Consider the following 144,179-nt stretch of genomic DNA (forward strand, 5'->3'; position numbering starts at 1 on the left):
GACCTCTCCCACTGCAACTTCAGACCATTGCTCCTTGATCTGTGATCTGCCACCACCGAGAACAGCCTAGCTCCATCCTCTTTTGAACCTCCCTTCATGTAGTTGAAGACTGCTATCAAATCCCGCCTCACTCTTCTCTTCTGCAGACTAAATAACCCCAGTTCCCTCAACATCTCCTCATAAGCCATGTGCCCCAGCCCCTAATCATTTTCACTGCCCTCCGCTGGATTCGCTACAATTTGTCTACATCCTTTCTGTAGTGGGGAGACCCAAAACTGGACACAGTACTCCAGATGTGGCTTCACCAGTGCTGAATAGAGGGGAATAATCACTTCCCTCGATCTGCTGGCAATGCTCCTACTAATGCAGCCCAATATGCTGTTAGCCTTCTTGGCAACAAGGGCACACTGTTGACTCATATCCAGCTTCTCATCCACTGTAATCTCCAGGTCCTTTTCTGTGGAACTGCCACTTAGCCAGTTGGTGCCCAGCCTGTAGCAGTCCCTGAGATTCTTCTGTCCTAAGTGCAGGACTCTGCACTTGTCCTTGTTGAACCTCATCAGATTTCTTTTGGCCCAATCCTCCAATTTGTCTAAGTCACTCTGGACCCTATCCCTACCCCCCAGCGTATCTACCTCTCCCCCCAGCTTAGTGTCATCCGCAAAATTGCTGAGGGTGCAATCCATCCCATCATCCAGATCATTAATGAAAATGTTGAATGAAACTGGTCCCAGGACTGACCCTTTGGGCACTCTGCTTGATACCGGCTGCCAACCAGACATCGAGCCATTGACCACTATCAGTTGAGCCTGACGATCTAACTTTGCACATTGCAATAATATTTCTCAGGTTCAGGTCCATTTAATAACAAGGCCAGATCCTCAGCTGGTGTGACTTGCATAGTTAAATTAATGTCAATAGATTACATTGATTTACATCAGCTGAGGCTACAGCCCTCTGATTTGAAAATGTTTAACATTTAGCAGCCTCCCTTCAGCAGAATTGAACTCTACAGTTATTGAGCCAAATTCACTCCTGATGTAAACTCATTGAAGTAAATGGAGTTACATGAGACATGAATTTGACTACAATTTAATACAAAGAAATGAAATGCTTTTCTAATATATTATATTATATATGAACTACTATACTGTGTTTATCACCATAGTATTTGAGCATCTTCCAGTAGCGCATTAAGCAACATGCCTATACATCCATCACATGATGTTTGTTCTCTCATTCTCTCCTCAAGGGGAGAAGGTGTGTGATGGAGTTGTCTTGTTTTGGTAGGGTTTTATTTACTTATTTTATTAAATATACTTATTGCTTTGAATTTATGTCAGAGAAGAAAAGATAAAAACAAATGTGCCTTGTAATTACAGCGGTCTGTGTGGTCTGTGATTGTCCTTCATTCCTCTAGGAGTTCGTTCCACAGTCTCGGACAGGCCTTGAGAAAGTTCTCTCTTGCACAGATAAGCTTTACCCTTACTGTAGAGAGTTTAATTGTGCCAAGACCTTGAACTTGATTTGAAATTCTATGGTAAGCCTTAGAGTGGAGTATAAATCTGATGTGCTCACAATAAACCAGCTTGCTGAAGAGATGTGCTGCAGCATTCTGTACTAGTTGAAGTTTCCTGTGTTGAAGACTTTATGCCCGGGTATACTGTATTGCTGTAGTCCAGCTAAGAGGTGACAAAGGCATGAATAAGTAAAATCATGTCACTGACCATCAGGATGGGACAGATTCTCCTAGCCAACTGGAGATGATAGGAATCTCCACGAGCAATGCTTTGTTTGTGGGAACTCAGTCTCAGTGAGGAATTCAAGAGTAGTCCTAAACTATGGCCCAAATTAACCAACAGTGAATGTGTACCTTCAGCCAAAGATGGCTACACTGTGGCTTCAAACTCTTCAAAATACTTTCCTCTATCCAACAGCATCGCCTCTGTCTTGCTCAGGTTCAGCTTCAAACAGCTCTTCTTCATCCACGAACTGATCTCATCCAAGCACTGGGCAGTTTTGGTAGTTATGGTGTGATCATATGCAGAGAAATATAGGTGGAGCTGTGTGTCATCTGCATACTGCTGGCACTTGAGTCCATGTTGTCTGTCCAGTTCACCTAGTGGCTGCATGTACATGTTGAATAGGACCATAGAAAGAATTAATTCTTATGGGACTCCACAAGTGAGGGTACTAGAGGTGGAGATGCAATTTCCTACCATTACTTATAGGGTGTATCCCTCCAGGAAGAACTCAAACCATATTAGCACATTACCCATGACTTCTGCCACCTTCCTCAAGTAAGACAAGAGTATCTCACGGTCAACAGTGTCAAATGCTGTCCACAATGGATGTCCACAATCTATCCATTGACAGCAATAGATCATCCATCAGTGCCAATGAAGTGAATTCAGTTCCATGTCCCTGCCGGAATCTAGTTTGTGCCAGGTCTAGAACATTACCTTCAGTAAGTTAGCTTGTAATTGGAGTCTGAGTAGCTTCTACATGAGCTTACTCAGGAATGGGAAGTTTGACAGTGGGTGATAGTTGGCTAGAATTGATGTAACCAGGATGGGTTTCTTCAGTATTGAAGGAGGAAGGAAAAATTTGTCTTCTGAATGATGCATTGGCTATTACAGTCAGGAATGGCACCAGTTCTTTCTAACTTCCTTTCACGAGTCGTAAAGGGGATCAGTCAGATTCACAATTCTTGGGTTGAGACTTCTTCAGGGTGTCCAGAACTTCTTGAGAGACTGTACTGATTTCTGGGCATGCAGGTGGGCTGTTGGTGGTGTTGACAGGTGAGAATATCCATACTGTTTGAAAAGGCTTCACAAATGTGTGTGATCTTTTCAGCAAAGTAGAATAATAGTTCTTCACAGCGCTTGTTGCTTGGTTCTGGTGTAGGCAGTAGGCACTCAGAATTGATGAATCAGTAACCACCCTGGATAGCTCCTTAGAGTGGGATTTTTCAGTTTCTGTGAAGGTTGATAGGAAGGTTTTTTTGGACTGTAATACAGCTTCAGCAGAGGCTTTAAAGAATTTGTTATGGTTCAGTCTGTCTGTATCAGCCTTTGTTTTTGAACATCAGAGCTCAAGTTTCTGCTCCCTCTCTTCATCTAGCACAGGGTGTCAGAAAATCAAGGAGATCTGGATGGGTTCCGGAGTGGGAAGGGTGATTTTTGGGACAGCTACTGATGACTGATGCTTGTATAAAATGATGATGTGTCACCAGATTGTCAACTCCTCCTCCCATGGGAAGGGTACTGCTTTCTTTAGGGGGCTTTGGAATTTGTTGGAGTCCACGAGTCTTTGTCTGAATCAGAGTCATGGGTCTTTCTTATTACTTTAAGGTCTCTGACCACTTCCTTAGTGAGCTGATGTCCTGTCCAAGATGGTGGATGGGTTGTGATGTCTTCTATCTTGACATCTAGGCTGAAAATCAGGTCCAGGGCATAGCTGGCTGTGTGGATTGCATCAGAGATGACCTGTGAAACTCCTAGGGAGGAACTTAAATGCCTAGTCATTTCTATTCTTTCCTGCCAAGGATTTCTGTCTTCACTTGACAATATTTTCTTGGGTGATATAAATGTTTAAGAGACCTGAAAATTATTCTTATTGATTTTCCTTCCTACTTAACAGATCAAATCAATAGGGTGTTAAGATGAGGCTCCATTAAAATGATTTCTGGTGACATCAGTTTTACCTGAAAGTTTCCACAATAATAACCCTTGTGTTACTCTAGGAGAGGCCACTTAAACAAAGGAAAATAGTAAAAGTGTATGCCCCTTTTGGGTTAATGTATAATTTATTGTTCTTTTTGGGATGCTTTATATATCTCACAAAATAGTTCCACAATGATGTAACTGCAATTTATTCAGTTAAAAGCACAGAGCACCAAGAGAAAAAAAAATAGCTACATTATTTTGCTGCAAATGTTTAAATAACCAAACTGTCTTCGTCTCTCAAACAAATTACTGTTTTAGTCCACTACAAGAAAGAGCATAATATGAATGGCTGTCAGAAAGATTACAGCGTGTTGTGTTGTTGCCAAAAGGAGTCATGTCCCTTTGTGAAATATTGTCATCTGGGAAGCTGTATTTATGACTGTAGAAGAACACTTAATAGCAAAAGTTACACAACCTTCGTTTATGAAAAATAGGCACCTTGAAATCAATGGGAGTTAGACATCTAAACTGCTTAGGCACTTTTGAAAATTCACTAGGCTCCTATCTGAATGTTTAGGCATCTAAATAGCTTTTAAAATCTGGCCCAAGAGCCCTATTTTGAGTGGTTCATAGACCTTGTGCTGTCCCCTTTGCACCAGGATGAATTTCACCTTTGATGTACATATGTAAAGTATATCTGGCCCCTTATGGTGGCCTTCTGCACAAGGATGAATTTCATTCCAAGAGAAACAAAGCACATGCCCCTAACTATTGTATTCTCTTGTTTTCTCCAAAAGGGGAAACTAAATTAGTTGATGTTTGTACGGTGCTATGAAGATGAAGGGAGAAATGTAGCCCAAGGCCAATGGAGTTCCATCTTCTTACACTAGGACTGAATTTGGCCCTTGTACTGCTATAGAAGTAAAAAAAAATATTATGTTAAATAACAGCACGGCATATTTTCATGTCATGCAATTCACACTAAAAGTTCGAACAAATGTTAAAACCACTGCAAGTGGAAAATTTGTGATATTACAGATAAAAAAAACAATCCAAAGATTTGCAAGTCCACATGCACAACAAGGAATTTTAAAAAATGAGTTTTTGTAAAAGCCCAATTAAAAATGATCTTCCACAAAAAGGCAAATGCAGATCCCTACCCCCCAACTCCTGGAGCACCATCCTCTAGAAGGTACATGCTGTTTTCTTCATAGACTTTATGGAGATCCAGCCCTTACACCTTTCATTGGACCATAGCCATTGTTCTGCCTGGCCATATAGGAGGGAGCTCAGGTATCAGTTCAACAAATCACTTGAGCACATTCTCAAGGTCATCCCTCTTCAACAGATTACTTAAGCACATGCTTAAGTACTGTGCTTCAGTCCCATTGAATTCAATGGGATTTAGGCATATGTTTAAAAGCGATGCACAATTTCAAAAGCTGCACCAAATAGGATGGACTGCTCAATTGGGACCTGATTTTAGGAGCTAAGATTTTCCCCATTCCACCAAGCTTTATATTCATAATGTCAAAGGGAAATGAAGGGTCAAAACCAGCCGTCCAAAGAGGAAATAGGTTTCTCTTTTTTCCTGTTCAAAATTTGTCTCATGGGGAAAAAGTTTCTTTTCATTCCTACTCAACCACCAAACTCACACTTGCTACAAGTGGGTACTACTTTGTTGAATTCAGTGGAGGTGAACAGCAAAGCACCAAAATGAGTTAGGAGCCTAAGTCCCATTGACAATCAATGAGACCTTGTGCCAAACTTTCAAAAGTGCCTAAGTCCTATAGACTTGCAATGGGAATTATGCACCTCACTTAGGCCCCTGAGCCACTTAGGCACGTATGAAAATGTTACCCTGTCTAAATCTAAGAAACTATAAAATAACCAATACACTTTGCAAATTTAACTCTCCTCCCCTGCAGGGGGCAGGAAAGGAAGGATCCTTCTCTCCCATGTGCAACACTGAATGATTGGCTGAGTGTACTATAGAGCATTTTAGTTTTCCCATTTTTTTCTGAAGTAGTTGATGTTGGCTGCTACCAGAATGGACCTCTTGTCTGATATGGTCTGGCAAATCCTTTCTTCCTGATTCATGAGATGTCTGGTCTCTTTCTGGAATCAAAAAGACTTCTTTCTGTATATATTTGGCTAGTCATGCAATGAGGATATCCAAACATCTGAGCTGAACCTTCACAACTTCTGATGGCCTTCCTTCACTGTCGGTGGCTCAGAGTTAGTGATAGGAGAAGTAGACAGAAAGAATCACTTTAAAACGATAAGCAAGTGGCTCAGCTACTGTAAATCAGCAGCCCTCCACTGATGTCGACAGGGCTATTCTGATTTACACCAGCTGAGGATCTGGCTCTTTTGAACTGAAATCAAAATGTGCACATCACATAGGAAAAGAACTGCAGTCCCTCTGCCCCAAAAGGGCAGCTTTCACCTTAGCAAATGCAACCCCAATGCACTGAAAAAAGCTGAATAGCCTCTTTCAAGCCCCTACTCAAAACTGTCTTCTGCAAGAAAGCTTACGACGACGGACGAAACTGTAACCATCCCCACGCTAAAAGAAGAAACAAAAACAAAACCCACCATCAACACAACAAGAAAAAAATATAGACCCAGCAGTCCCCAAATTGAATTCTAGCCTCCCTCAGCTGAGAAATAGTGTTATCTTACCATGGTCACCTTAGTCTCTCCTCTTCTACACCATTTTTCTACATTTGTGACCCTCTTCCATTGTGTCATAGTTTGTAAATTCCCTCTGGGTAGGGACCATGTCTTAACTTGTTTAGAGAGGCACCTACAACTTTTTGAGATGTTTGAAATAAATAAATGATAATGGTTTTGCGAAGACAGTGAACATTTGTTAGGGAACAAGGCCATTAGCCTAAGTTTATAGCTTTCTCTGCTGTCATTCAGACTGCAAATGGTGTTACCATCTGCTTTCCTCTGTGTTTTCATCCCAGCCTACAAAATGTGCCGTGGAGTAATTAAAAAAAAAAAAAAAAGTACCAGCTCAGTTTCATATTGCAGCTTGATGCTTGTGCCAGTCCTTGGCAGAACTCTGTTTTCATGCAGCAACAAGGTGTTAAGACAAATGGCTGTTCTGTGAAGGATAAATTTTCCCAAAGAAATGTTGAGATTCAGCCACATGAACCCCAGAGATATTAGTGGGAATCCATTTGGAATTTTTGAATGGCCTTCCTTTCTACGCTGCCTTTGTGGAAACTCCTTCCCTTTAGTGATTGAAAATATGTTTTCAATCTTTTCAAGGTGATCGTGGGAGCTTTGAATCTACCACTGGCAAGAAATCAGCTTTTTTAAGTCCTCAAATTTCTATTAGACGAAGTATGATTTTGTAGACCTATTTTTTTTCTCCAAAATGTTATAGTCTTTTATTACTTGCATAATGGTGCACTTACAAGAGACAGGAATGGATTGGGGTCAGGGGACTCTTTAAAAAACGGTGTCCTTTTTGTTCTTTAGACTGAAATGTCTTGGACATTGTTTAAAAAGCCCCTAGAAAGTGAAATTCTTGAATGAACTCCAAAGTAGCAATTATGGGCCAAATTCTCTGCTGGTATAAACTGGTGCAGCTCCATTTGTTGTGCTGCCTTGGCAGCATGTGCTTTGTAGGAGACTCAAGCCGTAATCAGACAATTTATCCTGAGATATCTCCTGTTTTAAAAGGCCCCTAGTCCCTTTTAAAAGCTAGAATCTATTTCAGGGAACAAATGTAAAATACAGGAGGAGGGAGGAGGAAAAGAGAAAATAACAAGGCAAAAACATAAAACATTTATTCTCCAGTGACCATATTCATTTCATATTGCCACATTCCATTCCCAACCTCTGTTTTAAGGGCTGTTCTCACGGGCATGAGATACTGATTTCTATTAAAAATATTGTTGCCCTTTTTTCCTTTTGGATTGGTAAAATAAGAGGTGCATTTATTATAATCTCTGACCACAGTCTGAATCTTAATATCCAGTGAGATAATTAATAAGATCTAATCCAAGTTAATTTATCTCTGGTTATGCAGGACTATCTGCTGGCTGTTTCTCCCTACAATTCCATTAGTGATTGCTTCTTTCCTTTTGCCTATGTTTTCCCTCCCTCTGTCAGAATGATTCAGATTATTTATTACCCTTTAAATTGTCTTTCTTGTCACAAATGTAGGTGCAGATAATCAAAATCTCACACAGCGTTTGTGCAATAATTGGTTATTATTGCCAGGGGAGAGTGTGCTTAAAAACTAAAATCCTAATTATTTGTGTTGTTTTTTGGTTTTTACAATTATTTTCCAAGGGCCATAGCATACTCTCCTGCACTGAAAGCACTATGAAGGGGCTGGTGGTCAGAGTTTCCACTGAATGTTCTCCTCATAGGGAAGAGCTAGAGGGCTCACAGAGATGGCGGGGATAGAGGTCATCAAGCCATGTGGATCCCAAGGTCTTTAGTGAAATTAAACACCAAAGCTACAGTGGGGATGCCCCTGAAACCTGCTCTCTAGATTCTACCTATCCCATTGCATCAAAACCATCTCCACCAGGCGTACAATGCACTCCTTTCCATAGTCTCAGGGAAAATGACAGTGTAGGGCAGGAATTAAGTGCTGCTTCATGAAGGAGCATTAGATCCTTCTGGTTTCAGAAGAGATCATGTCATGTACAGTGACTGTTTTCGGTCTCTGTCTCTGCCCACTCTCCACCAGAGCCTGGATCCCTTACCATCCAGAGTTATCTCTGGAGGTCTTCTATGGAGAGGGAGATTATGCTGCATTAATTCTGCTTCCGTCTTCTTCCAGAATAGCCACAAAATAAGTAGAATGCTGGTCTTGAGGTTATGGCAGTAGATGGGGACCTCAGGAGATTTAGTTCCAATTATAGGCTCTGTGACAGATCTCTTGTGTTTTAATCTCTGTCTCCATTACTCAATAGAAAATGGAGAATAATAGTTTGCTGCCACAGATAGGGATTCCTGCTTTGACAACTAGGCCTGACCACTCATGCCCCAGTCATTGCATCTACGAAACAAAAGAAAACAAATCCTATGATTCTTCAGATGCAATTTTTTTCATGAAAAATAAAATAAGACATGTTATTTATAGTTTCCTTGCTGTACACTCCCTTATCTTTTATATATACCATCCTCTCTTTCAAATATTCAGGAGGATAACTTGTCAACAATTCTGTTTAATAGTCTGAATGTTAACATTCTAATAGACCTCTGTAAACAATACAGTTCATAAATACCCATAACTCTCTTAGAAAAGTCTGAGAAGCATTAATGGAGAGACGAGGCGGGAAAACAGATTTATGTGTTATAAGTTTCCTTGAAACAATATACCAAGGAGTATTAGTAGCTTGGGTATATTGTATTTAGAATCTTAAAAGATAGTAAGGCAATTGATTGTCACTGTTTAAATTAAAATGTCAATGAAAATAATGCTTTAAAGCTATTTGAACCACCTCAACAATAATGGATAGAAAGGAATGATCCGAGAAACAAAATCAATGAAATTGAGTAAAAAAAAAAAAAAAATAGAAATCAGTAATGCCAATGTACATATAAATAACATCTCAGAAATCTATCTCAAATTATTAACTGCTGCACTCTATTCCTTTTTCCCAGGAATGCAACATTGGAGCAAGTGTGCATAAAAATTAATGAGCGATGTACTCACAGTAAATATAAATTAAATGGGCTCAAAGCTTCAAGGTGCTCCAAACCTGAGAGGTGATAAGCTCCTCCAACTCACATCAGGAGGTGTGATCCCACAATTATTCCAATATATTTGACTCAATTATGATTAGTTATGAAAGATCATTCTCAAATGCACATGCATGGATATTACACTCATTGGAGTCAATGGGAGTTTTACTGTTGACCTTAATAGGAACAGATGAGATCAACCTCAAGTTCAATCAAACATTAAAGCAACAATATACAAGGTATTCAATAATCAAACTTTGTTTAGTCATATCATATTCTGACTCCGCTCCCCTTTCTGACTATGTAATCAAGAGCAAGTAATTAAAGAATATATCATATCTTCTATAGACTCCAACTTATCATAACCCTTTGCATTAGGGTCATGTTGACCCCTTTATAGGAAAAGCTTAGCACAGTGGTCAGAAAACTCAAAGGCCCATATCCTCATTGGGAGTTAGGCACCTAAACACCTTTGAGGCTCTGGGACCAAAATTTCAACTCTGAATCTTTCCTTCAAATTCCTCCCCTTAAGCCCCCTACAAAACAGGCATTGGAAGAGCCAACCTACTGCCCCAATAAACCTGCTGATATCCAGAGATCCATATAGAAACTCAGTGGATCTCAGGAACTTGCAGAAGACAGGGACATTTGATGCTGTGGAATGTGGCCATCTTGGAGATATCTCATAGAGCTGGAAGAGACTGTGAAAGGTCATCAAGTCCAGCCCCCTGCCTTCACTAGCAGGACCAAGTACTGATTTTGCCCCAGATCCCTAAGTAGCCCTCTCCTGGGTTTAGCAGGCCAATGCTCAAACCACTGAGCTATCCCCCCGCACCTTCTTGTTCTGCCCTCCCATTCCAACACCTCTTCTCCAGACATACAGAGTTGTGGTAGAGGGACTGTGCTAGGATCAGGGTGAGAGTATGCTTTGTCATCTGTCATCAATACCTCCTCCCGCAGCCAATTTCTACCAAATGTTATTTCCCTTCACTTGCATTAATCAGACAAGAGCATAATGTCCTTAGAACTGGATACTGCAGGAATATTACCCACACAGAAAGATCAGCCATTTACCCAGAGCGACAGAATAACTGAACATTTACTGTGGAAAGTGACTGCAGGGGCTGGGAATGTTTGAAGTTTGCCTTGGGCAATGAAAACCCTAGAGTCAGCATTGACTATCTAAAAGGGCCCCAAAGCTACAAAGAACACACATGATGAACAGTCCACACAAAGAGAATGAAAAGCCTTTGTCTTAGTTCCAGTGAACAAAGCATTCTAAACTGTCAGGTGTCCAAAGGCACCTATGCGCTGCTGGACTCTGTATCAGCTGCAATGCCATCAGAGTTGATTTAATTATTTAATAGCTTCCTTTGCTCTAAAGAAAATTTAATCTTCACCCTACGTGGCAAAACAAAGTTCAATCCCAATCCAAAACCTTCTGCTTTGTTTACTGTACCATCTGTTTATTCCTTCCAGAACTTCACAGTTGCTGGTGACCCTCATTTTGTGACACAGCAGGACAGATTAATAGTTTGCTAGGTCATATGTGTGTGTGTGTGTGTGTGTGTGTGTGTGTGTGTGTGTGTGTGTGTGTGTGTGTGTGTGTGTAGACTGATATATAAAACACACATTTTTGCTCAAAATTAAGTGCACAATAGCATAAGAGTTATTTGTGCCTGTCTTTTTCTTTAATGGAATTGTTGGTTGTTTGAATTTACTGATAATAAAAACCCTACAATTGACCACCACTCTCCTTATCATGCCGTTTCAAGAAGAGGGTAACTGTAGGCTTCATATTAGGTCTCAGTGGGCTGCATTAGGCCCTACAGCCACATTTAGGAAACCTTTGCTCTCATAAATTGCATACACTAAAATCTATAGCCCTTGACAATGAATGTGAGGGCTCCCTGTGAGGGAATCACATACATTACTGAACTAATTAGAGAAAATAAGGATAGATTTAGTACAAAATAGAACAGGCATGGGTAATAGCTAGTTACAGGAATGGGCAAACTTCCAGGAGAATAAAGACTCAATAGGCTTTGTCAATGGACAGCTGAAAAATTTGGACTCCATATTTTATAAATTCCTCCCTCTTGATTCAGCCAGGCTGCTATCTGGTAATAAATGATAGGGCAGTATAGTTACTTATAGCAAATTGGGCTTTTTTAAAACAACTGGGCTTAGGATGACGAGGAGAATGTATTTCCTTCAGCCGCTGGGAGTTCACAGATGCTTCACATTTTATTTTAAATCAAGCAACAAGAAAAGTTTTTGTAAATATTTTAACCTGCTTTTAACATTACTCTGAAATCCATCGGTAGCTGTCATGAGTCGCATAGGCCACTATCCTTACAACTATATATCTCAAAGAGGGTGCTGGGTCTTTTGGACTCTATGATGTGGCAAAGTTCTATCTAAACACTGTTTGAAATACTGCAAAACTGTTTGTAAAATTTATTTGAACTGCAAACAGCTGTTTGGTTTGATTGTGTTTTCATCCCTTTTTATGAACTATTCATAAACCTTCACATGGATTTTGTTATTGTTTTGGTAAAAATGTTTGGGGAATACCTGTTTGTTCACACAAATCCCTATATTTGCAAGCAGGACAAGTAGCTTTTTGTTCTATGCTGTTTATCCTATGCTATTTATTAGCCATTGTTCTCTTACTTAAGTTTTAGTCACCCAATCAAGAAGACAAAACATACCATGGGACATAGGTGACTTATCACATTCTATGGATAACAGATTGTGAATAATCAAACTGAAGAATTTGAGAGAATTTTATCAGCTTCAAATTGTTCATTAAAACTATCCAGAGAATACTTACAAATAAGGAATGAATTTGCAATCAGTGAGATTGGTTCACAAATGGAATTTGTCAGAGAATTCATTAAGAATGAATAATTCAACCTGGTCTTCTTATAGGGCTAGAGACTTCACTGGATCCATATGTGGAATCCCATTGATGTAACTGGGATTTCCATGCAAGTCTCACAGGCAGTATATGTGCCATAAGGATAAATTCTGCTCTCAGTTACATCACTATAAAAGCTAGAGTAAACTAGACAACGTTCAAAGAAAATAAATCTGTTTTCTTCCTTATTTACAAAGGAAGGGGACAGATTTACTTTGGATGATGAATATACTCAAATATAGTTATTCTCATAACACTACTGTAAAGTATTTAAGGGATACCTAGATACAGTTAGAGTTATTGGTAGAGATCCTGTAACTATAGCTTGTAGATCCATAGTAATTACTTTTATAGAGTCACTCCTGATTTACACTGGGGCAAATGAGAGAAGAATCAGACCCAAAATATCTAACACTGAAAAGCTTTGTCTGACTCTGGGAGGGGAAATCTTCAGGTTGACTGAACATTTCCATTAAAATAATTCATGTGAGCTATTTCACTAATTATGTTGAAAGAAAACAAATAATGTACTGTGACTTTGTTAACTCTGTGTCTGCACAGAAACCACCCATAATTTAATATGTAATACTGAATAATAACTTATCAGAGAATTGCTTTCAGCTTAAGTGCCAGAACTGCTTAGCTTTTATTTGAGGTTATGGCATGTATACTTCTCCTAAGATAATGTTATATGAGGCATCCACAATCATAAATATCAATTTATTGAAGAGTTCAGTGAGCTGGAACTGATCACTTTAGCAAATGTTTTGACCGGGTAATCTATTATTGCAATTCATTCAAGATTTTTCTGGCCTTGACAAAAATCTTATATTTTAGCTTATTTGAGCATAATTTTCAGTGTTCAAATTATCTCATAGAAACTCCGTGACAAGCAAATTGAACAGTTCCAAGAAATGCATGGACTGTGTCTTCAAATTAAGACGTATATAAGAAGAGTGTGACGTCATTCAACTACTTACATACTTTATGATCCTGAAGCTTGACCTGAACATTGTGTTGCATAGTCAGGTGTTTAAGTATGAATGATCATCAGGTTAGCAGTACTGCATTTTCAAAGACCTTTTAGAGATATAATATCTGTGTTCATATGAGAAATGAGCCTAGGTGAAGACTTTGATTTGTCTTCTAAATCAATTAATAAGATGATAGGTGTTAACAGTTATCTTTCTTCTTGCACTACTCCAATAAGAATATGTTTACTCTGTCTCAAGGACTACAGTCATTGTGGGAAACACAATGGCAAGCTCCAGTTATCTAGCACATTACAACTAACAGAGGTCAGGTACAAATTCAAGTACCACCAGCTTCTCAATAGCAGCCACAAGACTCTGGGACACTTTCTTAGCAGAGTCCTAGAGAAGACCCACCATACTGAGGTGATGCTGCAAAACAAATATCTTCAAACTATTTCTTAAAGAACCAGAGCAGAAGAGAACCTCACAGAATGCTCCAATGATGAAAACAAAGAGTAAGATGAAGAACTGGCTGTCTCCTTGGGACAATGCTCACTGCTGTTCATAATACATATACAACGCTTAGATCCTAGTGATAGGCATGAAATAAATGCTCACAGACAGTGACATATTGCTGATTTTTTGAGGGTAGTAACAGAATATTATATATGAAATGATCCTATTGGGCATTGCTGTATATTCACACAGACAAAAGGCATTGGGCCAAATTCTCTGCTAGTGCAAATTGGAAAAGCTGGTGAGGTTAATGCAGCGGTATCAATTTACACCAGCAGAGAAGTTGTCCCATTGCTCTGATGGCATACTGCGAAGCACCACACTGTTTCTGACATTCTGAGCAGTGAAAATATTCATTTACTGCGGTGTTATTTCTGTGACAGTGTACCCCATAAGGCTTTATGGGGAGGGGGTGCTTGTAAATGTATGTATGACATAACTGGAATATGTTTTGTGCTGCCTGTGCCATGTAACATATCTCCGTAAGGGTTATGATCTACTATATCTATTCATCCTATTTGTACATATATATCATTTTCTACTCGAGGTTAAGAATATGGGCTGTATGCTTGCCTGATTTCTAAGTAAGCTTTGTGAGGCATTTGGTCAGCTTCTTTAGGAAGGAATGCACCAGGTTGAGTACCTGATCAGGAGACACTTAGGGAACAATGCATCTTGGAATGCTCCAATCCACATGAGAAGTCTTCCTGGAGACATGCAAGATGCCATGTGGACAATGGCGTTGGCCTGCAAAGACTGAGTCATGCAGGGGCATGTGACTTGCCCAGGTGACTCCAAAACTCCATCTTGGAGCTGGGCTTTGCATAGGAGGGAGGTCTCCACCCACAAGAGAGTCTACTTAAACCTGTGGGAGACCCCTCCATTTTGTCTTCAGCTGGCTAAAGAAGGAGCCTCTTCACCCTCCCCCCCCCCCGGATACTTGAAGGAGACTGAAACAAAGGACAGTAACTGCAGGGAGTGTGAGTGATTGCTGGACCCAGGCTAAAAGGAGATTAGCCTGTAAAAGGGAGCACTCTGGAACTGGTGAGGAAATTATCTGTATTCAGTTTGATTAGGCATAGATTTGCGCATTTTATTTTATTTTGCTTGGTGACTTACTTTGTTCTGTCTGTTACTACTTTGAACCACTTAAATCCTACTGTCTGTATTTAATAAAATCACTTTCTATTTAGTAATTCACTCAGAGTATGTATTAATACCTGGGGGAGCAAACAACTGTGCATATCTCTCTATCAGTGTTATAGAGGGCGAACAATTTATGAGTTTGCCCTGCATAAGCTTTATGCAGGGTAAAACGGATTTATCTGGGTTTAGACCCCATTGGGAGTTGGGCATCTGAGCGCTAAAGACAAGCACACTACTGTGAGCTGTTTTCAGGTAAACTTGCAGCTTTGGGACAAGTGATTCAGACCCTGGGTCTGTGTCTGGAGCCAGACGGGAGTGTCTGGCTCAGCAAGACAGGGTGCTGGAGTCCTGAGCTGGCAGGGAAAACAGAAGCAGGGGTAGTCTTTGCACATCTGGTGGCAGCTCCCAGAGGGGTTTCTGTGATCCAACCCGTCACAGTGGCGTAGTCGAGCAGGATCTGTGCACAGCTGATTGCTTTGAGATACTGGTAGTGATTTTAAGTGAGTTTTAAGTGTGGTGGCGGGAGAACAGACAAAGTGGTTACTGGTTTGTTATTTTCTGTTTGCTTATTTCGGGCAAGGGAAGTAGGGACAGAAAAGGAAGCTCTCTGTTAACTAAGAATCCCCTGAGCTGAGTGCATCTCAGTTTCAGTGAACTGCAGAGGGGTTGTGGCCCAGCACAAGAAAGCAGGAAAATGAGTACTAGTGATCTCAGTTCCAGTGAACTGCAGAGGGGTTGTAGCCCAGCACAAGAAAGCAGGACAATGAGTACCAGTGACGCTGCTATTAAACTAAAGCTGGCCAGGTTGGAAGCAAAAGAGAGAGAAAATGAACATAAGAGATGGCTGGAACTAAGACAATTAGAAATTAGTGCCATGGAGGCAGAACATGCAAGGGAAGAGGCTGCCCACAAGAGAGCTATGGAGGTCGAGGCAGCGAGGGAGCGAGCGGAGGCAGCGAGGGCGGAGGCAGAGGCAGTGAGGGCAGCAGCGAGAGTGGAGGCAGAGGCAGCTGCCCACGAGAGGGCTATGGAGGCCCAGAGGGAGGCCCGGAAACATGAACTGGCTGTTATGGAGTCGAAGAGACGAAACCCTCCCCCTGCTGGCTCCACTTCCCCAAAAATCCACAAATGGGAGCGGCTATGTCCACAGTATGACGAGTCCAGCGATATCGCCGAATATTTCATCACCTTTGAGAGACTGTGCACCCTCCATGCCATCCCTGAAGATCAGAAGATGACCACATTGATAGCAAAATTGACTGGTAGAGCTCTGGACATATTCAATAAGATGCCTATTGATGATGCTTCAAACTATGGTAAATTTAAGGAACTGGTTTTGAAACAGTTTCAGGTTACACCTGAAACCTACAGGGTTAAATTCAGGAGCCTTAAGAGGGGAGCTGGATTAAGTAATGTGGCTTATGCCAATGAAATTAGAGATTTGGTAGATAAATGGGTGCGGGGGAGAGGCTTTACCAGCTTTGAAGGGATGTGTGATCTAGTTACTCAGGAACATTTCCTGAATATGTGCAGTAATGAGGTAAAACAGTATTTGTGGGACAAAAAGGTAAATGCAGTGGGTGAATTAGCTGGGTATGCAGACTCTTATGAGCAAGCACAAGCTGCAATCAAACACAAACCACTGGCAGAAGGGTATAGGGTTGGGGGAAAGCAGAATAACCGTTTTACCCCTGGGTCTGGGAAAAAAGAGGCTGGGCGGTCACCCCCCCATTCCCCTGGTACGCGTCCCAAATTTCCTGTGCAAGCAGAGGAGCCCAAGAGGTGCTATCATTGTAAGTCCGCTGAGCACCTGAGGAATAAGTGTCCCTTACTGAGTGAAGCTGCGGCTTCTCAGAGCCAGGCTGTGGCCTCTTTCCACACAGGATTTGTAAAGCTTGCTTCCACACAACCAAGCAATGAGCATATGCATGCTGTTAAATTGAATGGTCAAATGCTGCTGGGATTAAGGGACACGGGTGCTGAGATTTCTGTGGTCAGGAGGGACCTAATCCAGGAGAAGGATCTGTTGCCAGGTAAAATGGCAGAATTAGAGCTGGTTGGGGGTTACAAAGTCCTTGCACCTTTAGTTAAAGTACACATGCAAACTCGGGATTTGCAGGCTGAGCTGACTGTTGCAACGGTGGCATACAATTTTGCACCGTTTCTACTGGGGAATGATTTCTTTAGTGTGGCAGAATCTTATCCCAGGGTTGGTTAGCAGTGAGAAGGAATCTTGTGCTAAAAGCCCCAGAGGGGGGGGCGAAGTCACACGGACTGCTGGGGGAATAGGAGAGTGTCTCTTAGATTCCTCTGCAGCAGTAAAGGATGCAGCTTCGGGGGCAGGGCTGGTTGTAGACAGTTCCTGTAGCCCCGGGGCTCAAGGGAAGTTCCAGAGGGAGGAGTTGGAGGAAGCCAGCTCCTGTCCTGTAATCATCTCCCCGGGGGAGGGGGATGTACCATCTTGTAGCAAGGAGGCCACCACAGCTGCTGACTGCCAGGAAGTTGCAGGTCAGCAGGGGGCTGGGCCTGCCCTGGGGTGCACAGAGGCATGTGTCCCAAAGGTGGAGCTTGGGGTCCTCGGGACCGCTGTGGTAAAAACAGGCCCCAAGGACTCTATAGCTGAGTGCCAGCCCAACCCGAGTGGAAGGGGAGGGATTTTGCTGGCCAGTGAGAGGTCTGTGGTAGCTGGTAGCTGTGAGTCCACAGCTGGGGCAGGATCACCTTCCCTTTCAGGGGACACAAGAGTGTCGGACTCAGAGGGGAGCCCAAAGAGGGGAGCCCAAATGGAAGGTCAGGGGGGGCCAGAGAGTCCACCCACCTTTCGTGGGGAGGGGCTTTCCTAGGAGGAGGGTGAAAAGTCTGCATTCGAAATGCCAGCCCCCTCTCCTGTGGATCAGGTTTTAAGGGAAACCTGGGGGTCAGGTCTCCAGGATGAGGGGGTCTATCCAGCTGACCCATTGGAAACAGAAAGTGGGGTGCCCAAAGGGGTCCAGAGCACCCCAGGGAAAGCTGTTGTTTGTGCTACACTTGCAAGAGAGAAAACTCTCTCTCCAAGACGGGGGGGCGAAATCTCTTCATGGGAGGAACTTCACAAGGGAGGGGGGCCCAGCCCAGAGAAACTCCAGAGGGAGGGGCCGAGGACAAGTATGGTTGTAGTACACCCAGTCCTGGCCAAAGACCCAAGCACATGCCTGAACTAGAAGTCTTCCCCAAAGAGGCAGAGGAATCTGCATCAGAGGGTCTATCAGAGGGCACAGAGAACTGGGAAAATGCAATAGATGCTAAACAAGTTAAATTGAGTGAACAAAGCCTGTCCACTGTAGATTTGCTGTTAACCTTGTGTCTTTTGCTAATTCACCTATGGGTTAAAACAAAAGAATTCACACTAGTGGTAAACCCTTTAAAGATGTGGAACATATCTGATTTGTGGAATAAGCTGTTATACATGCTGGGGATGGTGACAGGACGGCCCCACCAGCATGTTACTTTACAGCCCATACCTGTAAAAAGCAGCAAAAGCATAACAGGCCTATGCTGCTGTGTAGAAGGGAAAACTGAGGTACACCGCCTCATTGCATTGGTGGCTAAATGCCAAGATACCTCCACGTTAATGAGTATTGCTGCCTGCATTCTGTTGGCAATACTACATCCCTACCTGTTTGCAAGCATCTGGGGACCAGGAACCCCAAAACAGGCTAGAACCCCCAGGAGTGACATCATATGCTTTCAAGGTACTGAAAGGAAGTGCGACCAGAAACAAACAGAAATTTTACAGGTACTGCCTCCGCCATGGACAGTGTCCAAGTCTCTGGCAGTAAGTTCAGGGGGAGGGTGTGACAGTGTACCCCATAAGGCTTTATGGGGAGGGGGTGCTTATAAATGTATGTATGACATAACTGGAATATGTTTTGTGCTGCCTGTGCCATGTAACATATCTCCGTAAGGGTTATGATCTACTATATCTATTCATCCTATTTGTACATATATATCATTTTCTACTCGAGGTTAAGAATATGGGCTGTATGCTTGCCTGATTTCTAAGTAAGCTTTGTGAGGCATTTGGTCAGCTTCTTTAGGAAGGAATGCACCAGGTTGAGTACCTGATCAGGAGACACTTAGGGAACAATGCATCTTGGAATGCTCCAATCCACATGAGAAGTCTTCCTGGAGACATGCAAGATGCCATGTGGACAATGGTGTTGGCCTGCAAAGACTGAGTCATGCAGGGATATGTGACTTGCCCAGGTGACTCCAAAACTCCATCTTGGAGCTGGGCTTTGCATAGGAGGGAGGTCTCCACCCACAAGAGAGAGTCTACTTAAACCTGTGGGAGACCCCTCCATTTTGTCTTCAGCTGGCTAAAGAAGGAGCCTCTTCACCCCCCCCCCCCCGGATACTTGAAGGAGACTGAAACAAAGGACAGTAACTGCAGGGGGTGTGAGTGATTGCTGGACCCAGGCTAAAAGGAGATTAGCCTGTAAAAGGGAGCACTCTGGAACTGGTGAGGAAATTATCTGTATTCAGTTTGATTAGGCATAGATTTGCGCATTTTATTTTATTTTGCTTGGTGACTTACTTTGTTCTGTCTGTTACTACTTTGAACCACTTAAATCCTACTGTCTGTATTTAATAAAATCACTTTCTATTTAGTAATTCACTCAGAGTATGTATTAATACCTGGGGGAGCAAACAACTGTGCATATCTCTCTATCAGTGTTATAGAGGGCGAACAATTTATGAGTTTGCCCTGCATAAGCTTTATGCAGGGTAAAACGGATTTATCTGGGTTTAGACCCCATTGGGAGTTGGGCATCTGAGTGCTAAAGACAAGCACACTACTGTGAGCTGTTTTCAGGTAAACTTGCAGCTTTGGGACAAGTGATTCAGACCCTGGGTCTGTGTCTGGAGCCAGACGGGAGTGTCTGGCTCAGCAAGACAGGGTGCTGGAGTCCTGAGCTGGCAGGGAAAACAGAAGCAGGGGTAGTCTTTGCACATCTGGTGGCAGCTCCCAGGGGGGTTTCTGTGATCCAACCCGTCACAACTTCATAAACCAGTAAGACTCAAAAATGTTTTAACGGCCATATTATGCCATACTCGCTACTGTACGCATATTCTGAAACTCATAATTAAAGCACTCTCTTGGTGACAGTCTCCACAGTTCATTATCTAGAATCATTGCTGTCGGGCAAAAGATCTGTGAACATTTTCATAATTCCCTCAAAGCCAATAAATATCCAAGTCTTATTTCAGTGAAAGTGAGCTCTATTCCTCAGCATTGTCTGATCCAGAATCTTCAACATATTGAAAACCATCTTGTAATACATGTAATGGTTATCTGAGCAGATAGTAGCCCTCCAGGCTATGAATTATGCTTATTGAAGATGATATTGGTGTCATTTTTTACTCTGACCTAATGAAACATCAGAGAGACACTGGTAGATATACAGAAGAGCTTTATAGAAGATACTTATATAACCTTGGTGCTAACCTGGCCCCACTAATCCAGATTGTTCCTTTGATAGGTAATTCCATTGATATATATCAATGAGAAGATACTGGATGGGCCAAGGAATTCATTCATGGATTATGCAGCCTTTCATTGCTAGATTACCAGTTCTTATTTTGTGCATATGAGTTTGTGGACAAATCCACATTTGGAAATGTGAAGAAAGATACATGTATCTGGCAGATTAATATTTTATTTTTATTGTGGCTTTATGTGGCTCCTCGGCGCTTAGGACTGTTACAAAGAGTCCAGGTGGAGATTGAGCGGGCAGAGTGTAGGTGAGAAGTGCCCAATGAATGGAATTTAGCACCTGGATGTGTAGTTGAGCATTTCAATATAACCCATCCATGTATGACATCTGGATGTTAGAAGTAAGGGGGAGCCAAACAAAAGTACCTTGGATGTTTCTTCACACCGTTTTGTACAAGGTTCATTTTGATGACTCAGTGGATAAAGCATCTACAAAAAGCGACAAAGAGTCCTGTGGCACCTTATAGACCAACAGACGTATTGGAGCATAAGCTTTCATGGGTGAATACCCACTTCGTTGGATGCATCTGACGAAGTGGGTATTCACCCACAAAAGCTTACGCTCTAATACGTCTGTTAATCTATAAGGTGCCACAGGACTCTGTCACTTTTTACAGATCCAGACTAACATGGCTACCCCTCTGATACTTGAAAGCATCTACAGAGACTGTTCAGAAAATATGTTATATTCCATTTCAAAGCACAGATACCATATAATATTTGGGAAATCAAACTCATCTCCTTTCCTTGTTGATGTGCTATGCTTGAACTACTGACTACAACAACTGTTCTGCTGACTCTCCAGGGAGAATGTGTCAGAACTATTCATTTCAGTAAAAAACAGGGTTCTATTGTCCTTACTTCCCAATTTAAATAGCACCTATACAGCTGGTTCTTCCTCCACCTCCCTCACATTTTTAATGTGTTCAAATATTTTTAACTATCCTGGGACACTAACTCCATTATCTGAAAGGCCTTTTTTTAACAGTACGCTAAAAACAGCAGCGTGCAAGTTTTGCTTTTAAATAAATATTTGGGCTGCATGTAAAGAACTGAGTATTTATTGGTTTTATTACAAAAAAATTGCATTGCCAATCACTGCTACTAATAGGGAATGACATGGAATTACACTAAGATAAATGGTCATTCTTGCTAACTAGCAAATGTTCTGTTTTGTGAGGTATAGCATTCTAGAACAGGCAAAGTATAAAGGCAAAATAGGCGCATTGTCTGAAGAATTTAGCAAGCAGTCAATGAAGATGAAGATGACAAATAATTAAGTATGAGTGAATAATTAGAGATCATGATTGGGGACCATGATGCTGTTGTCATCTGCCTCTTTCACATTTGTCCCTGATAGGTGTCTTCTCCTTTTTAATCAAAAGGTTGCAGCAGCAGAAAGTAGATTCAACTTCAAATCTGTCAGGATGGTTATAGGCCCAAACCACAACCTAAAAATTATTGACTGGAAATGTGGTGTGGCCATAAACTAAAGCTGCCCTAATAGTGAAAACTCAGAGGGAGGTAGTGGCTGTCTCACCATCTGACTGGAGGATGGATATCAAATAGAGCATAGGGGCATAGCAGACTCAAGGAAGGGTGATTTACCATGTCCTGTGCCAATGCTAGTGAATCCAACTCTATATTTTCTAAGGAGTCAGACATTTGGTTGAATTCACAGAACCACCCACCCTGAAAGAGCAGACCAGAGGGTACATATCCTTTGATCGAGGGAAGTAAAGGGGAGATATACCATCCTGCCACCACGCAGCAGGATTCTCGAAGGTAACTTCCCTTCATAAAGCAACTGAACACAGCATGTGCTCAATACAGAGTCCTTCTACAGCCCCTTTACCACTACCATATAGCTGACTTACACCGTCAGCTAGAGATTCCCCTGATGTAAAGGAAAATCCCAGGCAATGTAAAGCCATCTAATTGGTTCCACTGTTTCCCTTGTAGTCTTTATTGTGATGGGACCATAATGTGTTGTTTTCCAGAAAGCTTCAACTAACAAGTGGCCCACTGGGGGACACTGCAGACAGGGCATAGTTTAGAGTAGCATCAGGGCTGCTCTAAAGTGTTCCCCAATGATGGGGAGCAATAATCAGTTTATTTGTGGCTCCCCCACCTCTGCTCACACAGAAGAGACTGGGCACGGCAGAGGACACCACCCCAATACCTCTGCAACTTTAGTCTCTGAATCAGAAGAGCTTTACCCTATGATTGTTGGCTTTTTTTGGCTGTTCACGTCAGCCACATGATACTAAAATATTTTCTCCCCTTTTTATGATCCTTTTCTTCTTTGCCGTAGTTCCATTTAGTTTAGAATTTTGTTTCATCTCAGCCTCCCACCATGCCTCAAGAAAGCCCATTGTTTTTGGCTGCCAACCAAGACTTTTCCTTTTGAATTCCTTTTGAACTATTCCTACGCAATACAACCTGAATGGAAAGTGAACGTAATGTCACGTAGTTCGAGTAAATGTTCTCTTCATGTTACACACCATCCCCCATTGTAGAAATGCTCCCCATTGGGACTGTGAGCACTGATAGATGACATGGATTGTATTTACACTCAGACAGAGCAATGCTGCCTGTGGAATTTATCATTTTATCTGTAGTTCTCCACTCTACTCTGACACACGTTTGATAAGCACAAAGTAGTTTCTCCAAGAGAACCACTTTTTGCTCATGGCAATATTGCTGCCTTCCAAAAATAAATAAATAAATAAATAAAACAAAACAAAACAGTAACAGAGGTGGAGAAGTTTTCAAACTAAGGGCTGAATCTTGTGCTTTTGAAGACTCACATATGGAAATCAAATCTGACCCTTTTAGGTCCTGAAAAAATGCAGATATTTCCACCAGCATGCTACAAATTGTGTGTGCGTGTGTGTGTGTGTGTACACAGAGTAAATGAAATATGAGATAATGTGTTCTGGCATAAAGGATTTCTTGGCATGAGTTTGTGATAGCAATATTTAGTGGTATTGACAACTGTTCTTTATGCAGGACAGCCCATGTAACTGCCAATTTATTTACTGTTGAAATTTTTAAAATTTGCAGTAAAAATATTTGCACAAAAATTTCTGCTGCTAAGATATTGCAAAAATTTAACATTTCTTCATGATTTTTTTTTAATTACTAGGTACTGTTTTGCACTGCAAAACAGAATGTTTGGTAGTTATCAAGAATAATTATTTATCTTAGTGTAATTTCATGCCATTTCCCATTTATCAGTCACAATGATTGGCAACTCTGCTTCTTTATTTTCCTTTACTTGTTCTCATGATCAGGTTATAGGTATTTTTATTTGAAAAGTCACCTGGCTTTAACCAAGCCAGCTTTTGTTAAACTTAACAAGTCTTTCATGAACTCCTAGGACAACTCATTTGTAAAGCAGAAAAGTTATCTTCTGCTCCACATGACTGTATAAAACTTTGCAATTGTCTACAAGAGCAAGTGATTATCACCCTATGTCTCAGATAATTTACTAGGATATGGCATAATGGAATCCAATTGTTTCATCCTGATTTTGTAACACTGTGTTTAGAATACTGCAGACTACTTCAGTACAGCAGATACACCACAGTTTGTTATTATAAAGCAATCATACTGCCACAAGATATAGTGATTTACCTTCTTCAAAACAAACAGTAGAAGATTTCATTGCACTTATAAATTAGAACTACAAGGACGAAAAGGAGGACTTGTGGAGAAAGTAGACTAAAGCTATCATTTAGAGCTTGGGGTTGGAATTTTTCAGTGTACTGAGTATTAGATTAAATCCACTTGCCTAGTTCTATCCCAATAGTGCTAATGACATTTTTAAATGGATAATGATGCCTTACTATTTTAACACTCCTAACATTTTAATTCATAACTTAAGTACAGAGTTTGTTCTACCAAGAGCTGGTGGAATGTGCTCTAATGCTAGATTGTATTAGATTGACTAGGAATGCATTTCAATTATAAACTCCTTGTAAGGAACAATAGGTGAAATCCTGACCCCCGCATTGAGCAAAACTCAGATTGACTTCAATAGGGCTAGGATATCACTCCTTGTCTTTTTCCACGTCTTGTTTGGGTCTAAGCCAATAATAGGTCTAAGCCTCAGCATCATCCTCTTGAAGAAAACATACTGATGCATTCCTATTTTACACAAAGAAAGGTATGGAAATAGCATTTGAATATCTGTCACATGAGCTTTTTTCTTTGATTGGTTTGTTGCCAGTTAAAGCTACTTTCTTAGTCTGAATGACCATACTGACTGCTCCATTCTGATAAATGCTTTTCTCCTTCTACTGGTTTTTGCCCATGGTCTTCCTTTTCCCATTTCCATAAATTCTTGTGGCTTCGGCATTCTTGGAATAGACTATGATGGATAAACTCTGCAAACTTCTGCAAAGCACTAATGCACCTTCCAACCTCTTTCAGAAAGGCTTATAATAAATTCACTTGTCTTGGACTCTTTTCATAAGCACCCGGGCCATATTCATTCTGATCTAAATTGGCCATGTTAATTCTATCATTACCACATCTTAGCTATTTATTAACCTAGCACACAATCAGATTTAAGAGGAAGAAAGAATATTTTTTCCTAGGGAAACCCATGTAATTAAATGTACACTCGTTTCCTAGTCTGCAACTAACCTGATGCATCTGATGTCTTATTCAAGAGATGATGCAAAATATTTCTGCAGCTGCAGCAGCATCTCGATTTCTTCTGTTGCACGTAAACATTACTTGCTGAATACACCCAGCCTGGTGATTCTTGTCACATGTGATCATGTTGCTAAATCTTTGCTGAAAAGCTAGCACACGCTACATCTTACTCTTTTTCCTTCAACAGGGACACACCCTTGCTTGTCTCTGGCTAACTGTCCCATTCTGATTGTCAGATTTTGTGCTTCTGGAAAGTTACAGCCCGTGGGAAGTGGGGGACTGGTAGCTTTCAGCTACCTTTTTGCCACCCAGATTATGGTCTGCTTTGAGGTCTGAAATAGCCACTAGATAGGAAGCTCTGTGGAGTACTCTAATTTACAGCAGTCTTTCCACAGCTGTGTATTGTTGCAGTCCAGAGTCTGGCAGCTCTTTGCTTCTTGCTCCATCTCCCTCTTGCCCCTGGCATGCCCCCTACACGACCACCTGCAAGGGTGTGGGCAGTCTAGGGCCACTTACATCAGCCCTACACTGTTCCTTTATGATCCCTCTACACCGCTAAAACAGCATATAGGATTCAGAGTGGGGGCCAGTTTCTCTCCCATTGCATTTAATGGAGTCACTCTATATTTACACTGGTGTAGCTGACATCAGAATCTGATCCAATATGCTTAGTATTTGAGTTGCTAGCAAATGACCACCTGAAAAGCTAATTAATCGGAGGGATAGGATCAGGCTCCAAGTGCACAGGTGTAAAAACTAATCCAAATGCGAATCAAGTTCGGCCAATTGAGCTTTGCACTTTGGGAGACCTTAACTTAAATGGTACCAATGCAGTGTTTTAACGTGATAGAAGTGTTAGTTCTGCCTTTTACTGTATAGAAAATATCCATATGTGACCATTGATTTCCTGACCTGTGTTTCTCTCTGCATTCTGCCTGGTTCTGGTAACTGATAAGAAGAACATATGTTTTCTTTCAGCACTGAGTTTCTCTCTCTTCCAACAGGGCTCAGACAGAGATGGCATGTCTTTATGTTTGCAGTTGTAATCTGATGGACATTAATTTAAACAGCATTAGAAAGAATATTATTCTTCAGAACATCCCATCCACAAGACTGATAAATGGAATATCATCATCAATGGAATATATTATCAGATGCTCTCTTTTTAATGTTCACTTTTATGAACAAGCAATTATGAAAATATCTAAATAATGTATGTAATTATTTATTAAAATTATTAGCACACATATTTATATTCTTATCAATGCTTCCTCAAAGTTAAAGCCATCATTGTAAAAAGGTAAAACGTGTTTATATACATTTATTATACACACACACACACACAGACAAATACATGTATTCAGATGCTCAGCTAGGTTAAATTGTCATTCAGCTGTCATTTAACTGAATTCAAAGGCTGTGCCCCCTTACACAAGTTGAGGATGTGGTATTAATTGTCTAAATTTTCAAACATGACTTGTGATTTTGGGTGCCCAGCCAGACACCTTAATGGGGCTTGTTTTTCAGAGGGAGGAGCACTTTCTTTCAGAGGGAGACCCCTATAATAGGTGAAATCCTGACCCTATTCCAGTCTGTGGGAATTTTGCTACCGACTTCGTTATGGCTGAGATTTCACCCACAGTATCTCAGATTGGTCACTGAATATTATTAGTCAGAAAAGCTAGATGGCTTGCTATAGTGAAGTGGACAAAAGTATCAAAATAAGTAAAGGGGGTGGGGGTCATAGTAGGAGAAGATTTTACATGTCCAACATGGTCACACAACCTACAAGGAAAGCGCTAAATGCTCATTAGGTTCCCCCCTGGACCCAGGCTGATTGCATATAGTTCTAAAAATTAAATGTGACATTTAAATTATGAAAGTGTATGAAGATAAAAAGCTAAATGTGAAGAGCTTAATTGGGAAATCAAAACTGAGATGGCATCTATATTCTCTCTCATTCAAAAATGTCACTTTTCTAATTTGCCACCATAAATTGTATTATTATATGTAAATAATCTTATTAATCCCTATGCCCCATCTCTTTATCCTGTATTACAGAGAAGAGCAGAATGGCAGGGGGAGAATAGAGTATAATAGCATGAGGTGAAGAATGATGGGATGACTTCCAAATAAGAGTCAAGAATGTTAGATGGATACATTATTATTGGAATTGAATAAGGATAACAAATTAATGTCTAATACAGTAACATGATAGCCAACAATAAGGAATAATAGTACATTACTATTATGGAAACCATCCCAGTCCATCCTTGTGTTAAGGATTTCCATTGTTGTAAGTAGGTGAGGGAAGGAGTCCATGTATTTGTGTCTGTGCACATGTGGGCATGGGGGGGGGGGGGATTGGTGGAATTCCTTCTGTGAGGAAAAGACTTACATTTTGTATAGCTACTGTCTTATTTTATTTTCAATGATTATTTTTGTAAGAAAAAAATATTCTGAATCCAATTAAATCTTTATTAACTCAGTGACCAGTCAGTTGCACCTTTGGAAAAGTAACAGGGATATAGAAAAAAAAATCCTAAATTTTTTTGTAAGGATCTGTGCTGGGATCCAAGGAATAAAGCAATCTATACAATTCCTAAAAAGCCATACTGGTTCCCTGTGGCATGATCAACCCTCTTCACTTCCCCTTACACACCATGCTTTATAGATGGAATGAAGTGTTTGTCTTTGGTTTGTTAAGACTGGCTTATATTTTATTAGATTGGTTACCAATTTAAAACAAAAAAATCCTCATTTTTGTTAGCAGTAAAGATTTAACGGCATATATGTTCAATAAGAAGTCATAAGACTCTCTCCATTGGAGTCAACTTGGTTTTGTATCTCAGGGGAGTTATGATGTACTAATTTTGCAGAATCCATGTTTGGTTTAGAAAGGCTTTCATTTAAGTTGATGCATAAGAACAACAATCACTCCTTGCACATAGACTCTGAATGTAAAAAAGCATTAAGGGATCTACCATGACATTTCATGTGTGGGGGGGGGGGAGGGGAGGGAAATACCATCTACCTAGGTACTTATATGGCCTTAATTCAGGATACGTGAGCATCTCATAATCATTCATGGATTTTATCCTCACAACCCCCCTGTGAAGTACTATCACCTTTCCCAGATGAAGAACAAAGTTTAGATTTGCCCAAGGAAGGAAAGTTCTGTACACTAGGGTAGCAGAGTGGATCTTTAATAGTTATTATTGTTATTTTAAAAAACTCATTACATTGTGCCTTCTAGATGTGCATTTGCCTCTGCTAAGTGACAATCCAATTCCATTGTATTTGTACTTGATCTTCCTTACCCTTTACCTTTTCACTTCTCACTTCACATCTAAGACTAGACTGTAAGATTGTAAGGACAAGGACCATGTCTTTCAGTGAACTACCTAGTATAACTTAGGATCAGGTAAACTGTTTAAAATAAAATAGCGATATCAAGTTTACTCCCTGCTATCCTAGCTCCAAGCATTGGATCCCTGGCCTCTGTAGGTCTGGCTGTAAGGGGAAAGGATGAGGTTGGGAGATGGAGATTTTTCTCTCTCTTGGTATGTGTGAAGTTTACCTTGTGTGGAGAGAGCGAAGTTAAAGTCTCCACAAAGATGAGCACAGAAGGGCAGAAAGAAAATTGGGACTCCAGCACCAAGTGCCTGACAGTGGAAACTCTTCACCTTATTTATCAATGTGGAAGGTTTCCTGATCTAAGTTATCTTCTAGAACTCAGTCACAGTCTTTTGGGGGAAGGATGGGCTTCCCTTCATCACTCTGACTCTACGGGTACGTCTATACTTATCTCTGGTTCGGCGGTAAGCAATCGATCTTCTGGAATTGATTTATCACGTCTTGTCTAGACGCGATAAATCGATCCCAGAAGTGCTCGCCGTCGATGCCCGTACTCCTGCTCCACAAGAGGAGTAAGTGGAGTCGACGGGGGAGCCTGCCTGCCATGTGTGGACCCGCGGTAAGTACCTTGTAGTTCAAACTAAGGTACTTCGACTTTAGCTACGTTATTCACATAGCTGAAGTTGCGTATCTTAGTTCGAACTGGGGGGTTAGTGTGGACCAGCCCCAAGACACAGAGCCCCTTGGCAAACAAACAGAGAAGAATCTGATCCCATGTGGATGATGGAGAATACACTTTACTGTGCTGCTCCTGCCCCTGCCACCACGAGGACACAATTTCTCTGTACAGTCTGGCAACTGTGTGGAATCTACAACTCAACCTCTAGGAAATGAACAGATGCAAGTGGAACCGTAAAGCATCCCTACCCACTTCTGACAGCCATTTCCCTCCTTGAAACCACTGCATGATAGAAGAGAATCACACAGCTGCAGATATGTACGAATCCCTGTGGTTGCTATGGTCTGAGTAGAGACCTCAATTCTTTGGCTGAGAAGAATTTAGATTCCAGATAAAACTGACTTGCAAGCACATTTAAATTCCCAATGCTTTGAGAGATAACACAGTGATACTGTGCAAGTCTTGAATCCTCTGTAGGTGTTTTCTGATTGTAGGGAGTTGGTGACCCAGCAGAATTTCATGTCAAAGAATGCAGATCCCAATCTCACTATATTATTTTCAAAACCAAGCAGCAGATATAGACTAACATTTTGATAAAGATCCTGTGCTATTCTTTAGCAAACTATAATCTGCCCCAATTTATGGCATTCAAACCCCAATTCTACCTTGTGACACAAAACATGCACTATTGCTGAAATCAGACTATCAGAGCAAAGAAAAGATTCTTCGTATAAATATTATACCAAATAGTCTAATAAGGAAGAGAACTAAATTGTCCAATGGGATTTAATAATTATAGAGCCTGGCAAAAGTGTCCCATTGACTTTAACAGCAGCTGACTCAAATCCATAAAGAAGAAAGATCATCTTGTGTTTAAGGCTGCAGGCTGGGACTTGGAGATCGGGGTTTGAGTCCTGGCTCCATTAGAGATACTGTGTGACCATACTGTGTGACCTTGTGCAAGTCACCTGATCTCTCTGGGTATGTCAACACTGCAATTAAACATTAGTGGGGCTGCAAAATTGTGGTGTAGATATTTGGGCCCAGGATCTGAGACCCCTTCCCCTCTTACAGGGTCCAAGAGCCTTGGGTTCCAGCCCAAGCCCCAACGTTTACACCACAATTTTACAGCCCTACAGGGAGCCTGGATTGGCTGAAACCAATCAGCCATGGATGTTTAATTGCGGTGTAGATATAACCTTTGTGCCTCAGTTCCCCTTCTATAAAATAGGAGTAATATTCCCTACTACTTTTTTGTCTTATTTATTTAGCTGGTGAGATCTTCATGGCTGAACTGGCTCTTGCTATATGTGTTTGTACAGCGCTTAACACAAATGGACCCCAATATCATTTGGGATCGTTAGGTGATATTGCAGCACAAATAATAATACATTATTTATTAAGACAAACACGGCTGAGCCAAATTTCAGACAAAATATCAAGATTTGGATGCTATTTTGGCAGTTTTGAATTCAGATCAGAATTTGGGGAAAAATATGTTTAGTGCTGCTAGCAGTATAATTTCTACTAGTGCATCCATTAAAGTAGGATTGTATCTAAGTAACTTAGAAAATGGGAACCATGCTTAAGTCGCTTATTTATTATTTGTATTATGGTAATGCCTAGGAGCCCGAGCCATGGACCATTGGCTAGGTGTTGTACAAATATTGAAGAAGAAGAGTGTTCTGATCCAAAGAGCTTACAGTCTAAGTTTAAGGAAAACAACAAGAAGTGGAGCCAGACAGACAGATGGGGGAGTACAAGGAAACATTGAGACTATATTGGTCAGCATGCTAGGCTGTGCTCTCAGAACACTATGAGGCACTTATGGAATGGGCACTTCTAGAACACATGTTGGATACTGTGGACTAGTAAAATTCTGGTAAAAGTAAACTAAGTAAACCATTGTTTTTAATTGTGAGAAAAATTTATCTGAGGTAAATTTCTTCCCCCATCTTACCTGTACAAATAAATCTCTCAAGGTCCTTGGAAATAGTATTGCACTTATTTAATTCCACCCTCCCCACCCCCAGATTAATTTCTACATGAGATATTGATTACAGCAAGTTCTATATCACTACCAAAAATTAAACTCCCTAAAAATGAGGAAAACTTGGGGACTTTGAGATCAGTTTTGAGCTCCTAACTCAGAAAATCCCTTCCATTGAAGCTAAAGGAAACATTAGCAAGGATTGCCTAAACTAGCGGCTTAAGGTTGAGCTGTTAATGGCTAGGAATGATTTGCAAGTTAGGTCTTCCAAACATCCTAGTCTCTCATAGATGGTTGTAATTTAATACCTAAGATTCTGATCCTGGAAGCTTACCCATGCGGACAGACCCCTGTGGCCACACACTGCCTCACTGACTTCACTGGGGCTCTGGAAGGGAGTCAGTCTCTGCCCTCAACAATCAGGCTGAGACTTAATAATTTGTTTTGGTGATCATTTTTAATGAATAATTACAGATAGCTCCAGGTGGAATATCTTTTGATATTTTAGTGTATTTTAATTTTGAATTAGCAGTTCCATAAGTGTCTTTAATGCAGTAGTTAAACAGAACAAGATATTTAGCATGATTCCACACTTACTTGCTTTATTAGTAGTTCATAGCTTTACTGATGGACAGCGAATGGAATCTGTTCCTTTAAAAAAAAACAGTTTGTTTTTATTGTTTTAAAATGTTGCCAGCCTACTGTGTTTCATTTTGCAAACAATAGTTAATATCCATCAACACAAGGTTTATGCACATATTGATTGCTGATATCATTGTTATGTGTGATTGGGATGCATATGTGGATTCTAAATCCCAGATTTTTAATGACAATTGTCCACAGAGTCCTGTTTACAAGCTTGATTTTGAGTGGAGGATCTCCTTTCACTCTAACAGACAGTTTATTTCAATATATAACGCAAGGGAAAACAATGATACTTTATCCTCTGCTTACCCAGTGTTAAACATTATTGTTACAGGGGAGAATTTTCAGATGTGCCTATTAGATGTACGCTCCTGAGCATCTAAGTCACTTTTGAAAAAAAATTAGGTTCTTAAGTCACTTCGGCACTTTTGAAAATTCTACCTATAATAATAATATTACAGCATGAAACAACCTCAGTCTATCTCTCAGCTATGACAGTGACCACTGGTAGCAGCTGCTACTGACCTGCCCCATATATACAGGCATGGAAGGATCTGATTTTTACCAGTAGATGTCAGTATACATTGAGTATCAGAGGAGTAGCCGTGTTAGTCTGGATCTGTAAAAAGCGACAAAGAGTCCTGTGGCACCTTATAGACTAACAGATGCATTGGAGCATAAGCTTTCGTGGGTGAATACCCACATGCATCCGACGAAGTGGGTATTCACCCACAAAAGCTTATGCTCCAATACGTCTGTTAGTCTATACAGTGCCAATGGACTCTTTGTCGCAGTATACATTGACTTCACCGTACAGACAGAATCCAATTAAAAATACGTCCATCAATAACAATCAAAATTTATGGATACACAAACTAAGAAAAATGCTGCTTTAGAACATAAGGAATTGATTTATTTGTATATTTTGACATATGATGTTGACAATTTGTGTTTTAGTGGTGGTAAAGCTTTAATTTTTTGAATCTCAATGTCTGTCTTTAAATATGCCCAGAATTTCCCATGACTTTTTTAAAAAAATGCTTAAAACCATTGATATTATCCATCAACATTATAGTAAAAAAATTGAGGTCCATCAAGCCTAGCTATATGCTTTTTTAACCCCGACCCAGGTCACATGACTGAGGCTAAGAAATAAAGAGTGGTATTTTACTCCTCTGTATCACATTCATTACACAAACCATAGGTCATCTCTTGTTCAAAATGGTAATCAGAAAACCCTAAAGTACCTCCTGGCCAGCCCATGGCCTAATTTGCAATAGAACCAACCAAAGTATGGCCTACTGGCTTACACCATAAGCCAATCAACAACCTATGCTCGTAAAGAGGGCTACAGTAGTTTTAAGACAACTCCTGGTAGTCTCTGGTGTTGGGTTAAACTGTCCTGGAGCAATTTCTCCATCAAAGTATGGTACAAGACCACCTCCTCCCACTTCAATTTACAGCAACTGTGGATCTGGCCCATTATTATCACTGTAATGCCAGAGATTATTCTAAGACTTTTAAAGTTTTTAAATTTTCCTTCCCAAGTAAAAAAAAAAAAAAAAAGATGCAAACGAGGGGAGAAAATGGATGACTATGTTCATTCCTGTGACAAAGATTCAGAATGAGATGAAAACTGTATGTTACTCTATTTGAGTGACAGATTTAGGCTGAATTCTCATAGTCCTTCTTGGATGTCAAACTCTATAGAGCATTTATTCATCTGGGGAATTTAATAGTGAAGAATGGAAACCCTGTGAGAATATATTTATATATTGCATGGCATGTATCCCTAAAACAAGAGTTGAAAGAGAAACCAGAATTGGATATGTGACAGAGTGGTCCATCACTTGATTTACCTCCTCATCACTCAAACCTACTTCTTTCTCAAAGCTTCCAGTGGCGATCCCCACCCAAATTATGGCTGCCTGCCTCTGGTGTTTATGTCTTTTCCACCACTGATTTGAGCTTGTGTGATGTACACTTTGGGACATAAACTTTGAATATCCAAATGTTTCCAAAGCATCATATGAATCGATAGGACTCTATACATAATCTTCCCCTCCTCTGCAAATTATGCTGGCCCTTTCAATTCCTAGACACTGTATTCATTGGTTGAGATGAGGGAATATGACTGATTGAAAATAAACCTTCTTTTATGGCTTTTCCACTGGTAACAAATTAAACAAAACAAAAACAAAACTTCCCAGAAATCTTCAACTGTTGACAGTGGGGCCAATTCCGGAGGAGCAGTTAGGGACCATTGCAGGTTGCACACTTTGCCTGGATCCATCCATTTATTTTTCTGTTTGCAATCAACTTCTATTTTTATTTGAAGATTGCATGGCTGCATAGCCCAGGTCACAATCAAAGAGGAATATGTCTTGTGCTCCTTTTGCCCTTATTCTTCTGTGCAACCTCCTTGAAGCATAGGTCCAAACAGGTAGGATTAAATCAGGCATTGCACACTTGCTACTTCCCTTTCACCCCCAGCAGCGGGCAGGAAGGCCTAGATCCTCAAAGGATTCCTGCAGGAATTTAGGTGCCTTGTTCCCAATGGGAAGTGACTGGAAAGTGGAGCCAAGACTGAACTGATATGGGGCTCAGAGCAGGGGGAGAGAGAATTTTCTACTGGTATGGGCCAATTGCAAAACTTTAGCCCCTGGGAAAAGGGGAGGCTCTCTGAGGAACAATTCTCTTCCAACTACGCACAACTAGTCTTACTTAAGACAGATAGTCAATGCACAGAGAGCTCTCATTCTGCTCCCCACCTCCTACTCAACCGTGTCTTTCCCTCTCCTCTTGAAACATGGAGCACCATAACTTTAATCCTCTTCTTCAATAGCTCAGTCTTGACTTTGTGCTGAGAACACTCTGAAATATCCGTGGCTGTATTTTCCACTGCATATTGAGTAAATGCTGGCTGGAATCCTATTGTACTAAAAGTTCTGTTTATTTCATTTTCTGTTATGTATTTTTGTTTTCTTTTTGCCTTGCTGTTTCTTTTACGGAGTACCACAATGTTTATTTTATTGAATCACTGGGCACTCTTTTTGTCATTTTCTCCCTATGGAAGATATAATCCCATAGGGATTCGATGCAGCTGGGAATTCATGTGTAATTTACACATTCACACATATTAGTAATTGAAAAAGCGTTATAAATTATAGGCTTCTCAGTCTTAGACTGTACTTTACAGTGTGCTGTCAGGAAGTTTAACCATACCATATAACATTACACAAAATAATAGCAACAAATGTAAGAGGTCTCAAACTGTATTGATACGACATACTTGCTTACCAACACAGTACCCTATAAATTCATAAGCCTGGTGTTCTGCTTTTTGTACTGGGTCCGGACGAAAGACTGTAATCGGACAGTTTCTTTATCTTCCCTAATAAATCAGTCCCTCTACTTTTTATCTTCCATTTTCCTGATGAGATTCCTGTACATATGACCCCCAAATTAGCACTAGTCATTTTTTTCAAAACCTGGTGCCTAGAGTTAGTCTCTTTAATTCAAATGTGGGCACCTAACTACAAGTGACCTTATTTTCAGATAGAATGAGCACCCAGAAATCCCATTGAAATCAATGGGAACAGTAGGGACTCAGCTAATGCAAGTCAATTTTATTTCAAAGCCCAGTGATCTACAGATCAATTTCATAAAGCAGTCCAGAGAGTATCAAAATTATTGTTACATATGAGGTACATAGCATATCTACACAAACCAGTTACACAAACTGGTGTCAAATTCACATTAACCTCTCGCAAGTTTTAGATACACCCTTCACTGTCTCGTGACATTTGCATTCTCTGTGCTCTTCATTCTCTCATGTTACAGTAGTCAAATGCAAACTATAGGCTAAATATTGATCCTGTTCACACGATGCAGGATGAAACACTATTGATTTTACTGGATTTGGCCTGACTTCACTGCTATTATTTGCAAAACTGAGTATTTAAAACAAAATTTAAAAAAAGATAAATTGCCATGAATTATGTCTCCATCAGCATGGTCGGCTGAGTGCTCTCAGGTGGCTTTGGTTTGAGAAACTCACTTATTTGCATGACAATAAACAGAATACACATGCATAAGAACGTATGGTCCCTTTCGGAACTCTTCTCAGACTACAAAATGCATTTATCTTTTGCTTCATATTCAAAACATCATTTGATTTATTTACTAATTCTTTATGTACTTCCAATATGCTTTTGCCCATTTTGCATTCTGTACAACAAAGCATGTGAGTACTAAGATATCTATTTCATTTTTATTGTTGATTTTAACGTGCAAAATCCTAATAAAATATTAATTGTTGAAAGAACTGCCATAGACCTGCAAGAATACTATGCATGGAATTCTGTTTATTCAATGCTCTCAGATGCCATCATCTATCTTCATAAAGCTTATTTTTATCTTGATATAGTTTATGCACCTAAATAATGAGGTGGAGCAATTGGAAAAAGGCAAGCAGATACACAACTATTTTGTTACGAATTAAACTATAGCGGGATGAAATCCTGACCCTGTCAAGTCAATGGCAAAACTCCCATTGACTTAAGTGGGCCCAGGATTTCACCAACCACAAGTATGCACCTCAGTAACCACATCACAACACATAGAAAAGTACAGATGACTAATGTGTTTTTGAAACCACTGCCTGATTCATATCCCAAAGTAGATTGTGTGGAGATTGCTAGGAATCCAAGACTCTCCGGTCCTTGAGTGGCTAAGGCTGCTCTTTTTTGAAAGTTTTCCTCCGCTGAAAAGTGAAATAGTTCCAGACAACATGGAGGAACTTCTGAGTTTTGAAACAGAACTTAACAGGAAACTTGCAAGGTTCTCATTAAAAGTGGGTGAATAGTGCAATCCTGAAGGATTCTTTTGAGTTTTTAAATAAATTTGCTTCTGCCAAGCGTCCATGGTTTATTCAATATTTGAGCTACAGAGTTTGTTTGGCCCAGATGCTTGCAGAAAAATATTTCAGAGTTGCATGGAAAAATACCCATATCAGTAGTATTTATGTGATCATTCATTCAGAGAATAGAAAATATACCATGTGATATGGATGAAGAATTACAGCTATGCAGTGCAGCTTGAATTCTGAAGTGTCATAGTAATCCCTGACATAAGTAATTCAAAAATATTATAAATCAATACATTCAAGTGACAAATACATGTGAGTAAATTCCTCCAAAGTACACTAAAAGCAGAAAAATGAGGCTAAATTCTTCAAATAAATTATGGTTGTGCACAAGTTGCTGAACTCTATTCTCACCTGATGGGAGTTCTTCATTTTGCTGGTAGATATGAATTATTTTACAGAAATGACAAATGTTATGTAAAAAGAACTGCCAAGACATCTTTATTCCTCTGGAATGATGCAGGTTACAAAGCTCAGGACAAAGCATGTGAGAGACAGAGATAAAGCATGATCAGTCAAACAGATCTGGCAAAGGTATGAGCTCTCAAGGAAATCAAACTACTTCAGAGTCTGACCCCCTTTATGGCATGTTGCAAAACCCTGCTCTTTTATAAAGCCCTCCCTCATTATAAAGTGACCGAATTTATATAGCTAAGCAAAACCTCCAATATATAAGGAAGGGAGAAGACTCCATGAAACCCCATTGGCAACTGCTCTGCAAAGCTAATTTAGCTGGAAAGTGTTTAAATACTATGGCGATGGATACTAGAGAGGACCCTGATTTTTTTTTCTGTACTATTAACATTTATATAAAGACTTAAATCCTTTTGAACTTGATCAGTGTAAGGTTGGGAGAGGAGAGGAGGAGAGGAGAGGGTAGAGAAGGACAGTGTTGCAATATATACTGTACACTTGTTAGCACCATGCACAAGTACACTGGATAAGGAAGTTACGGTTTTAACAATAACAATATATAACCTGGATACTTCCAATGTTCTTAGCTAGTTTGTGTACTGCATGATTAAAAAAAACCCTCACTTTATTATGGGCAAAAAACTTGCCTTGGGTTGTGCAGAAGTAAAGTACTGGGGTAGAGATGTAATGGAATGGAAAGAGAAGATAGAGAGTAGAGGGGTCCTATTTCTAATCCCTGCACCTCCACTATATGGAGCGTCTACCCCAAGTGCTCCAGAAAGAACTAGAAAGGAGAACTGGCTTCTGAGCCAGCTGCTACACCATATGCCAGAGGGAACTCATCTGCTAGCTAGAGAGTGCCTCTCATCTTGGGCAACTTCTATAGTGCAGTTAGCAACATGTGTTTTCCAGGAATGCCCAATGCACCTTTTTAAAGACGTGTTGATGATGGGAACGTGCATCCCCGTAATTCTGTTTCTATGAAGACATTTTGCACATACAAATAAGTTTTTCAGTTCACTGGAAATTTAAAAAAAGTTTTGTGCTGTACTAAATATCAATTTTTTGGCAAATTAAGACATTAAAAGAAGTCGTTTTGTGCCAAACAATATGTTTCATTTTCATTTCAAGCTTTATGTTTTGTTTCCTTTTAAAATAAAAGTAAAGGAAATTTCAAAATGAAAATTCATTTTGAATCAAAACGACTTTTTGAAAGTATCAAAAAAAGTTTTGATTTTTTCATTTTTATTCCCACCCCCTCAGCTAAAATTGTTTCCCAAAATCCACATGAAATCACAAAATGTTTCTGTGTCACTGATTAGGTTGAAATATTTCACCCAGCTCTAACTTTTCAGGATTCTCACACTCAAGGCTTAGCTCCTTAATGTGAGACCAGTAAAATTATCATAGCTCTTGAAGTTTTCTGTCCTTGAGAAGACAAAGTCAATGGGGATACTCATGTGAGCGCGTGTTCACCCACATTAATAAGGGTTCCATATTAATCAGAGCTCCACAAACCCCTGCACTGTGATCAGAATCCATGACCTTTGATTCTAAAACCACAAGCTTCTTTCTATTGAGCTAAAGAAGCTGTTTAATTAGCGCAGCAGCTAACAGAATTGGTATAAATGAGTAGACGTGAGCTATTCCAGCAGGTAGACAGCAGTGAGGGATACATACAAATGAGCTACTCTGACTGCTTCCCATCATTCCACACCTGCGGCCTTTTCAAAACATCTTCATTTTGTGCTACATAAACTGTGATACAGAGCATCTGCCTCTAAGGAAGAAAGAAAACAAAAACTATCCATGATATAAACCATTTCCATTTCATCTGGCACAGGAGGATGAAGTCTGATTAAAAGGAGATTAAATAGGCTTAGCTCGACATATGAAACAACTATGTGGGATCCCAAATCTTGTTATCAGCAACATACAATATTGTCCTATCTAACTAGAATTGCATTTTCTATCTCCGGTATATGATAAATATTATTCTACAAAGGGTGACTCTGAAGGTTACAGAATCCTTAGTCACATGAATTCCCTAGTTTATAACAATTGTCCTCTCTAGGAGGAGCATTCTATGTAAGCTCTTTTATTTTGATTATACTGCATATACAGTTCACCCTAGTTGAAGAAATACATGAGAAACTTTTTTTTAATTAATAGCAACTAAAGTTTCCAGGTTGTATTCACAGTTATTTCCATTTCTATTCTATTATCTGCTGAAAAAATACGTCAGTAATTTTTGCACAATAAAACAGTTCAAATGGGAGCTGTGAGTTCAATACTAAAATGTTTGGCCAATGCTCTTTCACGGGAAGCCAATATCTCAGCTGGGGTTATAGGCTGAATGTTCATATTAATGCTATCACCTCAGCACATCTCTATGGTTTATTTGTAATGATACTATATTGGTTAAAGAATACAGTAAGCATTTTATTGAGATTTTGACTTGCTTGGGGAACCAGATTGAATAATTATATTATTATATATTATATTGGCATCTGTTATTACCAATCAATGTTAAGGATAACCTAGTTACCAAGAAAGCAAAGGAATGCAATGATGTTCATATACATTAATTGATGCTTACAGTAATCTTTTTGTTATTCTTCAGGCTGACCTGTCACACCTAATTTATAGTTTAATTCTGAATGAGAAAGAGAAATCAAATTAGCTGCTTATTGTGAATGTTGCAGAGTGTTAACACAGATTATGCTCAAAACCTGAACATATAGTTCATAGAACTGCTCCTGATTTTGATGGCTTAAAAAGAGTCCACTAGAGAAAAGTTTACTGAGCAAAGTCCTCATTGTTTACTGTAAGTACACAAAGGAAGTGGTTGAATTATTTTTTGCCAATAAATTAGCTGTCAAATTTAGCTTTTTTTCCTCTTTGCAAATAATTTGTGATCTAATCCAGATTTCTGTAAATGGATTTGTTATTTGCAATATTCAACAAATAGTTTGTGCCAGCATCTGTCAGCCTGTGGAGTGGTCAACAACCGTTTACTTTAACTATTTTCTATTCATGATGGTAGTGTGTGTTTGCTCTCCTAAAGCACTAAAACTAATGACAATGAAAAATGTATAATAGTGAATAATTTTGTTCATGTACAAATATCACAGTGCACAAATTGTTCACATGTGAACACAAATAACTGTAGGAAAACAGAAATTCCCTAAGCATTTCATAGGTCAGGGGTCGGCAACGTTTGGCACGCGGCTCGCCAGGGTAAGCACCCTGGTGGGCTGGGCCAGTTTATTTACCCGCTGACGCGGCAGGTTCGGCCGATCGTGGCCCCCACTGGCCACGGTTTGCCGTCCCGGGCCAATGGGGGCAGCGGAAAGCCGCGGCTAGCACATCCCTCGCCCACACCGCTTCCCACCGCCCCCATTGGCCCAGAACGGCGAATCGCAGCCAGTGGAGGCCGTGATAGGCCGAACCTGCCGCGTCAGCAGGTAAATAAACTGGCCCAGCCCACCAGGGTGCTTACCCTGGCGAGCCACATGCCAAACGTTGCCAACCCCTGTCATAGGTTCATGGATTGTAAGGCCAGAAGAGGCCACTGTGATTATCTAGACTGATCTCCTGTATGATCTCCTACAGAACTTCCCTGAATTTCTGTTAGAAAGACATCCAATCCTGAATTAACAATTCCCAGTGATGGAGAATCTCCCAAAATTCTTTGTAATTTGCTCCACTGGTTTATTACCCTCACAGTTAAACATTTGCACCTTATTTCCAGTCTGAATTTCTCTAGTTTCAACTTCAAGCCATTAGATCTTGTTCTATCTTTGTCTGTTTGATAATGGGATCCTCAATTTATTATTTGTGCAAACAAAATATCTTTGCTTAAATACTTGTGAACAGAGAATAACAAGGTGAAAAAAAAAAAGCCATTCAGGAGTCCCAGAAATGTTCATAAACTCTCTCTCCCCTTTCTTCCCCCCCCCAGAATAAAACCTGCTATAGTTTGCAAGTGAGACTTTTATTTTTTTGAATAGCTACAATTTAAGTTCTGCCAATAATCTAGTGGCAATCATCCAGCAGTCAGATTTTTAAGTACAGGTAATATGAGATAAGATTTTTAAGATTTGCTACAACAACATAAATATACACAGGAAACAAATACTTTTATAAGGAAAATGGGTTACACACTACTAGGAAGTAAAAAAGATGAGTTCGTCTTTCTGCAGCAAAGTGCACTTAACAGGCTGTCTGGACAAGTGCTGTGCCTCTTAACAAGCACTGATGAACCTTCATGGTTTTCCCATATTTGTGAAAATCACTTTGTTTAGGTGTTCACTTTTTAGGGATCCTTGTTCAAACAACATTATTTTCCCCTAAGGACTTGAAGGATACCTCTCTGTGACATCAGTTATATGGTATGTGTTCTGATCTGTACAAGAATCATAGTGTCAAATTGCAGTTGGGGTTGCATAGCCATACGTGGGAGTAGGGGAACATAAGGTGTCTCCTTATTCCCTTACAAAGCTATCCATAGCCTGTGTAGGGCAAAAGTGCAGACTCAATGGAGTCTATGTCCTACCCCTCTAGGCACGTGGGTGGGAGTGAGTGAATGGTTGGGGCTTTGCCTCTTTCTCAAATGCTCTCCATCAGAGCTGTGCTGTCATATTGGGCAGAGTCTGGAGTGCCAAACAGAACAATCATCTAACTTGAGCATTTCCAATCCAGAACCAAAGGGTGAAATCCTGGCCCCACTGAAGTGAGTGAGAATTTGCCATTGACTTCAATGGGGCCAGGATTTCACCCAAAGGCTTCAGGGCAATTCTAGATTTGCATTTAGCTGCTGCATCCCCTACCAAAATGGTATAGGTCTTTTATTCCTTAGTCTGTAGGGCAAGGACCAGAATTTCTTCCTAGCACTCATGTTTCTCATGAAAAACATGAACTAATTCTACCTTTCTAGGTACTTATAAGTCCCACATTACCATAGTATCTGAGGTTTCCAGGCTGCAAACTCAGCAATAGTTCACTCCAGAAATTAAAGGAATCTATTGTTTCAATCAGTGAAGGTTCAAAGAGTTCAAATATACTCAATCTAAAGCTAAGCTTTCTCAGGAACATTAGATTACATCTTCAAAAGCACCTAAGTCTCATGTTCAAAATGGAAGCTACACTTAGGAGACTAAGACTTTCATAACTCTGTTAAGTCAATGGCAGTTAGGCGCCCAACTGCCATTTGTGCCTTTGAAAACTTCCCCCTACATTTTTTAAAAGCAGGATAAAAAAAGGGGGTCAACGAAAAAGAAGTCTCTTTCAAACCAAGAGTAATGCAACAAATACATAACGAGTCTTTTTATCTATTGAAAAGGAGAGTGAGCAAGCCTGAAGTCAAGCCATCCCAGGCTGTGATCTTGTCAGATCACACAAGCTAAAGCTGGACTGTACTTGAATGGGAGATCTTCAAGGAAATCCCAGTGTGGGGCAAAAAGCGGTGTTGATGCCTGATGCTTCCTTCTGAATCAAATACTGAACTAATGGCCCTGCATGGCGGAAGGATGCACTCTGCTGTTGGAGGTGCTATCTTCTGAAACAGACATAAATTGAGGTCCAGACCACTTGTGGTCTTCAAAAATTCCATGGCACTTTTCACAGGAATAAGTACATTGCCTGTATAAAACTTGGCCAAATCCTACTCCCCGTTAATGTTCCTCTTGTATTTCCAAGTGAATATAGTATTTTTTAATACTTTTTGCACCCCTAATTGGGTGTCATGTTGTGGTTTTTGTTATGTAGCTGCCACGTCTACTTATAAATATTCCCACCTACTTATAGACCTTGTTCAATAAGAAACTAGGGCTACTTCACCAGTAATGTGCAAGCAGTGAAGTAGCACAGAATAGATATAGAAACATAAGGACCTTCACAGTCTGGTACATAAGAATCCTCCTTAATCTTCAATAAATCTATCAACGTAGAGAAAATTAGAAGAGTAGAGGAATACAGTGCAGTACAATGTCACTAAGAAGCACTTGAACTCTCCTGTAGTTTTAGCATCTATTCAATGGGTAAGTGAGGAGAAAATACAAATCCTGTTTCTGTATCAACCACTAAGACATATCTCCCATTGAGGTATTTCTGCTTCCACCTTCCCTTAGGGTTTCCACCAGGATAAATGTGTGAATTTAGCACATTAGTTTATCTAGCCTCACCACAGCCCTGAGAGGTGGCTAGGTATTATCACCGATGAGGAAACTGAGGGACCAAAAGGCTCCGTTGTCCATGAGCAGCATATAGGAATATGTTTAAATTCAGGAAAAGATGGACACACCCTTTATGCTGAGTGCTCAGCTAGTTTCTGAGTGCACTAGCAGCTGAGGAGGGCAGAGAAGGGGCAGTATTTTTACAACTTCTGGCCTTCCCTCCCCCCAAAACATTTAGGAGCATCCATAATTTTCCACTTCAGCTCCCTACTATGTGTTCTAATAGCCACCACTGAAAAATCACCCTGTGTGTGATTGGACCAAGACGGCACAGAAAGTGTGCAACCGTGACAGGAAGAGAACCCAGGTCTCCTGGCTCCTATGCCTGTGCTTAAACCAAACTGCCCTTCCACCCCGTAATGTAAGCTCTCTTGTTAAGAACTTGTGACAGCCTCTGCCATAGGATACAATGCTGCCCCATAACTAGTCCAGTCAAGGCTATGTTATCTAACTGGCCAAACGTGATCTGAGAGAGATAGTGTGGAGCCCTTACACAACCACATGTGAATAAGTTCCCACTGAAGCCAATCTAGAACTGTAGGTTGAGTAAGGCCTCCACAATCAGACTCTATGGAACAAGAGCAAGGTATAACCCAGCATGAGTTGGAAAACCGTTTCCAGAGAGGAGTGATCAGTGGTTCACATTCAAGTTGGAAGGACATATCAAGTGGAATCCCGCAGGGATCAGTTATGGGTCCAGTTCTGTTCAATATATTCATCAATGATTTAGATAATGGCATCGAGAGTAGACGTACAAAGTTTGCGGACAATACCAAGCTGGGAGGGGTTGCAAGTGCTTTGAAGGACAGGATTAAAATTCAAAAGGATCTGGGCAAACTGGAGAAATGGTTTGAAGTAAATAGAATGAAATTCAATAAGGACAAATGCAAATAACTCAATTTAGGAAGGAACAATCAGTTGCACACATACAACATGGGAAATGACTGCCTAGGAAAGAAAGGGATCTAAGGGTCATAGTGGACCACAAGCTAAACATGAATCAACAGTATAATCTGTTGCAAAAAAATCAAATATCATTCTGTGATGTATTAGCAGTAGTGTTATAAGCAAGACATGAGAAGTAATTCTTCCACTCTACTCTGCGCTGTTTAGGTCTCAAGTCCAGTTCTGGGCGCCACATTTCAGAAAAGATATGGACAAATTGGAGAAAATCCAGAGAAGAAAATAATTAAAGATCTAGAAAACATGACCCATGAAAACAGGGAAGATTGAAAAAAAATGGCTCTGTTTAGTCTGAAGAAGAGAAGACTGAGTGGGGACATGATAACAGTTTTCAAGTGCATAAAAGATGGTTACAAGGAGGAGGGAGAAAAAAATGTTCTCTTTAACCTCTGGGGATCGGACAAGGAACAATGGGCTTAAATTGCAGCAAGGGCATTTTAGGCTGGACATTAGAAAAAACTTCCTAACTGGCTGGGTAGTTAAGCACTGAAATAAATTGCCTAGGGAGGTTGTGGAATCTCTCTCATTGGTGATTTTTAAAGAGCAGGTTAGACAGACACCTGTCAGGGATGGTCTAGATAATACTTAGTCCTGCCTTGAGTGCTGGGGACTGGACAAGACCTCTCGAGGTCCCTTCCAGTCCTATGATTCTGTGAGTAAGGATGGCAGAATTGAGTCATAGAATCATAGAATGTCAGGGTTGGAAGGGACTTCAGAAGGTCATCTAGTCCAACCCCCTGCTCTAAGCAGGACCAATCCCCAACTAAATCATCCTAGCCAAGGCTTTGTCAAGCCTGACCTTAAAAAAATCTAAAGAAGGAGATTCCACCACCTCCTAGGTAACCCAGTCCAGTGCTTCACCATCCTCCTAATGAAAAAGTTTTTCCTAATATCCAACCTAAACTTCCCCCACTGCAACTTGAGACCATTACTCCTTTTTCTGTCATCTGGTACCACTGAGAACAGTCTAGATCCATCCTCTTTGGAACCCCCTTTCAGGTAGTTGAAAGCAGCTATCAAATCCCCCCTCATTTTTCTCTTCTGCAGACTAAATAATCCTAGTTCCTTCAGCCTCTCCTCATAAGGCATGTGCTTCAGCCCCCTAATCATTTTTGTTGCTCTCTGCTGGACTCTTTCCAATTTTTCCACATCCTTCTTGTAGTGTGGGGCCCAAAACTGGACCCAGTACTCCAGATGAGGCCTCACCAATGCCAAATAGAGGGGAATGATCACGTTGCTCGATCTGCTGGCAATGCCCCTACTTATACAGCCCAAAATGCTGTTAGCCTTCTTGGCAACAAGAGCACACTGTTGACTCATATCCAGCTTTTTATCCACTATAACCCCTAAGTCCTTTTCTGCAGAACTGTTGCCTAGCCACTCGGTCCCTAATCTGTAGCAGTGCATGGGATTCTTCCGTCCTAAGTGCAGGACTCTGCACTTGTCCTTGCTGAACCTCATCAGATTTCTTTTGGCCCAATCCTCTAATTTGTCTAGGTCCCTCTGTATACTATCCCTACCTTCCAGCGTATCTACCACTCCTCCCAGTTTAGTATCATCTACAAACTTTCTGAGGTTGCAATCCACCCCATCCTCCAGATCATTAATGAAGATACTGAACAAAACTGGCCCCAGGACCAACCCTTGGGGCACTCCACTTGATACTGGCTGCCAACTAGACATGGAGCCATTGATCACTACCCATTGAGCCTGACGATCTAGCCAGCTTTCTGTCCACCTTATAGTCCATTCATCCAGACCATATTTCTTTAGAGTCCTTAGAGAACAGCCAGTGAATCCAACTACAATACCAGTGTAAGGTATCCAGCCATAAGTTAATATCCAAAAATATATCCTTTTTTCCCCTGAAAACTTGTAGAGATACTCTAGTTACAGACATGCTACTTTGCAGTATTCAGGAATCACTCCTGAAATGGAGATTTTTTCTAAATGTCATTTAAAAGGTTTGATGATTTTATTTCTCATTTCTTAACACTAACATATGTGCATGTTATCCTGATCTGCTGCATTGTTTAAACCCATCTAGGCCCTCCATAACCAATCCTTTTGCTATCCATACTTTATCCATTCCAATTGTTTCCAGTTCTTTCTCTGTTGTCTGTCAAAAGTTGATCCATGACTTACCCAGAAGCCAAGTACTGGAATGACTATACTATCTCTGATATAAATTATTTATGGTCATTTATAAGTGGTCCAATTGCTTTCTTTTATCACTTGTTTACAATGTATATATGGATTTGAAAAGTCCCTAATTATTGATACCTCATCTTCAATTAGTTATTTGTTGATTTGGCATTTTGGGCTCTATAAGTAGGGGCATTGCCAGCAGATTGAGGGACGTGATCATTCCCCTCCATTCGACATTGGTGAGGCCTCATCTGGAGTACTGTGTCCAGTTTTGGGCCCCACACTACAAGAAGGATGTGGAAAAATTGGAAAGAGTCCAGCAGAGGGCAACAAAAATGATTAGGGGCTGGAGCACATGACTTATGAGGAGAGGCTGAGGGAACTGGGCTTGTTTAGTCTGTAGAAGAGAAGACTGAAGAGGGATTTGATAGCTGCTTTCAACTTCCTGAAAGGGGGTTCCAAAGAGGATGGATCTAGACTGTTCTCCATGTACCAGATGACAGAAAAAGGAGTAATGGTCTCAAGTTGCCGTGGGAGAGGTTTAGGTTGGATATTAGGAAAAACGTTTTCACTAGAAGGGTGGTGAAGCACTGGAATGGGTTATCTAGGGAGGTGGTGGAATCTCCTTCCTTAGAGGTTTTTAAGGTCAGGCGTGACAAAGCTCTGGCTGGGATGATTTAGTTGGGAATTGGTCCTGCTTTGAGCAGGGGGTTGGACTATTTGACCTCCTGAGGGCCCTTCCAACCCTGATATTCTCTGAGTCTATGATTCTTTTTAGTCCTTTCTGCTTGTTTTTAAAACTCTTCCAGTTCTCTTCCTTCCTTGGTGCCTCTTTGTTTTTTAATGTCCTCTCTATACCTCAACCTTCTGAGGCCCAAAAGTGAGCGACAAGGAGGAGCAAAGATCCAACATAGAGGGACACAATAATAGTGACGGAAAATTTACATGAATTATTATTTTAGCATAAATCCTGTTGTCCATGACTGCAGTGTGAGAGCAGTGAGCATTTTCTTGTGATATTAGGAGTTTCAGTCCAGCGAGCAGGGGAAAGGATGCACCCCCGGAAAGGGGACAACTTCCATGCTGCTGACTCTGGATGGGTGGGTGTTGTGTCTTTTGTTCTTTATGGAACACACACACACCCCAGACAAGTCCATTTTCCCAAAGAGCCAGACATCTATAAACCATTTTTCTGTCATCTCTAAATGAGCATTTAACTTACACTCTTAGGGGCTACAGGCTGCACTGCAATTTCCTTTTCTGTTTTACTAGCCCTCTGCAAAAACTCCCTAATTCCTGGATTAGGATCCTACCTTCGTTGCTAATTGTTGTGCCTTTTGATCTTTACACAATAACTGTAATAGGACGAACCAACCAGGGTACAATGTAGTCCAAATAACCCTGTTTACTAACTATATACAATATGCAAGGCCTAGCTACATATATACTCTATGGCTCTGACAACTTTCTGGTGGCTTACAAAACACAGAAGACAGTGAGCAACACAAACTCTTTAAAGGGATACTACCTAATCCCTACACACTACAATGTCACTCCCACTAGCATAAGAAGGGAACCTTCTGGAGTTTGGGGGGGGGAGTTTTTGCTTTTGCTGGTTTTTAAATAGAACAGAAAAGCAGAATCCAGTGAGACAAATTAGTCTGTGAATGAGTCTCTCAAAGAGAAATACAGTATTCTCATCACTTGGGAAATTTAAAATTAGACTGCATAAGATACAAGCAAAAGCTTCTTTATAATGAACAATTCATATGACGTAGAGTAGATGACCTCATAAGTATTGTCTATCTCTACCTCTGTGATTCAATAGACCTTGACAGTTATGTTATTTTACTTCATATAGGTCTCCAGTCACCTGTTTAGCTCTAGGTCCAAGCATACTGGTATAAGTTGATGATTTAGGACCCAGTTGTGCAAGTCTTAGTCATGCTGATGAGCACTAATTCATATGAACAATCTGATATGGGTGGTGTGATAAAAGCATGAGCTAGTATAACATACTGGTGATTGTCCTTCTGTGCAGAACCATGGAGGATATGAGTCTGTAACAGCCCCAGCTAGAGAGCCGAGGCTTAACTCTTAATAAATCTATGATTCAAATGTTCCACTGAATTTAACGGGACTATTCATGTGAGTAACATGAGCTCGCCAACTTGAGCCTGGGTTGTATAAATGGGCCCCGAATCTGTTTTTTTTTTCCTGAAATGAATTTTGATCATGGTTTGTCTATCGGTTTCTAAAATATTTTCGTTTCCATTCCTCATTTCCCATGTATTATTGAATTTTATCCAAATTTCCCTTTGCTCATTTCACTTTCCTTGGAATCTGATTCTCCAGAAGTCCAGTATATGGGGTTACTACCCTATCTAGAGACCCTCATCAGCATTTTAAAGCTGATGGTATAAGGGAAGAACAAAGAGTCGATGCGCTAAAAGAAGGCTTTGTGTGATAAATGTCTTAACAGAATCTGTGACATCTCATTGAGCTAAAATTGCATGCATGAAACAGCCCATTTTCCTGAGGTCATCAAAAGGGTAAACCATTCTCATGACAACACTGTAAAAGTGCCATCATTTTATGTAAAGCAATTTTGCAGTACAGTCTACCTCACATTGGGCAATTTGTCCAGGAATAAAAGGTAAGTATGCACTTTATATGAGCATTCCCGTTTGAGGAATTTCACCATCTACATCGTAGTAAAGAGAGTGAATAAGAAGCGGAACCTAAAAGAAAAGAGATGAAAGGAGAAAATGGCATAAGATGGAAGTTGTGGAAGAATGATAGAGCAACCAATTGTGCTGTAGTTAAAATTAAGCGAGGGGACCAGATTCTGCCTTGGCAGCATGAAGATCTTAAAGAGGGTGGAACCAGCCTTTGATGAATAATTCTCAGCATAATAGGGTTCTCAAGTGTCATAGAGCTGCCAACATACCAGTATGCCATGTGCCACTCACAACTCACAGGGTTGCACGAGTGCTGTGGGTTCTGGCAATTTTTGACTGTGAAACGACTCACAGGAAGTTATCGCAGTCAAGTGTAAATTAGAGCAGCCCTAAGAAAGCTGTAACTTGCTTAGGCTAGGCAGGTTTAAAGTAATGGAAGATACAAATGCAACTTAAAGTCGAGCCCCAAAAAAGAAAATTCTGCCCCAAAATTAACATATTGTTTTAACACCAGCTGTGCAACTTTTTATCTGTGTGCATAACTGTATTATCCATGCTATGGTTTGGAAAATAACTACATTTATTTTATTTTTTTTGCAATTTTATTTTTTTACTTTATTTGAAATACAATAGTACCTCATTTATCAGAGCCTCCATTACCCAGCTCTCTGGAGTAGTCAAACCACCAGAGCACACACAAGAATATATTGACGCTTTAGCCCCAAGCACCGTCACCCGGGGCTGACAGCCCAAGTGAGGGCTGACAGCCCGAGCCCCTCCTGATTAACTGAAGTTTTGATTATCCAATCTGGACCCGGTCCCAGTTAGATTGGCTAAACAGGGTTCCACTGTATATTAAAAAGGACTTGTGGACAAGCATAAAATGCTGACAAAGGTCAACCCAGATAAACTCCTTGTAATTAATCCCAGATAGTCACCTTACTAAGGCAGAAGACTTACTTCGTATTTATGTACTTGCATATTACATACTTGTATACACACACACATATATTTTACACCTATACATATGTAGCCCCCACACCCTTTCCTCCCTGGGTTACTCGGGAGCAGGCAACACTCACCTCTGTGCCTGTGCACCTGATGATGTTGACATTAAAGGAGATTCTAAGTATCCCAGAGGTGATGTTGGATAGGTGGGAATCCTCTATTCACCCTTCTGCTGCAGTCCCATTACTCCTAAAAGAATTTACAATGGATGGTGCCTCTACCTGGCTGGCCCCCGTACACATTCAATGGCGTGCTTTGGGAACCTCCAGGAATAAAACCATTCTAATAATAATAATAATAAATAATAATAATGATCGTCATCATCATCATCAGTGGCATGGGTGTAACTCAAAAATACCAATTATAAATAATATACTTAAACATATACTTATAGTAGAGTTAACACACCTTTACTTAATAACTTAAAGAAACAGGGTATAACAGACTAAGATGAAATGCCACTACTAATTTAAATCCACAGGGGGCAGTTGAATGAAATCAATTAACAAATATAACGTACAGTCATAAATGAAAATCATCTAACTGGCATTTACACTGCCACCATTTACACCGCCCGAGAGTGTACCCTCCTCTGGATTTCAGCGTCTGAGACACTGGCGTGGGCGCACAGGAAGATCTGAAGCTGGAGACAGCACTCTCTTGGTTCTGTGTATCAGTCCAGCCAAGACAGCAAGCTGCACATCCCCTCTGAAGATTGGAGTTGGCCCCACCAAATGTCAGCAGCTCTGGGTCTTGGTTCGATGGGCAGATCGCTGTGCCTCTCCTCAGACTCAGTCTCTCTGTGGTGCCCCTTCCCTTGCAAGTACTTTCCCAAACCAGAGTGGGGGTCATTCACAGTTCCTTCACTGCAGGCTCACCTCAGTCAGCTCCAGGCAAAGCAACAGTCTCTGCCCTGGCTCCAGCGAAGCCACCAACAGCCTCTGAGGCTCCCGGCTCAATCAAAGCCCCAGCTCTCATCAGCAGCTTTTAGCTTCCTCGCAGCAGTTCCTGGTATGGACAGAGCTCCACACCAGCAATCTGGCTCCTCTCCCCAAAATGGAGCCCACTGCCTGTTCTCCCCACACTCCCTGGGAGAAGAAGTCTCTCACTCTTTACCCCAAGGCATCATGTGAGTTGTAGTCTCTAAGGCTGGATTGCAGCACACAGGATCTTCCCATCTGGAACACTCCAAATAAAGTTCAGAGGCCCCTCTAGTAAAGGGTACCTACATATGATTTCCATCTAATCACAGTTCATATCCAATGAACAGCAGGTTGAGAAGTATAAGTGAAGCTTTCCGCTTTAGTGCATTAGACAATTTTGAGTGGGAACTGTCTCCATGGATTCATAGTTTATAAGGACAGAAGGGACCATTGTGATCTAGTCCAGGGGTCAGCAACCTCTGGCACACGGCTCACCAGGGTAAGCACCCTGGCGGGCCGGGCCAGTTTGTTTACCTGCCGCGTTGGTAGATTCGGCCAATCACGGCTCCCACTGGCAGCGGTTCGCCGTCCCAGCGCTTCCCGCTGCCCCCATTGGCCTGGGATGGCAAACCGCGGCCAGTGGCAGCCGCGATCGGCCGAACCTGCTGATGCGGCAGGTAAACAAACTGGCCCGGCCCGCCAGGGTGCTTACCCTGGCGAGCTGAGTGCCAGAGGTTGCCGACCCCTGATCTAGTCTGAACTCCTGCATAACACAGGCCATAGTACTTTCCTGCTGAATGTTCAATAGCTGTGCATGAACTAGAGTTTATCTTTTAGGAAAAAAACCATCCAATCTTGACCTAAAAATTTCCACTGATGGAAAATCCACCTGAAGCCTTGGTAAATTGTTCCAATGGTTAATTACTCTCTATACCTTATTTCTTGCCTGAATTTGTTTAACCTCAACTTCCAGCCACTGGTTCCTATTATGCTTTTGTCTGTTAAATTTAAGAGCCTGTTATTATCACATTTCTTTTTCCCATGTAGACACATAGTCTGTATCAAGTCACTCCTTAACCTTCTCTTTGACAGCAAACTCAATCTATTTAGTTTAAGTCTTTCACTATAAAACATCAGGGGGTAGCCGTGTTAGTCTGTATCTACAAAAACAACAAAGAGTCTGGTGGCACCTTAAAGACTAACAGATTTATTTGGGCATAAGCTTTCGTGAGTAAAAACCTCACTTCTTCGGATGCATAGAGTGAAAGCTACAGATGCAGGCATTATATACAGACACATGGAGAGCAGGGAGTTACTTCACAAGTGGCGAACCAGTGTTGACAAGGCCAATTCAATCAGGGTGGATGTAGTCCACTCCCAATAATAGATGAGGAGGTGTCAATTCCAGGAGAGGAAAAGCTGCTTCTGTAGTGAGCCAGCCACTCCCAATCCCTATTCAAGCCCAGATTAATGGTGTTGAATTTGCAAATGAATTTTAGTTCTGCTGTTTCTCTTTGAAGTCTGTTTCTGAAGTTTTTTTGTTCAATGACAGTGACTTTTAAATCTGTGATAGAATGACCAGGGAGATTGAAGTGTTCACTTACTGGCTTGTGTATGTTACCATTCCTGATGTCCGATTTGTGTCCATTTATTCTTTTGCGGAGGGACTGTCCGGTTTGGCCAATGTACATGGCAGAGGGGCATTGCTGGCACATGATGGCATATATGACATTAGTGGATGTGCAGGTGAATGAGCCCCTGATGGTGTGGCTGATGTGGTTGGGTCCTCTGATGCTGTTGCCAGAGTAGATATGGGGACAGAGTAGGCAACGAGGTTTGCTACAGGGATAGGTTCCTGGGTTGGTGTTTCTGTGGTGTGGTGTGTAGTTGCTGGTGAGTATTTGCTTCAGGTTGGGAGGTTGTCTGTAAGCAAGGACTGGCCTGCCTCCCAAGGTCTGTGAGAGTGAGGGATCATTTTCCAGGATAGGTTGTAGGTCGTGGATAATGCGCTGGAGAGGTTTTAGCTGGGGGCTGTATGTGATGGCCAGTGGTGTTCTGTTATTGTCCTTGTTGGGCCTGTCCTGTAGTAGGTGATTTCTGGGTACCCGTCTTGCTCTGTCAATCTGTTTCCTCACTTCCCCAGGTGGGTATTGTAGTTTTACGAATGCTTGATAAAGATCTTGTAGGTGTTTGTCTCTGTCTGAGGGGTTGGAGCAAATTCGGTTGTATCTTAGGGCTTGGCTGTAGACAATGGATCGTATGATGTGTCTTGGATGGAAGCTGGAGGCATGTAGGTACGTATAGCGGTCAGTAGGTTTCCGGTATAGGGTGGTGTTTATGTGACCATCACTTATTTGTACTGTAGTGTCCAGGAAGTGGATCTCTTGTGTGGACTGGTCCAGGCTGAGGTTGATGGTGGGGTGGAAATTGTTGAAGTCCAGGTGGAATTCTTCAAGGGCCTCCTTTCCGTGGGTCCATATGATGAAGATGTCATCAATGTAGCGCAAGTAGAGGAGGGGCACTAGGGGACGAGAGCTGAGGAAGCGTTGTTCTAAGTCAGCCATAAAAATGTTGGCATACTGTGGGGCCATGCGGGTACCCATAGCAGTGCCACTGACTTGAAGGTATAAGTTGTCCCCAAATCTGAAGTGGTTGTGGGTGAGGACAAAGTCACAAAGCTCAGCCACCAGGCTTGCTGTGGCCTCATCAGGGATACTGTTCCTGACAGCTTGTAGTCCATCCTCATGTGGAATATTGGTATAAAGTGCTTCTACATCCATGGTGGCCAGGATGGTGTTTTCAGGAAGAACGTCAATGCACTGTAGTTTCCTCAGGAAGTCGGTGGTGTCTCGAAGATAGCTGGGAGTGCTGGTAGCATAGGGTCTGAGGAGAGTGTCCAAATAGCCAGATAATCCTGCTGTCAGAGTACCAATGCCTGAGATGATGGGGCGTCCAGGGTTTCCGGGTTTATGGATCTTGGGTAGTAGATAGAATACCCCTGGTCGGGGTTCTGGGGGTGTGTCCATGTAGATTTGTTCCCGTACTGTAGCTGGGAGTTTCTTGAGCAGATGGTGTAGTTTCTTTTGGTATTCCTCAGTAGGATCAGAGGATAGTGGCCTGTAGAATGTGGTCTTGGAGAGTTGCCTGGCAGCCTCCTGTTCATAATCTGACCTGTTCATTATGACTACAGCACCTCCTTTGTCAGGCTGACAAAGGAGGTGCTGTAGTCATAATGAACAGGTCAGATTATGAACAGGAGGCTGCCAGGCAACTCTCCAAGACCACATTCTACAGGCCACTATCCTCTGATCCTACTGAGGAATACCAAAAGAAACTACACCATCTGCTCAAGAAACTCCCAGCTACAGTACGGGAACAAATCTACATGGACACACCCCCAGAACCCCGACCAGGGGTATTCTATCTACTACCCAAGATCCATAAACCCGGAAACCCTGGACGCCCCATCATCTCAGGCATTGGTACTCTGACAGCAGGATTATCTGGCTATTTGGACACTCTCCTCAGACCCTATGCTACCAGCACTCCCAGCTATCTTCGAGACACCACCGACTTCCTGAGGAAACTACAGTGCATTGACGTTCTTCCTGAAAACACCATCCTGGCCACCATGGATGTAGAAGCACTTTATACCAATATTCCACATGAGGATGGACTACAAGCTGTCAGGAACAGTATCCCTGATGAGGCCACAGCAAGCCTGGTGGCTGAGCTTTGTGACTTTGTCCTCACCCACAACCACTTCAGATTTGGGGACAACTTATACCTTCAAGTCAGTGGCACTGCTATGGGTACCCGCATGGCCCCACAGTATGCCAACATTTTTATGGCTGACTTAGAACAACGCTTCCTCAGCTCTCGTCCCCTAGTGCCCCTCCTCTACTTGCGCTACATTGATGACATCTTCATCATATGGACCCACGGAAAGGAGGCCCTTGAAGAATTCCACCTGGACTTCAACAATTTCCACCCCACCATCAACCTCAGCCTGGACCAGTCCACACAAGAGATCCACTTCCTGGACACTACAGTACAAATAAGTGATGGTCACATAAACACCACCCTATACCGGAAACCTACTGACCGCTATACGTACCTACATGCCTCCAGCTTCCATCCAAGACACATCATACGATCCATTGTCTACAGCCAAGCCCTAAGATACAACCGAATTTGCTCCAACCCCTCAGACAGAGACAAACACCTACAAGATCTTTATCAAGCATTCGTAAAACTACAATACCCACCTGGGGAAGTGAGGAAACAGATTGACAGAGCAAGACGGGTACCCAGAAATCACCTACTACAGGACAGGCCCAACAAGGACAATAACAGAACACCACTGGCCATCACATACAGCCCCCAGCTAAAACCTCTCCAGCGCATTATCCACGACCTACAACCTATCCTGGAAAATGATCCCTCACTCTCACAGACCTTGGGAGGCAGGCCAGTCCTTGCTTACAGACAACCTCCCAACCTGAAGCAAATACTCACCAGCAACTACACACCACACCACAGAAACACCAACCCAGGAACCTATCCCTGTAGCAAACCTCGTTGCCTACTCTGTCCCCATATCTACTCTGGCAACAGCATCAGAGGACCCAACCACATCAGCCACACCATCAGGGGCTCATTCACCTGCACATCCACTAATGTCATATATGCCATCATGTGCCAGCAATGCCCCTCTGCCATGTACATTGGCCAAACCGGACAGTCCCTCCGCAAAAGAATAAATGGACACAAATCGGACATCAGGAATGGTAACATACACAAGCCAGTAAGTGAACACTTCAATCTCCCTGGTCATTCTATCACAGATTTAAAAGTCACTGTCATTGAACAAAAAAACTTCAGAAACAGACTTCAAAGAGAAACAGCAGAACTAAAATTCATTTGCAAATTCAACACCATTAATCTGGGCTTGAATAGGGATTGGGAGTGGCTGGCTCACTACAGAAGCAGCTTTTCCTCTCCTGGAATTGACACCTCCTCATCTATTATTGGGAGTGGACTACATCCACCCTGATTGAATTGGCCTTGTCAACACTGGTTCGCCACTTGTGAAGTAACTCCCTGCTCTCCATGTGTCTGTATATAATGCCTGCATCTGTAGCTTTCACTCTATGCATCCGAAGAAGTGAGGTTTTTACTCACGAAAGCTTATGCCCAAATAAATCTGTTAGTCTTTAAGGTGCCACCAGACTCTTTGTTGTTACTATAAAACATGTTTCCAATCCTTTAATCATTCTTGTGGCTCTTCTCTGAACCCTCTCCAATTTTTCAACATACTTCTTGAAGTGTGGACACCAAAATAGGACAAAGTATTCCAGTAGTGGTCTCACCAGTGCCAAATAAAGAGGTAATATAACCTCTCTACTTCTCCTTACAATTCCCCTGCTTATACATCCAAGGATCTCATTGGCACTGCATTGGTAGCTCATGTTCTGCTCATTATCCACATGACTACCAAGTGTTTTCAGAGTCACTGCTTCCCAGGATAGGGTCCCCCTATCCTATAAGTACAGCCTGCCATTTTTGTTTCCTAAATGTCTGACCTTACATTTTGTCATACTGAAGTGGATATTGATTGTCTGCACCCAGCTTACCAAACGACCCAGTAAAGCTAAATCTAGCCAACCATTTGGTGCAGTATTGCTTTTTTTTTTTAAACTATAATTGCAATACATTTTCCTTGAACAGAAGAGAAATAAATCCACACTTCATGTATCAAAGTACGGATCTGTGTAGCCCTTAGGATTCTAGGCTCAAATTACTATAAATTCTCTCATTTAAACCTTTAATTTTCTCATATTCCACAGCTAGAGGGGTACCATAATAAGACAGTTAGAGGCACCCATACCTATACTGTCAGAAACTTAATTTCTCTAGGTGTAATTTCATAATTAGATTCAATTCTTCAGTCAATGAATGATTAAATATATCATGCCATTTCCTATTACTGGCAGAGGACCATCTGAACAAATTGAGCTTACCTCATTAAGCATCCACCCACCAAGTATAACATATTACACTCAGCTGAAGCTGATCTAATGCAGACCTTATATCACTTTAGTGTCAAGTGTTCAGCAGCCATTTCTCAAGATTCATGGATGGCAAAATAGCAATATTTATAAAACATGTCTCAAGAAATCTGGCCCTCCATGCACTAGAAGGGTACACAAATGAGGGTACACAAATGCATTTTAATTCAGTCACTTAGCGCCAGGTCTGAGCCAACTAGGAGCAGATAAGAGAGTGAGACCTGCCTTTGCATCCTTTTTCACATCTCCACTCTCCCAGCTGCTTCCTGAGAGATTCTATGAGTAGACATCTCTCACACTGGATGGTGTCCCCAAACTGGCTTTCTATGACTGGGAAATCCAGGCCACAGTCTCTGCAAATCCACACTAGGACCTGAGTAGAGGTCAGGTTTTTTGTCTGGACACAGGTCCAGGTGGAGGAATCAAGAACAGTGTTGGCACTAGGGATGAGGCCTTGCTGAACCATGCTGATTTTATTCTCTCCTACAAACTCCCTTTCACACTCCCCTGTCAGCTAGCTCCCCTTGGTCGCTCAGCATCAGGCTTTTAAGCCATTCTCTCCTAGGTCAGCCCTGTCCCCTTGTTAACACACAGGGGAAGGGTGATCACAAGGATGATCAATGGTGACCAAGGATCAAAGGACAGGAGGTGAGCAGCTAGTAAACCTCTGGCCCCCATTCCCACCCAGTCCCCAAACACACAGTCTTCAACAGACCACACTGTAAACTTTAGGTGAGCCAAAAGAACAACCATGCAGATAAACAAGCGTGCCCACTCACCCCAAGAAATGGTGATCGCTCATTCTACAGCAGGGGATCTCCTGCTCAACTCCCCAGTTTGCTGTCCCCTGTTTGCTAGCATCCAGGAAGCATGCTAAGTATACTTGTATACTTATAGCATGTGATGCCCATCTCAAAACTACACAAGACCATGCAATCCTCTTGTATAGCTGTGATAAGCATTAATGAAAGAATTATTGAACAATCATTACAACCTTTCACTTGCAGTATAATACAGCAAAGCCATTATTTCTAATAAAGACAGTGCAAACATTTTAAGCACATTTTCTCTAAAACTTTTTAGCATCACAACTAATGGTCATCTGATGTCTAATTCCACCTGTTTTATTTGCTACTGAATATCTGGCTATAATATAAAACACATACAGTGCTAGACTCAGGCAGCTTTAGTGTGGATTCTTGGTTCAAGCGCACCCACAGAAATAATGAAACCAAAGGTGCAAACCTTGCAAGCATACACTTTTTCTGGCTGGGTGTGGAGGGGAGGCCAAGTTGGAGGGCAAGCCCCCACTGCGCTCACCCTCCAGTGGTGGTTCCCGTCCCCAGGGGCTAGAGACAGTTCCCTGCTCTGGGTGTTGCATCCTAGTTCACTGGGTCATGGCACCACTCAGGTTTGGCCTGGCTGCCTCTTTGTCAGGACAGAGGGGAGGCCCTGCCAGACCTCAGTGGCAATGCAACCCCATGCACCAGGTCACAACACCTAGAGCAAGGATCCAAGTCCAAGTCCAAGAACTGTAGCTGCAGGGTGAATGTGGGGTAGGCTTGCTCTCCAACACCCCCTTCCCACACACCCTTGACACCAGGCTGGGATTAGGGTTACAGAGTTATTAGGATTAATCTGAGTTGTCAATGCCCCCTTGGTATTTTAATATACTGCACCCATTGAATCAGAAGACTATATCTGGCCCCAGATTAAAATAACTGTAGTGAGGCCCTGCGGTAATACAAGATACATTGCCAACTGGCAAGCACCGTAAGGAAATAAACCTGTAGCTCCACTGGAGGAACAGAAGGTATATATGTACAGTGAGAGGGTTCTGCTGTTCTAGTTAAATGGAAGGAAGGGGACTTCAGATTTAAGACCATTATTTGTTTTCAAGAAACTGATCTAGAGAGGCATTGAATGTATTATAGGTGCTCAATGCTTCTCTGGTCAAGCCACAAATACACAACTGAGAACTGTCACATAGCAAAGTGGGCCATGTGATGATTGAGATGGAAACTTCCAGTGGCAAATCCAATCAAAAATTAGAATTTAGGGGAAAAAAACTAAATCAGAAAATATGGGCTGAAAAGTGCAAAAATATTTATAGTGCTTATGAAAAAGGCAGCTAATGTACCATGGTGATTTACATCAGTCCTTATACACCCACCACATTCTCTCTGTCTATACAATATATAATTAGACACATGTCTGAGCTGTGAAGTTCAGTGATGTTTGGACTTGCCACTCTAGAGAGAATCTTGGATCATGAAGTTTAGATCTAAGTTTCCCTGGAGTTCAGAGGGATTCACATCTGTCTTGGGCTTATGTCCCTCTGTCTTTCAGTTTAACATTGTAGCTATTTTTTGGTGTACATGTGCACACAGGCATGAAATAGCCAAAATACATTATTCCTCCATCCCTTCACACCTTCATCACTAAAGATCAAGTCTAGCTCCCACTGAAGTCAATAGAGTCAACGGTTTCCTTAGCAGTTGTATCAGTCCTTATGAGAATTACTAAACCATCATTTTCACTTTCCCTCTTTTGTATGTTACAAACAAATGCGAAACATTTTAAAATTATTTTTGTTCACTGTGCCACAAAATGGTAGTTCTGTGGCGTGATATATTGTAATATGAAATACTGAATCCTCCTTTCCCTACTTCCCTATATTTTTCTCAGCTTCTTCCCATTGTGTAGTCAATTCAAATAACAATGCTTAGGGCAGAATATGTTATCACAGAGCCCAGCTATGGAAAACCTGTCTTCCAGATGGTCACTCAGTAATATCCTTAGGCTGTTCAACTTGCAGTTCTGAAGTAGAGCTAAGTTTTCTGAATAATTGGGAAGTCAAGGAATTTACTGGCGTAGTGTGTAGCAGTGTACCCATGCTCCTATGTCAATCGCCATTTTTAAAGACTTAAAAAAATAGTTACATCTGTATATATGGTTAGGATGAAACAGGTTCTTACATCAACTTCAGATTTAGCAGGCGCAGGAAAAAGACATCTAGCAAAATATTGCTACCAAATGCAAATAAAATTGATCTTATTCCCTTGCATTTTCAACATACATGTCTATAGTCTCCTTTATCCAAAAATAAACTTGGGTGTTAGTTCCCAAATGTACACTCTTCCCTTTAACTGTGTAAATTTAATCTGGATTGGTTTGAAAGAATAAAGGCAATCCTGCCATTCTCTAATGAAGAAATAGAGGCAAAAAATCTGAAGTATATGTGTGTGTTGAAGGGACTAGGAAGATGGTATTATAGAAATTTGAAAAGTGTGAAGCAACTGGAAGGTTTCTGGGTGTGGCTGGACCAAAACACAACTGAGGAGGTGGGAGCCAATGTGTGCACAGACAGCATGGTTGGACCACAGAGCAGGCAAATTCAATAGAAATCCTGGCCATGAGACAAAAGAGAAGTGAGGTTTCAAAACTCCCAGTTATTCAAGGAAGCATAACAAAATTCCAGCTGTGCATTTCAATTGGAAGAGTCATTGATGAGCTAGATGCCTGTACCAGGGTGCTGTGAGGCATTTTGGAATATAATCCCTTGTCATAGAATATCAGGGTTAGAAGGGACCTCAGAACATCATCTAGTCTAACCCCCTGCTCAAAGTAGGACCAATCCCCAGACAGATTTTTGCCCCAGATCCCTAAATGGCCCCCTCAAGGATCAAACTCACAATCCTAGGTTTAGCAGGCCAATGCTCAAATCACTGAGCTATCCCTCCCCCCATGTCTCAGTGCAACATAGGGCTAGAATGCTTGAAATCCAAGGCAATGTAATTGTGGTATGATGAAGAGCCAATTGGTGCAAGGACAGATTGGGGTGAAGCATGGGATATCGGTGGCCATTTCAGGGATGCTCCAAGATGGACTAAATATTGCTCTCTTGGATACAGTTTCTCTTTGTTCTCCAAAGAGAATAAACACAAAAGTCCAAACTCCTGGCCAGCTGACCCTTAGCTGCCATCTGAACAACTTCCTCAGAGAACTTTACAAATAAGAATAACTGTTTAGCTTGTAACTCCGTTACTGTTTTGAGCTTGCTTTCAATTCCAGATTTCATTTCAGAATGCAGCAGAAGGCTAAGAACATTTATTATTATGTATGGAAAACAGTCCTGCTTTATGATAGGGCCCAATCCAACCCCACTGAACTCTATGGGAGTCTTCCCTGGACTTTAGTGAGCTTTGGATCAGGCCCTAAATTTTGGATTAAAAAGAAGTGATTATTGAAGTCAGTGCAACTCCATTTGGAAGGACATTGACAGAGGATTTCTGATAAGAAGGTAATTCTAATAATTTGGAAAAGTTATTAATGTTAATAGCTAGGAACTGCAACCACTTTTATCTAAAATATCAGAGCTGGTTAAATTGAATCTAGTGACAGGAAGACAGTTTACCAGTGGCAACTTTTTAAAATCTCAGGACTAGTTTAAGATAATTCTTGTGCATGAAATTAGTTCTTGGGAAACATGGAAAATGTAAATACTTTGCATTTGCTTAATAATAAGGGGATTTTCAACCTGAAATGGTTGTTTTCTTTTATAATAATTGCATGTTTTATTTAGACAACTGAATATTGTCAAGAAATAAGACTATTTCATGGTAACAAGTATTGTAAGCTGTCATGTTTTCACTAAAAGGGAAATATACAAGTAAATTGTCACTCATAACTGTTAAAACTGTGTGTGACTTGATCCTTTCTGAAGCATTATTTTTAAATCGTAACAAAAAGATCATCTGCACCTCAGAATGGAAGCAGTGAAAGAAGCAGAGCAGCTAATCTGCTCTGGTGGCAAGTGAGGATTCAGACAAGCCTTTTGTGGGACAGAATTGTTCCCCCAGAATCAGCACATAGCAACTCCAAATACACAGTGCCCCCTTCTCCCCCCCCCCCAATAAATATGAAGCATTGGTCTAATGAGAGCAGCTGGTGGCAGAAAAAGGCAGTTATACCTGAAGTGCGAATGGGAACCATGTGCTGGCTCCAAGGGATGGCTGGGGGAAAGCCAGGCTAGTTGGTCTCTCACTCTCTTCCCCACCCCACCTGGGAGGTGGGGGATTCCTATCCTATGTGTTGACCCAGAGGTGGTGAGCTCAGCCCAGTTCTCTTCTCTCTCTCGGAGTTGGGGGAGCTCCAGCCCCTGTGAACCCCCAAGATATGGTAATACGATGCTGGGGCCACAAGCCAGATCTGCAGGGAGGGGGAATGTAGAGGAAGTTTGGCCTGGCTCAAGCTCTTCCTCTCTACCGTCACCACAACTATTGCAGCAACTCTCAAGCATTCCTAGGGCAACATGTGTTGCTACTGCTGTGGTGGTGGTGGTGGTATAGACCTAGCTCTTCAAAATCTCCATGTTCCGTTATTTTGGCAGAATACCAAAGTTTTCCTAAAGAAGGCAAACAAGAGAAGGGAAATGGTAACTTTAAACAATCTGTAATTCTGCTAAAACTGAATAAAGTTTCATAGGATAAAAAAAAAAGGCACTTATCTCTGGGAAATTTCAAAGGCCTGCTGCCAATAATGGAGGTGATAGAGCTCCTCAAGTAAAAGGTCACAAGAATCTTTTAGAATGGGAAGTGTTAAGCAAACTAAACATAGGCTACAAGCACCCCTGTAATAATAATACTACTAATTAAGAATAAAAATAGCGAGCTTGGGGGTTTTTTTTTGTATTACAGGCTTACAGGCTAAAATAAACATCTTTATAAAAAATATTTTCACTGAAGAATACAGAAAGTAAATCCAAATGTCACCGTGCTGCTTACAAAGTTTAATCAAATAGCTCTTAGGATTGAATACAGTGCATAAGGGAAGAGCAAAGGAAAGGAAATTGAAGAACAAGCAGAATAAAGAGCTGCAGTAGCTGCTTCACATTCAGGGCCAAAGGAACAAAGCTGTTGAGAGGAAAAACTCACAATGAATAAACAAATTCTCACATGCTTTTCTGAGGGGCAAACTTAAAAAAAAAAGGGAGAGGAATACTAAAGAAATATTTATGAGCTTTTCTCAAGGGCAAAGACTATAAACTGGCAAGGAAAAATTAAAGGGCTGAATAAAATACATTAAAATATTTCATTTTACAGAAAATTAAATGAAACACACCGCTTTCAGAGCTAGAGATTGATTATTTATAACCAGCTTCCCAACACCACCTTCCTACGGTTCAGGGAAATTTTCCAAGGCTGATGTTTGTTTCTTTTCTTGTTATTGAATATATTGAGTGCATCTCTTTAGAGCCTCAGATGATATAAATCATCGTAGCGCCTTTGAAGTGAATGGAGCAGCACTGATTTACAGCAAGTGGGACTCTTGCCCATAGTCTCTAATACATTTGCACTTAGTTATCGCCGCTTTCTTCACAGTTATCGTTAGTTTCTTCACTTTTACTAACCCCCTCCCCCAAAATCGTGCTTGGGGCGACAGATTCTAAGGGGCGGCATTCTGTCCAATCCTAGGGTGGCACGGCCGCCTTTTTTTTTTTTTTTTTTTTTTTTTAGGTTCACCGCTCCGGCCGCCCTGCGCCCTGGTGGGCTTTTTTTTCTTTTTGTTCGATGACTTTCAGTGAGCCACTGTAGGGGTCGGCGGGGCGGAGGAGGGGAGCGCCCGGCTGGGAGCAGGCTGCACACTCCATCTGCCCCAGCTAGTGCCAGGTCTGCAGCAAGCCCGGCAGCCCGCGTCCTTCCCTCCCCGCTGACCGACGACTTTCAATTCACCTGCAGGTGGGAGCGGTGCGGAGCCCTCCCGGCAGGCGGCGCAGTGGGAGGGGCCGAGTGGCGAGCGCCCCAACTGAAGGAAGCCCTGGCCGCCCCCCTTCTCTCTCTCTCCCCTGCACTAGCCGGAGCGCACACTCCGCTGCCCGGGGCATGTCTGCAGCGCAGGGAGTCCCGCTAACCAGATTGCAGCCGCCGCCCACCCAGAGGCCTCCCTGCACCCTGGTTGTCGTTTTTTTGTTTGTTTGTTTGTTTTGCTTGGGGCAGCAAAAAAGCCAGAGCTGGCCCTTCCCAAAATACAACTCTTTTGTTTTTGAGACAATAATTTACACAGCAGAAGGGAAGAATTACACCTCCCCCATCCTCCCCACATTTTGTTTTTAATGTTATCCCAAAAGGAGACAAATAAATGGGACAGAAACAAAGATATGCGATTATAGCTTAAATCACAGAGGGGAGAGGGAGTGATGGTGGTATACATAGCATGTTTCTTGTTATGGTTCAGATAGCCTCTGAAAGAAGGCACATTTGATACAGAATGTGAGGTACCTAGAAGATGACGACACCTCCTTCCCTGGCCTTACTTTCAGGCCAGATTCCAATACAGTTACTCATGTTCAATGGAATAGTTCCTTACCCCACAATAGTTCTACTGGAGGAAACAGGACTAATAATTGAGTAAGATGCTATTCATCTTGGTGAAGTGTATCGGTGTCTGGCCTTGCCAACAGTAATGTGTGCCAGACTTTAAGTTAAGGTCAGCCTCACCCACTGGATCCCCATACAAAAGTCCAGTTCCTAGCATAATGGCATTCCTTTCACTCAATGAGTACAAATATTAAGTAGGACTTAAGTGGTGGATTGACCTTGGGATGACTCTTTGCACAGATGAATTTCACCCAGAACAGAGTCAGGTATGTTTAGACAGTCATGTTACCCCATCACTAAAAGTCCCTTGCAAGATTACAAAAGAGTGCAGTACTGAAGAATGCAAACTGCGGAGGAATTGTAAACAGACACACTGATATTGCTCAGAACGTTAAGCAACATGCCTGTCACTGTTCACCAAGGTTTTCCTCTCCCTTTCTAATAGCTCCCATTGCTTTGGAACTGCATACAACAGGATTTTCCTGTAAGAGAGCCGCGTGTCATCAGTTTCTTTTTCTTCTGTATTTTTTTTTTTTTTTTTTAAATGGAACTGACAAAACAAATCTGTGCATGGTTGATTTTTCAAGGCCTGTATTTTGTTTACGTTTCAAGAAAAGTGGGGAAAAAATGTGAAAGCCTGAGGGGACAGTAGCTTCTGTCATATGCTATTCTTTCACATATTGTAAGTGTAATGGTGCATACCATCTTGAGTGGCGAGAAAAATGTTAGACTGTCATCTGAAGTGTCAAAAAGATGTGGCAGCTTTGTTTAATCGGGAGAAACTTTGACCATTTTAGCCAAATTTCATTAGGACAAACTTCTTGGTAATACAGCTAATGCACTAAGTCATTGCAACACCCCATTTTTCATGTCTGAAAGACATTTGTCACTGTAATACCTAAATAAATCAACAACAGAAGCTAGAATATTGCTGACATTCTTATTAACATAGCCATGTGTAATACTCATGGACCAGAACTGCCACATATCACAACCTGAAGAGGAGAAATGAGTCTTTAGAAAATGACAAATGAGTGTGTAGATGGTATAACTATCCAATAGAGAGTGCAAGGGAAATCCAAGCTACATAATTAATTAAGACATGAGTGTGATTGGGGTTAAGCGCCTCACCCCTATACTATCGAGTTCAGTGTTAGAACACTTTTTATGATCTTCTAACGGGAATAAAGTCATTCTTATTTTGTTGGACTTAAATTATACATGTGACTTGCTATGGGCCAGATCCTGAGAAGTGATGTGCAACCATTCTAAATCCTCAGAACTTCTCAGAATATGGTTCTATTTCTGGGCCTCACAATAAAAACTCTAGGTTCAAGGCATGCTCACTCATATTCTATACCTAGTTTTATGTATGCATAGAGATGTTTACATACGGCCCTGAATGCACATGTAGAACTGCCACTGATGGCCCATAGGTGGGCATATAAGGACGTTTTATATTTGAGAATTTAGTACTGTACAGAATATAAGTTATTTTCTTCAGATACATATTTCACTGCAAAAAACAGACCAGACACAGAAGGCTATTTAGGGCTGATTTGTGGTAATATACCCAGTCTGTCTTTATTTTTGGGGGGCTCCTCACAGTTGCAAGCTGAGTCTTAAATGGGAGAATAAATAAATATGAATGAACTGAGCACTTAACAGTATATTAGCATAGCTTCCTTTGTGCTTCCTTCTTCAGCTTCCAGATGCACAGAATTATGCCAGCCCCTTTCAAATCCACTGCAGCAGCTCCATCAATGGCCATATTTTTTATTATAACAGTAGCTACGGTGTTTTGCTTTGGCTTAAGGTCCCTAATGGCTTCATTGACCAAATTTGGTGATGATACAATCAGTGGTGTTAATTGTTCAATAAGAGGTGCAAAGCAATGAAACTTGCATCAGTGTGGCTATACAAAATGAACAGAACTTTACACTGACTTTGAATACTGTGGGGACAAAACTCAGCCCCTTTCATAAGCAGGTGCAGTTTCTGTCGAGCCTTTATACAGATGTGTTACAGAAATTGGCCAAAATACTGCATTAGCACTAGGGCTCCATTCAACCCTGATTACACTGACTTCTGATGGTGCATGACCCCCGGTTGTGGAGAAAAAACAAAACACTTGGAGTCAGGATTGTGGAGGCATAAAGCACTTGCAATCCTTGTGTGCTTTGTATCACCACAACACTCATCCACGGGCATAGGGGGCCTGCAGCCAAACACGCACCAAAAGCAGGTATCTTCTACAAGAGCAAGGAGATGGCCGGGGAACTAGCACGCACATTTATCCAGCACATCCTTGAAGGCTACTTATCATCTACTTTCTCCTGAAGAGACCCTGCCTGACACAAAGCTACCCCTGCGAGTACAGTAAATACAAATTGTTGTTCCTGAACCAGACAGAGGGAAATCACACCTATAGTGTTTAGGATATTAAGATACGGAGGTTACTTACTGTAATAGGAATTTCTTTGAGATGTGCGGTCCCAATCTGTATTCCACATGTGGGTACGCTTGCGCACCAGGGTCTTGAGTCCAGGGATTCTAGCCAGCAGTGTCCCTTGGCCTGCACTTGCCTCCCAGTAGGCCACCTCGTGCTCCCGGCCAAAGCCATAAAGAGGCAGTGGGGGTTGTACTGTGAGTTTAACCAGGTCCAAAGCAAAGGGGATGGAAGGCCAGTAGTGAAATACAGATAGGGACCACACATCTCAAAAAAACCTTTCAGTAACAGTAAGTAACCTCCATTTCTTCTTTGAGTGCTGGTCCCTGTGTGTATTCCACACATGGGGGATTGACAAGTGGTGCTCAGACTGGAGGTGAGTGCGAGGAAGCTGGCAGCAAAGATGCCTGCAGTATGCAGATCTCCCCTGCTGCATCCATATCAGAAGCCTGGACTAGCGCACAATGTTTAGCCAAGATGTCTTGCACTGTGACTTCCTGCAGGGATGCTACAAAGGTGGTCTGTGCTTTCGTGGAGTGGGTTGTTATTCTGCCAGGAGGCAGGAGGTGTGCTTGCTTGTAGCCCTCAATGATGCAGCCAAAAATCTACATAGAGATTCTTTGAGATGATATCGCTTGACATCGAGGACTTTCTGTTACTGCGATAATAGTCTTGGTGACTTCCTGATAGGTTTGGTTCTTTGCAGGTAAAATTCCAGCGCATGCCAGACATCGAGGGAGTGAAGTCTCTTCTCTTGTGTTTTTTTTTTGGCGGGGGGGAAGAGGTTGGGGGATGGGCAAAGACAGGTAAGTGAATACATTGGTTGATGTGAAATTTGGAAATGACCTTGAGGAGAAATTTAATGTGGAGGCAAAGGGATAACTTTTCTTTGTGAAAGATCATACAAGAAGGGTCTGCCATGATGTCTCCTAGCTCATGGACCCTCCTGGCCTAACTGATAAGCACCAGAAACTCAATTTTCATGGAGATATGGGACATAGATCATATCACTAAAGGTTCAAATGGTGGTCTGGTAAGTTTCGACAGCATGAGGTTGAAGTCCCATTGTGGGGTAGGTTTAGTCACTGGTGGGAAGGCCTGGATCAGGCCCTTCATATAATCATATTGTAGTTGGGTGGGTGAAAACAGAGCGCTCAGCTACTGGAATCAGGAAGGCACTAATCACTATGAAGTGGACTAGTAACAAGCTAATTGAAAGACCAGACTTCTTTAAAGACAGGGGGTAATGTAGAACAATTGGAATGTTTGTAGTGACTGGTAAAGATTGATTCTCTGCCTGGATGCAATACAGTCGCTTCCATTTAGCTAGATAATGTTATGGATGGGGATGTAGGCAGTCTTGCCTAGTAATCAGAGCAGAAGTCAGGTCTAGTGGGCGGAGCAGTCATCCAGGTTGGGGACCGAAGTCAAGGGTCAGAACCAGAGTTAACTGCCAGTTACCAGAGCCAGGGCACAAGCCAGAGTCAGAACCAGGAATCGAAGCTGAGGGTCAGAGCTGAAGTAGGAGGCCAAATGACAGAGCCCAGGGTCAAGCCAGAGTCAGCCTCAAAAGTCAGAGGCTAGGGTCGGAGCCAAAACTGGTAACTGAAGTTGAAGTGTAAGGGCAGGAGGAGACACAAGGATCAAACATGGAGCAGAAGCATGATGGGAACAGGAGCAAAGGGTGGGGTGAGCCAGGAACAGAACAGGAATCAGGTTGGATGCAGGAGGCAAGCACAATCGGGAGCCAATGCAGCCACAACAGGAAACCAGTTTGTTGCTCAGATAAAATGTCTATGCCTTCTTCTGGCTTAAATAAATAGTGTAATTGGACCAATCAGTAGATCCGGGCAATCCTTCAATCAGAGTTCCCATGGGTGATGCTTGGCTGGGACTATAGTCTACTAACCTTTCAGCCCAGCAGGTTTCAGTAGACATTGGGTGAAGGCCAGGATGCAACAGCTGTCTGGGAACTCCCAGGCCTGTGTTCAAGACCTGGGATATCACAGATAGCAGGTCCTACTCAAATCTTTCCTACTCTGGGTAAGTATATCCTGAAGGGTGACGAGCAGGAGCATTCCGTTTCCGATGCCCATCCAAACACCAGGCCATGAAGTGGAGTGAGCTGCGATTGGGGTGTTTGATTCTGCCCCCATCCTGAATTAGGAGTCTGGAAAGGGATGTATCTTGATTGCAGGATGGGCTGACACTGATAAGCTCTGGGAAACAGTTTGGACTGGTTGGATGCTAGGAGAATGATGCTGGCCCCACCATGATGTATCTTTCTTAGAACCAGTGGAAGAAGGGGAATAGGAGGAAAAGCATATCTGAGACCATTCATCCATAACAACAGGAGAGCGTCACCTTGGGAGTCATGGCCAATGCCAATGGAGCAATATAGCAGAAGTTTTTTGTTTGTTTGTTACAAAAGCCTAGGATGTAACTAGCACTGTAAGAAGTTATTCAACGGAGAAGATAGCAAGATATTTTTGTTGCTGTCAGTTTTAAGATAAGCAGATGGCATGTCCTGGTTGAATAGCTTCTCAGTTGTCTTATTTGGACAACCATATCAGTGTACCTAATACACAGTCACAAATGTAAAACATACAGTGGTCTTAACAACCATGATCCATAATAACCCAAGCAAAATGAATTTCAGATCAATTATGGGAAGATTGGCAGGAAATGAGAGCAGAAAGGTATTACTACCCATCTCTAGTGTCATCCTCTACAGGGACTCTACCTCCCAGATCTTTGAAAATGAAAATAGCTATTTCTAAACCCTGCAGAGCAGCAGATTTGATAATCAGTAGTTGGTGAGCATTAAAAATGCTTGGAATTTTTGTACATATTCCAATAGTTACAAGATTGCGGGGGAGGGAAGAGGAAAAAAAGATGTTGAACTGCTTTCATATGACATTTTTGGTGATGTAAACTGACAAACTTATTCAGAACTCCCTTTGGCTTTTCTGAGAGGACATGGGCACAGTGTAGAAAAGTGGTCTGAGGTATTTGTTATTTTTTGTCTTACAGTACTGCCTAGATGACTCAAGCAGGACTGAGACCCATTGTGTTAGGCAGTGTGCACACACATAGCAAGACACATCCCTGCCCCAAAGAGCTTACAATCTAAGTAGAAAAGACAGAGAGAGCTGGAAAGGGAGTATTATTATTCTGATTTTGCAGCTGGGGAGTTGAAGTACATTGGTTTGAATAAATAAGGAGTTAGACACCTCAGTCTTGGTTTTAGGCTCCATTGAGATGCACAAAACTCCCATTGAACTCTGTAGATGCCTACACTTGCTTGGTGCTTGAGTTCTTGCAGTAAAAGTTCCCTAGGTGCCTATGTTTCTGTCTCTGAGTATGTACACTGCTGCCTCTTTCTAGACAACCAGTTGCCTATCTCCACATAAGCCCCAAAGTGATTCACAAACCAGGGGAAGATAGGTGTTCATATGTCTAAATCGCCTGAGGGGCCCGATCTGGTAGGTGTGCTCAGAGGCCACTTATAGGAGCAAGCACCTCAGACAAATTCACACGAAAGAGTTGGTGAAGAATAAAGAGGAAGAGGAGGCGGCCTCCCCCCCATAGTTTTTAGCACAGTGGTAGGTACTGACTTGGGATGTGGGAATGGGGAGAAGAGATTTGTCACTACTCAGATGAGTACTCTAACCATTGAGCTATGGGATATCCTGATGTGGGGAATATCTTAGTCACGCCTGTGGAAGCTGTTTCACTGTAGATAAATAGTGAAAAAGTAACTGGAGCAGGGGGAATGGATTCTGGGTCTCCCACATCCCAGGTGAGTATTCACACCACCATCCTCTAGAGCCATTTTCATGCTTATGCTCTGTCTTGGTCTCTAAGAGTCATTTGATCCAGACACAGTGAGCGAGAGAATGAGAGCACAGGCATGAGAACAACTATATCGGGGGAGGAGAGTGGAAGCTCTTTGAGAATGGGAAGAGGGATAGGAGGGGGATTGAGGAAGCGAGTGAGATTGGTGGGGGTAGACAGCCAGCTCCAGGCTAGGAAGGCGTGTGCTGGAATCCCGGTATTTCCTACTCTCATTCCCATGGCAGTTCCTTGGCAGCTGGTGCCCCCTGCCCCAGCTCAGGTGCAGATGACCTCTCCCATCCCCCACCGCACCCCAGAGGCTGGTGCACATGTTCCTTCACCTCCCCTGGGCCAGGTTTCTTCACCGGAACCTGAGGAGGCTGAAAACCTGGACCCGGCTAGGCCAAGGATTCCTACCTGCTCCCTGGTGGCTGGCCTGATCTTAGTGTTGCTGTGGCCGCTCCAACCCCTCTTCTCATCTCTGGCCCCCTCCATCATGCAGGAGTGGAATAAAGCCAAGTCCCACTCTCACCTCTGTGAGATAGATACCAAGGGGGTGAAAACATAGCTCTGATCCCCCAGAATTACTATTGCAGGGGCAATAGCTACCTCCACAACACCCTTGCTTGATAGTCTGGTGGTTAGAGCACACACCCAAAATATAGGAGACCCAGGATCCAGTACCCTTGCTCCAATTACTCATTTCGTTTAATAAGAAACAGTGCAACTGCTTCAATAGAAGAGATTGTGGGATCCCGCACATCAGAATATGCTGTAACTAAGTGATTTTAGAGCACTCACCAGAACAGCGGCAGAGCTCTGTTCAAATCCCTTCTAGGCAGAGCGGGGACTTGAACTAGGGGTTTCCCACATTCCAGGTGAGTCGCTAAGCTCTGGGTTAACAGTTAATGAGAACATAAGAATGGCCATATTGGATGGGACCAATGGTCCATCAATCCCAATATCCCATCTTCTGACGGTGGCCAGTGCCAGAAGTTTCAGAGGGAATTAACAGAACAGGGCAACTATCAAGTGATCCATCTTCTGTCATCCAGTCCCATCTTCTGGCAGTTGGAGGTTTAGGGACATTTGGCACATGGGTTTGTATCCCTGACCATTTTGGCTAATAGCCATTGATGGATCTAACATCTGTGAACTTATCCAATTCTTTTTTGAACCCAGTTATACTTTTGACCTTCACAAAATCTGCTGCCAACAAGTTTCACAGATTGACTGCATTGTGTGAAGAGGTACTTCCCTAGGTTTGTTTTAAAACGGCTGCCTATTAATTTCATTGGGTGACACCCAGGTTCTTGTGTTATGTGAACGGGTAAACAACACTTCCTTAAAAAGAAGAACAGGAGTACTTGTGGCACCTTAGAGACTAACAAATTTATTAGAGCATAAGCTTTCGTGGACTACAGCCCACTTCTTCGGATGCATATAGAATGGAACATATAATGAGGAGATATATATACACACATACAGAGAGCATAAACAGGTGGGAGTTGTCTTACCAACTCTGAGAGGCCAATTAATTAAGAGAAAAAAAAACTTTTGAAGTGATAATCAAGCTAGCCGAGTACAGACAGTGTGATAAGAAGTGTGAGAGTACTTACAAGGGGAGATAGAGTCAACGTTTGTAATGGCTCAGCCATTCCCAGTCCTTATTCAAACCGGAGTTGATTGTGTCTAGTTTGCATATCAATTCTAGCTCTGCAGTCTCTCTTTGGAGTCTGTTTTTGAAGTTTTTCTGTTGTAATATAGCCACCCGCAGGTCTGTCACTGAATGACCAGACAGGTTAAAGTGTTCTCCCACTGGTTTTTGAGTATTTTGATTCCTGATGTCAGATTTGTGTCCATTAATTCTTTTGCGTAGAGACTGTCCGGTTTGGCCAATGTACATGGCAGAGGGGCATTGCTGGCACATGATGGCATATATCACATTGGTAGATGTGCAGGTGAACGAGCCCCTGATGGTATGGCTGATGTGATTAGGTCCTATGATGATGTCACTTGAATAGATATGTGGACAGAGTTGGCATCGGGGTTTGTTACAAGGATAGGTTCCTGGGTTAGTGGTTTTGTTCAGTGATGTGTGGTTGCTGGTGAGTATTTGCTTTAGGTTGGGGGGTTGTCTGTAAGCGAGGATAGGTCTGTCTCCCAAGATCTGTGAGAGTAAAGGATCATCTTTCAGGATAGGTTGTAGATCTCTGATGATGCGCTGGAGAGGTTTTAGTTGGGGGCTGAAGGTGACAGCTAGTGGTGTTCTGTTATTTTCTTTGTTGGGCCTGTCTTGTAGGAGGTGACTTCTGGGTACTCGTCTGGCTCTGTCAATCTGTTTTTTCACTTCAGCAGGTGGGTATTGTAGTTTTAAGAATGCTTGATAGAGATCTTGTAGGTGCTTGTCTCTATCCGAGGGATTGGAGCAAATGCGGTTATATCTTAGAGCTTGGCTGTAGACAATGGATCGTGTGGTGTGTCCTGGATGGAAGCTGGAGGCATGTAGGTAACTGTAGCGGTCAGTAGGTTTCCGGTATAGGGTGGTATTGATGTGACCATCGCTTATTAGCACAGTAGTATCCAGGAAATGGACCGCTTGTGTGGATTGATCTAGGCTGAGGTTGATGGTGGGATGGAAATTATTGAAATCATGGTGAAATTCCTCAAGGGCTTCTTTTCCATGGGTCCAGATGATGAAGATGTCATCAATGTAGCGCAAGTAGAGTAGGGGCGTTAGGGGACGAGAGCTAAGGAAGCGTTGTTCTAAGTCAGCCATAAAAATGTTGGCATATTGTGGGGCCATGCGGGTACCCATAGCAGTGCCGCTGACTTGAAGGTATATATTGTCCCCAAATGTGAAATAGTTGTGGGTGAGGACAAAATCACAAAGTTCAGCCACCAGGTTAGCTGTGACATTATCAGGGATACTGTTCCTGATAGCTTGTAGTCCATCTTTGTGTGGAATATTGGTGTAGAGGGCTTCTACGTCCATAGTGGCCAGGATGGTGTTTTCTGGAAGATCACCGATGGATTGTAGTTTCCTCAGGAAGTCAGTGGTGTCTCGAAGATAGCTGGGAGTGCTGGTAGCGTAGGGTCTTAGGACAGAGTCTACATAACCAGACAAGCCTGATGTTAGGGTGCCAATGCCTGAGATGATGGGGCGTCCAGGATATCCAGGTTTATGGATCTTGGGTAGCAAATAGAATACCCCTGGTCGGGGTTCTAGGCATGTGTCTGTACGGATTTGTTCCTGTGCTTTGTTAGGGAGTTTTTTTAGCAGATGGTGTAGTTTCTTTAGGTAATCCTCAGTGGGATCAGAGGATAATGGCCTGTAGAATGTGGTGTTAGAGAGCTGTCTAGCAGCCTCCTGGTCATATTCCAATTTATTCATGATGACATGGGCTGTAGTCCACGAAAGCTTATGCTCTAATAAATTTGTTAGTCTCTAAGGTGCCACAAGTACTCCTGTTCTTCTTTTTGCGGATACAGACTAACACGGCTGTTACTCTGAAACACTTCCTTATTCACTTTCTCCATGCCATCCATGATTGTATAGACCTCTATCATATCTCCTCTTAGTCATCTCTTTTCTAAGCTGAACAGTTCCAGTCTTTTAAATATCTCATCATATGGAAATTGTTCCATACCCCTAACCATTTTTGTTGTCCTTCTCTGTACCTTTTCTAATTCTAATACCTTTTCGGAGATGGGATGACCAAAACTGCACTCAGTATTCAAGGTATGGGCATACCATGGCTTTATATAGTGGCATTATGATGTTGTCATTCTTATTCTCTATCCCTTTCCTAATGGTTCCTAACATGGTATTAGCTTTTTGATGGCTGCTGTACAGTGAGCAGATGTTTTCAGAGAACTATCCATGATGACTCCAAAATCTTTCTTGAGTGGTAGCAGCTAATTTAGATCCCACTATTTTGCATGTATAGTTGGTATTATGTTTTCCAATGTGCATTACATTGCATGTATCAACACTGAATTTCATCTGCCATTTTGTTGCCTGGTCACTCAGTTTTGTGAGATCCCTTTGTAACTCTTTGCAGTCAGCTTTGGACTTAACTCTATTGAGTAATTTTGTGTCATCTGCAAAATTACCACCTCCTCTCACTGTTTATGGCCTTTTCCAGGTCATTTATAAATATGTTGAACAGCACTGGTCCCTGTACAGATCCTTGGGGGACCCTGCTATTTACCTCTCTCCATTCTGAAAACTGACCATTTATTCCTACCCTTTGTTTCCTATATTTTATCCAGTTACTGATCCATGAGAGGACCTTCCCTCTTATCCCATGACTGCTTAGTTTGCTTAAGAGTCTTTGGTGATGGACCTTATCAAAGATTCTGTGAAAGTCCAAGTACACTATATCAAGGGATCACTCTTGTCCATATGCTTGTTGATTCCCTCAAAAAATTCTAATAGATTGGGGAGGTATAATTTCCCGTTACAAAAGCCATGTTGACTCTTCCCCAACATATTGTGTTCATATATAATTCTATTCTTTACAATGGTTTCAATCTGGTACTGAAGTTAGGCTTACTGGACTGTAATTTCTAGGACTGCTCCCAGAGACTTAAAATTTGGTGTTACATTAGCTACCCTCCAATCACCTGGTACTGAGGCTAATTTAAGAAATAGGTTACATAGCAAAGTTAGTAGTTCTGCAATTTCATATTTGTGTTCTTTCAAAGCTCTTGGGTGAATACCATCTGTTCCTGGTGACCTATTACTGTTTTATTTATCAATTTGTTCCATAACCTCCTCTATTGACACCTCAATCTGGGACAGTTCCTCAGATCTGTCACCTAAAAAGAATGCCTCAAGTGTGGTGATCTCCCCAATATCCTATCATGAAGACAAGTGCAAAGAATTCATTTAGCTTCCTGCAACGGCCTTGTCTTCCTTGAATGCTCCTTTTGCACCTTGATTGTCCAGTGGTCCCACTGTTTGACAAGCTTTCTGTTTTTGCTGTACTTAAAAAAAACATTTTATTTATTTTGTAGCTAGATTGTGTGTCTTCAACTGGTTGGTCTTCAGTTCTTTCTTGGACCGCCTAAGAATACTTTTACACTTGACTTGCCAGAGTTTATGCTCCTTCCTTTGAAGGATGTCCTCCTCCTCCTCTTCCTCCCCAGGATTGTTGCTAAAACAGCATAAGATACCTAACTCCAAAGAGGGTTCACAAGCAAAACTAGGTTCCTCCCTGCAGCTCACTCTTAGGCACCTATGTATGTGAGAAGCACGGGGCTTAGCTCACATCCCTCTGGTCAGCAGACTCCCTGCCTAGCATGCCTGCTTTTGTGAATTGCATTCTAAGGTGCCTATCCCCTCCCACTCATTGTATAGGAGCTTAGACACGTAACTGAGCCTTTTTATATCACAATGATTTTCTCAAGCACCAAAAGAAGTTAGTTCTTGTGATGCTCAGAATCAAGTCCTAACTCTGCATCTTTAGGTGCCTGAATACCTTTGAAAATCTTGCCCTAAGTGGCTTGCCCAAGGTCACATAGTAATCTGTGGCAGAACTAAAAATCAGACACAGATCACTTGAATGCCACTCCAGTATCTTAGCAGCAAGATCATCCTTCCTATTTCTACTAATAGGAAAATGAAATTAATTTTATACTGTATCCTATTCAGAGTTGACTTTTAATGGAATAAAAAGTGACTTTGGAATAGATTGCATGAAAAGCAGATCTGTGTATGGGTATGTTGTATAGTACTATATTCAAGCCAATAAATAAAACAAAATACTGTGGTAAAATAATTGCATAGTCATAGGTCTCAATCTAGAGCAGACAGGCACATATTAACTAGGGATCAACTGTCCTTGCAATATGCATATTTCACTCCATTGAGGCTATTGTGAATTATGCCCACATAGTGACAGGAAAACAGATCCCTTTTCTCGCTTGTGAGTGCAAGGGGAATAACTATATATTTATTTATTTAAACTAAACAGGATCTAAAATAATATACAGTGACATTTGAAGAATCTGAACACTTGAACAGTTAAAAAACCCTGGTGTTATCAGCGCCACTGCTGAGGGCCAGTGACTTTTATAAAAAAAAATATTATTAAGAAAGCCACTGATATTGATATTGTAAAGGGTGACATCATGAACTGAAGCATAAACTTTCGTGGGTGAATGCCCACTTCGTCGGATGCATGTAATGGAAATTTCCAGAAGCAGGTATAAATATGCTGGCAAGAATCAGTCTGGAGATAACGAGGTTAGTTCAATCAGGGAGGTTAGTTCAATCAGAAGCAGAGGACCTCACCCTCCCTGATTGAACTAACCTCGTTATCTCCAGACTGATTCTTGCCAGCATATTTATACCTGCCTCTGGAAATTTCCATTACATGCATCCGACGAAGTGGGCATTCACCCACAAAAGCTTATGCTCCAATACATCTGCTAGTCTTAAAGGTGCCACAGGATTCTCTGTTGCTTTTTACAGATCCAGACTAACACGGCTACCCCTCTGATACTTGGCATCATGAACTGAGTTCAGGATCAAGCCTTAGGTACATAAAATGCCTTTAGACCAATGAAAAGCCCTAGCAGACATCCAGTAAATCACTATTGCCAATATTTATCACTGCATCGAATCTAAAGCCATTAATTCTATTCTGCTTCTAGTACCACAACCAAACCAGTAGGGAAAAAAAAGAATTTGTGCAGATGAGCATTATCTCCATAGGGCAATTAGATTACTTAGACACCTCTAGGAGCCTTGCACTACAGACTGCAAAGTATTACATACATTACACCTAACACATGTAATTATAAATTACAGAGACAGTAATTGTATACCTTCCCTGGAGAAAAAACAACAGGGAAATGTACTATCAGATGAATGAGCAGCAGGAACAACTGCTGATTTGTTTCACTAGTTGGCATTTAACGTGCTGTTAGCCTATGAGGCTGCAGACAGAGATTCAGGGGTAAGTCTTCTTCTAACCTGATCTGAAGAGACAGACGGACAAGAAGACAGAGTTACCTGGCTAATTTACTAGTCAGCACCCACTGCAACAGTTGTCTTATATGAGGCTGTAGATCAGAGGCAATAAATCTAGACAAGTTCTCTTGGACAGAAGAATCTACTGCCAGAGAACAGAAGTTCAGGATCAGGGTCCCATAAAAAAGTCATATTGTCCAGATGCATATTTCACTATATACTCAATTCAAATTAAATTTACAAAAAAAAGTCTCAGTTGCTGTCCAGCCATCTGTCCACACCTATTCCAAAGATGTATTATTGATTGTCTTTTTTTTTTTTCAAATACTGTAGATGATTTATCAGTGGCTATTCAGTCCATTTTGAAAATATACCTATACATCCAGCCCCTATGCCGTGCATTTCCCTGCCACAGCCTCTAGGTCTACAAAGGTGTAGCTGAAAGAAGAACTGGGGCAGATAATCTGGTGTTTTTTCTTAGAATGGGTAAGTGGGGGACATGGTCCACTCTGTGAGTCATGTCCCAGGGCAAGGTTCAATCTGCTGTGCAACAGTTGATGGAGATGAATAATGATGATAATGATGCATAGAAGACAGAATACTACAGGGCTAAAATGGATGAGGAAATGAAGCCACATGAGAACGGATTTCTATTTCAATATAGGCCCCTCCCCTTTTCGTGGCCTACAAAACTTGCTAGGGGTGTTATGATTAGGCCTCCGTGGACAACTACTTCCAATTGAAGTGGATGGGCTCGATACCACAAAGCCCACAGCTCGCATTATGCAGTGTTTGGTGCCCTCTGGGGGTGGGAATCTTTGAACTTTGCTGTGTGATCCTGTATCTGGGCAGAAGTGGAAAGTCAAGAGTTCCTACATGGACTGAGCGGATAGGCTGAGTGACAGAAGGGAGGTGGCTGGCGGAGAGAAGCATGAGATTTAAGCATAGCAGCAGGCAGTCTGCAGACAGTCAATTTAGAGTAAGGTGATATCCAGAGATTTGGGAGACTCCACTGTGAATCCATCCCTGCTGAGAACACATGGCCAGGATTATGGCCATGCTGCACCTGCAGGCCTATTTGACCGAGTTTCAGCAGCCAGCCACTGGAAGCTGTAGCCAGAAAGCGCTGATTGCACTGACAGAGCCTGAGCTGCATCCACAGGCAATTGTGGAGTGTATGAGGATCCAGAGACTATTCTCCTTATTTGGGGAGTCCCTGTTGGTCCCCTGGATGGTCTGTTGTGAAAGTCCTTGTGCTAGGAACAGTGTCTCTCACAGACTAGCTGAGGTGCACTCCAGGGAGCTTGTAATAAAATCCATTGCCTGCTTACACTTGGCGGCTGTTTTATTACTGGGATTATTACCAGCTCTCACTGTGTCAGTTTTACCCTGCTCTAGACACAAGTGTCTCATTCCTATTATCTGGACTACCTCTGCTGATTCACACCTACCTAATGCTGCCCTGGAACTCCTGTTCATGAAGCACTTCATCCCAAGAAAGTGTTTGGGATTTTAAAATATCGGGGAGCGTGCACTCTGGGAGGGGTTGTTTGTATCATCTTAATGGTGAATGTTCTTGTGTAAATTTAAGTTTTTATTTTTTAACATAAGCCTCTGGTGTAGTGAATAGTGGTTAATTTACTTTAATGTTTTGCCTTTAGCTGAACAGTTACAATGCCACCTATTGACTTGTCATAGTCATTACCACAGTTGCCAACTTTCACGTGGTAAATAAGCACCCCGACTTTCACAATAAGCCAAAAATCAAGCTAATCCCATTTCAAAACAAGCCAGTCCCTAAGAACCTCAACACTCTATGTGACTAGATCCCCTCGGCGTGCAGTCTGGGACTGTGGTGGGCTCACTATGCACCCTGATTCTTCCCCCCACTCCCTTGCTCCTGCTTGCCGGGAGCCGATCGAAAAAAAAAAAAGTAGCAGCAGCAACAAGCTACAAGCCAAAAACTAGCCAACAAACAACTCACAAGCCAATTAAGCCGAAAACAAGCCCACTTTCTCCTTTTTTTAAAGCAGGTTTGGCATGTCTGATCAGTACAGTAGATACTCTATTTTTATTCCGTTGCGTTGTCAATGGATTTTGCTAGGTTACTTTTAAGTAAAGCTGTTCCTGCCTCCACTTGAGTGTTTAATGCTTTCCTTAGAGCAATAAGTAAGCATTGGCCCTTATCTTCTACGCCCATTGCACGGTTTAGACCAGAGTTGTTCTATCATAGAATCATAGAATAACAGGGTTAGAAGGGACCTCAGGAGGTCATCTAGTCCAACCTCCTGCTCAAACCAGGACCAATTCCCAACTAAATCATCCCAGCCAGGGCTTTGTCAAGCCAGGCCTTAAAAACCTCCAAGGAAGGAGATTCCACCACCTCCCTAGGTAACGCATTCCAGTGTTTCACCACCCTCCTAGTGAAATAGTGTTTCCTAATATCCAACCTGGACCTCCCCCACTGCAACTTGAGGCCATTGCTCCTTGTTCTGTCATCTGCCACCACTGAGAACAGCTGAGCTGCATCCTCTTTGGACAGAATGAGAATCCTGTATCTTGTATTATATGGAATTTCACGATAGAGCGGTGATTCACTAACCATGCATAGTATTGAATATATAGAGATTAGTATCACCTGATCATCTTTCCCTATGCATTAATTGTAATGTTGTTGAGACACTGTGATTTTAGAGATCTAGAATTGTAAAAAAGACTTTCTACAGATGTTTGTCCCTTAAATAATTAAGGGAAATTAAAAAACACATTTTCCACCTGTGGTCTAATCATGTTCTACTTCTAATGCAGAAAATGCTACCAGATTCCTTCAGACTTAGTTACTTTTCTTTCAGTTTAAAACAAAACAACAAACCATGAAATAATAAATGTACAGAAACATAGAAGAGCCCACTGTGAGTAATATATGTAATAAACTGCCTCCACTTTGCCTCCCAAAGCAGCCACCTCTGCAGACACCAGAATCTTAAAAACTTAAAAGGTTCAAGACAAAAAAACCCAAACATAACTTCCATTGCTACATTCATCACAAATCACCTCTATCTTAAATTATTAATTTTAATTAAGTTAAACTAGTTCCCTTCTTTTCTATTTAAAAAAAAGACCTACCTTTTTTCTTCAGTTGTTTTTCCAAAATCCATGCAATTTTATGCATCTCTTTTTTCCCCCTCCAAATAAACACTTCAATCCTCAATTTCCAAAATTAAATTTTTGTGGCAGCAGCCCAGGCGTCGTGAGGAGGCACCTCAGAATAATAAACCTGTGCACATAAATAAGAGAGGAAAATAAGTTATGTTTTGGTCAGAATTTGGATGCAATCTTTCCAAATGGTTATTTCAAACAATAATTTAATCCATGTTTGAAAGCTAGGAAACTGTCAGGATGAAAGGGCACGTTGTAGGCATAGGAATTCAATCACAAAAAGTAAATAAATAAGATCTGAATTTATACTTAAGAAGAGAGACAGAATCAGCAAACCAAATCTTCTAAAGTGAGGGATTCCACTGGGCCCACGCTGGCAAACGTTCAAAGATTTGAGTGAGTTAGAAGCAAATAAAGAGATACCCAAGAGGCAAGCCACAGCTAACTATGAGCTGCAGGCTGGAAATAAAGCCTCGTTTAAGTTAATACTTGCACATAGAATGAGCCCAGTATGTTAAGGGACAAATCCTTCCCCAAGTGTATAATATGCATAACTGGCCTGAACCATGTGGAGGCCCAAGGGGCAAGGAGCAGGAAGAAATTGTCACCAGGCTGCTGACAGCAGAGCTGCTCTCAGGCTGTTACAGCAACTTCAGCCTCAGGGCTGCAGCAGCTCCCATGGCTCCTGTCCCCACACTTTGTGAGGGCAGCTGTCAGTAGATCTGCACAGCAGGAGATCCATCAGCCCAGCTCCAATCTTCCGGAGGGGGGTCTCTGCCTCACCTCAGCAAGCCTGAGTACAGAAGGAGACCTCAGGTGAGCCGGGCTGCATGATGCACTTGTGGGGGGGAATCCCAAATCATAACCTACTTTTATGACATTTAATCCAGGCTACTCCTATCATATTCCATAGTAAGAGAGAAGGTTTCTGAACAAGAATAACTGAGGGCCCAATTCTGCAATTTGTTGTATGCAGACAGACTGCAGCATCCACGTGGAGCCCCACTGTAATCAATCTGCAATGAATTACAGGATTGGGGGCCTAAACGCCTGATCCAGAGCGGGATTCAATATCTGCTGAGAACCTGTAATTCTCATTGATGCTAGTGCGAATTGAGAGTGCTCAGCAACTAACAGGGGGCACTTAGCATCTCATAGGATTCAGCCCTTAGATGAAAATGAGGTACCCAGCAACTGGCCCTGCTAACTTTCTAATTGCAGAAAACCAAACACCCTTGCCCTGCCCCCTTCCCCATCCCATCCCAGCCCTCTTCCGAGGCCCTGCCCACTCTCACTCCATACCCCTCTCCCTCTGTCGCTCGCTCTCCCCCACCCTCACTCACTCATTTTCACCAGGCTGGGGCAGGGGGTGCAGGAGGTAGTGAGGGCTCTGGCTGGGGGGGCGGGAATGGGCTCAGGGGGGGATGAGGGGTTTGGGGTGCAGGAGGGGGCTCCACGGTGGGGTGGAGGGGTTCAGACTGTGGTAGGGGGCTCCAGGCTAGGGCAGAGGGATTGGGTGCAGGAAGGGGTAAGGGCTCCAGCTGGGGGTGCGGGCTCTGGGATGGGGCCAGGGATGAGGGGTTTGGGGTGGATGAAGGGGTTTCAGGCTGGGTCCAAGGGTTCTGGAGTGTAGGAGGGGGCTCCGGGCTGGGGCAGGGGTTGAGGACTCTGGCTAGGGGTGGGGACTCTGGGTGGGGCAAGGGATGAGGGGTTTGAAGTGAAGGAGGGGGCTCCGGGCTGGGGTCGAGGAGTTTGGATTGCAGGAGGGGGTTCAGGGCTGAGTCAGGGGGTTGGAGTGCAGGAGGGGGTTTGGGGTGCAGGCTCCAGGTCGTGCTGACCTCGGGCATCCCCAGCATTTCCCAGGGTTGGAGGAAGTCCACACGGCTCCCAGGAAGCAGCGGCATGTGCCTCCAGCTCCTAGGCGGAAGGGTGGCCAGGGGGCTCCACATGCTGCCCCTACCTGCAGGCGTCACCCCTCCACCAAAAACTGGGGGTATGTTCCAGCCACTTCCTGGGAGCAGCGAGTAGCCAGGCACGGAGGCTGCCTGCCCCGCTGTGGCCTTTTAGCAGCCCGGTCAGCTAAGCTGACCAGAGCCGCCAGGGTCCCTTTTCGACCGGGCGTTCCAGTTGAAAACTGGCTGCCTGGCAACCCTACCAAGTAGCCAAGTGCTGGACAGATGCATGGGGGGAGTCTGGTCTGAGGAATCTCTCCTCCAGCCAATAATACCTGCTGAGCCACTCTGCATGGGCTAGTTAGATCCAATTGCTGAAGTAGATTATTTGGGGCCCTTACATGTACTCCTCTCCTGCAAGGATCCTCCATGTCCACACAGTCCCTTTGTGTGCCTGCCCTACCCCCATCTTTCTAATGGAAATACGTGGCTCTTCACAAACCACAGAAGCTAAGGCTGGATTTGCCTGTTATTGCATTAGTAGGCCGCAATGTTTGGACAGTCTCTTATGTAAAGGAAACAGCCTGAAACATTACTGGACTTGCTAAAGAACTGAGGCAGAAAATATTTCTTTAAATCAAAAGGTACCAGACATGCATTTTCTCTTGTACCACATGAACTAAATTCTTGGAACAGAAAACTGCAGAACATACAGATATAACTATACAGATGGACAAAAAGACTTAATTCTATAGCTAGAACATCTACTCAGTGATGAGAGAATGTATATAATCCAATTTGGAATAGACACAGAGAAGAAAGACCTACAAAGCTACCAAATTGGCTGGAAAAAAGTGATACAAACCTCATTAGTCTAACACCTAATTCTCAAGGGCCATAACATACTACAGGCATAACATATATGAAACATTAAGGGCTCAACTGCGAGTCTACCTGCACAGTGGTATAAGGGGGCATAATGCTCACGTGTGCAGGTACCTGCATCACAGAGAAATTCACTGGGGCTGTTACTCCTCCTCCTGCACAGGAGGGCAGGGAATAGGCAAAACCTTGGAAGGAAAAGACTAGTACAGATTATTTGCTCCCTAGAGCAAGCGGGAAGCAGTCACAGTTTGGCCTCTTGTCTGTTTGTAGGACAGCACAGATACATACTGTCCCATACTCAGTGCAGATTACAAGCTGCCTACCAGTCAAACCTGGAGATAATATGCAGAGTGAAGACTAACAAGTAGCAAATTTTAACTCAAATTCTCCGAATGAAAGTTGTCATCATTATCTAAATGTAACACGTATTATCCAAAGGTTATATATACACATACATAAATAAACAAAATTTAAGAACGCTTTGGCTGATACTATTATATATAAGGATATATAAAATTGCATTGACCAAAGGAGTCATACATTCCCATATCCAAAATCCAGGGTTGTACCATACTACTATTATCAGCAGTAAACTGGAACATCCATGCAGTCAGTGAAATCAATGAAATCAGCTAGAGTCAGTGAACGTTAATCACCTGGGAATTCTAAGTAAAGATTACCCACAGCAGCAAAAGAGGTTGATGCCCAGCCAGGCAAAAAACAAAGTCTAAATTTAAAAAATGCCCAGAGCAGCATCAAAGGTTGCCCAACCAGGCGTCAAAGTAAGAGAGAGGAAAAAGAAATTGATGCTTGCTTTAACCACAAAGATATAAAATGCCAAAAGTTTAAGTTTCCATCTGTAATCCAAACATAAGAGCCCCTGCTCACTTTGTGTTACTATTACAAACAAGTCATGGATCAATACATTGCTCGTCCAACTTCACGCTGCTTGTTGCTGCTTTGTACACCTAGCAAGAACCAGAAAATCCAAAATGCCACCCATGTTTCTTCTGGAGAGTCTTAATACGTAACAGGTAATACCCCTCTCCTGCTGTCCTCCAGATCTGTCCTTACCTGTGACTGGTGCTCAAAGCTTAATTAGTTTTATTTTCAGAACATCAATCTGCTCTTCTGACGGAGTTTTGGGACCCCACAAGGATCATTAACAAAACCCATTCTAACGTGTCTAGTGCTAGGGGAAGCTGAACTTGGAAAGGTTTGAATTCACTTCCATTTGAAGAAGCAAACTCACTCTTCTGCAAAATTAGACAACAAGTATCCACTCAAGAACAAACTTCAAGAGGTCAAATCCTTACTGCTTATTTGGGGCTGGAAATATAAACTTTCTTTCAGTTTTTCCATGTTTACTTCCAGTCCCAGGAAATACAAAGAAACATTGAACTGAAAAGTAAAGTTTTTTAAAAGTTAACTATTCTTTTCCAAAGCACCATTCAGATATTTTTTTTGCAGTTATGGGAAAGCTTTGGGTCAGTTCTGGCCTTATCTGAGCCCATTTTCCCATCCATAACTAATATAATTACTGAATCAACGCTACTAGAACAAAATATAAAGAAAGGAAAGGGGAATTAAAAAGAAAAAAATCTTTCTACAGCTAAAATAAATAGTTCAAAGAGGCAGCCAACATGTAGAAATATCCCTCAGCTGAAAGTATGGTACAAAGAATTTTTAACTGAAAAGTGAACCATAAAAACCAAGGAAGGAGAAAGTTCAGATCCGCTCTGTCATTCAGAACATAGTGATACTGCAAGCGTGGTAAACATGCCACCTGCTTAACATGCCTCCTTGTGCCTCAGTTTTGAAAAAAACAACAACATGCAAAATGGCAGCTTTCATTCTTAAATTGTGATTTTTTATTTATATCATACCGAATCCTATGGCCAAATCACTCAAGCAATATTCAATGACCTCAATGAGAGTGTTGCACAGTAAGGATTGAGTACGAGTTGAGTAAAAATGTTAGGATTTGGCTACTTATTTTTATGGTAATCTTATTTTGCCAAACAGAAAACACAGCCTGGGCAGCCAGGCTGACATTCTCTGTAGAGGAAGGAGATTCCTCCCTTTCCCTTAATGCACTGGTTCACTTATGAAATGTGCATGAAAAATTATTTCTTTGTCCCAGCTGGTGATCAGATCGTGACCTGAAGCATGGCTGACTGATCTGTCTTGTAAATTTCAAAATTTGAGATTGTAATCACAGAGGCCAGCTATATTCATACCTATTTTTTTATTGTTTTGCATGAACATCTCTGGGCCTTTATTAGAAAGCTGTGACTAGTAAAAGCACTGTGTAACTGCTGCTATTATTCACAAACATATTGAGAACCCAAACACATCCTAATAGGGGTCTTGAACACACAATCTTTCTGTCTCAGCAAGTGAGCCAAAGAGTTCAAACAACTAAGCCATATAAGAACAGAAAACAAACACAAAATGTGAGGCAATATATGCTGTAAGAAGTTGCTGCCTTCAGACCATCCCCTCCTTTCATAGGGTAGCTCTGTAGCAGACCTGTCTCAGTTTCCCTTAGATTCCCAGAAATAATCCACTCACAGAAAAAGTCTTTAAAACAATACTCCTTCCCTTGGGGTCTAATTTATTTAACATTGTCCAGCTCTCAAAGCAAGCCCCCTTTTAGCCATCCATAGGTTCTGGGTTTTCCCGAGCCTTCCATCCTAGGATGGTGTGGTTCAAGTCTTAGCCTCCCAAGCCTACAAGTTCACTCCTTTAGATCGGGGTTTCTACAGCCCTCCTACTGGGACTGTGTCCTATACACCCTAGCTCACAAACTCACACCTTGAGATCAGGATTTCACAGCCCTCCTTCGAGGCAATGTGTGTGCAGGCTGAGTTCTTCCTCCCATCAGTTCCTCCAGCTCTGCCTTTGGTTTCACACAAAGCCTACTTGGGTCACATGACCCACCAGTCACATGACTCATGTTTCCCACCAGTAAAGGAGATTTGGCTGTGGATGGTGGGGCTGAGATCTATTTGCCTTTAAGGGCCCATCAATCTGTGGCATTGTTTAAAAAGACAAACTGTGCTATCATAGTGGAGAAACATTGCAGTATATGGAATGATTCCAGTAGTGCAAGAAAGAGTTAGAAAGAGAAAGTGCAGATCATTGGTTTATATCTTGTAGAAAACTTCTCACTTACAGTGCCCCCTTCTACCTACAATCATAATTTATGTGCATCTAACCTATTCTGACATTGATAGACTAATTTAGTAAGAGTCACTCTTTAGTAAGATTGGAGAGGAAGGATGGTTTTGTGATTAATTGAAGAACAAGGCTATTGCTCGCTCAGAAGATCTGGGTTCAATTCTGCACTCTGCCATGTGTGATGTTGGGCAAGTCATTTAATCTCACTCTACCTCAGATTGTAATCTGTAAAATGGAGCTAATAGCACCCCTTTCTTCTATACTTTGTTCCTCTTGTAAACTCTTCTGGTCAGGGATTATCTCTTGCTATGTGTATGTACAACATTTAGCACAAAGGGGCCCTGATCCTAGGAGACCGCTAGGTGCTAGTATGATAAACAAATAATAATAAAGCAGGTCTTTTTCCAGCATAGTCTTTTGTCCAGAGGCAGCTAAGACTTCAAATTGCTTATCCAACAAGAAACTCCATCCCCACTCCTCCCCCCTCTCTCATTTCCTCACTCCTGGAAAATTCATTCTGTAAATGAAATTAAAATGAAACACTTCTGTGACCATCAAAAGGCATTTCTCTTCATTCTGTCTGAGACTACTGTATCAGGGTTTCATTTTTATTCTTGTTTCAGTGGATCTAACTTTCACATGGAATTATGTGTATAGTTTCATTCTTGCTTTATTTTAAGTTAAAATATGACCCCCACTCCCTATTCTGAAGGCAGCCACATACTCCTTGCTCTAATCCCATTCAGCCCTCTGCATCCTTCCCTTATATTGGTAGCTGCCGAGATTGATCTCGGACCACCTCCAGCCTCCTCCACTCTTATTCTCCAGTGAGACGGAAGCCTGACATCTTTACTTGCTCATGTAGAAATTCTAGGCTGGAAAAAAGTCTAATTTCCTCAGATGAGTAGACAATTTATTTATTTGTATAAAGTTAGATGTAATTCACATTTTCATATTTTGGTTCAAACTTGCAGATGGATAAGGTACTATCTTGGTTGGCCCACATTACAACTCATCCCTCTGCCAATTTGCTTCAGACATATTGGTCTGTGTGAAAAGCCTTGCCTTACACACAGACTTTACTGATTTTACTGTTCTATTATTAATAAAGAACTCAAGTACTGTAGGTTTGTTGTGCATAAGTAACTACTGCCTCAGGCTCCTTTCTTTAAATATATGTATTATATATATTTTTCATCAGGTTTCAGTCCCTTGTGATTTTGTGCAATCTCTGAACCTTTGGTAAGAGATCTCCTTTATATTTATGTTCACTGATTTAATGCTCAGTTATTTCACAGCTTATTTTATACCTTTTACACCCCCTTTGAGTACATTTTACCGTCTTACGATTTAGAGAATTATATTTTAACCTACATACTTTTTTTTAAGCTTCTCCCATTTGAAGTAAAAGAACCACTAGCACTTGGAGACTGTAAGGGTTATCCTGGTCAAAAGCCAAGTCTAATGGTTGTTCAGTTGTTCATGTGAAATGAATTGTTTGTTACAGTTTGGGTTCTCACTGAAGAAGTGTCCACATCACAAGAAACATCACTGGAATTTACAGAATCAAAGATTAGACTATTATTTAATATCTATATTGCAAGATCACTCAGGAGCCCTAATCAGACTCAGAATTTTGTTCTTTGAGGTCTGCAAGACTTGTATCAAGATATTGTTCCTGCTCCAAAGAGATTATGGGAAAGAATGTACTTGTCCTGCAGTCTGTCTTCCTGCCATTGAAGGACTCTTCAAACTATATATTTTCTAATGTTGATGTACACTCTAATTTAATAGTCACAATACAGGCTGGCTAGAAAATTGTAAGTATTTTTCATGAAATATTTCATAAGAAACACAAAATTAATTATTTGACCAAACTATGATTTTCTACTTTTTTGTTTTGTTTATTCTGGGGGGAAATGTTTTTAGTTTTCCTTTGAAGAAACAGAAAAATTCAAATGTTCATTTCCAAGAAAAGGCCAATTTTGGTAAATATGAGTATATATTTTTCTGATGAACCTTTCCCTGTAGTGGTAGATTAGCCTAAATTTCTCTTTTCCTAATTTCCACACTTAAGTGGCACTTTTAATAGATCCTTTCCCTCCTTCAAAAATGTATGGATTATGGAATATTTGTGCAAAGCCCAACTAAAATCCATGGAGGCACCATATGAGCACAAGGATCTGTACAGTCAAAGCTCATTTCAGGATTAGGACCTTATTCACTTTTTTGCTAAGTTCTACATATTTAGCTTTTAGTCTTTGCTCATAAGTAGATTTCACCATTGTCCTACTGACTTCTGTTGCTTTTCTCTGAACTCCCTCCAGGTTCTTAGCATCTGAGATATCCAGGACTGAACACAATAATCAAGGTGTACTTGTATGAGATGTGCATTATCTCCCATAATTGGTCAAAAGTCCTTTTGTGCTGCCATCTTGCATTTCAAACCCATTATCAACTAGTTTCTGGGTTCCTCCTTCCCATTGAATAGCTTGCATTGTGGATTAATTTCCCAAGATATATCAGCTAATTGGAATCTCATTTTACTTTCCAGTGGGGCCGGGCGGGAAATGGTTTTTTTGACATTTAACAGCCCCCCCCCATCATAAGAATTTTTGTTCAATAATTGCAAAGTATCTAGTTTTGATGTTGACCTTTCTCCTCCACCTTTTAGTGTAAATTTACTAAAATTATGAATGACTTAAAAAAAACCCAGAAACTTTCCCATTCAACAATCTCAAAACTGTTTTTACCACACAAAAACAAACACACCAAAAAAAAAAAAAAAAAAAAAAAAAAAAGAGTCTGGTGTTTTGAACTAACTGTTTCACAGTTTTGATGTCAGTGACTTGTCATTTTTTGGCCAAAAATGTTCTAAAAAAATTCCCAACCAGCTCTGCTTTCCACCAACATTTCTACTCTATTTAGATCCTTTTGTATGATTTCTCTCTCCTTACTGGTATTTGCCACTTCTTCCAATTAATTCTCTTCTGTGAATGCCTTTAATTAACTGTTTACTTTCTCTTCCAGCTCAATACAGTGCTTTCTTTATCTTGTTTTCAGTCCACATAACAGTATACCCAGCCACTTCCAATTAAAATCATTTTAAAGTATGGTTTTGTGAGACTCTCTCTCAGCCCCATTAGCAATGACCACTAGCCTTTTTGACAGTCTCTGCAGAAGGGACAATGATTGCATGGAGACTGACTTATTCCTTTACTTCTAGAGGTGATCCATCTGCTTCAGATTCAATAGATTCCAAGGCCAGAAAAGACCATTGTGATCATCTAGGCTGACCTTCTGTAGAACACACAAAACTTCTCCAGAAATAGCTACCCATGATGTACCTCTTCTGTGCATAAAGAGAGTATTTCAGTCTCTAAAACAGTCTGCCACATTTCACAACAGGCATTAACCATCTCATTCCAGAATGGCTTTGTTAAAGTAGAATTGCACCTGAGATTCCAGCAAGGTAGAGCAGCAGCAGGTGGGTGCTGGGTCGGGGCAGGATGGTATGGAAGTAAGGGAGAAATTTGGCAAATGGGATGTCATATGGAGTGACAGTGAGGAAGTAGGGTGAGCGAGGTGGCAGAGCAAATGGTAGATGCAGTGGGAAGTGTGGGGAGAAGGATGGGGGTGTGCTGGTTTGGTTGGGAGGCCACAGCAATGTGGGAGAAGTTTACATGGGAGGAAGTTCAAGAACCTGCTGACTAAAGAGGAGCAAGAGGGATGGACTGTGGGAAGCTGCAAGGCAGGAGTAGGAGTGATGCTGTGAGTTAGCACTGGGTGAGAACTGGAAGGTGAATGGGTGGAGGGGCAGTAGAGGGAAGGTAGACCACAGATGAGCATGAGGAAAAGTTAGGAAGGCCAGGAAGAGAAGCAGAGATCAGAATGTTACAGCTCCCATGGGAATGCAGCAACCTTTTAGTCAGAAGTGTTTTAACTGAAGATTTCAAGATGCAAAAGAGAATACATTCACTGCTCGAATAAGTAATCCGAGCACTTAAAATACATGGACTGCAAATAAGACAGAAGGAAAAGCAAATATAATCATTTTAAACTGATTTTAAACTCTTTTTAAAGTGACAACATAGTTGGACACATAAAATTGGGGCAGGTACTTACGAGGAAAGACTAATGGATATAAGTAAAGATGGCAATTCAGCATCTTCTACACCCAACCCTCACATCTTGTTATCAGATAAGCCATTCATGACTGATGCCATAACTAGTATCTCAATGTTAACATTTCCAGGCAAGTATTGACCTGATGATTGGAAAAGTCATTCTACGTTTCGACAGTTCAGGGTGCAATTTTGTCCATTTTATTTTCTAGCCGAAACCCTAAAAATAAAGAGAGTGACAGGGAATATTGACTTTCTTTCTGTTTACTCTCTACATTAAAGATTTATGTACGTTTCTTTCTTCATATAAAAAGTGTTTTATACATTTTGACAGTGTTGAGAAAAGGGGGGGTTTATTTGGCATGTGATGAACTAGTTGGATTTTTTCTCAGGGTGGGAGCCACCAATACCACAGTGCTAATATTAAACTGTACTTGTGGGATAAAGTAGTGTTATGATTGAGTAAGGCAGAATTGGGTCCTAATTGAACCAGGGGAGGTGGCACAAAGAGAGAACATTAATCTCTGTACTTGGGAGCTGGCACTTGGCAGAGAATGTAGAAGATGTTGACTGGCACTAGTACCAGACAACATAATGGAACTGTCTTTCTGGGTTGGAAGTTGGGTATCTAATTACAGAATAGATGTATTTATCTATCTTTATACACAGATAAGATCTGCAGATGGGTGGGTAGGACTTGCTCCAATTTAATTACCATGCTTCCTTTATTATTTATATTACATTAGCTTGTACAGACCACAGCTGACATCAGGGCCCTGTTGTACTAGGCACAGCGCAAAGAAATCATGAGAGAGTCTCTGACCGGAGAAGTTTACAATATAAACAAACATGACAGACAGGAGAGAAAACAGAAGCACAGAGAGGAAAGTGATGTATTCAATATCACACTGAGGTCAGTGACAGAGTTGGGAGTAGAACTCAGACCTCTTTACTCTGATTTAAATAAACATTGTTTTAGTCACAAAATGAATGTTAAGTCCAGGTCCAGGATTTGTTTTCCATGGACACATGTATGAACAAAATTTCACTTGCATGAATGTCCATGAGAAGTGGTAAATCAAAATTTGGTTTCTAATTCACAAAAGTATCTGTGAGGTTTCAGTCCCTTGTGATTATTTGCTATTATTCATGTATTATTCATGTATTAAATTAATACCTACAGACGTTGCTATTATTATCCATATTTAACAGATGGGAAACTGAGGCATGCAGTGTGACTTCCTCACTTCCACATCCTGCCCAAATAATATCATACAGGAAGTCTGTGGCAGAGCCAGGAATTGAACTCATATCTCCTGAGTTCCAGCCAGTACCTTAAACACAAATCTTCCTCTGGTAGAAAATACGAGTGAAACACTGAAATTCAAACGCTGCACTGGTAACTTGCCTGTTAAATTAGTTGAGGCACTTTGCTTCGCTCTGTTGTGAAGTAATCAGATGAAAGAATGGGCAGTGTGCCTAGACAGAATTTCTCAAAAGGCACAAAAATAAGATTCCCTATTTATTTTGAGTTAGGGGAAATGTATGACTTTCCAATCAGTGCAACCTGTGATGGTGCAGTGAAATGTAGTTTCCAATATGCAAAGAGTCCCTGAGTAACTTTCGAACAGCAGCATTAGCAAATATACTGCTTCTTTTCCTTGGCTCTTTGCAGTATGAACATGTAATTTTGCTATTAGTGGAATGCAATGAAAATTAAATCAGTGTAGAGTCCAATAGGCTCAGTCAATCAACCACTAAAATATTTTCCTTTTATTTACTAATTCAGGACTCTACCCAGCAATGGATTGACTACCTGAGTGCAGTCGCTAAAAGCTCCACCAGACTCTAGCATTGCAGCCATGCTGCCTGCACCACAGCACTCTAATCTATAAATCTTGGCATAGAGGAAGGTTATGATAAAAATGATTTCAGAGTCCTATCCCTTGCACCAACTTGGGGTTGTCTTCTACCACCATATGAAGATTGGCTGATATAGGTGTCAGTCATGTTTCTAGGTAATAGTGATATCACTAGGACTCAGCGAAGCATGTTCAGGGAGCCTGTTTTTGGTGGTTGGTTTGGTTTTGGCTGGTTTGGGCTCCTCTGCCTTAAAAGCATGCCTGGCTGATGGGGTTTTGCCAGGGCATTGTGGCACCCGGTGGGGGCATCCATGAGACAGTGTCAGAGGGTCCGTGAAGTGGGGCCAGTGTTAGACTGGCTGGGGTCCAAGGCAGAAAGCTCAGAGCCCCGAGCCTCGGCACCCCACGTCTGAAGCTCAGAGCCCCAAGCCTTCACGCCCTGCGGCTGAAGCCCGGAGCCCAAAGCCCCAGCAACCCATGGGGTAGGAGGCCCAATCTCTGGCACTCCACAGTGCTAAAACCCGGAGCCCTGGCATCCCTCCTACCCTGCTGTAGCCTGGAGACAACCCCCCTGAAGGTTTTAATAGCATGCTGGGGGAGCAGAAAGAAAAATGTTGAGAACCCCTGGCCTACTTGGTGTAATTCAAGTGTTCAAGTCATTGCTCACATGGTACCAACCAACAAGACTTTCAGTCGCTTTATCTTGCTCCCTTTTATACCCAGAGATGGCACTGTGTTACTCTCTTTCTGACATGGCCCTGGCCAGCCCTCTTTTCTGGGAGGCTAGCTTCATTTTTTCTACAGTGCCCCCAAATCAAAAGTCCCTTTTAAGCCAATGGGAAGTCTCCAGTGGGAAGATTGTATGGGCTTCTAAAGAGTAAGCCAGCCATGTGTATCACATCACGTCTGCCTTCCTCCCAAGCAGCTGTTAATGGGAGTTATTCATATCTAGTGAAAGGAGAACAGAAACCCCAGATCACAAGTTACCATAATACATTCTTGAGTGAAACTTACACCCTTTCTGGAATTATTAGCTGCAACTTGCAGCTTTCTTCTCAGATGTGTGGCAGAAAGGGAGGAGGTGTAGGGCTGGGATCCCAGATATGAGCGTGGGCTTCCTTCCCCAACATAAACAATACACAGGCACCTCATGAAGTGGTGATTAAGGCTGGATGTGTTATTCGAAAGTCACTAAGATCAGTCATGTCCCGATTATGCCAAACCTTCCCTGTCTCATTGCTGATAATTGTGGTCCCAGGAGATGGCAGCATGGGCACACCAGCCAAGGGAGTAGAGAGGCATCCACAGCTTTAGCTCTCTCTCTCTCTTCTGAGGAAGGAGAGAGAACAAAGAGTGAGGTCAGACACTGCACTCTTCAAAAAACAAAACCAACAAAAAACAAATCCACCGAAGGATTTGCCTTTGCTGTTACTAGTATAGTTGAAAGGACTTGTTGTAGTTTTCAGCTTCCTGGCTTGAGTTGCTTTGTAGTCCCTGAGGCCATCAGTCATTACTCGGTTGCAATGTTCATGGCATTGGTCGTGCCAAAGCACTTAACAGGAAAGTCCATGCCATTTTACTACACTTTCCTTTAAAATCTTTCTCCAGAGGGACAGCTTTGATTCATGCCTTGCCATTGGATCCCATGAGTGGATGACAAATTTGGACATCAACCTTTAATGTTGCTATTCAAGTTGCTATATGAAAGAAGAAAATCTTCCTGGCGAGGTGTGCACTTCTAACTGAGTAACCGTATATAGTAGGAGGAATGGCTATGCTTCTAATGGCATAGCTGGCAAAGGCAAGGAGGGCATTTGTATTTTCACTGCTGTCCTGCATTAAAACAATGCATTACTCTCTACTAGCCTGAGATCCTGAAAGGCAGACTCGTAGTACAGTAACTCAGGATCTCCCAGTCAGACATGATAAGGTGTAATTAACAGTCTCAGAAAAGCCTCTTGCACATTGGTTATTCACTGCATCTCTTCCTCTCCTGTATCTCAGAGGTTCTGCTGGCATATTCATACCTGCCATGGTTTCTCTCTTCACTGGCTGGCCCCAATCCTGCCTTCTATGCTTCCTAAGGTATCCAGGGTTGTGAGGCTGATCACTACCACCTGCCCTTAGCATGAGGAAGCCTCGTCTGTGCCTGCTGGTGGTCAACTCCCTGACTTCATTGGTCATGGGCAACACAAGCAGTCCCCTGTAGGCCTACACAGGCACTGTGTTCTCTCTACAGGCTAGCGATAGGCACGCTGCAACCCCCGAACATCCCAAGTGTCTCCTGGAGTGTGCAGCCCCTGTTCCATTGGGCACTCCAGTATTCACAGATTCACTGCTTCCAAAGAAACAGTACACCGCAGTTTACCAATTACACCTCAGATCACTGCTCTGCTTAACACACAACACTTAGATTCATTTATAGTTTTAAATAAACTTGTACTTGTTTTCAAAGTATAGTGGTTCAAATGATAGCAAGTAGAAGTATTGGAAACAAATCGTTACATAGAAAAACAAATCATAACATGGCTTGATGTCTAGTTGGCAGCCGGTATCAGGCAGAGTGCCCCAGGGGTCGGTCCTGGGGCTGGTTTTGTTCAACATCTTTATTAATGATCTGGATGATGGGATGAATTGCACCCTCAGCAAGTTTGCAGATGACACTAAGCTGTGGGGAGAGGTAGATATGCTGGAGGACAGGGATAGGGTCCAGAGTGACCTAGACAAGTTGGAGGATTGGGCAAAAAGAAATCTGATGAGGTTCAACAAAGACAAGTGCAGAGTCCTGCACTTAGGAAGGAAGAATCCCATGCGCAGCTACAGGCTGGGGACCGACAGGCTAAGCGGCAGTTCTGCAGAAAAGGACCTGGGGATTACATTGAATGAACAGCTGGATATGAATCAACAGTGCCCTTGTTCCAAGAAGGGCAACAGCATATAGGGCTGTATTAGTAGGAGCATTGCCAGCAGATCGAGGGAAGTGATTATTCCCCTCTATTCGGCACTGGTGAGGCCACACCTGGAGCATTGCATCCAGTTTTGGGCCCCCCACTACAGAAAGGATGTGGACAAATTGGAGAGAGTCCAATGGAGGGCAAAGAAAATGATTAGGGGGCTGAGGCACATGACTTACGAGGTGAGGCTGAGGGGACTGGGGTTATTTAGTCTGCAGAAGAGAAGAGTGAGGGGGGGATTTGATTGCAGCCTTCAACTATGTGAAGGGGGGTTCTAAAGAGGATGGAGCTAAGTTGTTCTCAGTGGTGGCTGATGACTGAACAAGGAGCAATGGTCTCCCGTTGCAGTGGGGGAGGTCTAGGTTGGATATTAGGAAACACTATTTCACTAGGAGGATGGTGAAGCACTGGAATGGGTTACCTAGGGAGGTGGTGGAATCTCCATCCTTAGAGGTTTTTAAGGCCCCGCTTGACAAAGCCCTGGCTGGGATGATTTAGTTGGTGCTGGTCCTGCTTTGAGCAGGGGATTGGACTATATGACCTCCTGAGTTCTCTTCCAACCCTAATATTCTATGATTCTATTATTCTAGAACCTAGACTTATGTAACTAGATACTTCCATGTCTTATAGATTATCATGAGGTCTGTTCACCGCTAGTGCACCTCCTCCTGGTCACTCTGGGGATTAGCTGATTCCAATCAACTATATTTTTCTTAACTTTGAATGGAATGCTCCATTATCATAGATATAGCTGGTCAAACATTTTGAAAGCGTGAATGAGGGGGTGAAGGTGGTGAACAGAAAGTGCTTTTTTCTACCAAAATAAAAGCAATAACATTTTGGTTTTATTTTGGTCAACAAATATTTTTAATTAAAATTTTCAAAAAATGTTTTACGTTTTTGAAAAGTTTCATTTCGGTGGTGGAAAAAAATCCCATTTTCTCACCCTTAAAAAAATATTCCAGTGGAAAAGCAAAAGCACGAAGTAAAAATGTTTCTCCCTCCCATTAAATCAAAATGAAGATTTCAACAATTTTGAGCCGACAAAAATTTCACAGAAATTATCAAATTACACACAAGATTTTCATTCACTTTGAAATGTTTCTTACTTACCCCTTTTCAACCACCTCATTATAAAAACATTGTTCTTTACTTTCCGTCCTATTCTGTTTTGTAGTGTTGTCATGCATTATCAAACTACTGTTATAAAGCCTTCAGAAACTCGTAAGGAGAGAGTGCAAATGCTAGAAATTGCTATCATATGTAGTGATTTCTTAACTCAATTCTACGGGGCTTTGTGAGGATTAATTAGTTAATGATTGTAAAATGCCTTATATAACCTCAGATAAATGGAATAATAATATTTCTATAACCTTTATCTATTTTAGAAAGTAAAGAGACTCAACATTTCTTCTACCATTTTAAAATATATATCTGTTTGTTTTGCTGCAATACAGTAAAATAGCCTGGATATTGCAATCAATGCTAGCAGCCAAGCATTCATAAAGCAAGTCTGCAGTAACAAAGCAGATTGCACACAAAATGGAATTGAAATATGATTCTTTCCTGGCTTTCAAGGGCATTATAAACAGACACAAATAGGTAACCCAAAGAGAAAAAAACCACGTTAGGCATTTTCGTCATAATACACAGCTGAAATGGATTCACACACTTCACCCATTGTCCAGATTAACCACATTTAGGATTTTTTCCTCCTCCTTTTCTAGGAAGAGCCACTTCTATTTGAAAGTGCTGATTACTACAAAAAGAATAACTGCTTAATGATGATCCATTCTTTATTCGATTGATATTTCCTTCCTGAAAGAGGCATCATGTCAAAACATTGCAGGGTAACTGCTGCTGTAGAACCTGGTAAACAGGTCACTGTAGCCTCCTTACATAAGCTTTCTGCCTGATGAATGAAAATTGCACTAACCGATGGGTCAGCTTCTATGACACTTAAGAAAAAGAACGGCACTCTGTAGGTTACTACTGAATAGCAGTAAGAATGCTTTTCTTGAGATCATCTTCCCACACAGAATGTACGTGCCATCCAAGCATTAATTCCACATGGGATGAGTAGAATAACAGTTCTGCCTCTATAGAAAAGCATATCTTAAAAACACTAATATCTCTGTGCCCTCGTAATGAGTATTTATGGGACCTGATTGGGATCTCAATGTTCACCATTTCACATGAGTATAACTCTAGAGACATGGCTAACATTGCTTCTGACTTACACCAGAGTATAAGCAAGATCAGCATCAAGATGGTGGTATTGAAATGAGACTTCTAAGAGAAACACAAACACCAATAAGAGCTTTTCAAGATGATAATCCGAATGATCTGTGGCTTTCTTGTGAAGAAAACCACATGGAGTGATTAGAAAACAGCTCAACTGTCAGAGTAAGAACATTCAAACCCTTATTTGTCTGAACTTGACCGAGATGGAACAAAAGTCTTTAGCAATTTGAGAGATGAAATACTGTCTTTATATTAAAGAGATTCTACGTCCTTCCTTACTACAAAGCTACACAATGTATCAAGAATGCTGGAAGGACATTTGAACTCAAGGTTATTATTCTAATATGGTTGTTACAGCTAGAATCTGCTTGCTAATCTGACTAATTGATATTGAATTCAAGGGACACTATCAAGTTACTTGAAGTAAAATTTTGATGATTGGAACTTCCTCAGGATTCATCTACAGAATATAGGGATCATGAAATGGACTTATCTGTAATCACATCATGATTCTGAATTGGAAGTTGGTCTTAATGTCTGTTGCATCTTGATATTAATCTCTATTGTTGGCATTTCTGTAGCAAGTTAATTTTTTTACGGGGTGGAGTTGCTAGCCCCACACCCAACCCTCCTCCTTTATCCTGACTTGGGACAGGGAGATGGCCCCAAAGGACCTCTCTGGTGGAGTCAAACATCTCAGAAGGGATCTTTAAACTGAGTGGCAGTCTGTTGAAGAAGGCTAGAGAGAAGTGTCTGCTTGCTGAATAGCTGAGCACTCAATTCAGTCCAGCAAATTAGTACTACAGTAAAGCCAGGATGCTGTACACCAATTAACTGCTGGAAGAAAAATTATTATTCATGTTATGCTGATGCAATGGGTTGCACTCCTCTTTTTTACTGAACTGTGTTCAAAACTGACTCACCAGTCAGTCTGGTGCAAACCAGATTCTTTCTGGCTTAGCTTTAATGTTACCTAGGTCAGAGGTTCTCAACCTTTTTCTTTCTGAGGCCCACGAAACATGCTATAAAAACTTCACGGCACACCTGGGTCACAATAACAGGTTTTCTGCATATAAAAGCCAGGGCCAGCATTAGGGGGTAACAAGCAGGGCAATTGCCTGGGGCCCCATACCACAGTGGGCCCCCACAAAGCTACATTTCTCAGGCTTTAGCTTCAGCCCTGGGTGGCGGGGCTCAGGTACCTGGGCTTCAGCCTCATGCGGTGGGGCTTCGGCTTTCTTCCCTGGGCCCCAGCAAGTGTAATGCTGGTCCTGCTTGGAGGCCCCCCTGAAACCTGCTCAAGCCCCCTGGATGAGAACTACAGACCTAGGTAAACTAAACTGGAACCTATTCCTGCAACAAACCCCGTTGCCAACTCTGATCGCATATCTATTCAAGGGACACCATCATAGGACCTAACCACATCAGCCACACCATCAGGGGCTCGTTCACCTGCACATCTACTAATGTGATATATGCCATCATGTGCCAGCAATGCCCCTCTGTCATGTACATTGGCCAAACTGGACAATGTCTACACAAAAGAATAAATGGAAACAAATCAGACATCGAGAATTATAACATTCAAAAACCACTCGGAGAACACTTCAATCTCCCTGGACATTCAATAACAGACTTAAAAGTGGCAATTCTTCAACAAAAAAAACGTCAAAAACAGACTCCAATGAGAAACTGCAGAACTGGAATTAATTTGCAAACTGGACACCATCAAATTAGGCCTGAATAAGACTGGGAGTCACTACAAAAACTAAAAACTAATTTCCCCATGCTAATTTCCCCCTACTGTTACTCACACCTTCTTGTCAACTCTTTGAAATGGGTCACCCTGATTACCACTACAAAAGTGATTCTTCCTCCTGTTGATAATAGCTCACTTCCACTTTAATTGAATTGTCTCATTAGAACTGCCCCCCCACTTGGTAAGGCAACTCCCATCTTTTCATGTACTGTGTATATATATTCTGCCTACTGTATTGTCCACTCCATGCATCCGATGAAGTGGGTTTTAGCCCTCGAAAGCTTATGCCCAAATAAATTTGTTAGTCTCTAAGGTGCCACAGGTACTCCTCGTTGTTTTTGCTGATACAGACTAACACGGCTACCACTCTGTAAACTGAATTTAGCTATTTAGAACACATAAGGTTAACAATTTAAAAATTCTCCCTAATTGCTGGACTAGTTTAGCCCGTCTGTGTATTTGTACCAAGACAGGTCAGACACATCTGTCAGACTATTCCTTTATCTTTCAGATTCAGGGTCAGAGGCTGATCTTATTTACATTGATGTAAATCCAGAAGTACACTGTCGACTTCTACGCATTATTTGGGATTTATTCTGGTGTACAAAAAAATTAGAATCTCACCTCCTTCTGTACTAAAACTTCAGCAGTAACAGTTTCCCCAAAACGTGGATTTTCTACCATGAAAATCACTTCTAGTCTTTATTTATACCAAAACTTGAAATTAATATTGCTTTCTAATAAAAAGGGAAAACGAAAGGCTATGAGAAAGCTTGCCTATCCAGATCATTTGTTTCACATCTATTTGACTGCATTAATTCATCTCAGGAAACAAATATATATACTGCCACTTTAAATTTTGGTTCAGAAGGGACATTTTGTCGTTCAGATGAGTTACTATGTCACATTGCATTATCAAATGTAATAGTCCAGAGTACCTAATTCACAAAATACTGTCTCCTTGTTCAAAACCAAAAGTGGCATAAACCCATTTATAATTTAAGTAAGTTGCTGGCAGTTTGTAAAATGGCTTTCCCAGAGAATAATGAGGTAGACTGGTGGGGCAAGAAACATGATAAGTGACTGCACAATATAAGTCATAATGAATAGTGGCTCTGTCCCTGCAAGAAACTGCAGTACCAGAGAACCATGTTATACAGTGTCTTTTATGTCAAGTTATAAATTAAATATGATCCTTATTGTGAAAGCTTCTGTTACTACAAGATGGGAGCATAGTATAATGCCACGTTCCTTTCCAGGGTATACAAAACATCTAGGTGTCAAATATTTGACTGGTGTGAATGGGCATAGATCCACTGTCTTCTACAGAGTTTTGCACATTTAGATCAGCAGAAAATTTGGCCGCAGGGTCCCCCTCCACAAAACCCCTTTTGTATTAAATTTAATATTTTAGTTAATGACTTCCCCATAAATGCCGTTCTTTCTCTATATATGTAGTTAGGAGTCTGTTTGAGTTTGTGGGGAGGGGCAGGGAGATATATCCATGAAAGAAGCAAAGAATATATTTATGTGGTTTTATAAAACCACAAGTGGTGTCTCTCATACTCTAATTAGCTCTGAAAATTGATTAAAGACAGTCAACCCAATACAATCAATACAGAAAGAAACCAAGCAACAGCCCTTCACTATAGTACATTTTTACCCTGTACTATTATTATTACACACAGAACTCCTGATCGGTATTGGGGCCTCCTTGTTGTAGGCATTGTACAGAAGAGAAACTGATCCCTGTCCAGTGCTCTTAATAGTAGGTCCCGTCCCAGTCCTATAAACACTTACAGACATGCTCACCTTCAAGCTCATGAGTAGTTCTATTATGGTCAATTGAATTACACACATGCTTTTGAAAGATCTTAAGAATCTAGTTATCTATGTAGAAATCCCTGCTACTTTTAAAAAATGAATGTAGTATTTTTTATAAATATACAGTTTAATGTAAACATTTACATATAACAGAACATTTACTATGAAATCATAAACACTCTTAGGAAGCCAGGTTTAAAATTTAAATTGCTAACGTATCCCAGTCTGTATTATAAATAAAAAAAATAAATGAATGGAGATATCCTATCTCCTAGAACTGGAAGAGACCTTGAAAGGTCATTGAGTCCAGCCCACTGCCTTCACTAGTAGGACCAAGTACTGATTTTGCCCCCAAATCCCTAAGTGGCCCCACTCAAGGATGGAATTAACAACCCTGGGTTTAGCAGGCCAATGCTCAAACCACTGAGCTATCCCTCCAGCTGGTTGGAAAATTTCAATGAAAAAGAAACAGGTTGTGATTTTTCCCCCTTTCCCCCTGACTAGCTCATGTGAATTACAGGTTAGCTACTCTTTGTGTTGAAAATTTACTAATCTGCATTTTCCACTATAGAAAAATTTAATATGGTGTGTCCTATATTTTAAATTTCAATGTAAAACTATTCTCTTCCTCCTTGCATACAACAACTTCCATGCACTCCTATCAGGCGAACAGACCTCACATGCATGAAGATGGTACATGTGTTATTTGCAGTACAACTCATTTGGACCCCAAAAAGTTCCCATTGACTTTAATGGGAGTTATTCTACAGGCTGTACACCTCTATGTGAACCATGCCATTTAGACTTACTTATGGCTTCATATCACTAACCAAAGTTTTCCCTTCTGGATTAGTTTAATTATATCATATTAATAAACCTTGACTTTTAGATAGAGGCTCTTAGAGGTATATTCTCAATAAGATGCATTTGTGCAACTCCCCTTAGCACCAATGGTAGTTATGCATGCATGGAGAGTTTGTAATAGCCTTAGGTTTGTAGCCATTCCTGGCATACTCATTTTTCCTTGAGTAAATTCTTGAGCACAGATACGCACAGCTCCCATCTCTCCTTTTGCTTTGAATTTTCCTAAGAACAGAATGAAAAATACCAGTTTATGTAAAATAGAACGTTAATCTAGCAAATGCAGATTGTAAGCACAGCATTAGAGCAACAAAAACCTCAATGGGCAGCTAAGGAGGCTGCAGAAGCAGGTCACAGATCTATTTTTTCTGGAAGGTTCTATGTTAGAAAATGGTAAGTACATCCTGGCAGCTCCAAGCCACACACAAATGTACCTGCAAAGGGTTTTTGACAGGTCTCTACAAATCTAAGGTCTAACATCCCTACACAACATTTTCAATTTTGTAGTAGGGCAAAGAGGGGAAGCAAGATACTTTGTGCCACAGCTAAAGATTGTGGGAATACTCATTGGGCCCAATTCTAGCCACTTATGCTAAGGCATTTTGAACCTCGCTTGTAGTATAAAGGGGCCTTTCTCAAGCACATTGCAGCACAACTTACCAACCCATTTTAAAACTCCTTTGCACCACTCTGCCACGGTAAAATATAAATGAAAATTTGGGAGGTACAGATGATTTGCTGCAGCTCAGGTCAATTTTCATTATTTAATAATTGCAAACATCAAAGTTGTGTAGGATCTAATTTTAAGATTAAAAAAGCTAGTAGGTTACATTAGCACATATCTAAAGAGGTTCTGTGCGATGGTGGAGAGAACAAATACTCTCTGTCCTTCCCATGCCTTCACTTATTTCTAAATAAATCCATGGAACTGAAACTTGAAGGAGTTGATATTTTTACACACATACCAATCTGTGTTAAGTTCCAAAATACCATGGCATCCATGAGCAGTGGAACTGTTCAGAGCAAAGGGCAGTTGATAAATCCAGTATTTGTATGCTAAGTGATAGGGAAAAACTCAACTCTACCTACTCTATAGAGCAAATAGATCAAACAAATGGTAACCTGGTTAGTAAAGTGCATGCTGTGTCTGAAATCGAAGGTAGAAAATGCACTAACTGCTTTGGTTAAGTTTCATCCAGTGTTGTTCAAACAGACAAGATTTATTGAAGGCCCTTCATTCAGCCATCTGCAAGATGGGTATTTGCCCATTATCGAACTGAACTGGGACGATTTTCAACTGGGATTTTCAGTGCTGTGGGAAAGCAGGTTTATAATATAATAATTAATGGAGATATCCCATCTCCTAGAACTGGAAGGGACCTTAAAAAGTCCAGCCCCCTGCCTTCACCAGCAGGACCAAGTACTGATTTTGCCCCAGATCCCTAAGTGGCCCCCTCAAGGATTGAACTCACAACCTTAAGTTCAGCAGGCCAATACTCAAACCACTGAGCTATCCCTCCTGCCTAAAGTTACCAGTGTCCTTAAACAGAGGGTTTAAGGACTCAAATGGTTGCTAAATTCCTGTTCAGAAAAGTCATCTCTTCAATTTGAAAGCATTAATTACTGATGTGGATGGGATATCCATGCCTTGGGTGTACTCCTTCCTCACAGAGGTTCGAGAAAGCAAAGGAGCATTGAGTACTTACTCATCTGATCTGAAGGTTTCTCAAGCACAAGGTGCTGAAGGGTTTCATCTTGTCACCGCTTATGTTCCACATAAATCTATGGCTGGTAATGGTAATTATGTCACTCGAATGCCAACAACATTCAGCTCGCTCCAGCATGCCTCCTTTTCACTGAACCTGGATTCTGCTGTGTCTGGATTTGCTCAGGATCTATTCAAAGTAAGGATATAAAGGTGTGAAAATTGGGCAGGAAGCCCCTGACCCAGAAGTATCAGCCCCATCGAGAGGAGAAAAGGTTGTGTTTCAGGGAGGGAGATGATGCTAGCCCTGATTTGGTCAGACTGGAGGAGAGGATGAGGGCTAAGCTGTGGAAAGGGAGTATATCATTACCTCATTCTAGTGGAGCTACACAGGGGCTGTGCTGCAGCCCTGTGTCCTTCCACACAGAGAGGGTGGATTCTTTCCCCTCTAACTGCCACATTGTTCCCCGAACCAAACCTATCTTCTCAGGCTTTGAAAGGGGAGGAGTGAATTTCACCTATACTTATCTCTATAGTGTAACAAGTAACCACTAGGGCATGGGTTCTCAACCTTTTTCTTTCAGAGGCCCCCCCCCCAACATGCTATAAAAACCCCACAGCCCACCTGGTTTTCTGCATATAAGAGCCAGGGCCGGCATTAGGGGGTAGCAAGCAAGGCAATTGCCTGGGGCCCCCACGCCGCACGGGCCCCCCACAAAGCTACATTGCTCAGGCTTCAGCTTAAGCCCCAGGTGCGGGGCTCAAGTACCTGGGCTTCGGTGGGGCTTCAGCTTTCTGCCCTGGGCCCCAGTGAGTCTAATGCTGGCCCTGCTTGGAGGCCCCCTGAAACCTGCTCGAGGCCCCCTAGGGGTCCCCGATCCCCTGGTTGAGAACTACTGCACTAGGGAGCAGCACATAGTTAAATTATTTTATAGCAGAATTAAACACACAAGCCAGGTCACAGTCCCTCTTTGGACTAGATTTAAACAAGCAATATTAAAACAACAGAGGATTTTTTTCCTGTGAAAAGGTGGTTTTGTGATCAGTTTGATTTTTGTTTAATTATGCATATAGTTCTTTTGTCACCTGTGCCCTTTATGAAACAAAGGACTCCATGAATTTCAAGGAATATCTGAGAATAAATCATAATATAGAGTTATAGGAGACAGAGCTAATATTGTTGCCTGTTATATGTAAAAACAGGATTACTTTACAAATACTAACCTTGGGGTTAGGTTACGCTTCGGGCACTTCCCAGAAACAATTTCCTCTCCATAACTGTACTGTCATTTTTTCATAACCTGAACAGTTTTTCCCTCCCATAATGTTTTATTTAGAGATGTCCTAAGAGGTGCAAGCCCCCTAAGTGTTAATTAGTTTGTGTGGAAAATAAAAAAAAATAATAAAAAAAAAGGATCAGCAAGTTTTGAGGAACTCTTGCTGCAAAATGCAGCACTAATATGGATTTCCTTCCAGCTGTACCTCTGACTTATCGAGACTAGAGACATATCAGTAATAAGATGCCAGAGTCTTATACTTCCCTTTTTCCCACATTGCTGAAATATCAAGTGGTACTTCATTGCCCATTCAATAGGAATCAGCATGCCTATTAGAAAAATGGCACTTTCTGAAATGCAGTAGCATGTTCAAGTGGGTGGTGCTTCTAAAAATGGAAATTAATGATATGAGGGACATGAAGCATCCTCATTAAGTAGTGGTTTGAATTGATTAGTGTTTTCTTGTTTCAGTGTGCACTGTGGCTTCCTGGTCAGAGATCTCTGGGACATGTCTAATTATTTGTGTGATTTTATTTCTGTTGCCAAGTGTACAGAATCTTGGGTTGTCACACATACCATAACAACATGCCATTTCTCCCACTACAGTATGTCTTGGTTTTGTGCATTTCACGCTAGGCCTATATGCAGGGGAAAGCAGTGGCCATTGACTCCCTACAAAGTAGAGGTCAGAGATTGCACTGCCAGGCCTTTACATGCTATAGGGAAAATTGTTGGGAGTACAAAATTTTCCCAGAAGATAGGAAAACAAAGAGTGTTGCTAAGTCTCCACTGTTAACATTTGTGACACTTTCCTGAGAGAGAGCAAGAATTTTAAGGAAGGATATTCCTTCCTTGTTTAATAAAATGCCTCAAAGCTTATACTATAGCTTATGCCAACGTTTCCCAAACTGTGTTCTGCGGAACACTGGTGTTCCGCACGATATGAATAGGTGTTCCGTAAAAGACTCTTGCACTTGATTTTGTACTACTTTATACGCGCTTTCCAGTTAGAAATTGTTAGTTCAAGTTATTTTAAATTTCTATTTTTGCTTTGTTTTATAAAATGAAATATATTTGAGCATAAATAATGCAATTTTTTACTTGAAAACCAAACGACTACAAAATAATATTATAAATGTTCCATAATAGGCTAAAAAGTGTTCCGTGGCCAAAAAAGTTTGGGAAAACACTGGCTAATACTATAGCCAGCCTGAGGTCAGATCTCCAGCTGATGTAGAACAATGTAGTGCTACTGGAGTCAATGAAGATATGCCAGACAACACTAGCTGAGAATCTGGCTTTAAGAAAGGACATTGACAACATTTGGTTGCTGACCCAAGATGCTGTACTTCAAATATCTGTGTAATATTTGGAGTTTTATTAGTACAATAAAAACATGCAGCACTCCTGGTGCCCTTGGACAATCTTTTAAAAAATACACTACCCCAGTTCTCTTGATGAACATACGAAACACTAATTGACTTCCATCACAAGGTCCCACATCCTCAAAGGTATTTAGGTGGACAGCTCCCACTGAAATCACCTGAATATCTTTGAGGATCTCAGCCACCATCCCCACCAGAGTCCTACATTATAGAGAGAAAGTAGCCTGCCTCAGTAATATATTTTTTGTCTCTCATGTATATACACACACGTTCAGTTTAGATTTTGAATGGAAACATTAAAGGACCCATATTTTCAAAAGTTGCTAGTGATTTTGCAATAGCAAAATACTTAAGCAACCCTTTTCTGAGAGCTGGACTTTTCAGTTAGTAGAGCATTGTCATACTGTAAACTGCCTTGTCACTAGACTATAACTGGAAGGCAAGTAAAATATCAATATGTGGAGCTTGTGAATTTAATAATGCACACTACTGTTACTGTACATTGTGGTTGACTGCCACTTTACAAGATCTCAGAGGACTTTGTTGGAGAGGCTGTAATAAAATGATCATTACTTTAAAATAATGTTCAACCAGTTCTCTAGCAACTGCCTGTGCTAGGAGAACTAGTCTGTTTTAGTTACCTATATCAAATATGTCATGTGTTTCAATTTAACTGTGACATTTCTAACAAAACAAGTGTTCAACAGTGTTTCTTAGGAACCTGATCTCTTTTGTTTCCTCTACAATGCTTATTTTTGTCCATGACTGGCCACTCTACTAAGCAATGCAAAAGTCTAATCTAGGGCAGCATTGCTCTCCCTGTATGATTTAGCTGAGATCAATATTCATTAACACTAGTAATTCACCACACAATGAGGACAGTGCTCTAGAAAATATTAAAAGACACATGGGAAAGAAAAGGAAGGAATGCAGCCAGCTTGAAGGAAGCAGATCATGTTGTAAAGCTGTAGGTAGACAGAGAGGGTCCATTTCTATGGGAATGCTGCTTACCGAATGTCTCCTCATTTCACCAGCATCTAAGGCTGGCATTTTGTCAAATGTGAAATGTTGTTCTCCCAGATTCTGAGTAGAAAGAATCTTTGATGACGCACACGGAAGTTAGTGCTGGGGAAACCTCAACAAACATCAGAGTCTGGGTTTGGTTTGGACAAGTTATCAGCAATGAGCCGATGGGCAGGTTGGTGGGGCTCAGTAAGCCATTGCTCCTGTGCACCCACGGCAGGGTATATAAACTTTGCTCCTCCAGCCTGAGCCCCTTCTCATGCCCCAATTAGTAATATATATTGGATCAGCAACTGAAGGGAACAGAGGAGCCTGCTGCAGTTACACGTGGCCAGAGCATGCACCATGCTGAGTTGGGGATCCTCTGGATTAGGGCAACAAGCAGGATCCCACTCAGGAGTGGCTGAAAGTCACCCCCTGGTCACAACAGAGGAAGCCATGGCAGCAGTGGACAGCGCATGTAGTGGTAAGCAGCCCAGCAGCAGGGGCACACAGTAGACAGCGAGTGCAGGCATCTTCCCCCACCACAGGGATTTTTAGTTCGCCCCGGGGTTTGTGTGTGTGTGAGTAGTCTCCTTGGAGTGAAGAGGATGATTTGTGCCCTGGCCAACCTGTGCCCCCTGCTGGTGCAAGAGTGGCCCCTAGAGGACCCAAGGAGCTTACTGGACTAACAAACAGTAAAAAGAATAGGAGTACTTGTGGCACCTTAAAGACAAACAAATTTATTTGAGAATAAGCTTTCGTGGGCCCATGGAAGCTTATGCTCAAATAAATGTGTTAGTCTTTAAGGTGCCACAAGTACTCCTGTTCTTTTTGCGGATACAGACTAACACGGCTGCTACTCTGAAATCTGGACTAACAGTATGGGTCTTCCCAGAAGACAGACTGTGACAGATCAAACACCTTTTAGCCAACTCAGAGAGGGAATGTAGGGATAGGGTTAAAGGAAATTTGGAGAACTTCCCTTGTGTGGAGGGCCAGACTCTCTGTCAAGCACCCCCACAGGTAACAGCCTCAGTCTTCTACTACTACTACTATTTCACACGGATGGCTCTGCAGTGGGAGGCGAGAGGAAGCCTCCCCAGATCCCCATAAAGGTGAGTCAACTGCTTTCCTTCCTGGAGAAACAAAGGCATAGCTCAGTGTTGCTGTGGCTCCATACCCCAACCAAAAGTGGGGAAACTGAGGAAGTTAAGGAATACAACATAATATGTGATTCTTAGCCACTGCCTATGTAACAGAAAACCCTTTTCAGAAGGTGGCTATGGATATTGGGGCACACCTCAGTCAAGGGACTTTGATTTGCAGCTTGATGGACATGGGCCAGAGAAGGGAATCTGTCCCCGGGGAAGGAACATAGGGTTATCTCAAAGAGGGGAGATGGTTTCCTCATACATACACAGCCCAGGGGGAGAGACACCCCCAGAGAGGGCATGCCACGAATACCTTTCCCACCTGATACAAGTGTCAAGTTCAGGTACTCATTCCATAGGGGTTAAGTTAGCTGATGAACTAGAATAGGAAGCGGACTTTGAGGGAAGGTAGCCCCCACAGAAAAGAACAGGGTTGGGGATCCTAATGTAAGGAACAGTGAGGAAGCAATCCCTTTTCCCCAGCCCCTTAAATCTCATGTGAGAGGAAGGTAGTGGGGTCCCAGCACTTGGCTGAGGACCAACTGTGGAGGGGTGGAGAACTGACAGTAAAAGAAAAAAAAAAATCAGAGGATTTTAATTTTGTCAGCTAATTCACCTGACACTATTCAAATGCCCTGATGGGACACAAATAATTCTATTCAGCTCTGTTCAGGTTTTATGTTGCAACCATCACGATATCTTAATGCCCTATGGCATCTGTGCATCTAAAACCAAGGAAATTCTCCATGTACCTGGGCTTAACTTCTTGTTGAGACTTATTTTATAATTCAGCCTTTTGTCATTTCAACATGTTAAGATAGGTGCCCAATCCAGTTTTATTTATGTTTCTTGTACCAGCAAAATAGAAGAAACTGTACAGTTAGCATATCACTACTTTTAACACAAAGATTAACCCACTGTACATTAATGACTGTCATCAATAGGTGTTGCTTCATTGACTTCAGCAGAACTATGGTGATGTATCGGAGCTGAGAATCATCCCCAAAGTATGTTTTTAATGCAATGCTTGGTCTTATATAAAATCCTATGGACCGGATGTTGCTGATGGAAGGGGTAAGGATATGGAGTGCTTAACTTATTATGCCTTATCTGTCCCTTACTTCTGGCATCACTCCTACTGCATAATCAAATGACAACACAGCCATAATTTGATGATGGTAATAAGGCATTAGCATAACAAAGGCAGTACATGATACTAGCACACTTATAAATCAGGAACCAGATTCAAGAAACAAATTACTAGAATGTACCTAATCTCTTTTGCTGATGGCTCTTCGAGATGAAGTTAATTGAAACAGCAAAAATTTCCAGACACTGGAAGAAAAAAAAAAAAGACAAATATTCTAAAATGATAAGGACACTTATTGAGAATGACATGTTACCAATCTACAAGATCAAGAACATGACAACAAGAGTGGATGTCTGCAAGAAACACAGCTTCCTTGGGTTCATTTAGATTTGTACTGTTCCTCCTATAGGACTGATCCTCAGCTGTCATTAGTATGGTATACCTTACAATATTCATAGCCACCTTCTAAAAAGGTTTTTCTGTTACTTTGGCAGGTGGCCAGCCACTTATTTTGGAATTTAAAATTCTCTCCCATTTGTGATGTGTTAACTGATTGAAAGTCTTCTTCTGTTGTATTATACTGCAATCAGAGCTGGGTAGAATTCTTAATCAGAACATTTTTCTGATGGAAAACACAATTTCTGAACAATTGAAATTTTCTGTTGGGAATACCAAAATGAAATATTTAGTTTTGGACCAGTTTGATCCAAATTGAAACATTTTGTTTTGTTGAACTGACCTGAAATGGTTTATTTCAAGTCAGTTCAACATTAATCTGTATTTGCCTATTTGGTGCTTTGCCTCATGGAAGTTGTAGTTCAGTCCCCCACTCTCCTTTATGCAGGCAGGAAGTAAACTCAACAAGAGTCAGGCAGGCTGCCAGAGAACTGTCATTTAGATTTTCTTTGATGGAAAAATCTAAATTTTCCCATGAAAATTTTGATTTTGCATTCAAAGGGCATTTTCCCTTAGAAACATTTTTCTAATGGAAAACCTCTAGCTTGCTTAAGTTTCTTTCCTTAGAATTTTATGCTACATTGTACTAGAAGTGTATTTTTTCCTATCATTCTGTGGCCATCCCCATGAAACCATTATACACCACAGCATCTATTTCTTCATCTAACAATTTTTTTAAACCCCTTCAAAACAAATCATCTATTTTGCTGAGATCTTTCCTTGCCAGATTTAATATGCTAGTTGATTCCTCTAAGGTAACTGCATTTCTCTGTGCATATTAAAATAATAATCTATTCATTTCAAAGTAATCTGTTGATAATTTAATAATACAATCTCCATAATTGTATTCTGATTGATTATGCTTTGTTGATTGGTCATATCATTTAGCAGGGAGGATTAATTGGGAAGGACTTGTAATTTTAAATAGGCACCATGAGCCAAAAAATATTGTTGCTACAAATTTACCCCAGTGTAACTGTTTTGAAATCTTTAGAGGAGTTATGCCAGATTTGCATTAGTGAAATTGAGACCAGGACTGGTATATTTAAAAAAAAGGAATTTAAAGTTTTTGATCATTGTTAGGTTATCTTTCAAGTATAGTATTTAAATCCAAAAGAATAAATAAAATCAAGTCATACTAGTTTCTCACTGCTAAGACCTGGGTTTGCCTCTGGCTTTGCTATTCTCCGATGCAAATATTTACTACCCTCAGTCTAGCCAGGAATACATTTCAGTATAGTCAGCACTATAGTCAAGGGAGCATTTTATAAAGAAACACGAATTTTGCCAAAATTTTCAAATTTAGCTGCCTATAGTCTGGCTTCTAAGTCCACATATAGTCACCATGTTTTCAGTAAGTACTGAGAATCTGCAATTTCCACTGACTTTACTGAGATGCCACTATAGTTCTGACTGACGCTAATCTTAAGGCTACCAAATTTAGATGTGGTGCCCTTAGTGTTTTATTAGGCTATGTTTTTTCTTCTGGCCTGAACAAAACAGGCCAGATACATATTACTCTGGCAGCTGTTCTTACAAAAAGGCATTGCATATGTTTGGCGGGTGCTACACAACTTACACTGAGCTATTACATAATGTGGTAATATATCTATATCAGTCCGCAGGAGGTAAAAGTCAGATGCACTAACTGTCTTAGTTTGCATGAGGAAGCACTAAAGCAAATTTAAATTACATTAAACTAGTCTTGAGCATATTTTAAATAGCACACAAAAAATAGCTTTAGTTACAATTAAGTTAGAACTGCTTAATGCAAAACAAATAAAATGCACTCTTTCAACTCCAAATTATACAGTTCACAATTGCACACACTCCACTGAGCTTAGCATGAGTCCATAAGACTGCTAAGGTTCTGGAATGCAAATATCAGAACCAAAGTCTCAGCGAACAGAAAATCAGCAGAGCTCCACTGACATCTGAAGATGTGGCCCCAACTATACTTTTAAATACTAGAGGAACATGAATACAACTTGGTCTAACAACGAACAATTTAGATTAAACAGAGTTTAACTGCTGACTCAACAGATGGTCCTATTAAAGTGAATTGTAGTGAAATATTTTAAACATAAATAGTAATTCAATGGTAGTTACACATGTAGCTATACCATACTAATCATAAATGAAATGAAAAATCCACACATACTGGGAAGTCCACATAGGATAGATATTAACTGGCATGTGTATCCACCACTGGGGGAGGTGGGATGCTTGGCACTTAGGGGGTCTGTGTATTTATCATAAGGATTCACATGCAGATAACAGATATGCAACTTAGTGAAAAGATTTGACAGTACTCAGAGAAGGATCTTTAAATGACCACACTATGTTACTCTCATTCTCAAAAATGGCACCATCTCCTTTCTATTAGATGACTGAATTACTAATGATTTTTTTCAGTTGACAAATAATGGAGTATATCACAGTCAGATGGCTACAGAACTAGCAGTTTAACATCTCACAAGACCTTGACTACAGCAGAGAAATAATTCTTAGCAAATACTTTATTAGAAGGACTCGTTCTGTTCTTGAATTGTCCAAACATGGATGACAACTTTCTCAAAGCTGTTTGTTATATTACATTTTTTTGCTGTACTACTTAAAATATATATATATATAGTTGGTTCCTGGTTCTGTTGAAGTTAGAGTCTGGTGAACAGGGTATTCACCTAGGATGTGGGGTTTGAGTCCTGATCTGAATCAAAGCAAGAACTTGAGCCTGGGATGTCCACATCACCGATGAGTGAACTAACCTCTTGGCCATCTGGGGGACTCCCATGCATATTTTGACCATAAATTCTATCCTGGAACACTAGCTCATCAAAACTAACATGTTCCTTAAAAAAGAAAAAAAAAAAAAAACCACATATGGAACTAAGGTACAGAGAGCTAAAGATTAAGTGACTTCCCCAGGGCCACCCAGAAAGTATCTGGTGTAAATTGAACCCAGGTCCCAGGCGGAAGCCTAACTCCTAGGCAATCCTTCCTCACTACGAGATGGCACATTCTGTAAAAAAGAATGAGACCATAACAGTTAATTAGAACTGTGCAAAAAGTATCAGCTTCATGTGTTAACACTGAGCCTCATGTATATTTTGAAAGAATTCATACATGTGTCCAGTAAATTTTGCATTCTGTTCTCTTCCATTTCCTGTTGAGTTACAATAAAATGCCACAAACAGCTTTTTCCCCATTCCATGTTTGGTTGGTAGCTAGGTACCATATGCTGGTATAGTTAATGCTCTGTTCTTTGATTACACTGCTCTACAGCCAAAATGCTTCTGAAATAAATGTAGTCAAACTTTACTAATTCTGGGTCACTGAGAATGAAAATGATGCTTAAAATTGTTGATTGGCTCTAGTTTTCAAGATATGCTATTGAGTCAGTATATACGACCCTTGACTTGGGAATGGCGGAGGATAAGTGAGTTATAAAGGGAGGGGATCTCAATTTAAACCAGAAATGACTAAAATACATCTTTGAGAGGATCTATGAATAAATCTATGACTGGATTTGGACAGTACTTGCTTTTTAGGAAAAACAATGAATGATGCAATCTGAAGCTGGTATTGCGTCATACATGATATGAATTGCATCATGTTATTCCTAGAAGTCATGGATGATGCAATCATAACGAAGCTTACATCACTCTGCTGAACAAATTGCCCTATATCAGCTCTAGAAATCATACAGTGTCGTGCTCTCTTATTTGTCAGTGTTTGATTTTGCAAAGGGACACATTTCTGTTTAGCCAAAGTGAGCAGAGATGCCTCGTACTTGTGTGAACAGTGCAGATAACTTCTGCTATGTTTGTGGTGAAGTGACTTTTGCATCACAAAAGCGCAGTATAACCACTATGGTTAAGAAAGCCTATCACCTTTATTTTGGCTGCAAAATTGGAGATCAGGACAAGAGGTGGGCCCCACACATATGCTGCAACACTTGTGCAACAAATCTTCGCCAGTGGTTGAACAGGCAAAGGAAATCTATGCCTTTTGCAGTGCCAATGATTTGGAGAGAGCCAACAGATCATACCAGCAATTGTTACTTCTGCATGGTGCCTCCAGTTGGGAAAGGTGTGTCAAAGAAGAAAAAAAGTGGACTGTGCATTATCCAAACATTCCATCCGCTATACGTCCAGTATCCCACGGAGAAGGACTGCCGGTTCCTGATGCACCAGAATCATTCTCACTTGAGTCAGACGAGGAAGAGGAAGAGGATGAAACTTCTGGTCCAGAACCATCAATGTCACAGGACCCACATTTTCTCCCATCCTCCTCCTCTGAACCACACCTCATAACACAAAGTGAACTGAATGACCTTGTCAGGGATTTGGAACTACCCAAGAGTAAGGCAGAGATGTTGGGCTCCAGACTACAGCAGTGGAATCTCCTGGCAGGTGATGTTAGGGTTTCCAAGTTCCGTGACCGTCAAAAGGATCTTGTCCTATTCTTCTTCATGGAAGGTCATCTTGTAGCCTGCAACAACATCGATGGTGTGATGGCAGCCCTCAACATCGTTCACGATCCAGATGAGTGGAGGCTGTTCATTGAGTCATCGAAGACGAGTCTTAAAGCTGTTTTACTGCATAATGGCAATGTTTTGCCATCAATTCCAGTTGGTCATGCAGTCCATATGAAGGAAACCTATGACAACATGAAACAACTTTTGAGGTGCATAAACTATGACCAACATCAGTGGCAGCTTTGTGGTGATTTGAAGGTTGTTGCTCTCTTGCTTGGTCTGCAGACTGGATACACAAAGTACTGCTGTTTTCTCTGCGAATGGGATAGTCGTGCAAGAGATTCCCACTACATCAGGAAAGATTGGCCATTCCGACAGTCATTGGAGCCTGGGAGGAAAAGTGTTCAGCATCCACCACTTGTTGAATCAAGGAAGATTTTGTTACCACCCTTACACATCAAGCTGGGTCTGATGAAGAACTTTGTCAAGGCCATTGACAAAACACAAGCAGCTTTCAAGTACCTCCGTGGAAAATTTCCAAGGTTAAGTGAAGCTAAGATAAAGGAAGGTGTCTTTGTTGGTCCTCAGATTCGTGTACTTCTTCGAGATGATGCATTTGACCATGCATTGCGTGGCAAGGAAAAGACGGCATGGAAAGCCTTCCAGTTAGTGGCAATAAATTTTCTCAGAAACAACAAGGCAGACAACTACAGGCTGTTGGTGGAAAACCTCCTCAAGGCATACAAAAGCCTTGGTTGCAACATGTCACTAAAGATACATTTTTTGCACTCTCATCTAGATTTTTTTCCACCAAACTGCGAAGCAGTGAGCGACGAGCATGGCGAGCGATTTCACCAGGACATTGCAACAATGGAGAAACATTATCAGGGCAAATGGAGCCCATCAATGCTTGCAGACTATTGCTGGACAGTGACAAGAGATGCTCCATTTAATGAATACAAGAGACAAGCCAAGAAGCGCCGAGTAGACACTGAATAGGACTAAACTATGTACATAATAGTTTTTTGCCTTTTGTTTCATAATAAATTTTATTTATATAACCCTTTTGCTGATTTTTAAAGTGTTACATAAACAGGACAGGTGAAATATTATCATGTAAAGCAACCATAAACACATGAAAAGGCCTAGGTTTACAATTTATGATTAAAACTCTATCTATACAATATACATAGACATAAAATGTAAAAACGTAAATATCTTAGAAACAGTAGCCAATCAGTTGTTTTAATTGTCATATTTGAATTCAGCACATCAAAATACATAATAAATAGCACATTTTATCTCTGAAGCAAACGACTTCTCAAAAATTGTAGACCAGTGTAATACACTGTGCATCTTGAATATACATACAAAAGTTTACACCAGCCATATATTTTAAATAATGTTAAAAAAAGACTAATGGTCTTGAGGCCTATAAATATAATATGGTCAAGATAAAGACGTCATTATAGTAAATCAAATGGATAGAGGGTCAACCGTAGTGGGCTAACCACATTGTGCTTTTTTGAAAACTTTTAATACACGGAATTAATCTTTTGGTTTTGGTCTACTACTGTAAGAAAGAACTGCCAGACCAAAGAGTTGCTTAAGCATGGCAGTGAGCTCAGGCAGTTAAAGACTCTGTTGTTCAGTCATCATGACAGAGGGCTGGTCTACACTGGGGGGGGGGGAATCGATCTAAGATATGCAACTTCAGCTACGCGAATAGCGTAGCTGAAGTCGAAGTATCTTAGATCGAATTACCTAAGGTCCACACAGCGCGTGATCGACTGCCACGGCTCCCCCGTCAACTGCGCTACCACCGCTCGCTCTGGTGGAGTTCCGGAGTCGACGGTGAGCTCGTTCGGGGATCGATATATCGCGTCTTAACAAGACGCGATATATCGATCCCGGATAAATTGATTGCTACCCGCCGATACGGTGGGTAGTGCAAACGTACCCAAAGGAGCAAAAAAACCACCAGAAGCAAAGCTAATATTTCATCTGTCTGGTGCTGATCTGCAAACCTTACTCACACAGATAATTCTTACTAGTGCAAGTATTCCCAGTGGTTTCCGTAGGACTTCAATTGGAATTCTTGTGAAAGAGTTACTGTTCCTCAACTTTCATAGACAGAGGGACAATGAATGATTTGCATTAAAACCTGGTCCAGACATAAGCCCTAATAGGTCACGCATGTGGCTCAAATGGAATTATATTTTTACCATTAAATTATGTTAGCCATAATTATTTTGGGATCTATCAAGGCAAATGTAGAGCATTTCCAGTGTGAACTCCATTGAAGTCAATTGTGTCACTGAGATCTGGACCTGGCCCAGTATGTGGTTATCAGCAATTACCTATGTACATTGTAGAATTGCTCTTGCAGTCATTCCACACTCAAAGCTCCCACTGATTTCAGCAGGAGTTTTACGTAATGGAGGTTTTCACCATTAGGCCCCTGAGGTTAATATTTATCATTCAAACTACAACAAGCAAAGGGTCACTTGCTTTTGCTTTGAAATATTTAATTGTCAATATGTTATTTCCACAGTTATGTAAGCAGCAAAGAAAAATCTATTTTGTTGAGGGATTTTGTTTTAACGGTTGTATTACAGTTCAAAAGCTCTCCACATCAAAACATGAAAGTTTGAATGACTAGTTAAGGAATGGAAGGCATCAATGGCTGATTGGCTGGAATTTCTGTGCTTGGTGAGATTTCAATATGGGTAAATGAGACTATATCTCTTACTGTGAAGGAGGCTATTTGTACCACAACATTAGTCTTGTTTCTGTTTTTGTCCCTCTGGCACTATGATTAACTAAAGACTTTAGTTTAATATTTTCAGCATTCCAAGCACATTAATCGGTTTGAAAAGTTGGTGCATTCATTCACTGTGACAGCTCTGCCTTGCTGATCTCTAAGCAAGTGTCACCAAGGTAACATGCAAGAGAAACTAAAGTTTGCAAAAAAAAATGTGAATTATATTCAACTTGCTGCAAAAAGATATAGAATGACAGCTATTGCAAAGTGCCAAATGCTCCCCCAGTCTGCTGTGTGGCACTGGACAAACCACGCAAAAGGTGTCTGTCAGGTTCGGGGGGAGGAGTCAAGGAACAGACATGTTGTATGACATTCCATTCCCCATGCCCACCATGACAGATACCATGTAGAAAATGGAGATTAACTAATACGATTCAGAGCACCATTAACTCCCTTTCTGTCTCTGAAGTTAATGTGAACAGAACTACTGATGATTCTATCTTGAGTTTTATATGGTGTTCACCAAAATATCTGGGAGAGGGAGGGCACTGAAAGGAGCACGGAGAGACAGCCTTCTAAGCAATTGTTCAGGTATCTGAGATATTTGGTCTTGTGCCTGAAGATCTGTGTCCTACACTCTTCAGGAAGTGCCTCCTGGCCCCTATCTACTGGCGTATGGCACAGAGCAGGAATCTTTCCTACCTTAACTCCATAATGTAGTAGAGTTTCTCTCACTGACAAGAGAGTTCTGTTTACTTTGCAAAAAAAACAAAACAAAACCCATTTGCCTGATTTTGCAAAAGTGATTGATCCAAGCTTATTTGGCCAGCAGCTTGCAGACACCGCATTTCCTCCAGCAGAGTTTCACCCGATTTCACTCAGGGTATGTCTACGCTGCAGCTGGGCGCATGCTGCCAGCCTGGGTAGACAGATACATGCTAGTCATGCTCAAACTAGCATGATAAAAATAGTAGAGTAGCCAGGGGCAGCACAAGTGGCAATTGGAGCTAGCCACCTGAGTGCATACCCTGGGTGGGGTCTGGGTGGCTTGCCTGAGCCACCATCCACGCTACCCTTGGCTATACTGCTATTTTTAGCACGCTAGCTCCTGCAGAGCTAGTGCACATCCGTCTACCAACACTGGAAAGTGCACTCCCAGCTGCTATGTTCACATACCCTCAGTGAGTTGTTAAATGTGTTCAGGGAGTGGATCCAGCTTCCTGCAAGTTGTGGCTTTTTCCTTCATGGCCACTGAGGAGGCTTTGGATGTACATAAAGAATATTTTCTAAAGCTCATTTTGTGACGGGAAGGTGTCAGCCGCTGTATAGGGGCTGCACCTTCCCCGAGACCCACAGCAGTTTTGGACCTCCAGTGTGCCCTCTTCCCTGTGCCTTGTAAGTTAGGGGTTGGAACTACTGGAGCCAGCACTAGGGAGCAAAGAGATTTCCCTGCTGTGCAGATAGAGCCAATCATGGGACAACTCTAGGGAACTGGGAATAAGGGAATCTTAGGACTCAGTAAACCCTGCCTTCACATTCTTCAACCCAAACATGCTTTCCAACTTCCCCTCTCCACTCCCTCCCACAATCCATCTGTTGCCAGCCTCCTTTTTCCTGCCCCCATCCTCCCTCATTAGTGTCCCCTTTCAATGATTTCATCCCCCCTATAATCTATTAAAACCCAGTGATAATGACATGCACCAGCTATAAACCTTACTCTTCTTGTATGCTGTACCCTCTCGCCTTAATCCTTGTCTGTCTTATCTATTTGTGGGAAGGACTGTGTCTTCTAAGGTGTTTGTACAGTCACTGGCACAATGGTAAGGCTCCTGCTCAGGAAGTTGTCTCTGCACTTCAGCCTCATCAATTACATTCCAATGTCACTGAGAAAGTGGGTTAAACATTTGATTCTCAAAAGCATCCTTGATAGCATAGCTGTCTGTGCTCTACCAAGAGAATTAAAGACACCCTCCCCCAGAAGAACATGTGTGAGAGGGCTAGGGATACACCCATGACCTCATTGTACACATGTGTCAAGTAGCATTGCCTGGATTCATTGTAGGAATGTAGGCAACCATTGTTCTGCAGCTGTTATAACTAACACTGGCAAGTGTGTTTACCCCGCAGTGCTCTGGAGTCATTATACCTACTCCTGGCTTCTGCTTGCCTAATGCCATAACACCAAGGTTGGGTGAGTCCACCTTCTCCTCATCCTCTTTCCCTCACAAGAGTAAGGGTTGCAGGATCTAGAACTTCAAATTGAAGCTTCCCAGCAGCAGACTTGTTGTCTATAAATAGTCTTCCATCTTGGTACTTATATGACCCCTATCTCTATGACCCCTTACTGGTCTGGGTGAACTAGGGTGACCAGATGTCCCGTTTTTAAAGGGACAGTCCCATTTTTGGGACTTTTTCTTATATAGCTATTACCCCCCACCCCCTGTCCCATTTTTTCACAGTTGCTATCTAGTCACCCTCCTCTCTCAATAGCTTTCTTCCATGCCCATGAACTATAGGAAAGGGCGGTACATCTAGCAGAGTCCCATCACCATATAACAGGTCAGTCAAGGATAGTGAGAAAGTCTCTTGTAGGTTAGAAAACAAAGTAACCTGGGGAATTTAAAAAGAAAAAAAATCCCTGCAAATTACTTACAATAACTCATTTATTACCAGATTATTTGCACAGGTAACTAGTGAAGAAGAGCAACAACTAATCTATTTTGAGGCACTGGAGGCCAGCTAATAAAGCTTGGTTCTTATCTCTCGGATTTGTCACTGAGGATCATGGCAGAATGGTTAGATAGTTAACACTTTTCTCCCCTCCCCCCGAATAACTGTGCTGCACTGTGGATAGAGTACTAGCGTTATTCCTGGTGAATTCCTGTCATCAATGGCTGAACTCTAAGCATGACTTGTGCACTCAGTTATTTAGTTAAGAATGCAGTTATTGTCCCTGGAGTAAAATCACTTGACTTAAATATCTCATTCAACAGAAATAAAGAAGCATGTAAACACATGGGGCCAGAGCCCAAGTCGGCATTGGTCTGTTGACATCAATGGAAGCTGCACTGATTTACTTCTGCTGAAGATCTAGCCCAGGAGATGTGTCTGTTTACTAAATATGATAGTTTTACCATAATAACTAAATCCATTCAGGCTACAGCCTTCGTTTTTAGAATAATTGAGAGAGTACTGCTACTTGTTATACTAAAAAGGGACAGTAATTAATTCTCCTGTGCTTGATAATTAGGGTCTGACAACTTTAATTCCTGTTGCATGTTTAAGAAACAAAAGATTGAGTGATGCACATCAGTTACCCCCATCACAAATCTTAACAGGTGTGTCTCTTCTGTTCTTATGTTATTATTCTACCTATTATTTCATTTGCCATTTCATTGTGTCATAAGGAAAACATAATTAAGGGTTTGGCTACATAAGGACATTAAAGAAAATTAATTAAAGGTGCAAATTTGAAGTGGATTAGTTAAAACACATGAAATGTTTGGGTGTACACAGTTATTCAGAATTAGGCCAGGTCTATACTACAGACCTATATCGCTATAGCTACATCTTTCAGGGGTGTGGATTTTTCCCACCCCTGAGCGACATAGTTCTACTGATCTAACCCCCATAGACAACACTATGTTGATGGGAGAGCTTCTTCTGTTGACATAGTTACCACCTCTTGGGGAGGTGGATTAACTACACCAACGGGAGAAGCTGCACCACCGTAGCACTGTATGTGAAGACAAGCTCTTAGTGGCCTTAGTTTAATTTAGATTCACTTTGGAAGTGTATTAAACCAAATCAGATTAAGGCCACTTTCTATCCCGAATGATGGTCTTTAATGTGGGTTTTAATGTGGATTAACTAATCCACTTCAAATTCACACCTTTGGTTTCCTGAATGTTTCCTAGGACTCATCGACATGGAGACAGTCAGAACAGATAGTCTCAGCTCTGATTTTTGGGGCCAAGGAACCAAATATTAAGATTACCTCACTCTTAGGCTTTGTCTACACTACCAGCTGGCGGCGTGATTCCCCTGCTTGCATACACTTAGTCGCACTCTCTCGCATCGAGCTGTCACAAGTATAAATAGCAGCGTAGCCAGAGCAGCACAGATGGCATATCTGCTGCTGCTGCTGCTGAGTACAAACCTGCCTGAAACCAATCGGTAGGTATCCCGCATGGATTAGCCAGGCCTCCTCCGCCGCTACCCAGGCTACTGCAGTTCTACTGCTATTTATACTTGAGGTAGCACAAGTGTGTGTACGCAAGCAGGGGAATCGCACCTTTAGCTCCTAGTGCAGACGTAGCCTCAGGATGCAGTTTACTCTTTCCCTTATAATCTGTCCAGCAATTAGGGGATGGTGACAAGGCTCCCACTCCCTACCCATCTTTACCCTCTCCCCACCCACTCGCTCTCAAGAAAGAGTATCAAGTGAACAGCTTAAGCCTCAATCTGATCAGAATGGCTGAGGAGGAGAGGAAGTACAGGGCAGTCTTATCCTTCTTATGTCCCTTGCATGATCAAGAAAGAGCTAGGGTCAGTCTAGCCCTCTGTGAATGACTTTAGGTACTTTTTAAAACTCCACCCCTAGTGACATCGGAGCACAAGTCTGATTGAGTTTGGATGAGACTGGTGCTCCTAAATCACTTAGAATTTAAAGGCAATGCTTTTGAAAACCTCAAAACACCCATATCACAATTTAAACCTAAAGTACCATTCATTTTTCCTGTCAGGGTTTCTATAACTGTTTTTTTTATTGAATTCTGCAGCTCACAATAACAGTGTAAAAGTTGTATCTAACCTGAACTAATGAATCATAAATCATCTAAAGCATGCAAACTTAGTTCGGAAAAAAAGAAAATCAATAGCAATTCAGTGAGTTTCCAGAGTATATTTTTCTGCATGATGTGCTTGGGATCTCATTTCCAGAAAATGTGAGTCTTTCCAAGAATTAAAATTCTCCTTTTTGTGTGTTGGGGGGGGGGGGGAGGGTTGTTTATTTGGTTGGGGGTTTTTTTGGTTTTTTTTTACCAAATAAAGTGTAAAGCAGTAATCAAGTGGAAAAACAGGCCTATGAAATGGAAGCTCATTATTTCCCTTTTAAAATTTGACATACATATTTCATAAAATGTATCCTCTCCCGATGCCCTGCTGGTACTTGTTAATAGAGCTGCATCCTAATTATTAACACACCTTTGAGATATTCAAAAAAAAAAAGAATGGCAAACTCTCAAGATGTCTTAAGCTTAATGAGAGACATTACTACAAATAATGTTAATTTGATATCATTTTTCCCCAACTCGCTGTGGAACAGGAGAGCTGAAAATTATGTAGGGAATATTGAAACCTAAATCCTGAAGTGTATGAGAGACTGCTTTTCCAGTCTTATTTTTCTTTAAAAATATAATTTGACTCTTAGCAACATTTTCTATTTCTTTCATTTGCATTATGCTTCTAATTATAAATGTCACAAAGAATACATGTATGTAGCTTCTCATTAGAGGTTCTCTTGTAATCTCTCTCTCTGGGGATGAACATTAACTTTGCTAGATGGAAATGGAGTAATACATATCATTTCATCTTCAGTGACTATCCCAACAGGACCCAAACCCATGGATGATCTACGATTACTGCAATGTGACTGCAAAATGTTCTGAAGATGTTTGTCAACAAATTAAAGCATTAAACTGTCCTTATGAATCTAGCTGTCCTTTCCCTGAGTTTTTTTTCCCAATGGAGGGAGAAGGGAAACAGAGTCACAAGAAGATGATTGTGCTTGATCCTGCTTCTGTTGAAGCCCAGGTGAGTTATCATTGGCTTCACTGGGAACAGGATTCAGCACTAGAAACACAGGGAGATCATTTGCTCAAAGCTATAGAGAACCAGACCCTGGTGAGCAGTTATTAGCATGGGACCTGGTTTATGACCTTTAATGAATGGCTGTTCCAAGATGTAAGGTGACCCCTCATCTCCCTTGTGTTCCCTACCTACATTGAAAGTCACCCTGTGCAGAGGGCCAGCGCACAGCATTTTCATTACCCCATTTTGAGAGTTTCAGTAGGACTTAGCTCCTTCATAGACTCTCTGCACAGGGGTGAATTTCACCCACCACACATTATGTTCTTCTGTATGTTGTTCAGGCACGTTTGGACCAGTGTTTCCCAAATTTCTGTGAGCTGAGTTCCTTTTCAGGAAAATGAAACCAACTGCTCTCCTACCCAAAACCCCCATGCCACCAAAACTGTAAATGTCCCCCTATTCCTGTAACCTCACCATGTGTCATTAAAGACCTACACATCTTCCATGCCCTCATCCCTCCTACACACTCTCTCTGTGGGAAATGTTGATAAAGATAAGATCCTTCCTCTCATTTCTTACGCCTTTCATGGGCAGTGAAATAGCTAACGACAACAATATTGATATTTAAAGTACCATCTGAGTTGAAACCACTGAAATGATTGGGTCAGTTAAAGTCTCAAGAGATATTCTTCCAGGCTCTCTGCAAACTCAGGTAGACATGTCTTCACCTGTTACATTTACTTCACATTTTAAAAATGTTGAGACACACCGATTTAAGCCAGCATAAACCTCAGTTTTTGGGTGCCCAACCTGAAATTTTTTAAGAAGGACATGGTTTTCAGAGGGCAAGTGCCTGTTTAAATTAGACTTGTTTAAAGGTGTCTGAATCTGGGCACCAGATCACTTGTTACTTTTGAAACTCCTGGAGTTAATCAGTAGTTTATAACAGGCAAATGAATAGAAGAGGTATACAACACAATGGAGTCCATTTGTTTATTATTGTTGATAACCTGATTATTGTTGATAACCTTTGGGGGGGTAAGGTTTTGGTCCTATTACAGAAAGGCAAAATAAAAAAAGTGTCAACAGTGGATTTAAGATATTATTGACATGATTTCTCAACCCTCACACAGTTCTCTTTAGCCATTGTTTGGCCTAGCTTTGAATGCTTTAACTAGTAAGAGCCACAACCTTCAACTTCCCAAGTCACATGAGACAGTCAATCCTTTCTTCTGAATAAGAGCTTAAGTAACTACACTCATAGTTTTAACTCATCTATTTCCCCACATAACATAATTATCATGTAAACTGTATTACCTTGCTCAAGGCTTACTGTAGTATATAAACATCTAGTTTATATAAATGAAGCTTCCTGCAGCATAACAGTTACGCGTGAGGAAATTGTATCCAATAAAACAGGCACTCTAAAAAAGTAACCCTTCAGGGAGCTAGAGTTTAATGGGCCATGTGAAATGAGGAGTGTACCCAAACTGATGGGGGAGATTGTTTAATTTATGAGCAACGATGTTTGCATGCATCAAGATCACCCAAAGAACACAGATTTCTACATTTGGCTTGACAATTGTCGGTTTAAATCACATCCAAACAAAAATCAGGTATAATTTTCTAACTGCTTAACACTAGTAAGAGTAAACAGGAATGAAAGATGTAGCTTTAAACCCTATGCAAATGTATTCTTGATGGACTGTGTCATGTTTGAACAGTGACATTAAACTTTCTGTCCATTTGATAGCAAAATTGTGTAAGATTTCATTGTGGTCATCATCTCTTTTATTGAAAGAAACACTTGTACCGGAGAATAAGAGCACTAATGAGCTGAATTTGCTTATATTGTGTTTCAGTTTAGGAGGGAAAGCCATCCCCTGAAAATGATGCACCATAACACTTTGCAACTTACTGAGACTAGTAATAGTAAATACAGGTTTTTGACAGAGAGAGTGGGTCTTGTGCAGAAGGAGGGTAACATGTTGGCTGTGTCAAATGGTGTAATCTGCACACTGAGGGAATGGAAAGGTAGGGAAAGCAACCAATGGGTAAACATAAGAAAATGCAGATTTTCACCTCCATGAGCCATCCAACTGGTTGATTTTCCTGCTGCAACCTCACTTCTGTCCCATGAATGTACAAATATCACCTGTTTATGTTCACTTACACCAGTTTATTAGTCACACCAACATTGACGTCACCTCTGAATTTGGCTCATAAATGCACCTGCACACGGCTTATGCTCCACAGGGAATGGAGGATGCTCAGCTTCTGAGATGGATTTCACTTACACAAGACTGGGCACTGTGTTCTTAAACAGAGATAGGCCTACCCAGTTCAGACAAGCCTGACACAATTCCAGACAATGGGACAATTAGAGGCTGGTAGGTAGATAAAGGATTAGAATCTCATACCAACTAGTATAACTCATTACTGGCAACCTGCGTTCTTGCTGTACAAAGACCACTGACAGCTGCACTGTTCTCACCACAGTCCAAAGTAAAATCTACAGACACAAATTGAGTCTTCTTAACCTTATTGCCTCTGGTCCTCCATTGTATCTGCTGTGCTGCTGCCATCCATTATCCCAAGTACCTTCTACCTGAATCTACCAGGGAAGTTCAGCAGCATCAAGCAGTTAATAGTGCCTGCAAGGTGCTTGTACTAGTTTATTTACCGAGGCACATTTTTCTGTTTCAGCATTAGATCCAGCTCATTTACTCAACAAAAAAGCCAACAGCCACCAGATGTTATGTTATGCTAGTGACTAATTATTAAAGGACACAACAGCCATATAATTTCTGAGGGTGGAGGGAAAAGATTTAAAGATTAGTGTGAACAAGGAGCAGTGTGAATGCAGAATTCATAGAATTTAGAGATGACTAAAATAATACTTTGACTGTGGGGTTTGGATTTCATTATATACTTCCACTGAGGGTTGCAAACTCTTTGAAACTTGGGCTGGAATTTGCTTGCTTTTGAACTAGGAGTAGTTCATGGAAATCTTGAAAAACAGAGCACTTTATACTGAGTTTTACTTTGATTCTGGGATCATCTTGAACCTGAGCCTCAAAGCCCCGAGGAGTCAAACCCATGTGGTTCAGAAACTAAACAGAAGTATCATCCTCCAAACCTTACAAAGTGAAACTCGTGAATTTCCATAAACCTTCTCTAGTCCAATTATGAGAAATGGGTTATTTGATGAAAAGGAAAAGTCACCCAAGTTAACCAGACCCTTCCCTCCCAGGATTTACATAGATTTTGCAAACACAGGGCCAGATCCAGATGGTGTCAATGGAGTAGAGCCATTGAGCTTACTCAGAGGGACAAGCCAGGTGGGAGAAGGTCAAGCAGGAGTATTCTTATACCCTATTTCCAGCTACTATGACACCCCCATCTGGGTTCTTTTAGCTGGAGTGCAAGTTAGAGTGCAAACCCATGGCAGGGATGGGGCACACAAAGCCACCTTTCACCTCAATCCCTACACGACTGCCTTGAAAAATTTGCTTTAGATAATTTTTGAGGATAAACACAAAGCATAAAAGAAAATACATATGACACCACTGAAATGGAGAGGACATTGACACCTCTACTGAAACTCCCCAAACCCTTACAAGAAGGATAGAGCTGAACATCATAAATAAGAAATACAGAACAAAGATAGATTCCTATATATGCAGAAAAGGGGGGGGGGGAATCACATTTAATACAAACAGAGATGAAGGAAAAATCAGAGTGAATGAGAAAACTGGAAAAGCAAAATGACTAAACACTTTGAGCCAGATCCTTAGGTGGGATAAGTCAACATAGCTTCATTGAAGACAATGGAATTATGCCACTTTATTAGGGTTACCATATCTCAAATAAAAAAAGAGGACCCTCCACGGGCCCTGGCCCCACCCATTTCCCCCCACACCCCTAGCCCCGCCCCAACTCCGCCCCTTCCCCGCCCTAACTCCGCCCCTCCTCCCTCCCACTCCCAGCCAGGGGGAAAGGGCTGCCCCAGCGCTACCGGCTTCAGGGTTTGCCGGGCAGCCCCCAGACCCTGCGCCCCCAGCCGGCGCTTCCCCAGCGCAGCTGGAGCCCGGGAGGGGAAGAACCCAGCCGGGGGCGCAGGGTCTGGAGGCTTCCTGGCAAACCATTAAGCCGGTAGCGCTCGGGCTTTGGGCAGCCCCTATACCTCCAGACCCTGTGCCCCCAGCCGGGCACTTCCCCTCCCGGGCTCTGGCGGCGCAGGGTCCGGAGGCATGGGGGCTGCCCGAGGCCAGTAGCGCTCGGGCAGCCCGGCTCTTAAACAGAGACAAAGAGGAGCAGAGCCTCCAGCCGCGGCGGCTCTGCTCCTCCCCTGACTCTTCGGCTCTGTTTAAGAGCCGGGCTGCCCGAGCGCTACCGGCTTCGGGCAGCCCCTGTGCCTCCGGACCCTGCGCCGCCGGAGCCCAGGAGGGGAAGTGCCCGGCTGGGGGCGCAGGGTCTGGAGGCATGGGGGCTGCCCGAAGCCGGTAGCGCTCGGGCAGCCCGGCTCTTAAACAGAGCCGAAGAGTCGGGGAAGAGCAGAGCCGCCATTTTCCCGGACATGTTTGGCTTTTTGGCAATTCCCCCCGGACGGGGGTTTGACTGCCGAAAAGCCGGACATGTCCAGGAAAAAGAGGATGTATGGTAACCCTAACTTTATTCCAGCTGAGGATCTGGTCAATACACATTTTTTTAAACAAGCATTTCACTGGAACATCAAGTCAATAGCTGGGGAGTTACATTTGTTTAGTAGACCCATAAAAGGGGTTGCTGGCCACTTTTAAATCCAACACCTGTAAAAGAGAAAGTAGGGTTTTTAAAGCCTGAAACTTTCTACCAACTTTGTTTCAATCTATATGAGGAAAGAAAAAGGCTGAGTGTATCTACCATCCCTGTAAACGAAAGTGAACCTTTCAGAGTGTAAAGTCTAAAAGAGAGTATCCAGAGATGAGTGGCAGGATTTTCAGATGTGTGTCTGCAGTGGTCACTGACTTCAGCTGCAGTCTGAGTATTATGTACAGCTGAAAAATCAAGTCCATGTTTATGTCAGTGGTGATCACTAGAGCTGGTCAGAAATCTTCCAATGGAGCATTTTGGCATCGGAAAATACTGATTTGTCAAAACTGGAACTTCCATAAGAATGTTCGACCAAATTCCGACAGGGACTAGGCAGGTTTCTGACGGAACACTGCAAGTTGCAGAATGTGCCTGGTTACACCTGTCAGCTTGTCCATCTGGCTCCTTGGCAGCCTGCCTGGTGGGCTGATGGGGAGCAGAGAGCCAGGCACTCTGGTTCCCAGGCTCGTAGCTCCTCAGCAGCCAGGGCCCGGGGATTCCCAGGCTTCCAGCCAAGGCTGCCTATCTGGAGGGAAGTTCCAGAGTCAAGTTTCCCCAGGCTTCGAGGGTCTCTGCCAGGTGGGCTGTCTTGGAGTTGGAGCTTCCACACTTCCAACTCCTTGGCAACTTGGAAAGCCCTGGCAGCACTGTCAACTTGATGCTCTGGGCTTCCGGAGCCTCAGATGTTTAAAAAAATTCTGATGTAATCACATGATTCCAAAAACTGGGGCATTGGGCACGTGTCTATAGCACTTATGCCTTAATCTACCCCATCTGCTAAAAATCTACTTTTGCCTCTGCCTCCCCAGCAACTCTCTGTTGAACTCTTCAGTCCATCTTCCACTCCATGCACCATGATTCCTTCTCCAGTCCCCACTTCCTGAACTATCCTGAACAAACCTTATTGAATTAAGTCTAATTATTTTATGAACTTATATTAAAAAGCAAATTTGTAACTGTTATTGTGGAACTGTACATAACTTGTCCAGGAGACATGACTAATGTAAACCTCAGGAAGTGTTATGAGCTTCAAAGGTTCTTTTAAACAATGGGCAAGACAAGAATGAACTGTTAGTTGAGTAGGTTTCCTACAAAATACTTTGGAGGAGGGGAATGCAAATGCCCATCTCTGGACCTGATCTTTGAAGCTTTACCCTGAAGAGGGGACATCTGTCCATGAATTACCTAGTCCCAGGATTGAACACCCCAAACAACATAAAGAAGTAACTCTCAGATTCATGAGTGTGCTTATTCTGAGCCAAAGCAGTTGTGTACTGGTAATCACAGAAAAAACCCTTGGTGGGGACAGTTCACTGGCCCAAGTCCTGGCTGATCTATGGTAAGCTTAGTATGATGGTGGGAGCTGGATGGAAGCATCACCTAGTGGTTAGGGGGTTAGGGCCTTCTTAATGCAGGCGGAGGTGGTAGGGGATCCCAGGTCCTTCCACTCCATCAGGTTCAGGCCTGGGGACCTGTGAAGGTTTCCAAAGGCCCAGGCACCCAAGAATGCCTTAAGCCTGCCCTCTCTGAGACACTTCCTACTTCTTCCCACTCTGTGGTACAAGCTTTGCAGTCTGTAGCAAAAGGTAATAAAGAAAATGTACTAACTGGACCTTCAGTCTGTCTGGGCCCAGAAGACAGGCTCCTCTTACCCCAAAGGAGCACCCCTTCTCAGGAGCTTCCAGGGCATGTCTTCTGCTTTGCAGCCCCCTGCTGAGCTCTCTGGCTTCCTTTTAAGCTCCACCTCCATCTGGAGCATGAGCCACAGGTGCAGATGGGGGGGGGTAGTCTGGGCCCAGAATTGTTCTTTAACTCCTCTGATCCTAGTGCAGGGTTTACACCCTGTCACACTTGGTAGCATGTGTCTTGGCTCTTATTGTTTTAATATGTGTTACTCTGTAATGCTTAGAATAAATGCGCTTGCTTAGAAAAAGCCAGATGGTAACTTAACGTGTGGCAATTACACTGTTTACTGTCTCTGAGGAGAAAAGTAAAGCAGGCCTGTTTAGGCAATCTGATTTTATTGTGGAATTCACAGTGTACACAGGGAGCTGTGCTGTCTGGAAACACCCCAGTCAGGAGGGAGAGCAAGTTCACAGATGACACTAAGCTGGGGAGAGAGGTAGATACACTGGAGGGTAGGGATAGGGTCCAGAGTGAACTAGACAAATTGGAGGACTGAGTCAAAAGAAATCTGATGAGGTTCAACAAGGACAAGTGCAGAGTCCTGCACTTAGGACGGAAGAAACTCATGCACTGCTACAGGCTGGGGACCGACTGGTTAAGCAGCGGTTCTGCAGAAAAGGACCTGAGGATCATAGGCACTTACTCTGTGGGTGCTCCAGGGCTGGGAAAAATTGGTGGGTGCGGAGCACCCACTGGCAGCTCCCCGGTCCACCCCTCTGCCCCAGATCACCTCTGCCTCCGCGTGTTCCCCTGAGCAGGCCACCGCATCCTGCTTCTCCCCAGCTCCCTCCCAGCACTGGTGCCGCGAAACAGCTGTTTCGCACAGCAAGCCTGGGAGGGAGGAGGAGGAGGAACGCAGTGCTCTTGGGGAAGAGGCGGGGCCAGGGCAGGGATTTGGTGAGGGATCCAATAGGGGCAGGGAGGGAGTGGAGTCGGGGCAGGGCTGGGAGGGGCGGGGGGCCACGAGCACCCTCCAGCACCAACAAAAGTTGGCACCTGTGCTGGGAATTACAGTGGAAGAGAAGCTGGATATGAGTCAGCAGTGTGCCCTTGTTGCCAAGAAGAATATTGGTTTGCATTAGTAGGAGCATTGCCAGCAGATCAAGGGAAGTGATTATTCCCCTCTATTCAACACTGGTGGGGCCACACCTGGAGTATTGAGTCCAGTTCTGGGCTCCCCCACAACAGAAAGGATGTGGACAGATTAGAGAGAGTCCAGCGGAGGGCAGTGAAAATGATATGGGGGCTGGAGCACATGACTTAAGAGGAGAGGCTGAGGGAACTGGGCTTTTTTAGTCTGCAGAAGAGAAGAGTGAGGGGGGGGGGATTTGATAGCAGCCTTCAACTATGTGAAAGGGGGTTCCAAGGAGGATGGAGCTAGGCTGTTCTCAGTGGTGGCAGATGACATAACAAGGAGCAATGGTCTCAAGTTGCAGTGGGAGAGGTCTAGGTTGGATATTAGGAAACACTATTTCACTAGGAGGTTGGTGAAGCACTAGGATGGGTTACCTCGGGAGGTGGTGGAATCTCCACCCTTGGAGGTTTTTAAGGCCCAGCTTAACAAAGCCCTGGCTGGGATGATTTAGTTGGTATTGGTCCTGCTTTGAGCAGGGGGACTAGATAGACTAGATGACCTCTTGATTCTATGATTCTATGAGAGAGAGGTGTGTCTCCACCCAAGAGAGATGAGGATGGAAAGCCAGAAGAGTGCCCTTGATGGACCGAAGAGAAGGGATACAGCGCACAGTTGCCCTGAACTGTTACATGTTTAAAGTTAAACACATGCATAAACACTGTCCGCAATAAAAAGGCTCTCCTGAATCAGCGAGATAATATTTTCTTATTTCATTTTAAAATTGAGGTTAACAGAGTGAAACATTCCTCACACCTACTGTTCTACATCTGGAACTGTTACAGTATTTAATGCTGGTAAGTGATGAACACCTCCTGGAATTGCCCTGGGAGCCTAGGATGCTTCAAACCTCCCAGAAAATGCTTAGTACCTTGCAAGATCACGAAAAGAACTTTTAATATTACAAATTAGCTAGAGAAAGCATTTGCAATGTCAGACTTGTTTTAGGCAGATTTTTAGATGTTTACAGAAAAATGGTACAATGCATCAGCTTACCAGCTGTTGCCTGGTCATTCAAACTGGATATGAATCCTTACCGTTCATTAATCTTGTGCTATTGATATCAGGTGGCTGATCTTATTTCCCATTCATTCCCAGCTGGATAAGTTTATTACCCAACACACAATATTTCACCTGGAAAAAATGTTTTAAAGTATCAAAAGGAATAAAATATCTTCTCAAGATTCTGAGCATCATTGGCAAAGGAGAGTTTGCAAGTTCCAAGTACAGAAATTAAAGTGAATTACGTATTTTGTATCAGTGCATAATGGAATCCATTGCCTTATCAGCCTTAGAGGCTAGCCTTCTGGTCTGACTCTGTTCTGGCTCAGAGTCTGTGTTGGGGTCCTCTCCCACTGTGGTAGTTCCCAGAGGCAACCTGGATAACTAACAGAAGAGAAGGTTGATACATGTATCTGTCATATTGAGAAGACACCTCATTAAACCATTTATGGCCAAAATAATCAGATCTCTCCTCTCCTAATAATCTTCTGGCTGTGAGTGAATGGTCTCTACTGGATTCTGAAGGCAGGTCACAGACTGATACACCCACCACAGCTACCTCGGTGCATTGCACCCAGAGTACTTGGATTCTATTTTTTCTTTTAACATTGTGTAGGGTGCAACTTACACTCAGGGGACATAGTTTAACACCACCATGTGACATTTTCCTGAATTGTCTCTCAATGCCCATCTTAAAACTCTAGGGAAGACAGCATCATCCCAGTCATTCCAGATTACTCTACAAATGCATGGAATTCATTTGCTTACATAAATGGAGGCAAGAATACTAGCCAGAACAGGTGCTCACTTAGCATTAATAAGAGTATAACATTGTAACTGAGAAGTTATCTACTGCTCCTTTCTTTACACCCATCATCTTCTTCTACTGCTGCATTTTCATCCATTCCTATCTCCAATGCTTAGCATTTTATAGCACTTTATATTTTCAGAGCACTGTACAAATATTAAGTAGTTAATGCTAATACCGCTGTTAGGTGCATATTTAGAGATGTTCAGGAATTTTCCTACAAATATTCTTTTCATTAGAAACAACGTGTTGAACATGTTCATGTTGAAACCACAACTGTTTGCAGGAAAGGGCCAGTTCTGATAAATTTCTGATTGAAAAAGTTCTGACAAAAGTTTTGAAATGATCAAACCAAAGTTTCCTTTTTCAGTTTGAAATGACTTATTGCTTGGCTATTTTGGTCAGTTTATACTTTAAAAAATAGGTTTAAAAGGTCAAAATCCAAATGAAATGTTTCAATTGACCCAATCTGGATTTTCTTTCAGGATTATCAATTTGTGAACATTTAAGAATTCAACTTTTTGTCCTAATTCAGGATGGGAACAAAACCTTGAAAATTCTCATGAGATGAGAAAAATCATTTCCTGCTCTATAAATATTATCCCATTTTATAGATGGAAAACAGAATCAAAGACTAGAAAACTTTCCAAAATATCACAGAGAGAGAGAGAGAGAGAGAGAGAGAGAGAGAGTATGTGTGTGTGTGTGAGAGAGAGAGAGAGTGTGTGAGTGAGTGAGGAGAGAATTGGAATTTAAATTTAAGTTCCTAAATTTAGACACCCAGGTTTGCCCAAGAAGCTAGATTAGAATTCAGGAGTTCCTCAATCACATACCCACTTCTCAAAATAGAAATTTCAGGTTCCGTTCCTACCTTTGAACTATATCCCTCTCTTTTAAGAGAGGAATATTTGTGCTTAGGCCTATCCTATGTTATTTGTGCAAATAGAGAAGGAAAAAAAGAAAAGAAAAGAGTATTGCATGCATGGCAGCTTGCCTAACTTAAAATGCAGGCAGGGCAAAAATCATTACTACAGACCAGCGAACGCACAGCAGCTTGGGAAATCACATAGAAGACTACTTCTTAAGATCTAGGAAGGTTAATCAGCTATTATGGGATGTACCAAAATAAGTCAATTTCCCAGTTATAGCAAAATGGAGACATTGATAAATGTAGTTTAAATGAAGTGGAGTATTAGATCAACTTGCTGAATGAGAAACATTGCCCTGAAATGTAAACTTGCAGTTTCATAGGGGAGAACAAGCCAGAGTCCTTGGCTGCATATTACCATCTTTACATACATCTCTAATGATTCAGTCTACTGTATTTTGTCAAAATATGCCATTTTAATCAAGTACAATTCCTTAGAGTATTGAGTCACTCAGTATATTACAAGTACTAAATACATAAGATAGAATGCACATTGTGCTCAGTGACCACTGTCTAAACTCTCTTATGGTGGAAAATTGTATAGGTTTAGGTTTAACTACGTTGTACATTCTTTTCCTATAGGTAGCCAATGGAGTCAGATTTCCAACAGGCATTTATAAAGGAAAACGTAATGTGTCTCGGTTAGAATTTAGATGAATGATAACTATGCCATTATCCTTACTCAATACATTATTTGAAATCTAAATGTAATCAAACTGATGCTACTGTCAGGGGATATTGTTGAGCTAGAGTGTAGGGTGTCAGGAAAAGGCAGGGAAAGCTTCTATATATACACACTTTGAAGTTGAGTGAATGTTAATATCCTGCTAAAAGATCCTGTTTGCCATACCAAATAGGAGCATCTACCGGTATGGAAATATAGGGATGGGATCCCTGATTTAAGGACAAATTATGCCCTTCAATTAATATGCAGTTTCCATGGACTTCATTTTGATTCCCTCATGCAGCCAAATGGAGAATGTGGCCTTGATTTTGTCTTTTCATCAAGGCAGGACAGCAACACTATTGTAGTTAAAGTTGAGACTAGCTTACCGTTGAAGAGCTGATTTTTCTAATTGCTTGAAAATCCACATGCTTAGTCAGATTGTCTTGCAATCTTGTGCACCTCATGGTGATCTGGGATGGGGTATGTGACATGGTGCATGGCTGTGACCCCGTATGACATGTCACAACATCCGGAGAAGGGACCCAGAGCCACAGGACAGGGGCTGCCAGTGCCAGGTGAATGCAGAGCAGACTTGCTCTCCAGCCTCATGTGAAAGGCACCGCACATATCCCTAAAGGTTACCGGGCGGGGGGGGAGGGTTGGGGAGGAGGGGTTGCTCCCACAATTCCTGTATTAGCACTGCCACTGATTACACGATCACATACTATTTATTTCTAGAGTTACCACCTGGCCAAGATGTTCCAGGTTTGTCCCTTTTTCAGATAGCTGTCCTGGGAAATCTGCAACGATGCTCAATACATGTTGCCAGCTGTCCAGTTTTATGGGCTCAGGTTCATCCTGGATGATGTGTTTGTTTGTTTTTTTGGTACCTCAGAGGCGGCATCCCTAGTTATTCCACAGGGCCCCTACCTCATTTAGTGCACAGGATGGGGATAAGGGGTGCTCTGGGAATGAATCAGGCTTGTGTAGTGAATGAAATGGTTTTCTGCAGGAACCTTGCCATGTTTTGTACAGCTACATGTGTGACATTTTATACAAATTACCTAATGTGCAATGTACACACAATTTGCTAAATACTGGAAACTTAACCTTATTGTCAATACATCCTGCTCCAAGCAATAGGACATAGCCCTGCACAAAACTTGGCAGCTATGAGGTCAGGTCCAGTAGGAGGATGGCAGGGGGTGAATGGGGGATTGCTGTTTGTCTGAGATTGCTAGATCAGTGGCTACTAAAAGGTAGATGGGAAGCTGGATGCTGTCAAGAAGTGGCTGTAGAGATGGATTAAGTGCCGAGAGTGGGTTGGTCCTGGGATAAGGGTGCTGTTGGGATTCCCTGAGACTCTATCCACTTGGCTTCCCAAGAATTCATTTCGACTCCAGCCTTCATCACTCAGGTATCTTTATTTGACATACAGCAGTGCTAGGCTCAGTTTATCAGACTCAAATGTGCGTGGGGGAGGAAGGGGGGATGCAGGGTATTATATGTCTCATTGCATTTACTGTACATTGCTTCACACATTTTTGGATTGGATTGGTTACTTTGCAGGAACAGTACAGTATGTGCTGTCCACGCATTGTCCATGATTCAACTTCCTCTTTATCTCCATATTCCTAATTTATTTTGTCCTTTGTTATCTAGTTCACTGTAAATAGTTCCCTGGGTGTTATCCCTCATATCTTAGTTGGCTCAGACATTCTCTCGTCTTAGTCTACTGACCTATTTACTTATCCTATTTAGCACAAACATTCTGTTTTCAACCTGATTATTCATTTCCATCCCTAATTCTATCTTTCAAAAAATGAGGCCTCCCTCCATGTGTTAATTATTCATGTTCGCCCAGGCCTCACTACAGGATTGAGTGGGTGCTGGAATGCCTGTAAGTGTTGGTGTAGGTGGGTGGATGCTGACTGAGAATTGGTGGATGGGGTCCCAATCACCCAGGGGACAGGGAACTAGATGGTGGCAGGGATCTCCGTGGAGGCTTGTCTTGGGGGCAGGGAGTGTCTCTGTGGTGACTAGGCAGTAGGGGCTCAGTTTGGGTGCTGGCTGGAGAGCAGAGACTCTCTCTGGGGAACAGGGATTGGGAGACTGGCCAGGGGGACAAGTCTGGCTGGAAGAGCCTGGGGTAATGTTACATTTTGTTACATTCACAGCATGCACAAAGTTAAATTAGATACAAACATTAATGCCCCTGCTGGAAGGGTGCAATGTAACACTACTTTATTTCTTAGAATTCAGAACACACAAGAACTCCAAACATAAAGAGAGAAAACAGGCTGCTCCCTAAGGCAGCAAGGAAGAACTCATCCCACCTTGCTTTAAGCTGGCTCTTTCCAGAATGACTTTGCTCACACACTTTGCTAGAGAACCTTCTAGCCTGCAAGCAGGACCTGGAACATCCCCCTCCTTCCACTCTGCTCCCTTTGGCCTCACTCTTAAAGTGATAACTTGCATATCCAACAAAGTCTTCAATACACCATATCCTTCACCTTCTTTCCCTACAACCTGCTGCTGTCACACGCTTCTGCCTCCACCTCCCAATCTTTAGTCACTCCTGCTGTTGCTGGCTGCTTCCATGCTTAGATTCAGCAGGTGAAGTAGCCAGATGGGATGCAGTGGCCTCTAGAAGTTTCCAGCAGAACTGCAGCTTCTACCCAGACGCGTGACATTCAGGCTGAGTTTCAGGAATACAGACAGGACTGGCATTTACATGAGTGTCAAATGAGATGTAGGATACTTAGCTGAAGCTGGAAGTTGAATAGTGAGGGAAAGGAGAAAGGAAGATCTTTATGGTAATGGCAGGGGACGTCACCTTGGAAAATTGGGTTCTGACCCTGCCTATCCTGCAACGTTCCTATATAATGATGGAATAATAACACAAATTAAAATTTTCACATGAAACCACTGTTCCTCATTTGCTAGCTACCCAACTCCTGGGCCCTGATTTGCAAGAGTGCTGAGCATTCAGAACTGCAGCTGAAGCCAGGAAAGACCGTCCCATGGTCAGAGTGCTGGCATGGGACTTGGGAGATGCACGTTAAATACCCTGCTCCTCCACAAACTTCCAATGTGACCTTGGCAAGCCAATCTCTCTAACTCAGTTATCCATCTGTAGAATGAAGATGACAGGGGAGTAGTGATGCTAAATACATTAAAGATTGCAAGGTGCTCAATTACCATGGTAATGGGGGTGGGCATATAAGTATCTAAGGTAGACAGTCAATATAATCTGTACTTTGAACATCTACCGGGCTACAAAAAAGTATTCTGAAAAATCAGGCCGTAGGCATTTCAAATTGGGCATCCAAAATTAGCGGACCCTTTCTGTGCCTCAGATTCCCAGAGGTAAAATAGAGATAATGATATTACACCTGAGAGAAAGTATTATGAAGATAAATTCATTGATATTTGAGAAGCACTCAGGTACTACATTGATAACACCACAGAATAAGCCACGAGGAAATAAATGGCTTGGTTTGGATATGCAGTAAATAAGGCATGGGGTTACATACTGAATGATGAGATTAAATAAACAGCTGCCAGTTTGTGAGAAGTGTTCATTCTGCACACTAATGAAGCAGGGGTCCCATAGATAAAACAGTATATGATCATGTAACGATTACATTCAAGACTGTATCATTATACCTCTGCATGTGGGAGCCAATTAGAGTTGCACAGGCAAGCATAATTTTGACAATTCCAAACTTTCCAGTGCTTGACTTTGCAACCTTAACAGTTAAAATAATAACTGAGATACGCTGGGAATGATCAATTTACCTTTTGGTTAATGTTATGGTATTTATGGGTTTTAGCTTAAGCTTTCCATGTTTGGTTAGGTAAGGCAGATAATCATTTGCTGTAGATTTGGACAAAATGCATACTAATGTCTGCAAATTACAACCTTTAAAAACACCCATTAAATTTAGTATTGACTCATGTAAAACCAGAACATACACACAATATGCAGTTATTTTTCTAGTTATTTCTTAGTATATTCTATTAAATCAACAACAAAGGAAAGGAAGCTGTCAGATCTGTCTTTCTGATAGAAGTACCGAAGAACATAGGTTCATAGGAACATAGCCTGTTTCAACTCAAGCATCACACTCACTGTTCACAGTATCATGCAGAGGAGCTGAACTTTTTGCCTCACAGGAGATATGAATATGTCCAAAATGAAAAGGTAAAGTGCACACCAAGAATACACCTGAATTCATGGTTAATAATAATAATATGGAGATTATACCTATCTCGTAGAACTGGAAGGAACCTTGAAAGGTCATGGAATCCAGTCCTCTGCCTTCACAGCAGGACCAAGTATTGTCCCTGACAGATTTTTGCCCCAGATCCCTAAATGGTCCCTTCAAGGATTGAACTCAGAACACTGGGGGCCAATACTCAAACCCCTGTGCTAACCCTCCCCCATACTAAGCTATCCCTCCCCCCTTATTTTGAATAATAAAGAAAAGTACTTCTGTAAGGCGGTACAGAAAATGACCAATGCAAGGGAAAATACACAAGATTGCTTCAAGGAAAGGTCTTAAAATTAACTAACAGGATTTCTTAGAATGTAAAGTAGGACCTACAGATACACTAAAGTGATCATATATTTGTGACATTGTAAAGGGGAAAGCAATGGTGAAAATAAGGACATAACACAGAAGAGTGGAGTACCCCAGGGGTTGGTCCTGGGTCTGGTTTTGTTCAACATCTTTATTAATGATCTGGATGATGGGATGGATTGCACCCTCAGCAAGTTCGTAGGTGACACTAAACTGGAGGAAGAGATAGAGATGCTGGAGGGTAGGGATAGGGTCCAGAGTGACCTAGACAAATTGGAGGATTGGGCAAAAAGAAATCTGATGAGGTTCAAATCTGATGAGAGTCCTGCACTTAGGATGGAAGAATCCCATGCACCGCTACAGGCTGGGGACCAACTGGCTAAGCAGCAGTTCTGCAGAAAAGGACCTGGGGATTACAGTGGACGAGAAGCTGGATATGAGTCAGCAGTGTGCCCTTGTTGCCAAGAAGGCTAACAGCATATTGCCTTGCATTAGTAGGAGCATTGCCAGCAGATCGAGGGAAGTGCTTATTCCCCTCTATTCGACACTGGTGAGGCCACATCTAGAGTATTGCATCCAGTTGTGTCCCCCATCCCCTGAAAGGATGCGGACAAATTGGAGAGAGTCCAGCAGAGAGCAATGAAAATGATTAGGGGGCTGGGGCACATGACTTACGAGAAGAGGCTGAGGAAACTGGGCTTGTTTAGTCTGCAGAAGAGAAGAGTGAGGGGGGATTTGATAGCCTTCAACTACCTGAAGGGAGGTTCCACAGAGGATGGAGCTCGGCTGTTCTCAATGGTGGCAGAACAAGGAGCAATGGTCTCAAGTTGCAGTGGGGGAGGTCTAGGTTGGATATTAGGAAACACTATTTCACTAGGAGGGTGGTGAAGCACTGGAATGGGTTACCTAGGGAGGTGGTGGAATCTCCATCCTTAAAGGTTTTTAAGGCCCGGCTTGACAAAGCCCTGGCTGGGATGATTTAGTCATTGGTCTTGTTTTGAGCAGGGGGTTGGATTAGATGACCTCCTGAGGTCTCTTCCAACCCTAATCTTCTATGATTCTTCTATAAGTCTAAGATGTCTTCATAAACATCACAATTACACTCGATTTTCAAGAATCTGCAGGAGTCCACTGAAGCTGAAGTGCCCCACAGTATAGAATGCCAGCAGAAGGCCTGCCACAGCACTCAAGTCCAGCACTGGTGTAGCATGGGGCAATGGTGGAGCAGCCTCATAGGAATCCTGTCACACCATGGGCAGGTGCTCTGCCCCCCCCCCCCCCCCCCCAAAAAGCATACACTAGTATGGAAAGTCACATTAACTACACTCAGGGTTGGCAGACTGGAGAAAGGGTCACAGATCCATGTACAATTGATGAGGGGTTGTCTGGGACCACTATTCCAGCCATCAGGCTGCAAGAGCACTTTGGCACTGAGTTTGGAGTGTGCACTTCATCTCCCCAATCAGTCCAGCTTCACGGAGCCCAAATACACAGGTTTTTCTACTTGTTGCCCTGACCTGACTGAATACCCATCTGGTTCTCCTCCCATTTGCTCTTCTGTCGGTTGCCTTCTTTCTGTCCCCTTCTTCTGATTCTCCACAGTTGGGACAAAGTCATTCACTTGTAGTGCTGCCTAGAACTCCACTCCCCTCGCCCTCTGAACTACTGAGTTGCTTCCCTTCTTCAAGTCTCACCTCAGAATCTTCTGACTCAGTGTCACTGAAAAATGTTTTATTACATTTTCTATGGAGGACACTGTAGAATGGGTTTGCTTTGTAGTGTGCTATACAGAGCACACCCATGGAAATAATGATTGCAAGCAACAAGAGAAGAAGTTCGACTAAGCTAAACACACCTTTCCCATTCCCATTTGTACAGGTATTGACACCCATTTTTGTACTAAAGAACAGACTCATATAATCAAGAGGCGACATAAGAAACTATCAAGGAAACTTGACGACAACAGAGAGTGAGGAAAAGAGGCTAACTCCTGTCATAGATTAAAAACTGGTTAAGAGAAAGGAACAATGATTAGAAATATATAGGCAATCTCAGGATAGAAAGAGGTTAACAGCAGTTGCCCCAAGTCATGGCAGTAGTTTCACTGTTGTTTCATATTTCTTAACCTGGAAAAGGGAATGAATAGGAGGTAGCAAAGTTTGCTGATATTTGCATGATATACTTTTGGTTATGGAAGTCTAGGAAGGACCATGAGGGTTTTGTAAGGATTCATGCCTAACAAAATTAGGGGTGTGAGCAATCTACTAGCATCTTAAATACTGGTGTGGATAAAGGCAACATGAAGCACAATGGACCTGGTACAAATATTGTTAACCTCAGTAGAACTCTTTCCACTGAATTAAATGGATTTTGGATCAGGCCCACTGAAAGGAACAACTTAACTTGTTCATACACAGTGCTAGTTTCTGAATTAGTTCTGACAGAAAAGACGTAGGCACCATTGTGGGCTAAGCAATAAAGAGCATTATTACAAAGAAAATAAAGAATTCAAAAATATTGTCAGGCTGTTTAATAGATTAAAATAGATGCATCTTCAATCAGCTCATTGCACATAAGGAAATTATAAAAGCTACAGAGAAGAACAGCAAGACTGGAGGGATGGAAATGCTTTCTTATGAGGAGCCATTTAAAAGAGTATTCAGTGGGATTCTTCACAGGTTCAGAGTTCTGCACTAGAACTGATTTCAAGATCAGTGCCTCGGATTATTTTGGAAGGAAGACTAAGGAGACATAACAGGCACAATGAATATCTGAAATGATTAATGATACAGAGAGGGCAGTCTGGTTCATTTTTATCACTGTTACAAGAACAAGAGCACACTTAATTAAAAGGCTACAAACTTAAAACTGATAAAAGGAAACATGTCATACAGTTTATAACCAGACAGTGGAATTCACTACCACAAGGTTTTGAGACAAATAGTTTACAAACTTTAATTTAAAAAAATTAAAAAGGTTTCAGCGGCAGATGTTGCTCTTATTCAGACTCTGTGTGTTTGGGTAAACTAGGAAGGGTTCACCAATGCATCATGGCATGCCTTATCTGGTGATAAATGTAAGGAAGAAATTTGGTCCATAAGATAGCATTGCACAAGTTAGATGCACTATTGTGGTTTTCCACTTTCATTGGACACACACATCAGTGGCTGCTTTTGGAGTTTAGATGGAACATTGGTCTTTTCCAGTAAAGCAGTTTTTCCTATAATAAAATAACCTCATTTATCATTAATAATCTGACATCTGCTTGAGGAGAAAAGAAAAAAAAATAGGAGGAAATAAAAAACTATCCCTGTAGCATAAGATAGAAAATTTGTTGTGTCAAAACTGCAGAAAAAAAGGAATCAGAGCAAGATATGTATGTGATAAAAATACTTTAAAAAAAAAGCAATTTTGTCCTCATCTGGGTCTCACAGAACATAAGTAAAGTTTAGAAAAATGTAATTAGAGATTGGGTTGGAATACAGGTTAACTAAACATTTAGGGAGAAATCTTAGGTAGATTAAAGGCAATAGGTGTTCTGCCATGACTTCAATGGGACCAGGATTTCATCCTTCCTAATCTTCATTGAGCCCACAACTCTCTGATATCGTCTCATAAAATGACAGATGATATAATAACTAATAAGAAATGTTATTTCTAAATGCTCATTGCTGCGATGTATTGAAGATTGTGTTGGAACTGCAAGCTGTTACTTTAAGAGTAGCAGGGTTTCTTGGTCCTACTTTCAGGCTGGGGGACTCTGTGGAGAAGTATGTGATCTGGGCCTAGCAGCATTCAGTCTGGAAAAAGACAGCCTACAAGAACAAGGTGGGGTGAATTGTGCATCTCTGCTTCATGGAGCAGCTTGCTTTCTCTCTTTGATTTTGGTTACTTTGTGTTTTTCTGGACTCCAAAAATAAAAGTAGTGTTATATTGCAACCTTCCAGAAGGAGTATTTAAAGTTTATCTATTATCTCTTTGTATGCTGTGAACAGACCAATACCCGTAAAAGGTACATCTACATTATTGGGACCAAGCTTTAAAACTACACGTTCTCTGTAAACCAAAAGGTATTAAAAGTAGAAGTTTAGCAATCATCTCAACTCATCTTGGAATGGGAGTTTTACACATCTACATGGTAGAGTTGTATGGATTTAAATCGTAATTCTGAAAATTTCCTCATTTTTTAAAGGATCTTCATGCACCTATATTCCTATTTACGCACATTGGTCCTGATTCAGCAAAGTACTCAAGCACATCCCCAATTTAGGGATGTGTCCCATTGACATCAATGGAACTATTTGCAAACTTAAAGTAAGGCATGTTCTTATATATCTTGCTATATCAAGGCCACAAATTTCTCCTCCCATTGCCATCAATGTTAAAACTCCTATTGACTTTAATGGTGCAAGATCAAGTCGTTATAGGGAGAAATTTACTTTATGCAGAAATTCACTTTATGCAGAGGTCCAGGACAAAACCAATATACCACTTAATTCCTTTTAATTTCAGCACTCAAAATAATTTTAAAATTTACAGTAAATTTTAAAAAAAATCCCCTTTGTGCCTTAAAAGAGAAGCCTAATGTACAGATGTCAATCACTTTTACAGCATTTTCAAGAATTTCGATCTTTCATTAAACAAGGAATTATCCTTTACAAACACTCTAGTTAAGAGTTTTATACTATTTCTGATGTTTCCAATTCAGCCACTTGTTTATGTATCTGCATTATTTTCTAGTGTCTCTACCTTACATTTTAATTGAGAAATTCTAGTAGATTCAGAGTCAAATTATAATATCAAATCT

At 41.8% G+C, this 144,179-nt stretch overlaps 1 long non-coding RNA gene across 1 annotated transcript; it reads right to left on the reverse strand.

Annotated features, from left to right (window-relative positions):
- Positions 1-31,776: 31,776 nt before the first annotated feature.
- Positions 31,777-104,407, reverse strand: LOC128845521 (uncharacterized). Its single transcript, XR_008446664.1, has 3 exons — positions 104,292-104,407; positions 80,965-81,115; positions 31,777-31,826 (listed from the first exon to the last, which is right to left on the reverse strand). It is a non-coding gene; the product is annotated as an uncharacterized LOC128845521 (long non-coding RNA).
- Positions 104,408-144,179: the final 39,772 nt, after the last annotated feature.

The sequence above is a fragment of the Malaclemys terrapin genome, chromosome 11 (genome assembly GCF_027887155.1).
Source record: "Malaclemys terrapin pileata isolate rMalTer1 chromosome 11, rMalTer1.hap1, whole genome shotgun sequence".
Taxonomy (NCBI): Eukaryota; Metazoa; Chordata; order Testudines; family Emydidae; genus Malaclemys; species Malaclemys terrapin.